The 144,179-nt window shown below is 44.0% G+C and overlaps 1 long non-coding RNA gene across 1 annotated transcript; it reads right to left on the bottom strand.

The window, feature by feature from the left end:
* Window positions 1–43,733: 43,733 nt before the first annotated feature.
* Window positions 43,734–104,207, bottom strand: LOC115087581. The gene is made up of 3 exons (XR_003855546.1): window positions 104,143–104,207; window positions 98,385–98,666; window positions 43,734–45,187 (listed from the first exon to the last, which is right to left on the bottom strand). It is a non-coding gene; the product is annotated as an uncharacterized LOC115087581 (long non-coding RNA).
* Window positions 104,208–144,179: the final 39,972 nt, after the last annotated feature.

Genomic DNA, 144,179 nt, shown 5'->3' with positions numbered 1-144,179 from the left:
TTCCTTCTGTGTGCTGACATAGGAAGTCTGTAGTAAAGATGGGCCCAGTAGGCTTCTTCTATCTAGCCAGCACAGGAGCTCTCTTATGAGGATGGGCTCAGCAGGCTTGTTCCATCTAGCCAGCACAGGAATTCTGTAGTGAGGACAGACACAGCAGGCTTCTTCTAACTAGCCGGCACAGGAACTCTGTAATCAGGATGGGCCCAGTAGGCTTCTTCCTTGAGATGTGCATTCGTTTATCACGAATTAGGCAATTTCAACGAAATTGCCTAATTCATTGTAGTTCGGTGAATTCGAACCACGAAACGGATTTTCCCAATTCGTTTTTCGGGTTAGTGCGGGGGGGGGGGGGAGGGGCACATTTATTTTAAAAAAAAACAAAACCACCCCAACCCTTCAAATTTACTGTATTACAACCCCCCCACCATCCTGATCCCTCCCCAAGACTTACTAAAAGCCCTGGTGTTCCAGCGGGGTCCCGCGAGCGATCTCTCCCTCCGGGCCTTCAGGCTGTCAGGCCTGCTATGAATCAAAATGGCGCTGATGGCCCTTTGCCTTGGAGTCTTGGAGTCCCCCCCAAGACTTGCCAAAAGTCCCTGGTGGTCCAGCGGGGGTCCTGGAGTGATCTCCTGCACTTGGGCCGTTGGCTGCCAGTATTCAAATTGGCGCCGATAACCTTTGCCCTTACTATGTCACAGGGGCTACCGGTGCCATTGGTCGGCCCCTGTCACATGGTAGAAGCACATGGTAGGAGCACAAGATGGTAGCCCCAGTGACATCGTAAGGGCAAAGGGCCATCGGCGCCATTTTGATTCATAACAGGCCCGACAACTCGATGGCCCGGAGGGAGAGATCACTTGCGGGACCCCGCTGGACCAACAGAGCTTTTAACAAGTCTCGGGGAGGGATCGGGATGGTGGTGGTGGGTTATAATACAGTAAATTTGAAGGGTTGGGGTGTTTTTTTTTCCGATTCGGATTTTTTTTTTATTCATTTTTCCAGTTTCAGGTTTGGGTTCCAGCTTCGTTTTTGCCAAAAAACGATCTGTGGGAAAATGAGTTTTCCCACGAAGCGCCCGAACACAAACACAACCCGACCCAGAAAAATGAAGCTCACCTCTAATAGGAACTCTGTAGAGGGGCCTGCCTTGGAATGTTGGTAGAACTCTTCTTATTTGCCATTTGATGCCACAACCTTTGAACCTTTATAGCCTCTTGCCACATTGTGGCTTGCCACTTGGGGGGGGGGGTTATCTCTTTTGGGGGTGGCATCTCTTTTGTGGGCCTACTCCTTGGGCGTCTATCAGCCCAGGGACTGCTGCAGGATGTGGACTCCAAGGATGATAGGGAAGACTTGGATGGCTTCTGGGGCATCCGTTGTAGGATCTATGTCAGCACGTTCGTCATAATATTGACTGCTGCTCCAGCATCGTTACATTTTGCGTATTTGCTGCTGTCTGATCTCACAGGATCTGATTTTGCCTGTTGACAGCCCTCCTGAGGTACACTAGTTCTGCCCATGTGTGTCAGAGGTGTATCCCATGGCTCCTTTCCAGCTGATCCAGCTGCTCGTGCATGGACTCCTCTGTTGGTGGCGGGGATGTTGTTGGTGCTGGTGCCAAGGCTGGTGCCGGTGCTGGTGGCGGTGCTGTGATGGTGGTGTGGAGTGCAGAACTTTGGGCTTCCAAATATGGCATGATGGGGCTCTTGGGCTGCTCCTGCTGAGGAACACTGTGGTGTGCTGGCTCGAGGTTGTGACGATTCTATAGGCTCCCACTCAAGGTTCTGTTCCTGCATGAAGCCAGAGAGGTTGAGGGACACATTGAATGGGCTGGGTGAACCCTGGGGTTGTAACATCTCCAATAGCTTCTGATCCTGTGGCTGCTGCTGCTCCTCTTTCTCCTCCTTGATCACCTATGTCTGGGCATCCATCAGGAAGGGCCTGTGCAAAAGGGCTGCTGCACTGCTGGTCCCTGGGGCTTGCTGGCTGTGACTGACTGCTTTGTGGGCGAGAGCTGTGGAAAGAAAACATAAGACATAAGTACAATGGCAGCAAGTATCCTTTTTTTTTTCATTTGGTATCAGAGGTGCACTTTGCTTCTTAGCATTGTGAGCATATTATGCCAAATAATGTGTATACCTGTTGCTGCCTGCCCATTTACAGGTGAGGTGAACTTACTGGCTGTAGCTCGCGTGGTGTCCAGCCGCTCAGCCATCCCTTGAAGACATCTGGTCCCAGCTTTTGCATGAAGCACTCCTCCATGGGGTGAGGATGATGGGGCAAGGGGCTCCTCCTCCGGTCTGCCATATAAATTTATTTCTAGCCACTACCTTGGTCTTCAGCTGTGCCTTGATGTCCCGGTACTTTACTTATGGGCCATCTGCTCTCTGCTTCGTTGGACTCTGATGTGCCTAGAAATGCCCTGGGCTATGTTGCACCAGATCTAGCCTTTGGATGCCTTTGAGGTCTTGGCCACCAGGTTGCCAAACACGATGGCATAATAGTCCAGGACCCGTGCAATAACCACCTCATTATCCTGCACACTAAATTTGACAGCCCTGAGATGAGAGTGATCTGCTGCCTGCCTGCTAGAAGGGGTTGCCACTTCATTTCCAAAGAGATGTCCTCCCTTTCCTTACTCTCTCTCCCACTCCCCTCCCCCCTCTCTTCCTCTCCTTTCCCCCTCCTGCCCCTGCCCTGCCAACTCCCTTCTCCTCTGTCCTGACCTGCCTATCCCTTCCCTCCTATCTCTACTCCTGTCCCTATCCCTACTCCTACTCCTCCTTCCTCTATCACTCCTGCCTTCATCTTCCCGCATCCTCTCCTTCCTCCTCCCCACCTCTCTTCTCTCCTCTCCTCTCTCCCCAAGCCTCTCACGCTCCATCCTCCTCATTCCTCCTCACCACAAACACCACTCATCCATCAACTCTCCTCCACTTTTCCTCACTCTTCCACGCACACTCCTCTACTCCTCCTCACCCCTCCACCACCACACCTCCACACTCCTCAGCCCTCCACCACCACACCTCCACACTCCTCACTCCTCCACCACCACTCCTCCTCACTCCTCCGCCACCACTCCTAGCTCCTCCACACCCCTCCACCACCATTCCTCCTCACTCCTCCACTCAAAAAGACAGAAAGAAAAACTGGACTAATAAACCAAAACTTTCACTCCAACAAAGAAGACAAAAGACCAAAGCAAAGGGAAACAATTGGCAACAGAAAACAGGACAACTCACTCAGTAATCACTATAAAGAACCTCCAACTAGCCACCAACAACACCTACTTACCTCTTCTCTCCAAACTCCTGACACACCCTGAAAGAGGCAGCTGCAGGAAACTGGGATATATAAACTGAAAAAATAACACACCACACATTAATTTATGCTAGCCATATAAAATGGCGCGCCATGTGCTGATGCAACGCAATGTGCGACGCATTGATACAATGCTGCAAGCACTGACACAATGACGCATGCAGTATTTACCTAAGCGATATGGCAGGCTGCAAATTAGCTTAATCACACCCTTTTATTTATCGCTGCTGCTATTTTCGCTATATTTACAGCGATTTGATGAATCTAGGTCTAAGTTAAATGGAAAAATTTAAGACTGCATGAAAACCATCCTAAAATTAGCTCGATATACGTATCTGAATAATTTTGAAATACTTATGGATATTCAGTGGTGGAGCCATGCTTCTGAATAGCCAAGCAAAGTTAGGGTGTCATTTACTAAAGGTTTTCTCCCATTCTGTATCTATGGAAAAATGCTTAGAAAATGACTGTTAGAATCAGTTCCTATTCTTTAGTGTTATGTCTATGGCTCGCAGCACCTCCCCACGAGCCACACAACTCACCTTCTCCCAGCATCTTCGCAGCAGGATGCTGCCAGCAGCCCCAATGCGGCAGAATGCCACCAGCAACTACGTCGTGGCAGGATGCCGCCAGCAACCCCAATGTGGCAGGACACCGCTGGCCTCCTTAGTGCGCGAGCATGCCAACACTGCGGGATTTAAAGCACCTGTGGTGGGAAAGCCCCCGCAGCATCCTCTGATGACATCGTCAATCTCCTCCTTCTTAAGGCTACCTCAGACACTCTCCCATAGGGATGTGCAGCAGGTACAGATTCGTCCCATTCGGTATTCGTATTTGTGGGGAGCAAAATCTGTTGCATCCATTTTCGGGGGACCCCGATCCATTCATTAGTTACGTATGTATTCATTTCCCAAAAAACCCCCCCATCCCAACCCTTTAAATTTAATTAACTACAACCCCCCACCCTCCTGACTCCCCCAAGATTTATCAAAAGTCCCTGGTGGTCCAGCGGGGGTCCTGGCGCAATCTCCTGCACTTGGGCTGTTGGCTGCCGGTATTCAAAATGGTGCCGATAGCCTTTGCCCTCACTATATCACAGGGGTTACCGGTGCCATTGGTCGGCCCCTGTCACATGGTAGGAGCTATGGACGGCCGGCGCCATCTTGTGCTCCTACCATGTGACAGGGCCAACCAATGGCACCAGTAGCCCCTGTGACATAGTAAGGGCAAAGGCTATCGGCACCATTTTGAATACCAGCAGCCGACAGCCTGAGTGCAGGAGATCGTTCCAGGACCCCTGCTGGACCACCAGGGACTTTTAGTAAGTCTTGGGGGGGCAGGAGGGTGTGTGTGTGGGGAGTTATTTGTTAGATACGTTGTAATCGTGGGGGTTCACCATACGTTTCGTGACCCCACAAACACAACGAATAGGGACATATATGTTGCGGATTGCCAATATGTTGAAAACGAATGCACACCCCTCTTCTCCCAGTGCCACAGCAACAGGTCCAGCTATGTCTGTAATGCGTGTTGCTTGTTCCAGCCTTTGTCTGCCCAGCCTGTTCCTGCCCCCTTCTGTCCAGCCTGCTTCTGCCTTGCCTGCCAGCCAGCCTTTGCCCTACCTGTCCCTCTTCCTCTTCCTCAGACGGATACCTGGTTTTGACCCTTGCCTGGACTCTCGATATGCCTGAATGCCACCTACATCTGACCATAGCCTGCCCTTGGACCACATTCTTAGTCGTTAGCAGAGACCTTTTCCTAAGTCCTGCCAGCCCCGGCACCCAAAGGCTCAACCTGAGGGGAATGTGAGCTGATAAAAGTGTCGCTCCTGATCGGTCTCTGCTTTGCCTGGGTTCACCTATTGGTGGTAACAAACTGCAGGGCTCCTCCCTGCAGGTAGAGCCAATCTCACCTCAGCCCATGGGTCCACAGACACAACATTTAGTAGCAGGCTGATGTTGCTGAAGCTTCCTTAATCCTTCTTACATGGGCCTTTTGTATTCTTAATTGACTAATAAAAGGGTTTTGCCATTCATCCACTCTGCCCCCCTCTCTTTATTCACTTCTGTTCTACTGGTAACAGAAGCAGTTAGTTTCATTACAAATTCATACAAGTTATTAAATCTTCACCCAAAAAAATACCTCCATTTCTAGAAAGAGAGTTGGAAAGCTTTTGCTTTTTGTGTAGGAAGGAGGGTGCTCTTGAAGATTCTTCATATGCAGTGTGAACCAAGAATGCAGGCTCCCAAAGATAATATTTGTGAAATCAATGGGTGCTTCACTACATTGCTGTTCCTGGAGCCACACACAGATTAACCAAAGTTGTGTCAGTCTCAGTTGTGTCAGTGCATGAGGAGAACTAGTTGTCAGCTCAGGAGAGATAGAGAGCTTAAAGGAGCTAGATTTTGCCTGCTGACACTAAGCTCTAGAAAAGTCACTCCTAGTATTTTTTTCTGATATGCATGAGAATGACAGAAAATCAGTGTCAGACAGTATGCCTTCACTATAGGATGGCACACAATAAAAAGTCATGGATTTCTTTAAGACTGTCACAGACTTGTACAAGAAAGTTTCATCCAGTTCCCTTTGATGTTGAGAGGCTGCATCCGGAGTTTGTATTTATCTATGTTATTTATTTCTTTACATTGATATTATACCATTTCATAAATACACTGAAAGCAGATCATTTAATAGAAATATAAAATATATCAAATGTAAACATAAAACAACTAGACATAAAATAAACATATGACAATATCATAAAATAAAATTAAAATATAGCAAATTAAAATTCAAAGCCAAATCATAAGGTCATACATTTTAAACTCATAACAATAAATTTCTTCTAAATAAAACCCTTTCATAATAGTACAGTAATATAAATTGTCCTTAACACCATTTATATTCAAAACGTAAATCTGATATAAAACATCAATAATCTTTTAGGGGAGCTGACCTTATAAGTTCACCATGTTTCTATGTCTGCCCTCCATCCATTTTTATTCCAATTGTGCCTCAGATAGTTCAGCATCCAGTAATACCTGGCTCACACTTTTCATGTGCCCCTGGAGCCCTCAACACTTAGAATTGCTATTTATTTGTATTGTCTTTAAAGAAGCAACCAGTTCAGTTCAGTTGAAGTCTCATGGAGAAGTCAGAGCACACTGTGAGTTCATTAAGCATTTTAAGCTGTCTTGTCAACCAGTTAGTGCCTGTGGTCACCCGCTGACTCCATTTCTTGCCTAATTTATTTGACCAAGAAGTAACTGTGTGTTATGCAAGCGCTTTTCTTGAGTTTGGTAGAATAACTCCAAAATTCCAAGTCAGGAAATGGAGATGTTTATGACACAAATATTATTGCATGTCACCAGAGGAAAAACTAAGGCAAACATATGTGCAGCCTGTGTTATATGACTAAATGAAGCCCATGGTTTGAATGGTACTAATCTCACCATGAGCAAATTCAAATCTTTTCATTAGTGTGAAGGGACTGTACTGTTCCAAATAGTCCTTGCCTTACAAAGTGATAGGCAGCCTTAGTAAAAGATTTGAATCAAGTCCCATCAAATATTGGATATGAAGAGCAAAATTAGTTTACTTTAACTCCACATGAGTCACATTATACATTCATTATGCCAAGGGTCTTTCTTTCATGTTGGATAGCTGGCACTTTGGCAAGAATGTCATACATGTCATTACCCTTTTCAATTCTGGTAGAATGAGCATGATGTCATTTGCAACACTATTGCCAAAATGGCTGCTCCCAGGGAACTGCATAAACAATTTATAAATATTATCTTAACAAAACTTGAATTTTAATTTTATGATGGATGAGTAATTACTTGTCACTGCACAGACTTTTTTAAGTCTCTGCCCAGCATATGAAAAAACATTCTTCTGAGTTCTTCTGACAGATAAGCTCTCTTCTAAAATGTTTTCTTGATTGTAAATCACTTTAATATATAATTTATGTAGTAGTCACTACCTCATTTGAGAATGATGTCCTTTGATCCCTGAAGTACAATAGAGACAGACAAATATATAAATATAGCTGGATAGATAAATAGAGAAATGAAGATAAACTGTTAGTTAGATGTATAGAGACAGATATTTAAGAACAAAAGTTACAGGGCTACTATGGATCTCCCTTTCTTCTCTTGATATTAATCTATGTGTCCTATGAAATAAACTTTTACATGTACATTATAAGATGATTTTTCAAAACATTATGAGCCTGATTTTAAAAATCATTTACATGCTTAAAGTTGGGTTTTACACATAGAAATGCACTTTACCGTGCAAGTGGGCTTTTGAAAATTGCTACACTATATACCATTGAATTGTCCATAGGATATTCACGTGGAAGCACATTTTATGTGCGTAAATGCCTTTGTAAAATTGCTATGATAGAATGTTACATTTACTCGTGTTACTCCTTTTAAAATTACCTCCTAAGTGCGTAAAAATTAGCATATCCATGTATAAATAGCATATACTCATGCACACGGTATTTTATAACACCAAACATACATGTGCAAATAAGAGTTCGCCATAAATATACCCCTGTATAAAAGGAGCAGTTTAGGGTATTCTGCGATGGGGGTCAACAATTATATGCATAAGTAGCTATTTTAAAAAAGATTTATGCATTTAGATTTGGCAACTTACTTGAATATTTTTATGCCTGCTAATTATCCTGCATAAGTGTTATCACATATGTTAACTTTCTGCTGTATTAGTGGCCGGGTGGAAGGTCTGGGTGAACAGGGGTGAGATCAGTTTGAACTCAGCATGTTTAGTTTTGTGTGATCATGCTTTTTGGCTTCCAATCAATAAGTAAAATGGCATTGGTCGCACTACAGCAAATATATTTTGGGATTTCTGTGCACAATAATAGTGAGAAAACTCTACCAGGGACATTTTTTTACTGCACCTATACTAAATCTCATCAAATTGTTCGTTAAGTGGTGTTTTAACGTGCATGTGAATTTTTACCATCTAGCATATTAAACCTTTTTTTAGTGTGAGTTAATTCCATAATATGTCTATTGATAGATCTCCCCATCCTGGGGAGCTGACTTCACTCTGATGAGGTCACAAAAGATTTAATATGTCTTTGGTGCTGGATCACGCCTGGCTAGCTCTCTCACTCCCAGGGTTGGGGATCCTATTTTTTTGGTGGTGGTGATGGCGAGGGGGGGGGGGGGGGGAGGAGAGATTTCTCTTTCAGGGCATATCTTCTCGTAACTTCCTTGCCCTGAGAGAGGTACACTTCTTTGTTCCACTGTGGATGAGCTGTAATACCAATAGCAACACTGGAGGCTTTTGATTTAATGTCCAAAAATAAATACTTTACTGATGAGTAATCAGATATTGGCACAATAAAATAAAGTTCTCAGCACCACAGATGATCTTAGTTCTCTTACAATCATTTTCCCTCTGTTTGTGCATGGGTCTCAGTTACCAGGGCAGGGGAAAACATCCCCCCTCCAGGGCTTGGAAAATCAAGTTCCCAGGTGGACAAGGTATCCTCTGGTGGGACAGGAAAAACCCCTCTAAGCCAGGTAAAACAGGTAAAAACAGTCTATGCACAGAGAATCCAATCCTCTCTCTGCTCGCAGGAGTTGAAGGCTCTAAGCGGGTGTCTTGTCTTCAAAGGTCTCAAAGGGTTCTCTACTCACAGTTAGTTGTCTGATCTTCTTGTTCTCTCTGTCTCGAATCCCTGATGGGAGGGATCCCGTCTGGAACAAGCCAGCTCCGGATGTTCCTTCGCTGGGTAGGAAGAGGAGAAGAGAAACTTCCTCCCTGACCTTCTCAATACAAATTTTTCTTCCCCAAACTCAGATAAAATACCAGAAGGTCCTGGCACCGGGTCACCACCAGTCTTCCGTCCTCATAGAGGGTGCATAAAGACATATCTTCCCTTGCCTCAGACAACAAACGAGAGGGTTCCCCATGCCCTCCCTCCAGGCAATGTCCAGGGATCTCATCAGGCTTCTTATAAATTAATGTCTCTGAAAATCCCCGAAACCACCTGGGATAAGAACGGCAGATCCCGGACCTGACTCACAGACTCCAAGCAGGGCTTGCTTGTGTCCCAAGAGAAGGCCCAAAAATCTAAAGCAGGAAAAGGCTCCACGTACTTCCTGTAACTCCAAAAATCAACTACACTGCCCCCCAGAGCTCTCAGGAGAGAGCTGAGCTGCTTATACAACCTACAGAAGGGGGTGGCCATCCCAGCACCCTCAAGGGGAGAGACTGTACTGAATGGTACCTTCTCTCAGCAGTCCAAACTCTACTGTGCGTAGTTAAATGAGTTAAACCAGGGCTTTATATACAAGATATATATATATATAGATAGGTAGATATATGCAGAGATAGGCGTGTGTGTATATATATATGGAGAGAGAGAGAGAGAATAAGTACTATCTATCTACAATTAAAAATCAATAGATTTCTTGCCACAAGATTCAAACTCCAAGTGGTTTAGTCCCCCAGCTCAAGTTCAGCTTAACCTCTGGGATTCTACCAATTATGACCACTTGAGAAATCTGATGGCTGAGACCCTAGCTAGGGCATATTTTTTTCTCCCCCTTCCTCCTGCTTCTCCTGTGCGGAGTTTTAAATCAGCAAAGAAAAAGCTTTTTTTTCCCCCTGACGCAGAAATTCTCTCTTTTCCGTTAACTTGTCCTGCCTAGTTGCATAGTAGCACATTCTAAGGTGGAACATCTCTCTTTTCCGCTCTGTTCTCTGTAGGAGCTTTCCAGTGTGCAGATGACTAATGTACGGGCGGGGAGGGAGAGAGACTGAAAAGTAGCACTATGTCAGAGGAGATATTAAATACTGGCTGCATTTATAAAAGAGGGGATGGGGGGGGGGGGGGGGGCATGCTCCAACCAGCTCTGAATTATGTAGGAAAGGCTGAAGAGTGTGTCCTGGGAGGAAAAGAGGTTAAAGCCACCGTCGCAGAGGTGCATGGCCTAGAAAAGCAGGAGCTGCACTTCCTGCATGACGTCCTCAGCTTTGGCACTTGTTTGAAGCCACTCCTTCTATCTTCCTCGCTGTTATGATGTTTCGTCCTTCTCCTCGTCTTCCCTTTTAATCTCTCTGACTCATTTTCTCTCTCACTCACTCACTTTTCTGCATTGCTTATTCTTCTATCCATCCTGTCTCTCACTCTCTCTCTCTCTCTCTTTCTGCCTCTCTTTCTCTGTCTCTTTCTTCCTTTTATCTCTGCAGCTGTAGCCAGATCATTTACAGCAGTTCCGGATTAGGGGAAGAACTGGTCTTGACTCTTCTGAACTCTTGTTCACCATCCCTCAGTCAGCAAGATTTCTTTTTTTTTTAATTAATAAATCCACAGTAAATATTGTACTTCTCATCACATTTTAGTACCTAGGGAAGGACATACAAACGGTTTGTTACCCTTCATAGCCATGCTCATTTCCATATTTGAATACGCATCCTACCACATTCATGGCAACAGCATTTACAGCAATTTCTGAGCTGTGGCAAATGGCACATAGGGTGGTATTTACCGTGTGTGGTAAGGCTTAACACATTTTATTATATTAATGGCCACTAAAAGTTCCAGCTCACAGGTGGGCTGGAATTTAGGGTATCAAAATAGATTGAATTCAGTCTGTTTCCCTATTTTCTTTTTGTCTTCGACATGGAGATCTTTAGTGATTGATGGCCTTTTTCCACATGCCTGATTCAAATTCTATTTGTTATGGCTGTTTATCATGCAACTGTCTTGTGTGCTCGCTGTATATGGTCACATAGTTTCAGAGCATGCAAAATGTTGCTCCTGCTGAGATGGAAATCTGAGTCGGAGGTTCAGGAGAGGGGAGGCAATGGCATGAGCTCAGTGGGCAGAGCTGGGACTTCAAGAGTTGTAGCCTAGTTGACAGTGGAAAATATTTTATTGTCTCTGAGGTCCTTTTTTCACATTCATAACTGGTTTTACTTTATTCCCAGGATAGGACCTTCACTCCTTCCTAGAACAGCAATTCCAGATGTTCACCTTCCCAGTCTTAATACCACCCCCTCATAACACACACACACACACTCATTGTTTCTCTCTCTCTCTCTCTCTCATTCTCTCTAATTCTTTCTCTTTAAATTTGTTGGCCTTTTGCTGGTTTCTCAAATAACAAAATTAATAGCCATAAATCATCTCTTAAAAACTTCCCCTTCATAGCCCCAGGGAACAGATTTGGAGTAATCGGACAACTCATGAAGGAGTGAAGAGTGAGCTCAAGAAAAAGCATGCAAACAAATTGTGCACGAGCACACACATACCCCACAAAAACATGCAATCCTTTTGCTATTTGGATCATTCTGGTGATGGTTCATAGCATAAAAATTAAGCTTTTTCAGTACCTTTGGAAAGGATCATATAACACTGAAGCAGTCACTAAAGAGGCAGAAAACAGCATTTTGAAGTTTTTTTATTTCCACACCATAAAAGAGGCCTCGGCCTATTAATTCAGATTTTTACACTTTCATGCTGAAATTGGAGATGACCATACCATTTTTTAAAGATTCTATTTCCCTGTGATATGCACATTTTCTATTCCTTCTTTCATGCTGGGGGTGACACTCATACTTTAAAATAATCACCTCCTTGCCCCCCTTGCTTCCATGAGGTATCACCATTCACATTAGAATTAAACTATTAGAGCTACACCTGGCATTTAGGAGCCAATGTACTAAAATGCAATAATTTTGATAGGTTCTTGCAGGGGGACAAGTCACAATTATAATGCGATAAATATCAATTGATATTATGTTACGCACTAAACTAGTAAGATGCAAAAATATCATTCGGTATTTTTATCTTATTAATGTGCAATACCCTACTTATCAAATGAAAAATCAGCACTGCCACACAAAAGAAGTTAAGAACACACTGCAGTTTGACCAAATGAAAGAAGTCTAGAAGGGGCTACACCACTCCTTCAAGACAAGTATAAGGTCTCTTATAGAAAGTGCCACATGAAAATAATGGAAAACGACTGGAGGGAGGAGGAAGAGGAGGAGGAGAATAAGAAGAGGTGAAAGAAAGAGACAAGAAGGAAGAAGAAGAGGTAGGGCAAAGGAAGGAGATGATAAGAAAGAAAGAAATCCCTTCATTATCCTGAACTGCTGGTTATGAAAGTGCCTCACAGTCAGCAAGCAGCACAGGGATACCATTACCCAAACCTCAGATCTTCAACATCCTTTTGAACACTAAAGAGTAGAGATGTGAATCGTGTACTCGATCGTCTTAACGATCGATTTCGGCTGGGAGGGGGAGGGAATCGTATTGTTGCCGTTTGGGTGTGTAAAGTATCGTGAAAATCGTTAAAATCATGAGCCGGCACACTAAAACACCCTAAAACCCACCCCCGACCCTTTAAATTAAATCCCCCACCCTCCCGAACCCCCCCCCCCAAATGCCTTAAATTACCTGGGGGTCCAGCGGCACACTAAAACACGGCACACTAAAACCCCCTAAAACCCACCCCGACCCTTTAAATTAAATCCCCCACCCTCCCGAACCCCCCCCCCCAAATGCCTTAAATTACCTGGGGGTCCGTAGCGGCGGTCCGTAGCTTAAATTACCTCCGTAGCCTTAAATTACCTCCGTAGCGGTGGTCCGTAGCTAAATTGGGGGAAGGGGGAGAGCAGGAAACCGGCACACTAAATCGTGTAGTCTTCAGCCGGCGCCATTTTGCAAAATGGCCGCCGCAAAATGGCGGTGGCCATAGACCAAAACGATTCGACGCAGGAGGTCGTTCCGGACCCCCGCTGGACTTTTGGCAAGTCTTGTGGGGGTCAGGAGGCCCCCCCAAGCTGGCCAAAAGTTCCTGGGGGTCCAGCGGGGGTCCGGGAGCGATCTTCTGCCGCGAATCGTTTTCCGTACGGAAAATGGCGCCGGCAGGAGATCGACTGCAGGAGGTCATTCAGCGGGGGTCGTTCAGCGGGGGTCGTTCAGCGGGGGTTGACCCCCGCTGAACGACCTCCTGCAGTCGATCTCCTGCCGGCGCCATTTTCCGTACGGAAAACGATTCGCGGCAGGAGATCGCTCCCGGACCCCCGCTGGACCCCCAGGAACTTTTGGCCAGCTTGGGGGGGCCTCCTGACCCCCACAAGACTTGCCAAAAGTCCAGCGGGGGTCCGGAACGACCTCCTGCGTCAAATCGTTTTGGTCTATGGCCGCCGCCATTTTGCGGCGGCCATTTTGCAAAATGGCGCCGGCTGAAGACTACACGATTTAGTGTGCCGGTTTCCTGCTCTCCCCCTTCCCCCGATTTAGCTACGGACCACCACTACGGAGGTAATTTAAGGGTACGGAGGTAATTTAAGCTACGGACCGCCGCTACGGACCCCCAGGTAATTTAAGGCATTTGGGGGGGGTTCGGGAGGGTGGGGGATTTAATTTAAAGGGTCGGGGTGGGTTTTAGTGTGCCGCTGGACCCCCAGGTAATTTAAGGCATTTGGGGGGGGGGGTTCGGGAGGGTGGGGTATTTAATTTAAAGGGTCGGGGGTGGGTTTTAGGGGGTTTTAGTGTGCCGGTTTTCCTGCCCTCCCCCTTCCCCCGATTAACGATTTTTTGACGATAAATCGGGGGAATTGGTATTGTATCGTGGCCCTAACGATTTTTGACGATTTAAAATATATCGGACGATATTTTAAATCGTCAAAAAACGATTCACATCCCTACTAAAGAGAATGACCTTTTTTCTCAATCAGGTCCTGGAGCACTACCCACATCTCCTAGGGGAAGAGACCAGAAAGAAGTCCGTACCAGCAAAGGACTAGTTGTGGAAGTACATAGCCATATCCATCAATAGTTTGGGGGTATTTCGACATACTGCTGACCACGGTGAAAGAAAGTACATGGAATATAAAAAACTACTCAGGGAGACAATAACTAAAATATTAGCTTAAACTAGCAAGATCAGAGGATGGAGGATATGTTTCATCCAACTCTGTGCCACAGAGGAAAGGCTGGCAGCGGATCTAGGGCAGGAACAATTTGATGGCATAATACGTTTGTCCTTTTATTGTAAAGAAGGTAATAAATGCCTTAATGGACTTTAAAACATCAACTTTAATTTTCTTTCTGAAAATTCCCAGTCTTCAGCTAGAGAGCCTAACGTTTAGGTGCAGTATTTGCATGTGTAAGAGGATGTGTGGAGATTAATGCTAGCATTTTTAAAACTGTGTGGACGGAGCAGCACAGTTTATAAAATACTGCATATTTCTGCTCTGAAAATATGGGCCGGATTTTAAAAAGGTTACGCGCCCTGGGCCATTTTAAAAAGGCCCGGCGCTGCGCATAAAGCCCCGGGATGCGTGTAAGTCCAGGGGCTTGCAAAAAGGGGTGGGGATGGACGGGGTGGGGCGGGGCGGGGCCAGAGGCTCCAGGCACAGCGGATATTTGCCGCTGTGCCAGGGATCGCGGGCTGAAGTAAGTTGTGAAACAAAAAAAAGAAGAGAAAAAAGATAGGGGGAAAAAGGCAGGGGAGGTAGGGGAAGAGAAGAGAAAGTGGAGTGGGGGGATAGGGATCGGGGGAAGGCAGCGCGGCTCAGTGCAGACTCGGTGCACCCCCTTGCACGCGCCGACCCTCGATTTTATAACTTGCGCACACCTATGTGTGCAAGTTATAAAATCTGGCATACATGTGTGCTCACCGGGTAGTGCACACACATGTATGCCCGCGCGCACCATTTTAAAATCTACCCCCATTTGTGTATGTTTCAGTACATGGCATATATTTCCAATGCAAGAAAACACATATTTTCATTACCTGTTTTATAAACATATGCACATATATTTTACATGGAAATAATTATGACACTACATGAATAAATATCAGAATTAAACATAGAGACAGATATTTTATAAAGTATGCACGAGTTCACCGATTTCTCAAGCAGTTCATCCAGTCCACCTAGACCCATTATTTATTTATTTGTTTCATTTATAAGACACTTATCAAATGTTGTTTGAAAAATGCCCAACAGTCTCTTTTCAATTTTGCTGTATGCCATGGGGGGGGGGCAGAAGAAACAACAAAGGAGAAATCAACAAAAAACCAAGACCAAGGCCTTGACCCCAACAATACCAGATATCTGCTAACTAACACACACCTCAATCACAAGCGCAACATTCTATTCACTTCGATTTCAGCCAATAGAAATTGCTCAATCTGTAAAGGGTCTGAGAAAATCAACTTATTGCCATGATATACAATAATACTTTTATATAGGAATTAAAAAAAAGAAGAGGAAGTTCCCAAGGCTACCACCCGCTGCTTCAGCTGGGCAAAACCCTTCCTTTATTCCTAGGTAGCAACAGCAAACTGAGGAAAAATGTGAATTCTCTGACCACTTAACCAAATCTTTATCAGTCTCGCAGCAAAACGTGACAATAAGCACGACCTGTGATTTTATCACATCTTGTGAAGATTCAAGAAATGCCATTGGATCTAAGCTGTTTGTTGAAATCATTGTACCCACTACCCAAACCATCCTCGTCCTCCTCAACTTTATGCTTTGTTATAGGGAGATGATGCATTTTTATAATAGCTAACTTTTTCCAATCTGCAATTCTCAAAATGACCCTAACATATTTCATAAAAAGGCTCAAAGGCAGTATCAATCAAGTTACAGCAAAATTTAACAAGCACAGACCTAGATTTATCATTTTACTATACATTTTGCCTGTGATAAAAAAAGGGGTGTGGTTAGGGTTATTTTTGAGATTCTGCAATGCATGTTAAATTTAATTTATTGCACCTGTGAAATTTTCACATTGGAAGTAAAGAAGTGTACCTTTCCACTTTCCAAATCACATCAAATTTTCACTGATGTGTACACAGGGCCAGTGCAAGGGGATTATAGGTACCCTAGGCACCTTCTGCCTTGCTCCCTCCCCCCCCCCCTCATCACCCCCCCCCCCCTTCACCCTCTGGTCGCGCCACCACTCCCCCGATCACGCCACCACCCTCATTAGGGGGCTCGAGCCATGTAGGGATGTGAGTGGCGGCGCCGCAGTGGCAAAGAGGAGATCCCCGAATCTCCACTCCTCTTTGGCGCTGCCGCTCGCGTTGCCGTACATTTTGCACAAAATGGCGCCGGCTGTACGGCAACACGATTCGACTGCAGGAGGTCGTTCCGGACACCCGCTGGACTTTTGGCAAGTCTTGTGGGGGTCAGGAGGCCCCCCCAAGCTGGCCAAAAGTCCCTGGGGGTCCAGCGGGGGTCCGGGAATGACCTCCTGCAGTCGAATCGTGTTGCCATACAGCCAGCACCATTTTGCGCAAAATGGCGCTGGCCGTACGGCAAAACGATTCGAGTGCAGGAGGTCGCTCCCGGACCCCCGCTGGACTTTTGGAAAGTCTTGTGGGGGTCAGGAGGCCCCCCCAAGCTGGCCAAAAGTCCCTGGGGGTCCAGCGGGGGTCCGGGAGCGATCTCCTACGCTCCTGACGTCGGGGGACAAAAAACAAAATGGCACCGGTGCTACCTTTGACCTGTTATGACAGGGCAAAGGTAGCGCCGGCGCCATTTCTACAACGCACTGCAGGCCCAAGAGTAAAAGATCACACCGGGACCCCCGCTCTGGACCCCAGGTAATTTAAGGCATTTTGGGGGGGTTCGGGAGGGTGGGGGATTTATTTTAAAGGGTCGGGGTGGGTGTTAGGGATGTTTTAGTGTGCCGGTTTTCCCGCCCTCCCCCGATTTACGATTTACACGATATTTACAAAAACAAAACCGCGACGATCCGATTTCCTCCCCCCCCCCACCCGAAATCGATCGTTAAGACGATCGATCACACGATTCACATCTCTACTATATAATGATAATTTGTCTTTAATATGGGTCACATTAGTAACTTGCAGCATAGAAATTTGAATACTAATTCTAGCAAATTGCCTGTCCAATCCTGCAAGTCTATCTTGCCCCTCCGACTTAGAACAGTCCCTTTGGAAAAATTAAATTGTTTAGCAATAGAATCCTGCAAGATTGTTTCTGTGCATTTTACCTCTTCCAAATGTCCAAAAGTATAATACTAGAAGGAAAGTCCATTAACTTTTCTTTAGATCCATCTTAAATGGCCCGAGGAGGAGATACTGCCATTGGCAACAAAATAATAGGAGTATACCTGAACCCTGTTTTTATCTATAGATAGAGCCTGAACCTTCTCTAAAGATGCCCCTGCTCAGTATGTGATTCCATCAAGCCCGTCAAGCTCCTCTCCACTATTCAATAGCCCATTGCCAGAGTAGGAGTGTCTTGCTCCGGGAATAAGATGCCATTGGATTTTCAATAATAATTTATGCCCTAAAGAAGCCTTGTTGGTGAAATGCTGGCCAACATTGGCAATACTAAGAAAAAATGTGTGGATTGAAATGGACATTGTTACATGATAAGTTTTTTAGATATATAAAAATTTCATAAAAATAATTTTTTTTGTATTTGAATAAAAGGAAGGTTGAAGGTTTTTATGACCGATGATTAGAATGCGTACAGCAAGTTCTTATGTTTTTTTTTTTTACTAAACTTGCTCTTATTCTGAGGTCTTTGCCTCCATGTATAAAGTTGCAAGAGCTGTAAGATCCAATTGTAGCAAATGAAATAATTTAAGTATTTTGTAAAGTATTTTTCATGTATTGCTGAGTCTTCCTTCAATGGACATAACACATCCAAGCTGTTAGTCATCCATTTGGTCTTTCTTCCTCTAAGTGCCAGAGATATGACAGTGGCCAAGCTACAAACTCTGGTATACTCTATATAAGGAACATCATATCAGCTTCCCAAATATAAACATTAAGGAGATAAGCTGACAGTTAGTGGCCCTTTCACCTACAGCAAACATTCCAGCAGAGAAAAGATATAATTTTGATATGCTGGTAGGAGTTTCTTTCTACAGAAGCAGTCTGCTCAAACTTCTATTCAATGGCCTCTATGTCCCTAATGATGCTGCTGTAATGAAATAATGAAAAAAGTATGCCTACAAACATGTTTAAGAAGATCTACTGGAGTACTACAGATGGCTGAGCTGACAATAGTCCATATCCTCACCTTCTCCCTCCTTAAACTGGCTATCCTCTGTTGTAGGGGACAGCTTACCTCTACAAGGCTCCCAGCTTCTAGCTGGCCATCCATTCATCACCGAGCCCACAATTATATCTCTGAAAAACCCACTTTCCTATGAAGATCTGCCTACCAGAACACAGGTTTTACCTGGGCCCTTTCATGTACAAGCATGAAGGCAAAATGAATATTGGAGGGCTCTCAAATTAAATATTCCAGGTGTAAGCTCTCAGGGAATCCTGGATTTTTCCATTACCTTGCCTCCCTCACCCACCTACACCTCTTATAATTGGGAAGAACCCTAACACAGCAAGCCTTCAGAACTTGGCTGTCAAATGAAGCTGGGTAAGAAATGTAATTTCTCTCAGCTGTTTCACATCCAGACATCAATTATACTATATGCAGAGTTTATAGAGTAGATGTAGCTAATAAAGCCCTGTAGAAATTATTAGCCTGATGTCTTCTAAAACACAGGACACATACACTTATTAACATTTTTCTTAGTTGCTAACTGAAGGTTGGGTCCCAATGCCGGGGCCTCGGCCTGTACCCAGGCCCAAATCTGCAACCCGACCTGGAGGCTGGGTCCTGACAATGGGGCCCCCACCTAAGCTGGAGCCCGAGCCCATGCCCAATGTCACAACCCAACCCGGAGGCTGGGCCCTGATGTCGGGGCCTCTGCATGGACCCAGGCCTGACACTGCAACTTGACCTGGATGGTGGGTCCTGACACCTGGGACTAGCCCTAGACTGGAGCCTGAGCCCAGGCCCAATGCCATGACTTGACCCGGAGGCAAGGTTTTGACATCGGGGCCTTGGCCTGGATCCAGGCCTGACACTGCGAGCCAAGCTGAAGTCTGGGTCATGATGCTAGGGCCGAGGTCAGAGCCTGAGCCCAGGCTTTGACCTAGGCCCTGGAGGCTGGGTCCCGATGCCGGGGGCTGGGTCCCGATGCCGGGGCCCAGGTCGAAGCCTAAGCCCAAGCCCAATGCAACAACCCAACCGAGAAAGCAGGTCCCAATGCCGGGGCCTTGGTCCAGAGTCAGGCCCAGGCCTCAGAGCCCTGGTCTGTGAGCTCCTCTTCAGGTTCTCTTCTTTCTTTGGCTCTTCAATGCCAAAAGATGGCACCCGCTGTACTGGTGCTGAAATTATGATGTATGGCACTGTGAAGAAAGAAGAGTTCCCAAAAGAGGAGCTCCCAGGCCTGTGTTCTGAGGCCAGGGCCTGACCTTGTGCCTCGGCTCATGCATCGGGACCCGGTCTCTTGGCCGAGGCCCCAGCATCGGGCCTGGGCCTGGGTCTGGGCCAAGGCCCTGGCATTAAGACCTGGCCTCTGGGTCAGGTCACATCATTGGGCCTGGGTTTGGGCTGAGACTCCAGCATCAGGACCCATCCTCTGGGTTGGGTTGTGACATCAGGCCTGGGCTTGAGCTCAGGCATCGGGACCTGGTCTCCAGATCGGTTCATGGCATTAGGCCTGCACAAGTGCTGCCAGCGACCCTAGCGCCTCCTTGATAACATGATCCCTAATTTAAATATTGCATGGTGCCCCCAGGAGGGGCGCCTGGGGATGCATTAGGAAAGTGGGTGCTGACTCTTCCACTGGGGCTTTCTTAGAACACTATCTGGAAATTTCCCATTTCAAAAAATAGGATAAACTTTTTTTTTAAATTTTTTTAAAATTATTTTCAACAAATACAAGTAAGAAAACACTTTCTTCCAGAGAGATGAAAATGACATAGCAAATATATTAAAAAAAAAAACAGAATAGTAATCCAAGGAAAATAAAGTATGTATGCACTTTTCCAATTTAAGTAATATTAAGCAAGAGGGGGAGACAGAATAAATGGGAGATAAAGGTAATATTATACAAGAAACAGGCTTTAACGTGGTCAAGGCTTCACTATCTTAATGATCTTCCCAACCTAGGATCTTCCCAACCAGGTAAAAAAAAAAAACAATAGATTCATTCTGTGAAAGTTATAACACATTTGCATGGATATCTTAAACAAAAAGTAAAACCCAGAGATACTATCTGAGATTTTAGAAGAAGAAAATCCCATCTCCTCTCCTGAGTTGCGCGTGCAAAGTCTGGATAAATAAGGACTTCCTGATTGTAAAAACGAGCAGATATGTTCTTAAAATATCTCCTCATAATTTCACTGAGTTCCTGCTCAGACACAAACGTAACTAGGAGGGTAGCATGGTCATATATCTCTACCGAGAAATTTTCCAAGAATTGGGTCAAATTCTCTAGCACCTCAGGATAATTTTGAGGAAACCTCTCTTTACCAGAAACAGGCAAAAAGAACAGTTTACTTATACAGGGTGTTTTCCCATCTTCACACTTAAGTGTTTCCATAAAGTAATTTTTTAAGGTAAAAAATGTTCTTCCCCCAACACTTTAGGAAAATTTAGAAAACATAGTTAAAGTGCCTTATGTGATTTTCCAGATATTCTATTCTACGTGAAGCATTAGTAAAATCCTTTATCATCTTAATATTACAATTCTGAATCTTAGAAGTGGAGGATTCAACTGTCTCTATCTGAGTTTTAAAGCTAGTAATCTGACCATCAACTCTGGTTTCCAAAGAGACTAGTCTTCTGTTAAGATCTTCCAGCTTTTTCCTTTGATCTCTTAAAGAGCAGCCAAAACCCAGTCACAAGGTCCCAAAGTGCATCCAACGTTACCACCACTGGTTTTGTTGGTATCTGGAAAAACTCACCCTCTGTCTCTTCCAAGAGGGGAGACATCCATGTCCAGTGCTGGTCTTGTCGAAGCTGCCTCAGTCCCTCCACAAACTCTGAGGCTCTCAATCAGCATTGGAACTGAGGTAAAATCCCCCGCGACAACACCGAAAGCCTCCGGAAAATGGGGGGGGGGGGGGGGAAGAAAGACAGAAAAACTGCATCGGCTCTCCAGCGACATCATCGCCTGGCGCCGCAGATGAAAGAGGAGAACCAGTGCTCATCGGTGCCAACAGTGGATGAAGAGCCAAGGGACTTAGGGTGACCTCCCGTGGTAGTTCCGACGCTCCCTCGCCAGGAACCACAGTGGGGAAACAGAACCCCCTCTTCTGAAGCCATTCCAGGTTTGTAAGCTGTTATGAGACGCTGTCCAGATGGGAGAACAGCGTCGGGAGGTGGGGGGGGGGGGTAAACGCGAACTTTGCCCTTTCTTTTTCCAGGTATCTTGAAGGAAACAGTCTTAGTGAGGAGAGCGCTTTAACAAACCCGGCTCACTCCGCTATCTTGCCCCCATACCCAAATAGGATAAACTTTTAACCTTTATAAAAAAAAAAAACCCACACTCTGTACATCCCCTTAGAGAAAGGGCTCCCCAAAGTGTCCTCTTACCAACATCCTTTGCCCAGACCACAAACCTCCGAATTGATAACCCTTCACTTTTGCACTTTTGAAGTTTCAAACACTGCACAGAATAAATCTATGTAAACATGGAGCCCCATAAAAATACAGGACTAGTACACATTTAGTGGCACCTGTGACACATGGTTATATGCATATAGGCACATATATGACATTTTTACGAGTGTAACTCCTTAGAAAATATATTCATTATTGTATAATTCCTATGGATTTTTGGATCTCAAATGCATGACCCTGTACTTTTTTGCATTGAATTTTAGCTGGCAAGTCTCTGACCATTCTTCAGGCTTTTTTTAGGTCACTTCACAATCAGTCCAATGCAATATAGTGCGCTCAGGCCAGTGCATGGGGTAACACTCTATTGGATTCGTGTTTTGGATGTGCTAAAATAACCCCCAATGCAATACAGGGATTAGCGTGTCCAAAACGCACGTCCAATAGAGCGCATAGCTAATAGCACTCATCATATGTAAATTCCATGTAGATGAGACTATTAGCTGCTATCCCATGATGCCAAAAATTGCACATGGTAGGTGCAATGGACAGCCAGCACCATATGGTGCTCCTACCATGTGACAGGGGCACAAGATGGCGCCGGCCGTCCATTGCACCTACCATGTGACAGGGGCCGACCAATGGCACCGATAGCCCCTGTGACAAAGTAAGGTTAGCTATCGGCACCATTTTGAATACCGGCAGCCAACGGTGTGAGTGCAGGAGATGGCTTCTGGACCCCCCGATGGACCACCAGGGAGTTTTGGTAAGTCTTGTGGGGGGTCAGGAGGGTGGGGGATTGTAGTTAATTAAATTTTAGCTGGGAAATGAATAAAAATGAACGTATGAACGTATCGGGGGCCCCCCTTGCCGAATGCAAAGTATCTGCCCCCTGACGAATACGAATACCGAATGCAGCATATGCGGTCCCTCTGCACATCCCTAGTAGGTACCCACCTTTGGCAGGTGGAGCTGACTGGAGCAGAGGCCCAACTGGAGCTTCACCTATACCAACCCTCTTTCCCCTTAGGTTGAGCCCTCGGGTGCTGGGGCCACCTGGACTTAGGTGCAGGCCTCGGGCCAGCACCATAAGAGCAAGTGGAGTGAGGTTCAGGCTGAGGTCTAGGCAAGCTTTTAATGCAGATACGTTTTCCAGCCGAACAATTATGAGTGAGCTTAGGGGGAAGTGGGAGAGGAGGGTCTGATCTGAGAGGTGAGGTCTGCTCACTGGAGGGGGAAGATGTTCCAAATGGCATGCTGATGCTCGAGGGAGGGGATGATGTTCCAGGAGAAGAGAACATTTCTTCAATCAATATCATAAAAACAATACCCAGGGCTGGTGCAAGGGTGTTAGACACACTAGGCAAACCTTCTGCCTTGTGTCCCCCCCCCACGGTCCCGGCCCCTAGCCCCAGCCCTGACCCCAACCTCATTCACTGAGTGTCTGCTTTTCTTGGCCGCGAGCAGGATGAGTACTGCTCACAGCCAGGCAAAATCTGTGCTTCTCTGGGCCACAAGCAGGATGGGTACCAAGTCTCTACTCCTCTCAGCTATGGCAGGATAGGCTCCATTCACGGCCCCCACATGGCTGTTCTTTACTGCCCCCTAATGGTTGGTGGCCTAGGCGACCGCATAATTCGCTTAATGGGACACACTAGCTCTAACATTTCCAGGTATGGTAAAACCCCATTTAGGGGTCTATTTACTAAAGTGTATTATAAATGTGGGATTTACTAAATGGTGTTAAACCCTTGCAGGTGAATTTTCAAAGGAGTTTAAATGTTATATACTGTCGTAGCAAGTTGCAAAAGCCATTTACCTGCGTTAAGTTCACTTAACGTGGGTAAAATCTATTGTCAATTCAATGGCGTATGTTGTAGCAATTTTCAGAAGCGCACTTACACAGGTAAAGTGCATTTATATATGTAAAATCCAGTTGTAAGTGAGCAAATGCTTTTGAAAATCAGGCCCTTAGTGAATCCTGTGCATGAGGAAACACACAATCCTGTAGCCAGGAATGCATATTAGTTAGCAGCATCAGTAACATCCACAAGTCCTTGGCCATGGTAACAAAGGGGCCGATGCAATAAAGTCGCGTAGAAAGCGGGCACTGAACAGTCAGCGCCCGCTCTCTTAATGTGCACCAGGTGCACCCAAGGGGGCGCCATGCAACATTTAAATTAGGGGGTCACGAACCCAATTGGTTTTCGGAATTTGGCGGACAGCCAATTTGAAAACCGATGCTGAGTTTATTGGCATCGGTTTTCCTTACCGGCGGACGGCAGTCACGAAAATTGATGCCTGGTTTATCGGCATCGGTTTTCGTGACTCGGCTGTCTGCCGGTAGAAAACCGATGCCGATAAACTCGATGTCAGTTTTCGTGATGGGTCCGCCAGTAAGGAAAGCCGACGCCGAGGGTTTAGGAAGCGAACGCTCATCAGTCGAGCGCCTTTTCCTGGACCCGACTATCTATTTTTTTTTTTACTTTTTTTGTTTCCTTTATTTTTCTTCCTACTTAATATCACAACGATATTAATTAGGAGGCAGTACAGAAATGCAGTTTTTTCTGCTTTTCTGTACTTTTTTTTCATGCACTCATAGATGACAGTTAAATGTGTGTCTGAGACGCACTTTTTTTTTTTTTTGCATCTGAAGTGAATGTCTAATAGCCTCATTCACGTGCATTTGCATGTGATTAGCGCTATTAGATTCACTCCGCATTGGACGCGCGTTGAATATGCGCTAATCCCCTTATTGCATTAGGGGATTGATTAGCGCCTATTCTACCTGTGTCCGACTGCAGGTTAACAGTGCGCTCGGCTGAGCGCACTGTATTGCATCGGCCCCAAAGGTTGGTGGATACCCGGCCCATGATTTTTAAAGGGACAACCTGAGAAATGCAAACCTTCCCACCCCCACCCCCACCCACTGACGATACAAACTCCCTAACATCCAAATTCCCTCCAAAACACATTCTCCCCCTCACAGCCCCACAGAAATTCACCCCCTCTCCCTCTAAGTAGTCATGTTTGCTGCCCCAAACTCCACTCCAAACCAATACACCAAACAGCATAAGGTTTGGAGCTGGTACTGGAGCTAGCTCTAGGGGGATGGAAGTGATATGCCGGGTGGCAGGAAGAGAGGAACCTGCTTCCGAGGGAATTTAGAAGCTGGGAGAATTGCATTTGGAGGGTGGGAGAATATCATTCCAGCTAGCTATCCTTTTAAAGATAATGGAGGGAGACCACCAAAGCATCTGCAGGTGCATTAGTTTGTGGATGATCTCTAGAAGAAAGCAAACTAAACTTCTGAAAGTCCAAGTAGCTTTCCAAGGCTTATCATGGATCACAAGGTTAATCACAATCTCTGTTAGGCTTTTTAAATGTTAATGATTTGCTTCATATGCAATTGTTTGTGCCATCACTTATTAATTTTGGTTGTGTGCTTTGCAAAATATTTTTCTGGTATCAATAATGACAGTACAATCATTACCAATGACTTGCATTAACTTGATGTTAGCATGCATTGAGCACCAAACTCAGTATTTAGCATGAGTTAATGGGTTAATGGCGCTTAGTAAATAGGGCCCTTAAACCAATATTTAGTAAAGGCTTAAAACCCTTTAGTAAATACTAGGAATGTGCATTCATTTGAAATTAATGATAAAAGTGTGGCAAATGAATCCATTTTTGGTTTGATCAAAATGAACTGAAATTGGCCTCTAAGGAAAATACCCAAAACGTTTAGGGTATTTTCATTTTAATGAAAGGGAAAACATAAATGGTCTCCTGGAAGCCCCTCCGACCCTCCTCCCACCTTTTTACAAGCCTTGGGGCCCAGGGACCTCTGTGGCCCCCTCTTACTCTTTCCATTGGGGTTTCAGACCTTGTAAGGGGCAGGAGCGATCCCCAGCTCCAATCTCTGTAAATTTAAAATTGGTGGCACTTGCCTTCCTGAGAGGCACCAATGTGTGTCATCTCTTTGACACTTGTCTCTAGTGTGGCTGGTGCATGTTGTATGTCTGTATACATATAGCCACGCAAGAAGGCCAGCACCATTTTTAAATGTATAGAGATGGGACAGGAGCGGGTAAGGATCAGTCCTGCCCGTTTCTTTTTTTTTTTTTTTTTATAATTTATATTTTATTGAGTTTATTCAAATCAAGGGAAGAAAAAAAAGAAGTAAATACCTACAGTACCTGAATGTGATCCGCTTTGAAGTAGTGCAAAAAGCAAAATATAAATGTAAATAAATAAATAAAAATACAAAAATTTTTGATCCTCACATTAGGAGAAATCTCCTCGTCAAAATACATAATTCAAATTTTTCTCAAGTCCACATTAAGGCCTGGATTTATCAAAATGCGGTAAGTACTGCATGCGATAGCAAAAGGGGTGTGTTTTATGCTAATAACCTGTGTATTTCCTGCATTTGACCACTGGGGGACCATTTGTAACAAGAGAGAGAGAGAGAGAGAGAGAGAGAGAGAGAGAGAGAGAGAGAGAGAGAGACTGGCCATGATAGCATGGCCCATAGGCAGGTATTTATATCCCTATGGTAGGCCCACCTAGTAACTCGAGGTGGGGAGTGGTAAGCGTGTAGGGGGTTAGGGGCCACTTTGACATGCTACGTGACACCTACAAACAGAATAGTGGTCTCTTGTGAAGATTTGCTGGCCTTCGGATTGAGGAAACTCACTCCAAGATGAGATTTGAGCAATGCTCTCTCAACCTAGCTTGATGTTACCCAGGTAGAGAGAACCTTGCCCAAATCTCATCTTGGAGTGAGTTTCCTCACACCGAAGGCCAGCATATCTTCACAAGAGACCACTGTTCTGTTTGTATGTGTCACATAGCATGTCAAAGTGGCCCCTAACCCCCTACACTCGTACCTAATCCCCACCTCGAGTTACTAGGTGGGCCTACCATAGGGATACAAATACCTGCCTATGGGCTAGGATATTACAGCCAGTCTCTCTCTCTCTCTCTCTCTCTCTCTCTCTCTCTCTCTCTCTCTCTCTCTCTCTCTCTCTCTCTCTCTCTCTCTCTCTCTCTCACTCTCTCACTCAAGAATTAATGTTGCCCTAGTAGGTACTAGGTCAATAGAGGATTTTAGGAAGGCTGTTCTGCCCAGTTGCCTCTAATAGTCCACCTGAAATACTTCATTGCTTTGGCAAATAATAAATATTTGATAAGCAGGGAATTTATTCCTCTGAAAAATATTTTAAGCATCTCAGTGGGAGACAAGAGCCTTGTAATACGAAAATTAAAAAAATCTTAAATTGTTTTTTACTACATATAGAATTTTCCAAAGCCTCTAATTGATTGAACAGATGTTAACACCCTATTGATAATAGAAATAGAGCTTTCCAATGAGACAAGACACTTATCATGCTCTTCAAACTTTAAGAAAGTGGAAAACTGAGATATATTATGGGTTAAATGTCTGGTCTAACTTAGCTACCATCTTCCAAATATCTTTCAATGTAACCACATTAGGTACTTCCATCTCTAGAATATTTCCTGATACCACAGGTAGGTAAGGGGACACAAAGACAGGCCTCACACATAATGGGAACAGCTCCTTGCCCTGTATTCACTGCAGCTGGCTTAGATACAACCTGTTGTATCTTGGTAGGAATCTGAATTTTCACCAATGAATCAAGGTTCAAATCAGAATCAAGGGGCAGCACAGATGGTTGTAGTGGAGCCTGAACTATGCCTAGACTTAAAGAAACCTCAGTCACTGAGGTTCCAAAACTACTGTCCATAACAGGTGTTGAACGTGTTCACCCATAGGCCTTCTAAGTGATCTGAGAATCAGAGAAGAAGCAGTTACCTTACATTTCTTTTTCTTCCCCACCAGGCACATGTGGTTTCGGCTGCGCACCAGCGGCAACTGCGTGCTGCTAGCACCTTGACTAGTCTCAGATATCTTCGGCTGATGACGTTGATGCAGGGAAAGAGAGGGAATCCTGGAGGTCAGCGACAACATAAGTTCTCTTCACTTGGGTAGTTCCACACTTTCTCCTCCTCCCTTCTTAGCAGTCACCCCCCCCCCCCCCCCCCCCCCCCCGGTCCTGCCCTTTTCAAGATGGAGGTCCCTGGCTCTGGCAATTTTGTAAAAGGTGGGATAGGGGTCTGAGTGGCCTGGAAAGGCCCAGGCTAGGGTATGCCTGGGTCTCAAGGGCAAATAGACCAGGTTGAAGAGGGTCTAAGGGCTCAGCCTAGCCTGGCTTAGGTCACAAGGCTTGGGAACTCCCCCCACCCCCCCAAAAAAAGAATAAATGAACCTAAATGAAAATCTTGGCCCTGCTCATTCCTGAAATACTGGCCCTGCTCATTTCTGAAATACTGTGTTAAATGCATTAATATCAAGTTAATGCAAGCCTCCTCTCTGGATCCCACATCCCACGGGCTCTCCAGCGACGTCATTGCCCAGCGCCTCTGTTGTCCGCGGTGCCGGGCAATGACGTCGCTGGAGAGCCCGTGGGATGTGGGATCCAGAGAGGAGGCTTACATTGACTTGATGTTAACATGCATTAAGCACCAAACTCGCTAGTCGCTAATGCATGTTTTCTTTTTAAAACTCATTTTAGTAAATAGGCTTCTAAAGGAGGAGATTATACACAGTCCTAGGAAGGAGGATGGGAGGGCTGTGCTTGAAACAGGAGGAAATAATTTAACTGTAACTCATGATTCATTTGAATAATTGCAGTCATCCAAAATCTGCATGTTCGTGTATTTTAGAGAGATAAAGTCCCATCTCCTACGATACAAGGCAATGAGATTTTTAAAGTAATTTTTCTGTGTCTATTCAGACAATAAATGTGAACGACCTAATTGTGAGTTGATTATGTATCTAAACTTATCACAAATTTGACTGATTTGGGACAAACACGGAGGATTCCTGCTGGTTTGAAAATGGAAATGAAGAACTGAGGTAACTTTTCCGCTACACATATATTTTACATATAGGCTTGGGGTGTTGCAACCGTCCCTTCCCGACGGCTTCACTCCGCCTACCTTTCTTTCTTTGCACCTCCTCTCACTATGGATGGACGCCTGGCTGCCATGGCGTCTGACTGCTGTCCTCTCCGGCATCCCCGGACCGGCTTGGGCGCTGCCTCCCGCCATGCTCCGCTGGTACCTTAGGGCGTGTGCACCGCGCGGCCCTCACTTTTATTTTCTACTTGGTGCAAACCTCAGGGGCGTCCCCCTGTGATGACGTCACACTGCCCGGATATTTAAAGCCTACAATGTTTGCTAGCCTTTGAGTTAGCAAGGGGGTATCTTACAGATAGGATTCGCTCTCGTATCCACCTACTCTGCCTCTCCAATTTTCCATTGGGCTCTTAACGCTAACGGGGTACCCGCTCCTCGGGGGCCTCACTTGCCTTTCAGGTCGCTATCAGGAAACCGGTACTCGCTCCTTGATGGCCCATGTTCCCTGACTCGCTGCCTGCTCCTACCTTCTCTTCTGCCTGGAAGGATTCGCTATCTTCAACACCAGTGAGTACTACCATCTTCACCTCAGAGCTGTTCCCTGGAACCAGGTATTCGCTCCTCGAGGGCCTGCCTCTGTTCCAGCCCTAGTGCCAATTCCTACGTGGAACCACTGTGTGAGTACATTACCTTCAAGCCTCTCAGCTCTCAGGGATCAGGTACTCGCCCTTCGAGGGCCTGCTCTCCCTATCCTGGGGTTCTCCATACTGGAGCTTGTGCATATTCCACTGTACTCATTCTCAGTTCTTTCCACTACAGCACTGCTACCGGAGGAGTCTCTGTTCCAGCGTCTGAGGGGTACTAACCCAGCCTGGCTACTTCTGTTGCTCACTACTGCCACCTCTGGTGGCTTCATCACATTGTCTAATAAAAGATCAATCTCTGTGTTTGTGTGTCCTAAGCTGAGCCTGACCTGTGGCCCCTCATGGGACTTCCCCCCATGGGCATGGTCATCTGCCACAGTGTCCAAGAGTCCACCCAAACCTCCCTAATTATAACATGGGGATGGCCTGCATGAAGCGGCAGTTGCTGCTACCCTTAACAGAAGGCAATATTTTTCTCTGTCCTAAAGGTGGCCGGAGTAAGGGCGGGGGGAAGGACAATTGGATGAATGACTGCCAATCCTGGGCCCCGACTTTTACGGTCTGGAGTCCTGATCTGCAGACGAAAGGGAAAAAGCACAGGACTGCTTCTATGGTCAAGCAGCATTGTCTGAATTATCAAGAAGGCTGCTCACCTTGTAAAAATGTTGCTAGCAGTAATTTTGTTATGGGTTAGACCAGTGATGGTGAACTCCAGTGCTCGAGTGCCACAAACAGGCCAGGTTTTTAGGATATCCACAATGAATATGCATGAGAAAGATTTGCCTGAACTGCCTACATTGTATGCATATCTATCTCATGCATAATCATTGTGGATATACTGAAAACCTGGCCTGTTTGTGGCACTCAAGGAATGGAGTTTGCCATCACTGGGTTGCTTGATTTTGATTGTAAATATTGTTATCCTTACCATAAGGCTTGGGGGTAACCTGCATGGAGCAGCAGTTACTACCATAGGAAGCTTGCTGGGCAAACTGGATGGACCATTTGTTCTTCTTCTGTCGCCATGACTATGTTACTATGTATTCCAACCATCTTGTTTCTGCTTAGTTCTTAGGGTTGTGCAGTCCCAATAATTTTGTTGTCATTTTTTTTTTTGGGGGGGGGGGAGTCATTGGCATTTTTTTGGTTCATTTTGTTTCCTGAACTGAAAAATACCCCCTAAACAAAAAAAAAAAATGAAAAGTGCCTGCAGGAGGCCTTCCAACCCCTCTCCTGCTGAGACCAGACTGGGCCCTCTGAGCCCCCTCTCATCCAAAAAAAACCCAAATTCAGGACCTGAGCCTAACCAGCCAGGTTGAGCCATGCCCAGCCAGGGCTTCTCTCCTACTCCCCCCTCCCCTCCCCCCCCCCCCATCTAGTTTGCCAGGGCTGGGGACCTCCTTGACCCTACTTACTCCTTCCGTGAGGGGGGATGTCCAAGAAAGGGGCATTCAGAATGCCCATTGCTCCTGTCCTCCCTGATTCCTTTTAAAAAATGGTTCCGGAAACCCTGAGGGCAGCACCGAAATGTCATCACTGGCACTTGTCTCACATTGTCCTCCAGGTGGCCAGTACTGTTTTTAAAAGAAATTGGTGGAGGCAGAAGCAATGGGCATCACTCCTATCCCTTTCTTGGGTTATGACCCTCCCCCCTCCCCCCCCCCCCCGAACACACACACACACAGAAGAATATGAGGGCGACTGGGGAGGTCCCTGACCCTAGCAAGCTAGATGGAGGGGAGGGGGGGCGTTGGAGGGGCCCAGATAATCCCGACAGGACTTGGCTTAGCCCAGCTGGGTTTTGCAGGGTGAGAGGTGGTTCCAAGCAGCCCAGACAATCCCCAAGTTTTTGTTCAGAGGATTTGGAAGGCCACTGGGAGACTTGTTTTAAATGAAAACAAAAATATCCTGAAATGTGTCCTATTTAGTACATCCATTTTAAACAAATACACATCCCTGGTGTTTCTAGGAGCTGCAAATGATGTTTCATGTCATAAGCGATGTAACCTTGTACTACAGGTCCAGAAAGAGAAAACAGACACCTATGTTTTTATTCCAGCACAAGATTACATCTCTTCTTATGCCATGAAATCTCTCTGGCTGCACTTATTGCTGACTGATAAAATATAGCCCCTTTGATCTGAAGCTCACGTTTGTAGGTGCTTCATGATTTTTTTTTAGTTATTATAAAAAGAAGAAGCAGGCCACCACTTTACTAGAAGAAATAGCTCACTACTGTTGCCCTTTAGATGAGAATATTGTATATTGAGTGCAGCAACATGGCATATCCAGTCCACCCTGTCCATAGATAGCACCGAATACGCTCTGGAGCAGTACGCCGTATATCCAAACCTGCCATTCAGATTTTTGTTTCTGGAGACGGCAGTGCAGTCTAGCCTTTAGGACACTGTGCCACAAATCAGTTGTACACTCTTAGACCTGAGGTGACTCTGAGTGATATTTGCATGAAATCCATGTTTCTCTCTGATCTTTGTTTACTCAGATTCAAATGAGCAAAAACGATAGTGATCTATATTCCATTTACCTTTTGGGGAAATGTCATGATGTAGAGATCAGACACGAAAGTTTGTCGCCAAACATTCTACCCCCAAGCGTGACTGCTTCTACATTCTTCCAGCTCTAAAGTATATTGGCATCCTGTCTGACTGAAAGGATCTGCAGTCGTGAAAGGAATTTTTTCGTTATTATGTGTAGAGGTTCTCATTTTTATTGGGATACAATCGAGAATTGTTCCGGCATCTTTACTATTGTTTAAGTGTGTTGACGTCATAGGCAACACAACAGTCACGTCTTCCAGATCAATGGATTTTCCTAGTCCCACCCAAGGGGGTAACGTTCATGCTGCCCACATTGGTGGGATGTCTACGGATAACGTTTACCCACGGACTTCGCACCAGTTTCCAGTGAAACCATATGCATACTTTCGCTTTGAAAATTACCCCAGGAAACCAACCCGCACACATTTACACTTACCAACTTGGATGGGTAGATTTCCAGAGGAAAAAAAAAATATGCGCATGCTTTTGAAAATGAAAAAAAAAAGGCATACGTGTGGTTCCAGACCCATGCCCAACACCATACCCGGGAACCCCTGAAGTCTCTGCGTGTAAACGTGGGCAGACAGAGGCCCTACACATATCGGTTTACCTGCATATATAGAGGGCAATTTTTTTATTTAATAAAAAAAAGCCAATTTCCACGGGTTAAGTGCTATTCAACTGGCAGAAATGGCTTTGAAAATTCCCCTGATAACTCCAGTAAGTAAGGTGTGGTTTTGATTTACACAGCTCATGGTGTGTATCATTTTATCATTTCTCATATTCTTCTTCACCTGGTTATTGTAGTGAAATTCAGGCATTGCAAGGGAACGCTGTTTATTAACACGTCGCCTTTCGGGAAAACACATTGAATAGAATGTATTACCTCTATAGTAAAATGCATTCAAGCCACCCTTACTGTGATCTAAAAATCTCTCTTTTTCTAGAAAGAATATTTGTAAGGAAAATGCTGAGTTTATGACTGCTCCTTGCCATTTGCCCTTTTTTGTTGATTTTAAAATGCTTTATCGAGCAACATTGCAGAGAGCCCTGTGCCCCCAACTTGCTTTCACTTTTTTGAGTAATTGGATTCTAAGCATCCTGTTAGCAAACCCTGATTAGTTCCAGCTGAGTGCTCCGCAACCACCAAAATAAACTTCCAAGCTTCCCATGGGAATCTTCATCAATAACAGCTTTATAGCATTCTCGCTGGTATATTTAACAGTGGGTTTCCATGGTGTCAAAGTTAGTAAACTCCTTAGCTGGCGCTATGCCAGCTGTTAACCCTTGCTGTGCTGGTTTGCATTTCTCTTTGTTCCAAGGAGCATCGGGACCCTCTGTTCAGGAGTCCTGGGTTAATGGGAATGTAGATAGGCAGCAAAACATGCCCCAGGGCAGGGAGGTCGGATTAGCTCCAGGATACTTTTGGTTAAGCAGTGACACATGCAAAAAAATAAAAAAACAGGTTAGTCAGGCTGCCGTGGTTCCCCCCCCCCCCCCCACCCCCAAGTGCAATACAAAATTGGGTTAGTGGGACTGCGCCCTTCATGCCTTCCTCCCCCCAAGTTCACAGTAATGTTAAAAAAAAAAAAGTCTTGGCATGAAGGCCTGAGAAGAGAACCAGATCCCACCCCATTCGGCGATTCAAAAACAGGATTCCTGGTAGGGGGCTCCTCCCACCCATCCAAGCCAACCCTGTATTATCTTCTGGTCCTGGCTCCCCTACAACTGCAAAGGCCACGGGGCTGTAGTACAGGCTACCACTTCCAGCAGCATAAGTCGTTTCTGGGCAGCAATGCTGGAAGCACAAGCAAGCTACCGGCATAGTGTGTTTTACAGGCAACCTCCTTTCCCCCCATTAGGCAACTCCCCCCATCACCACCACCACCACCACTACCATGCAAGAATCCTTTCTTCGCCGTACCTTCAAAATCTCTGGTCCCTGGTTACTTGTTGGGGGGCTCTAGTTCTTCCTAAGCTCTGGGCATGGCACCGTCTCTTTCACTATGGCGCCATCTGGCTCCATTTATACTTTAGCCCCTATCATGCAATCTCCCCTCAGGCCAGCTAAGCTATAGTATATTTCCCTGTGATATTTTATTGCTGGAGAAAATACTATGGGATTCAGGAAGCTGCAGATTAGTGGCTCCTGTGGCATTTTTCACTGGCAAATTTACTGCAGCTTAGTAAATGGCCTCCTAAAACACAAAAGTACTGTAACCCATTTTTCATGGATAGCATGTGTCCTAAAGGGCCATAAAAGAATTACGATGTTGGGACTACATCCTCAGTATCTTTCCTTCTCTTCTTGTCCCAAGGGGGTGAGTTCTTTCTGTTGGGGGGAAGGATAACCTTCAAGTCTCAGGGCTGGAATGAACTCCCCTGTGTGTAGGACGACAGAGCTTTTTGGTGTAGGCACACTTACAAAACAAGCTGGACTCACTGGATGGGTGTTCAAATTCAAATTTTTCACATTGGTTGAGTTCAAAAGAATTACTATATGAGTAAATAATAAAGTGTCCAAGTACATCCAGGTCCTTCAGTCATATGGGAGTACAAATTTTTTTGGGTCTCTACCTCTGTGAATCTTCCTTCAGGGCAGGGGTTTGGAACTTGCTTATCCTTCATTGGTTGGAACTGATAAGTGTCCCAGTGGTGAGAAGCTTGTCCTAGGTGTTGATGTCCCTTTTCCCCACAGTGCCTTAAAGTCCACAAGCACACCCGATCCCCAACCGTTCAGTGTCCTGCTCCCAGGGGTGAAAACTCTCCAGGTGTCTTTCTCCTCTCTCTCTCTCTCGCTTGAACTTCTTTTTGATCTCAGATATCAGAGGGACCTTCCTGGAGGAATGGTCTGTACTGGAAGCAGATATTAGCTTCCAGTTCTGGGCAAGGAAGGGGCAGAAAAATACTTCCTTCCCACGTAGATAAAAAAAACAAATAAACCTAAAATCTTGGCAAAAACATTACTGGATCTTCAACTGCTGATCTCTGCCACCTCCTCTTGATGGAGCTAAGGGGTCTACAGATCCTAAACGCACTTCTGGAGAGGTATTTCTGCCTCCCAGAAGGCATAGATGTCTAATTACAAAAAAATCTCATCAATGTAGCAAAAATGTAAAAAATCTCACCCTATCCCCCTTCCCTCCAGTCTTTATCCCAAAGACTTGGCAGGACAGTGTCTCTCCCTTCCTTATCTAGGTAGGGGGCCTAAACTTGGAGAGGACACTAAAATACTTCTGTATTCTCCACAACTGTAAACTAGAGTAACTCCCTCTTGTGCCTCAGGGACTTATAAGGATGACCTGCCGCCCTAGGCGGTGATCTCTCGCTCTTTCCCCGACCCACCGAATCGCACTATCAGCAATCTCACCTACTTCCACGTTGCACTGCGTGACTCCTTCCCTTTTCAATCATGGCACCCTGCACCATTCCAGCGCCCTAGGCAGTAGCTTAGTTTGCCTGATTTGTCCCATCGGCCCTGCTCAGGGACTATCCATACCAGCCACCCTCAGGGGGAGATGCTGTGTAGAATGGTTTGCCACTTTGCAGTTATCTACCCAAGGGCTATCTAGTGGAGATCAGGTGACATGTACAGTACAATACAGCAAAGCATAAATAACTAAACACAATTTTTAAAAAATGTTTATTTATTCCATTTTATAAAGACATTCAAGCAAAAACTTGAGAAAAAAACAATGCCATCACTGCAATATAACAAGCAATAACCTGAAGTCGAATTTTCAAGTAAAACAAATAAGAAATAATATATATACCAAATTTATGATGCAAGTCCTCAAACATTTGTGATCCAGACTCATTTCCATATAGAAATATACAAATCATACAGGTAATACTAGCACAGGAGGGGTATTAATCCTATATGAAGGACTACATCCAGCCAATACATCCAACTAGCACTCAAAGAAGGAATCTCTCCCATAGTAGGCAATTTATCAATAAGAAATTTAGACAATTGAGATGGGTGAAAGAACATATAAGAAACATCATGATATTTTATAAGACATTTGCATGGATCCTTCAGAATGAAAAGGACACCCAGCTGCAATACTCTGGGCCTCATTAAGAGGAACTGCTTCCTCCTTTTCTGTGTTTGTCTTGCTAAATCTGGAAACACTCAAACTTTTAGATGGAGAAAAGATTCCAAACCATGTCTAAAAAACATTTTAAGAATCCAGTCCTTATCTGATTCAAGTAAGAATGAGACAATTAAAGTTGCTGGTTGAGCTAATTCACTATCAGAGATTTCAAGGACCTCTGAGATATTCAAATTACCCGAATCTACATGTGACAGAACTTGCATATTCTGTCCCTCTTCAGATTCTTTCTTAAAAGATGGTAAATGGTACATTGTTGTAAAGGAGGAATCGCTTGTTCCGGCACTTTTAATGCCTCCGTCACATATCTCTTCCACATATCCTTTGCCAAGGTATAAGGAACTCTGGGAAAGTTAATAAAATGCAAGTTCCTTCCCCGGATTTGATTCTCCAATTTTTCAATCCTGTTTGTCAGGGCCTGATTTTCTTTCATCAGCATTTGTTGTTGTTCCATTGTATTCCCCATATCTTGTTTTAAAGACTCACACAGATGCCCAGTAACAATATTCTCTAGGGGTGTGCATCTTGTGCTCCTACCATGTGACAGGGGCCGACCAATGGCACCGGTAGCCCCTGTGACATAGTAAGGGCAAAGGCAATCGGTTCCATTTTGATTACTGGCAGCTGATGGCCCGAGTGCAGGAGATGGCTCCCGGACCCCCTGCTGGACCACCAGGGAGTTTTGGTAAGTCTTGGGGGGTCAGGAGGGTGAGGGGTTGTAGTTAATTCAATTTTAGCCGGGAAACGAATAAGAATTAATGCATGAACATATTAGGGGGCCCCCCTTGCCGAATGCAACGTATCTGCCCCTCGACGAATATGAATTCCGAATGCAACATATGGCGTCCCTCTGCACATCCCTAATATTCTCTTCTTTTAATGACTTAACTTGGTTTTCAACCTCAATAACTTTTTTCTCCACCAGGTTTATCTGAGCAGATAAATTATAGTTCAAAGTCACAATCACTTCCCATATAGCCTCTAGGGAAAATACAGGAGGTCTTATCCCGATAAAAGAATTGGTTGAAGATTTTTCCATTAAGGAAACAGTACCATGGAAAGATTTCTCTTCGCAGTGCTGCTGAGGACCTCTGACTGGAGCTGCTCCTGAAGCACCGGCGATATCCATGCTGAGCTCTGGGGTAATGGTCACAGACTCCATGTACTTAGGATGGGGCTCAGAGGTCACGGTGACATCAGCATGCGCCGAGTCTTGTCGCGGTGAGAGGAGCCTTGCCACAGCAGGGTTTATAGGAGCCATCCTTTCAGCCGGGGATAAAGATGTTATTGAATCAGGGAAGGAGTCAAGTACTTCCTCTTGGCTGACTTCCAGCGATTTCCTTTCCGGCAAACAAGCCTCTCGCTGCATGTGTGCATCCATCGGCCCAACAAGGGGACCCTCTGGAGGGGCAGCTGAGACCTCCCTCTCGTTAGCCCTTGTCTTGCAGCCGGAATGAGGCATCACAGACCCGAAGTAAATTTAAGAGGAAAAGAGGTTTGCAACTCCGTGTAGAGCTAGGTCGCCATCTTGGATCCTCTAAACACAATTTTAACATACTAATAACATGTAACTGCCGGGTAGATAGACCAGGACAGGGCCCAAGAGGCACACACCTCAGTTCAGATTTTAAAGACTCAGTTGTCAAAAAAGATGTAAATTCACTCTGAGTGTCCAGAATTCCCTACGGAGGAGGGGGGGGGGGGGAGAGAGAGAGAAGAAAGATTAATTTCTAGGTCCTTTTGCATTGCTTAGCTTTTAAACTGCTTGTGAATGCCCTTATAAACAAGCAGGAATGGACAGCAACAATAATAACTTTGAAAGCTGGTCTGGTTTCCAACTCAACTTTACTTGATTGTTGATAAGATGGATATAAAGTTCTATACAGCTCATTGGTGCTAAAGTCCAATTGATTTACAATTTGAGTTATGAATAAATTTGTGACCTGAAACATCCTGCAAATGTCTTAAATGAATAAAACCAATTCCCTTAGTAATGTATCTCCTTTTCCAGCCCAATTAATGCATTTAGTTATAGTCAATTCTTCCCACTGTGAAATGGTTAGAAAGTTGATCTAAATTACTTAAAAAAATGAAATGGCCCAGTTCTCATACCTCTCCTATACTCTTCCCTATTCTCCTTTCCCTTTCACCTAGTCAGTACCAGACTGGCCCTGTGGTATTCCTCTTCTCCCAAGTGTTTCTCACTTGGGTCAATATTGAAAAGCTCTTGAATGATACTCTCAAACTCCTTCTCTGTCTGGTTATGGATGTAAATCCATTCTGCCTTGATGACACAGCTGCTCTTCAGCTTCTTTCTAGGCAAAAGACCACTTCCTCTAGATGACACAGAATCTGAGTCCCTGGGCCCTAGGGATTTCAGTGAACACAAAAAGGAAAAATCTTACTCAAAAAGGGAAACCCAAGAAGAGGCAGGAAGGATGGAAAAATACTTTCTCCTCTCACAAAATAAGGTCTCCAAACCTGGAAAAAAATGAAGGGTAAGGCACTCTGGGGTCTATAAGAACATAAGACATTGCCATACTGGTTCAGATTCTGGGTCCATCAAGCCCAGCATCCTGTTTCCAACAGTGGCCAATCCAGGCTACAAGTACCTGGCAAGTACCCCAAAACTAAGTATATCCCATGCTACTGATGTTAGAAATAGCAGTGGCTATTTGGTAATGGACCTCTCCAAGAACTTATCCAAACCCTTTTTAAACCCAGCTAAACTAACTGCACTAACCACATCCCCTGGCAACAAATTCCAGAGTTTAATTGTGCATTGAGTGAAAAAGAATTTTCTCTGATTAGTTTTAAATGTGCCCCATGCTAACTTCATGGAGTGCCCCCTAGTCCTTCTATTATCTGAAAGAGTAAATAACCGATTCACATTAAACCATTCTAGACCTTTCATGATTTTAAAGACCTCTATCATATCCCCCTCAGCCATCTCTTCTCCAAGCTGAACAGCCCTAAAGTCTTTAGTCTTTCCTCATACGGGAGCTGTTCTATCCCCTTTATCATTTTGGTTGCCCTTCTCTGTACCTTCTCCATTGCAACTATATCTTTTTTGAGATGCGGTGACCAGAATTGTACACAGTATTCAAGGTGAGGTCTCACCATGGAGCGATACAGAGGCATTATGACTATTTCTGCTTTATTTACCATTCGATTTCAATGTATTATCCACTATGACACCTAAATCTTTTTCCTGGGTGGTAGCTCCTAATATGGAACCTAATATTGTGTAACTACAGGGTTATTTGTCCCTATATGCATCACCTTGCACTTATTCACATTTAATTTCTTTTGCCATTTGGATGCCCAATTTTACAGTCTCACAAGGTCCTCCTGCAATTTATCACAATATGCTTGTGATTTAACTACTCTGAATAATTTTGTATAATCTGCAAATTTGATTACCTCACTCGTCGTATTCCTTTCCAGATCATTTATAAATATATTGAAAGGCATGAGTCCCAGTATAGATCCCTGAGGCACTCCACTGCCCACCCCCTCCACTGAGAAAATTATCCATTTAATCCTACTCTGTTTCCTGTCTTTTAGCCAGTTTGTAATCCATGAAAGGACATCGCCACCTATCCCATGACTTTTTACTTTTCTTAGAAGCCTTTCATGAGGAACTTTTCAAATGCATTCTGAAAATCCAAATATACTACATCTACCAGTTCATCTTTATCTACATGATTATTAACCTCTTTTAAAAAAGTGAAACAGATTTGTAAGGCAAAATGTGCCTTGGGTAAAGCCATGCTGACTTTGTTCCATTAAACCATGTCTTTCTATATGTTCTGTGATTTTGATATTTAGAACACTTTCCACTATTTTTCCTGGCACTGAAATCAGTCTAGCTGGTCTGTAGTTTCCCAGATCGCCCCTGGAGCCCTTTTTAAATATTGGGGTTATATTAGCCACCCTCCAGTCTTCAGGTACAATGGATGATTTTAATGATAGGTTACAAATTTTAACTAATAGATCTGAAATTTCATATTTGAGTTTCTTTAGAATGCTGGGGTGTATACCATCTGGTCCAGGTGGTTTATTACTCTTCAGTTTGTCAATCAGGTATACCTTATCTTATAGGTTCACTGTGATTTGGTTCAGTTCATCTGAATCATTACCCATGAAAACCCTCTCTGGAAAGGGTATCTCCCCAATATCCTTTTCAGTAAACATTGAAACAAAGAAATTGTTTAATGTTTCCATGATGGCCTTGTCTTCTCTAAGTGCCCCTTTAACCTGTTGGATCCTTCTTCCAATTTTTGAATGAAGATCTTTTGGCTAAAACAGCCTCTTTCACCTCACCTTTTAACCATGCTGGTAATCATTTTGTTTTCCTTCCAACTGGACTGTGCTTCTAGGATGGTATTTTTTTAACAATGTCCATGCCTCTTGCACACTTTTTACCTTTGTAGCTGCTCCTTTCAGTTTTTTTCTATTTTTCCCATTTTATCAAAGTTTCCCTTTTAAAAGTTTAGCACTAGAGCCATGGATTTGCTTACTGTCCCCCTGTCGTCGGTTCCTGAACCAATTGCTCCATAAAACTGTCATTTATTCCATCCAGGAACTTTATCTCTCTAGCCAATATAAATAAATAACATAAAAAGGGGGAGAATCCTCCCATATCTGTATGCCAGCTAAATTTACAGGTATTTAAGCATAGCCCAACCCTAAATAAGGGTGGTGCCCTTAAATCCCAATAAAAGCTTAACAAAAAACCCAGGCCTTAATCTTTTTTCTACAATTCATGTAATCTGTTATCCCCTCCCCCCATATCTTGAAAAGGGGATCAGCTTCAGAGACTGCTGAGCACTGATCACTCATTACTGTGTCCAGGAAAAGCATGGGTTCATGCTGGGGTGAGCAGGATTCACTTAACAAGGGCTGTTACCCCACAACTTGATAAATAGGGCCCTAAATTAGGTGACAGCACATTGAGCAGACACAAATGGGCAGAGTGCGTGACCTATGTTGCCATAATCAGCTGATGTCTTTTGGGGTCCATTTTCAAAAAGCTATGTGGGCACTTTTAGGGTAATTTTAAAAACAATTTATGCAAAACACAATTTCACATGTACTTTTATGTGCTTAGTAAATAGGCCTTCCGGGCAGCGGAATTGGAACAGGGAAAGGATTTAGACACGTGCTTTCAATTATCAAATGTATGTGAGTAAATCCATATGCAATACAGTATAACTGCTCTCAGGCAGGTGTACCTTTGTGTGTGTATGGCACAGGGGGTTCCACACAAACACCCACAACTTTTCAAAGTGCATTTATGTTGGTAAAGTCTACTTTGAAACTTCCGGCTAACATCTGCAATCTTCAGCCTATGCAGACTGTTAGAAAATTGCCCTCTTTATGTGCATACTGTAGGCAAATTTTATAAGAGAAATTACCCGTGTTGTTTCTCTTTGGAAATTAGCAAGTTCCAATATGTGACTTAAAAGGATCCACGTACTTTGCAGCTGTTGTTTATATGGACAGTGGAGGGAGACAAAATAGCATGTATTCATTCAAAAAGCGAATATACATGTACTGTTTTCTACTTTCTGACCCCTCCCCGTCCCAAACACATCTAGAGGAAAGTGATATCTCAAAAAAAATATAGCCCCAATGCAAGAAAAATCTTGCTGATCAGCATTGCATGCAAATGCATGCAAACTAGCTCATTAATATTAATATTGAAAAACATGGATCGTGATGATGTGATGCACGTTAATCCTTTGAAAGTTAACTACACCTCAAGAAACTGATGCATTTGTTCGTGGATAGCATTCTAGTTCTGGTAAACTATATGCTTCCATGTCTTTCAATCCTTTGTTGTTGGGGATGTGCATTTGTTTGAAATGAATGTGGAATCTGAACTGAAAAAAAATCCCATTTTCATTTTAGCTTAGTTCTTTGGATGGAAATACTGGTGCCTTGAAAATATTTAATTTATTGTTTTTGGTAAGAAAGAAACCACACCCTCTCTGTAGTCCCTCTCCCCCCCCCCCCCCCCCTCCTCCCCAGGTTCCCCCATGGCTCCCTTACCCCTTCATAAGATGGGTCAGATCAAGATCCTCAAACTCAAGATTCTGTCTCTGAAATTGGCCAGTCTGAGTTACAAGGGGGGGGGGGGGGGGGCTGTTCTTTTTTTGTTTTTTAGGGTTATTTTTTTATTTATTTTTGGTTCAGCAAATGAACTGAACCCTAATAAACATTACATGAACTGAGTCCTCCCAGCACCCCCCAAAAAATCAAGAAACAAAAAAGACAAAACAAAAATGTTTCCCTGTGTTCATCCCTATTTTTCGTGCTAGGCTGTTCAGTATTGTGCGATATAAAACTAACTGTTCATGCTGTCCTGTGATGGCTTCAATAGAGAATGATATTGCATGGCTTTTGAATACTGTGATGTGTTGTTTGTTGAGGGAATAATTCTGCTGAAGGGCGTGAGGGCACAGGAAAGACTTTTTTTTTCACCATCAGTGAAATATGTCTCTATTTCTTTATTTTCTACTTTTCCTCTATTGCTGCCCTAGGGCTTGGCTTGGTTTAAAGCATATTTAAATGAGGCAGTTCAGTGACTAAAGAGTGGCAAAATAATTTTACCATTTCTCCTTAGTTTGAGCTGATACCGCAGTCAGAGCATACTTAAGGTGATTCTCTGCCCAGTTCCAGATGTTGCTGTTGCCAAGAAAGGGACTCTGCATGTCAGGAAGGAGATAATGAATTCTGTGCATATTGTAATGAATGTGAGAATGTATTATGTATGTTAGCATGGGGGCCATCCTAAATCCTCACATAAAGTAGGATTATTTGGCTTTTTGGAGCAGGGTTAAATTAAGATGGGTGCTGGGCCCAGGATGAATCAACCACAGTGAGGTCCTGGAATGTTGGAATTAATAGTGTTGGGGTTGAGGCTACTATAGCAGTGTGTGTCCTAGGATGGTCGCCTCTATTTCCCCCCTCCCCCAAGGACGGCCCATTTTCTGAGATATATAGAGCCTCCCAGTTGTGCTTTATTTAGCATAAGAAAATTATTTTAATTCACCAAAGTTGCAAAAGGAGCAGTACAAGCAAAGAAAAAATAAATAAACTATATTGATTAAATTACATAAATATAAGTAATATATTTTATTTTATTTCTATTTTTTATTAATGAAATTTTCTAAATCATACAAAGAATCAACTTTGCATTGACAATACATGGACATTAAGGCCCGAATTTTAAAAAGGTTATGCGTGCATGACCGGTCTTATGCGCACCAAGCCTATTTTAAAAGACCCGGTCACGCACGTAAATCCCTGGGACGCGTTTATGTCCAGGGGCATCGGGGAGTGGGCAGGCAGGCGGGTGGGGAGTGGGCGGGGTGGGGCAGTCTGGGGTGGGGCTAGAGGCCCTCGGCACACCAGCCATTTGCTGCTGTGCCAGGGGATCGTGTGCCAGCAGGGTGCCAGCGTGCACTACTTGTGCCTGCCTCCAGGCAGGCGCAACAGGTAAAATAAAAATCTGGGGGAGTTAGGTTAGAGTTAGGGGGCAGGAAGGCTAGGGGAAGGGGTAGAAAGGTCAGGCTAGGAGGTAGGGAACGGAGGAAGGCCGCGGGTGTCGGCGTGCGCAAGTTACACAATTGTGCACCCCCTAGCGTGTGCCGATCCCCGATTTTATAACATGTACACACCTGGGTAGTGCATGCACATGGACACACACGCACAACTTTATAAAATCTACCTGAATATGAAGAAAGAAAGAAAATAAGAAAAACATATAATAATATAGAAAAAAACCCATTATTTTCCTTTATCCATTTCATACAAAATATCAACATTTGAAAGGGGATCCGGAAAACTAAGGAGAAATATACAAATAGAGAAAATAAACTGGCATAGCATGTAGCAGACCATAATTAACCTAAGCCCATACTTCTCTAGGCTAACACTGGGGAAGAAGTTAGTGGCTTCTTGGAATCCAAAAATGCCCTAAGTTGTTTCGGAACAAAAAAAAGGAAGCAATCTGTATTATATTTAATAAAACATTTCTAGGGCTAACAGAAAGAAAAGGAACAACCTAAAGAAATAGCCTTTTGTCTATACAATAGAAAAGCCCTTCTTCCTTCTTGTATTAATATGCATGAGATATTAGAAAACACACAGATTGACCATAGAATAAAGAAGATAAATTCCTGAAGTATTAGCGCATGACATTACTCACATCTTGGGATGATACAAACTTAACCAACAAGGTAGCACATTCTAAAATTTCAGGTGAAGAACTCTCCAAGAAATTAGTCAAATTAGGAAAACCAGACTGGAATTGAGTATTGGGATTTCCAAAGGGAACTGTAGGAAGAAAAAGTAATTTACTAATAGAAGTTAATTGCTCAGATTCAAATTTTAGAAATTCTAGGAAATATTTTTTTAAGGTAATATCAGGAATTTCCCCGAGAGTCTTCGGGAAATGTAAAAAGCATAGAATCAAATGTCTAGTGTGGTTTTCCAACTTTTCAATCCTTCTAGACAGGGTATTCCAGTCCTTCACTGAGGTAAACTGAAATGTTTGCATATCTTTAATATCTTCTTTCAGTTTAGAGACTTTACTTGTAAGGGACAGAATATTATCATCGTATTTGTCTCCCATCTAATCCATTTTGGATGAAAGAGGGTCTACCTTCAAAGAACAAGCACTTAAAGAATTACCAAAACCAGCCATCAACTCCCACAATGGATCCAGAGTCATGATTGCGGGACAAGCAGGGACTACGAAAGACCCACTACTCGCCGGTGATAACAAATCACCCCAGGCCAAATCCGAGAGGGGTGCTACTTTAATCACATTCACCCAAGCAGGGGCAGGAAAGCTTGAAGATAGGGGTTGAGTTAACACAGAAAACCCAACCCGATGACCATCCAATGTCAGCTCCACTCATTGCAAGGCCATCTCCAACAGTCCACAAGCCCCCTCCAATGCAGTTGCTCCAGCAACATCATAGCTGGGCACTGCAGAGCTAGGAGACAAAGGTGAGTGCTCTGCCAGGGAAGTTGTTCATCAAGCGGGCTCAGGGACGCCTCCGCTGCAGATGCCTGTAAATGCTCCTTCCATGCGGGTGCCATCAGGATCCTCGTCTCCCTGTAAATTGGACAGTGAGGCAATATAAATGATGATTAGCTGTTGGCTCAAAGGAAAGAGGGCTTGAGGAGGAAAACTCTCACACTACTCTTACTTTCAAAAGATATCACAAAAGGCAAGAATAACAAGGAAAATCAAGGGTATAACAGAGCTGCAAACGCTGCCTCTAGCATTCAGTTATTCTAGGATTCAATTAATGTCCCCTTCATTGAAACATCCCTCTGTCACCCATCTCCCACAGCGGTTACGGAATCCCAAGAAAAAATATTTTACAGTGGGCTCAGGTAGAACTAGACATGTGACAATCAGGCACCCACCTTCCCCAAGTTTACAGCAACCCCCACCCCTACTCCCACAGAGTTCTCAGACATCAAGGATTAAAAAACCCATAATCAGTCGGATATCAGTAGTTTCTGGCAAAAAAAGACCTGTGACAGTCATGGAAAGGGAAAATAACATAAATCAGCTAAAAAAAACCAGAAAAAGTTCTTAGGACGAGGAACATAGCAAGGGAGAAAAATTGGAAAGCTATGACTACAAATGCTCGCAGTTTGGGCAATAAAATTCCAGTCCTGCAGGCCTTAATGGTGGAGGCAGACTTGGACATTGTGGCTGTCACGGAGACATGGTTCACGGATTCTCATGACTGGGATATGGCCATACCAGACTATAACTTGTTAAGGAATGACAGAAAGGACAAAAAAGGGGGAGGAGTAGCACTTTATGTCAAAAATAATATCCAAGCCACTGAACTACAAGGAAAGTGGGGGTGGAGAAGAAGCATTATGGGCCGTCCTAAAAAAAGATGACGGTACATCCATTTTTACTGGAGTGGTGTACAGGCCTCCGAATCAGATGGAAGAACTAGATAGAGATCTGATCAAAGACATTATAAAGGTGGGAAAAAAGGGGGAAGTGTTGATTGTTGGTGATTTTAATCTACCAGATGTGGAGTGGAGTATCCCTTCTGCAGAATCTAACAGAAATAGAGAGATAGTGGATGCCCTGCAAGGGGCTCTGTTCAAACAAATGGTAATGGAACCCACATGGGAGGGAGTTTTACTTGACGTAGTGCTTACTAATGGGGATAATTAGGGATGTGAATCGGGCTTCGGACGACTGAAAATATCGGATGATATTTTCAAAATCATCAGAAATTGGGGGCTCCCCCAAAACAATAGGAAAACCCCACGATATCGTGGGGGTTCTCTTATCATTTTGGGGGAGGGCGGGAAAAACGACACACAAAAATAACCCCTAAACCCACCCCGACCCTTTAAAACTAATCCCTTAGCTTCCCCCACCCTCCTGACCCCCCAAAAAACTTTTTACAGGTACCCGGTGGTCCAGTGGGGGTCCCTGGAGCGATCTCTCGCTCCCGGGCCATCGGCTGCCACTAATCAAAATGGCACCAATGGCCCTTTGCCCTTACCATGTGACAGGGTATCCATGCCATTGGCCGGACCCTGTCACATGGTAGGAGCACTGGATGGCCGGCACCATCTTGTGCTCCTACCATGTGACAGGGGCTGACCAATAGCACTGGTAGCCTCTGTGACATAGTAAGGGCAAAGGCTATCGGCGCCATTTTGAATACTGGCAGCCGACGGTCCGAGTGCAGAGGTCGCTCCCGGACCCCCGCTGGACTTTTGGCAAGTCTTGTGGGGGTCAGGAGGGTCCCCCAAGACTTTCCAAAAGCCCCTGGTGGTCCATCGGGGGTCCAGGAGCGATCTCCTGCACTCGGGCCATCGGCTGCCAGTAATCTAAATGGTGCCGATAGCCTTTGCCCTTACTATGTCACAGGGACTACCGGTGCCATTGGTCAGCCCCTGTCATATGGTAGGAGCACAAGATGGCACCGGCCATCCAGTGCTTCTACCATGTGACAGGGTCCAGCCAATGGCACGGATACCCTGTCACATGGTAAGGGCAAAGGGCTATTGGCGCCATTTTGATTAGTGGCAGCTGACGGCCCTGGAGTGGGACATCTCTCCAGGGACCCCCACTGGACTACCAGTTACCTGTAAAAAGTTTTTTTGGGGGTCGGGAGGGTGGGGGAAGCAAAGGGATTAGTTTTAAAGGGTCGGGGTGGGTTTTTTGTTTATCGGCTCGGGCGCAGCCGATAAACAAAACTGCGATCGGGCCCGATGAAAAAAACCCCACATGTGAATCGGACCGGAATCCGAACCGATTCTGGTTCCGATTCACATCTCTAGGGATAATGTCTCTAATGTCTGGCCTCAGCACCAGTGATCATCTAACAGTATGGTTTGATATTGCAAATAGGATCCAGAGAAGTGTCACAAAGACCCGAGTTTTGAACTTCAAAAAAACAGACTTTGTCGAAATGGGGAAATATCTGGAGGCAGAACTTGAAGACGGAAAAAATGGGAAAGGTGGAACAACAGTGGGCCAAACTAAAAGGAGCAATTACAAAAGCAACAAATTTGTATGTTAGAAAAGTAAACAAAAGTAAGAGAAATAATCCAATCTGATTCACAAAGGAGGTGGCTGATGTAATAAAAGCAAAAAAAGCAGCTTTTAAGAAATATAAAGAATCCCAAAAAGTGGAACACAGGGAGGATTATCTGGTAAAACTGAGGAAGAAGAAAAAAGTCAGGCAGAGGAAAGGACTGCCAAGGAGATAAAGTGAAGTTACAAAACATTTTTCAGATATATCAGAGAAAGGAGAAAGGTACATAGTGGTATAGTGAAATTGAAAGGGGATAAGGATCAGTGGATGGAGACAGATGATGAATTAGCAGAAATATTAAACAAATACTTCTGTTCAGTGTCACAAAAGAAGACCCTGGAGAAGGACCGTCACTTGTTATCAAGACTGTAGAAGGGGGTGGAGTAGATGAAACTCCATTTATGGAAGAGAATGTATGGGAAGAGCTAAGAAAACTGAAAGTGGACACATGGGGCCTGATGAGGTTCACCCCAGAATACTGAGGGAACTCAAAGATGTGCTAGTGGGTCCACTGTGTGACCTGTTCAATAGAGTGGGAGTAGAGAATAGGCTGGAAACTAAAGGCCGGTTAGCATCACCTCGGTGGTGGGAAAATTAATGGAGACTCTGCTGAAAGAAAGGATAGTGAACTATCTACATTCTGGTGCGTTGCTCAATCAGAAGCAGCATGGATTCACCAGAGGAAGGTCCTGTCAGACGAATCTAATTGATTTCTTTGATGGGGTGACTAGAGAACTGGATCAGGGAAGAGCGCTTGATGTAATTTATGTGGATTTTAATAAAGCTTTTGATACGGTCCCACACTGAAGACTCATCAACAAAATGAGAAGCTTGGGAGTCAGCTCAAAGGTGTTGGCATGGATTACAAACTGGTTGACAGATAGAAGACAATGGGTGATGGTAAATGGTAGGGATGTGCAGCCCGAAAGTTTATGTTCATAAGTCCATAAGTCGAATGGGGGGCTCATTTGCGGTCAATATGGACATATGGAGAATTCCATAAGTTGAGTCTATGTCCATATGTGCAAATAAAAATTTAAATAAAAATTTAAACCCCTCACCCTCCTTAATCCCCCCCAAAACTTACCAAAATTCCCTGGTGGTCCAGCGGGGAGTCAGGAAGCCATTCCTCCCAGTGGTTTTGCGAGGAGCACGTGACGTCCGCGTCACATCGATGACGCGGCCGTCACGTGGTCCACCGGGGTTCCGCTCCCGGAGCCCTCGTTTTGAACAAACTGAACTTTTGGCCAGCTTGGGGGGGTCAGGAGGCCCCCCCAAGCTGGCCAAAAGTGCCTTTTGGGCCCAATGAGGGGTCCGGGAGCGGACCCGAGGGGAATCACGTGACGTCCGCGTCACTCCGTCGTGACGCGGCCGTCACGTGGTCCATCGCGGTTCCGCTCCCGGACCCCTCGTTGGGCCCAAAAGGCACTTTTGGCCAGCTTGGGGGGGCCTCCTGACCCCCCCAAGCTGGCCAAAAGTGCCTTTTGGGCCCAACGAGGGGTCCGGGAGCGGACCCGAGGGGAATCACGTGATGTCGGCGTCACTCCGTCGTGACGCCGATGTCACGTGGTCCATTGCGGTTCCGCTCCCGGAACCCTCGTTGGGCCCAAAAGGAACTTTTGGCCAGCTTGGGGGGGGTCAGGAGGCCCCCCCAAGCTGGCCAAAAGTTCCTTTTGGGCCCAACGAGGGTTCCGGGAGCGGAACCGCGATGGACCACGTGACGTCGGCGTCACGACGGAGTGACGCGGACGTCACGTGATTCCCCTCGGGTCCGCTCCCGGGACCCTCACGGAACTTTTGGCCAGCTTGGGGAGTTTTGGTAAGTCTTGGGGGGGGATTAAGGAGGGTGAGGGGTTTAAATTTTTATTTAGATCAACAATCGCGATTTCCAACGTATTCAACATAGCTATGTTGAATAAGCTGGAAATCCGATCGTTTACGCCTCATCATTTTTTTAAGTTAAAAAAAAAAAATAAGTTGCGTTTTCCATTTAAGTTCAAAACGAATGCACACCCCTAGTAAATGGAACCTACTCTGAAGGGTTAGAAGGTAAAGTTTGATTATTTGCAGATGATACTAAGATCTACAACAGAGTGGATATGCTGGAAGGTGTACAGAGAATGAGACGGGATTTAAGGAAGCTGTAAGAGTGGTCGAACATATGGAAGCTTGGATTCGATGCCAAGAAATGCAGAGTCATGCATCTGGGGCATGGTAATCCAAAAGAAAGGGCTGATGTGCACAGAGCAGGAGAGAAACCTTGGGGTGATAGTGTCTAATGACCTGAAGTCGATGAAGCAGTGTGACATCACTATAGCCAAAGCCAGAAGAATGCTGGGCTGCATAGAGAGAGGAATATCTAGTAAGAAAAGGGAAATGATAATCCCCTTGTACAGGCCCTTGGTGAGGCCTCACCTGGAGTACTGTGTTCAGTTCTGAAGACCGTATCTCAAAAGGGTCAGAGACAGGATGGAGGCGGTTCAGAGAAGGGCGACTAAAATGGTGGGTGGAATCCATCGAATGACTTATGATAAGAGGCTGAAGAACCTGAATATGTATACCCTGGAGGAGAGGAGGAGCAGGGGAGATATGATACAGACCTTCAGATACTTGAAAGGTTTTAATGATCCATGGTCGTCATCAAACCTTTTCCATTGGAAACCATTTAGTAGAACTAGGGGTCACGATTTGAAACTCCAGGGAGGAAGACGTAGAACCAATGTCAGGAAATATTTCTTCACTGAGAGGGTGGTGGATGCCCTTCCAGAGGAAGTGGTGAAGACTAAAACTGTGAAGGATTTCAAAGGGGCATGGGATAAACATTGTGGATCCCTAAAAGGCTAGAGAATGGGAATAAATAAAAAAGCTAAATCTAAGAGAAACAAGGAGGTAAACTACATGGAGCGGCAGTAACTACCCTTAAGAGAAACATGGGGGTAACCTGCATGGAGCGGCAGTTAGTATCTGGTTAACTTGCTGGGCAGACTAGATGGACCATTTTGGTCTTTTTCTGCCATCATTACTATGTTACTATATTACTATGCCGCCATCTTGGATCCCTCAGTAATATATTTTATTTTATTCATATATTTATTAATTTATTCTTTGCATTGCTCCTTTTGGTTCTTTGTACTACCATTGGTGCAGATTTTAAAAGCCCTACACGCATAAATCCAGCTGCATTTACGCGCGCAGGGGGGTTACGCGTGCCAAGCCTATTTTGCATAGGCCCAGCGACGCGCACAAGCCACAGGACGCACGTATGTCCCGGGGCTTGAAAAAAGGGGGGGCGTGGGCGGTCCGGGGCAGGGCAGGGGTGTGTGCAATGTTCTCTCAACCTAGCTTAATGTTTTGCACAAATCTCATCTCTGGGTGAGTTTCCTCACTACAAAGGTCATCAAATCTTCACAAGAGAGCACTGTTCTGTTCATACCCCTACACTAATACCTAAACCTCACCTCAAGTGACTAGGTGGGCCTCCCATTGAGATTCTAGTGTGAGTACATTATGGCTAGTCAGTCTCTTTCTCTCTCTCTCTCCCTCCCCCCTCCCTTCCCCCAGGAGCTTAAAACACAGCATGTGTGAAAAACATCACAACCACGATAAAGCCCTATCGCACAGCTTTACGCAATTGAAAAAGGTGTAGTTAAAGCCGTGCAATATGGCTTCGCAAAATTGTGAGCCCAGCCCACTTGACCAAAATTCCCACCCGATATACTCCCCTTTTTCTCATTTGCATCACACCAAACGTTATGGTCCTTTCGCATGCATTAAAGGTGTTTTTTGCATGCGAAAACACCATATAGCACTTTGATAAATGACCCCTTAGATGGAACCACGCCTCCGAGCTCCTAACAGGGCCTGAGGGCGCGCTCCGTAACAGAATCTGATAAAAAGAGGGAACCTCAAGTAGCACCATTTGTGAAGAAAACAATGCTCTAGTAGGACAGTATGATTTCAAAAACTACATAATCCAAGGAATAGTAGGAAACTTTAAAAGGCTATAGACTAGCAGGGACATTTTATACTTGATTCGATATTGAATTGGAAGTCAATAAAGACTTGACAAAGCAGGAGTAATATGTTCCTGAATCAAACATCCACAAATCAATCTAGTAGTGGCATTCTGCAGCAGCTATTATGATTTCAACAAACTGACAAGTATACCTAGTAGAGTGCATTGCAATAATCAAGCAGTGGCATTATCTAGAACTGAACCACTGATTGAAAGTCATCAGAGAACAGCAATAGCCTAAGGGTACATAAAAGTCGCAAATTGTAGAAGCCCGATCTGACAACGGCTTTGATCTGTGGGACAAATGAGTTTTGAATCAATAATGCAACCAAGACGTCCAGCTTGAGAAGCAAGTTTAATATGTTCCCCTTCCCCATTGATTAATAGAGATTGGTGTGGTGCAGTGGAGGAACAGTTGCGCTTTGAGGAGAATCCAAGAATAGGAAAGCAGCAAGCTGAGGATTGCTCCAATAGATTGGCAAGCTACCCGGTGCCTCAAGTTGGTGGTGCACAGCACACCCCTCTTGCAAGTTGGTGGTGTCTGTGCATCACTGTGCGCAACAGAAATTATACCCATGGTAGCAGAGTATTTGACAACAGTGCTGGTAGCTTATGCAACCAGTACTACTATCAGAGCTACTCTGGATGCACCACGAGATGGACAATAGTTCCAAGTTCCCGGCCACAGATGGGGATGGTGTGGGATCCACCTGTGGCAGGAAGGTTAGAGTTGGAGTGATGGGGTGGGAAGGGGAGAGCGGCCTTATCTTGGGGAACTTTGATTAAACTATTTTTTGACTTGGGTAGGGAGGGGAGGAAGGCCTTTTGATCTATAGGCCTGTAAAGTTTGATACAAATTTTGAGAAGTTTGGGGAGAGGAAGCATCAGTCAGCAGGGCTGGCATTGATGTCACTGGGGTGGTCAGTGGGGAATCAGGCAAACAGGCTCACTCAGGAGTTTTTTTTTTTTATTCACATGCTTCTTAAGCAGTTATGTTCTTTGAATTTAGCTGATTAAGTTCTTGGAAAACTTTAACCTTTCTCCTGCACAAGTCTAGAAATAGACAAATAACTTATTTGGCTAACTCCAAATGTCGAAGTTAGCTAAATAAGTTATTCAGCCATCTCACCTCTGCCCTGAAATGCCTGCTATTTATCCAGATAAATTTTATCTGGGTAATGATTTATCCTGATAAAATATATCTGGATAAATAGCCCCAATATTTAAAATATGCTATTTATCCAGTTAAATTTTGCTGGGTAATGATTTATCCTGACAAAATATATCTGGATAAATAGCCCCAATTTTTAAAACATGGCATTTATCTGGATAACTCAAAAGTTCCTTATTTCTAATACGGAGTTCTTGTCACAGAGGGAAAGAGTAAATCTCTTTAGACCTTCTGGCAATGTGGGATGTAGGCACATAATACGCCAGTTGTCTTTTCTCTCCCAAACAATATGCAGCACACTGGATTTTGAGGTTACCAAACAAAAACTGTCTCTTTACTGAAGAAAGTTTTAGCAATGAATATATTCACAGGAACTATTTTCTGCTTTTATAGAGATAGGGTAGGATGAGGTAGCAGATAAACATCACAGCTAGTACAACTTATCTACATGAATTGTACTCACTAAATGCTGGCAGACAAATCAACAGGCTGAACCAACTTACTCTGCAATCCTCTAATGCAGGAGACCTTGGATGAGGAATATACTTATGCTTACTGCAGCAGCTCCATACTCCTTACTTACAACTTCACTTCTTCATGAAAGTAAATTTTTTTCAGGCTTTTAAATAATTTAACTTACTTAGGACTAGGAACTAGCTTGACTTTAGGACTAGCTTCTTCCTCACTGGAATACCAAGCTCAACTCCCTTTTCACTAGGGATGTGAATCGTTTTTTGACGATTTAAAATATCGTCCGATATATTTTAAATCGTCAAAAATCGTTAGGGCCACGATACAATACCAATTCCCCCGATTTATCGTCAAAAAATCGTAAATCGGGGGAAGGGGGAGGGCAGGAAAACCGGCACACTAAAACCCCCTAAAACCCACCCCGACCCTTTAAATTAAATCCCCCACCCTCCCGAACCCCCCCCCCCCCAAATGCCTTAAATTACCTGGGGGTCCAGCGGCACACTAAAACACGGCAACTAAAACCCCCTAAAACCCACCCCGACCCTTTAAATTAAATCCCCCCCCTCCCGAACCCCCCCCCAAATGCCTTAAATTACCTGGGGGTCTGTAGCGGCGGTCCATAGCTTAAATTACCTCCGTAGCGGTGGTCCGTAGCTAAATCGGGGGAAGGGGGAGAGCAGGAAAACCGGCACACTAAGTGTAGTCTTCAGCCGGCGCCATTTTGCAAAATGGCCGCCACAAAATGGCGGCGGCCATAGACCAAAACGATTCGATGCAGGAGGTCGTTCCGGACCCCCGCTGGACTTTTGGCAAGTCTTGTGGGGGTCAGGAGGCCCCCCCAAGCTGGCCAAAAGTTCCTGGGGGTCTAGCGGGGGTCAAGGAGCGATTTCCTGCCGCGAATCGTTTTCCGTACAGAAAATGGCGCCGGCAGGAGATCGACTGCAGGAGGTCGTTCAGCGGGGGTCAGGAACCCGGTTTTCCTGCTCTCCCCCTTCCCCCGATTTAGCTACGGACCGCCGCTACGGAGGTAATTTAAGCTATGGACCGCCGCTACGGACCCCCAGGTAATTTAAGGCATTTGGGGGGGAGGGGTTCGGGAGGGGGGGATTTAATTTAAAGGGTCGGGTGGGTTTTAGGGGGTTTTAGTTGCCGTGTTTTAGTGTGCCGCTGGACCCCCAGGTAATTTAAGGCATTTGGGGGGGGGGGGGTTCGGGAGGGTGGGAGATTTAATTTAAAGGGTCGGGGTGGGTTTTAGGGGGTTTTAGTGTGCCGGCTCACGATTTTAATGATTTTCACGATACTTTACACACCCAAATGGCAACAATACGATTCCCTCCCCCTCCCAGCCGAAATTGATCGTTAAGACGATCGAGGACACGATTCACATCTCTACTTTTCACTGCTTTCTGCAAGAAAACCTCTAAACTGCTTCTTTCTTCTACCAAGGACAGTTTCAGATAGAAACTTTTCCTTCTAGGATATTTGCACTGCCAGCTACTGGCAAAAACCTTTAACTGTACTCAGCAAACTGGAACATTCTCCATACCAGAAAAAGTTAATTACTCCTTACTAAGGCAAGTTTTTTCATAGTAAGGACAGGGGGTTGCCATACAACTTTGATATGTGCCGATCTAAATTTAATATTAAAGCTGTAAAGGAAAGTTCTAACAAGTATTACAAAAGGAGATAGAGCAGCTTTTAAACTAAATCAAAGTGGAAAGCCGACAGTCGCTCACCAGGGTATGGTTTGGAGGGAGGTATCTTTGAAGGATATTAATGATGCATTAGAGTGAGGGCATCCCAACAGAGAGGTTACAATAATAGGAAAAGCAGCCCAAGTGCCTATAATTAAAAACTCACCCTTGGCACAATGAAAAGATACAAGAAGTCAAGAGACAACTAAGGAAAAAAGAAAAAGAATGGAGAAAAAATAAAATGACTGAATACCTAACAAAATACAGAAAACACTTAGCATATTATAAACAAACAATTCTCAACACAAAGAAACAGTTCTATAGCTTTAAAATAGAAAAACATGCAAACAACCCAAGAACATTATTTTCCATAGTAAGAAACCTCACCAAGGACAGTTCCGAATCCCCACAAGACCTTCCAGAAAATAGATGCGACGAGATTGCAACGTTTTTTAGCGATAAAATCAAAAATCTAAAAACAAAAATCCCAAATACAGCAAAACAAGTAATTAAAATGAAGGAAAGAGATGTAACGCAATGGTCTACCTTCAATGAAGTATCAGAAATGGAAATTGAAAATATGCTAAAAAAACTTAATCCTGCACCCCATGCACTTGACACAATTACAACCGCAGACATAAAAAAAGTAGCGAACACTATATCACCAACACTGGCAATGATCGTTAATCTATCCCTAGAAGAAGGATCCATGCCTGACACTCTAAAAGGAGCTATCGTAAAACCTATTTTAAAAAAGAAAAACAGTGACCCACTGAACCTGAGTAACTACAGACCAGTATCAAACCTACCCTTAATCGCAAAATTAATAGAAAAAACTATACGAAAACAACTAGCATAACACCTAGATAACAATAACATCCTTTACCCTTCACAACATGGCTTTCGGAAACACTATAGCACAGAGACACTTCCCTAACAGAAACCTAAGATCAGCAAACAAAGCATTACTAACCATTCCATCAGTAAAAACTGCAAGACTTACACAGGTGCGAGAGAGAGCACTATCACTGGCAGGACCCATACTATGGAACTCCATGCCCCTAGATTTAAGACTACAAAGAGACAGCAAAACCTTTAGAAAAGGTTTAAAAACCTGGCTCTTTAAACAAGCTTTTCAGAAAGAGAAGGGAGAATAGAAACCAGGGACAGGCAAAGCACATTCAATATAACATCCACACACACTGTATTCACCAAGTGTGTAGTCTTTAAAGAACAACTCACGATTTTAAAGTAAATCTATAATAATAACCGAGATAGAGACATGGACATGATTAGTTACATTTAAACATTATTGATCACTAACTATGTTACCGAACCTTATGGCACTCTTGTAAGTGTGCGAATCACAGTATCATTAATTTTCTGTGCCTTGATGTAAACTGTTGTGATGGTATCTTCCAAACGACGGTATAGAAAAGATTTAAAATAAATAAATAAATAAATAAATAAATTCCAATGTATCCCTGTCAACTGAAAAGCAAACTGTTCATACAAACAAAAACAACTTTGAAATGTTTGTATGCTAATGCCAGAAGTATAAGGCATCAGATGGGAAAGTTTGAGTGTATAGCAGTGAATGATGACATAGACTTAATTGGCATTTGAGAGACATGGTGGAAAGAGGATAACCAATGGGATGGTACTATACCGGGGTCAAATTATATCGCAATGACAGAGAGGAACATCTTGGTGGCGGGGTGGTGCTTTATGTCCAGGATGGCATGGAGTCCAACAGGATAAAGATCCTACATGATACTAAATGCACAATTGAATCTTTATAGGTAGAACACCCATGTGTGTTGGGGAAGATTAGAGTGATAGGAGTATTCTAGCATCCACTTGGCCAAGATGGTGAAACGGACAGTGAAATGCTAAGAGAAATGAGGGAAGCTAACCAAATTGGTAGTGCAGTACTAATGGGAGATTTCAATTACCCCAATATTGACTGGTAAGTGAAACATCAGGACATTCTAGAGAGATACATTTCCTGGATGGAATAAATTACAGTTTTATGTAACAATTGGTTCAGGAACCGACGAAAGAGGGAGCAATTTTAATTCTAATTCTCAGTGGAGCACAGGATTTGGTGAGAGAGGTAATGGTGGTGGAGCCACTTGGCATAGGTGATCATAATATGATAAAATTTGAATTAATAACTGGAAGGGGGACAATAAGTAAATCCATGGCTCTAGCACTAAACTTTCAAAAGGGAAACTGATAAAATGAGAAAAATAGTTTTAAAAAATTGAAAGGTACAGCTAAAAAAGGTAAAAAGTGTGCAAGAGGTGTGGACAATGTTAAAAAAAAAATACCATCCTAGAAGAATAGTCTATATGCATTCCACGCATTAAGAAAAGTGGAAGGAAGATCAAACAATTGCCAGCATGGCTAAAAAGTGAGGTGAAAGAGTCTATTTTAGCCAAAATATCTTCCTTCAAAAACTGGAAGAAGGATCCATCAGAAGAAAATAGAATAAAGCATAAGCATTGGCAAGTTAAATGTAAGAAATTGATAAGACAGACTAAGAGATAATTTGAAAAAAGTTGACCATAGAGGCAAAAACTCACAATAAAAACTTTTAAAAATATATCCGAAGCAGAAAACTGTGAGAGAGTCAGTTGGACCATTAAATGATGGCGGGGTTAAAGGGGCACTTAGGGAAGATAAGGCCATTGTGGAAAGATTAAATGATTTCTTTGCTTCGGTGTTTACTGAATAGGATTTTGGGGAAATACCTGTTCTGGAGACAGTTTTCAAGGGTGATGATACAGATGAAGTGAACCAAATAATGGTGAACCTGGAAGATATGGTAGGCCAGATTGACAAACTGAAGAGTAGTAAATCACCTGGACGGGATGGTGATATACCCCAAGGTTCTGAAAGAACTAAAAATTGAAATTTCAGACCTATTTCAATTAATTTGTAACCTAGCATTAAAATCATCCATTGAACCTGAAGATTGGAAGATGGCCAATGTAACCCCAATATTTAAAAAGGGCTCCAGAGTGATCCAGGAAACTATAGACTGGAGAACCAGACTTCAGTGCTGGGAAAAATCATGGAAACTGTTACAAAGAATAAAATCACAAAACATTTAGATAGACATGGTTTAATGGGACATAGCTAGCATGGATTTACACAATGGAAGTCTTGCCTCACAAATTTCCTACATTTTTTGGAAGGGCTAAATAAATATGTGGACAAAGGGTGAACCAGTAAGATGTGGTGTATTCAGATTTTCAGAAGACGTTCAACAAAGTTCCTCATGAGAGACTTCCAAGAAAACTAAAAAGTCATGGAATAGAAGGTGATGTCCTTTTGTGGATTGCACGCTGGTTAAAAGACAGAGAACAGAAAGTAGGACTGAATGGTCTGTTTTCACAGAGTTTCAATTGTATATCAGGATGTGCTGGTTATGATTCAGGGGCAGAGGTTAATCATAACGATTAACCGTAAACCCACCGACAGGAACAATGTATTATGTTATCACAGCCATCATGTACTTTCCTTCAAAAGGGATTTACCGGTTTCTCAGTTTTTCTGCATCAGGTGCAACTGTTCTACTAATGAAAAACAGGCTCCTTTGTTAACTGATAGATTCAGGGTACTCAGTTATCCAACAATGGTTATCACACACGCCTACAGAAGAGCAAAATACCGTGACCTTGAGCAATTATTAAAATATCAAGTAAAAAAAGATCAGATGCACTTGGTCTGTGCTTCCACTCTGGCAATAGTGTCCTCTATTAAAAAAACACTGGCACGTCCTAGCACTTCATAATGTTTTCAATGAACCCCTGTTGATTTCTACCACTTGTGGTTCCAACATACGAGATAAGGTGGTGCATGTCAGTTTGATGTCTGGGTCTTTCAATAACAACAAAAACAAGGGTGGCCATTTCAAGTGTGGGCTCTGCAGTATGTGGGATAACAGACACTATAGAGGGTGAACGTTGGACTGATCTGCTTATGGGGTACAATGTTAGGAGGAAATGTATTACTGATTGCACCACTGAACAAGTGGTATATGTGCCATTGCCTTTGCCCAAAGGTGTATGTTGAGCGCACCAAGAGAGCAGTAAAGTTAAGGTTGATTGAACATCGTTCTAGGTTAAATACCAGGACTCTTTCTGCTCCTATGGTAACTCATTATATTGAGCAGCAACTTACTTTCGAACAATTGATGTGGACCGTCATTGACAAAGTTGATAATAGTCCCCATTTTGCTGATATTGCAACATGTCTCAATTACAGAGAACAATATTGCATTCATAAATTAAAGACTGAGCAGCCTGGGGGGTTTGAATGATCAACTCGATTGGTGATCATTAGTATAACTGAATTTTTTGATTTGGTCACATGATAGTCATTTCAAATATGAATGCTGTGGCAAGTGAGCTCAGTCCGCCATCTTTTTTTTGACTGGTAGTGCTGCGTAGCTGAAGAGCTGCAAAAGATTTTTTCTATTGGGATGCTTTTACCCCTGATGAAGGATTTCATCCGAAACCTGGCCATGTTGGGAATAAGGAGCAGCTAAACAATGAACAGTTAAGTACTGGGAGAGTGGTAACAATTAGTTATGTACATGGAAATAATGAACAGCTAAGAACTGGGACTCACAAGTGGTAAAAATGAGTGGGATTAAACTAACAATTAATTACATGGATGAGTGACTAAGAGGTTTCTGGTATTATAATTAAGAATTGTAATCATGGTGTAGAGACACATTGAGTTTAGCAAATGTTTTTCACAGCAACAACATAATATATTTAACAATTTTTATGAGACACATGGGTGGAAGATGGAATGTTAATGATTATAATTAATTCATGTGGGTAACCTGAATGGTACCTATATAATAACACTGTATATGAAACTACCACCGTTCTCTCTCAAAAGTTTTTTTTGAGATAATTTTTTAAGAGGGATTCCTCTTTTAGAAATTTAAAAATGTAGATTAAAAGTTTCTTTTATGTAAGGTGGTTTTATGTGGTTTTGATGATAGTGTGATTTGGTATTTTGATTTTGATATTTTGTTAGGATTCTGCAATATCAGTTGGTATATGAACCCTGGGCTGAAGTGAGAGGCGGTACTACCTATGGGGAGGAGCCCCGTGAGCCTCACTGTTGGGAGGCTAGGTCTCAGCTGAGGATGGGCACAGAAGCAAAATAGAGTCTTTATTAAAGAGACAGAAGCACTACCCGTGGGGGGTGCCAGAGAGAAGGTCACACAGACCCAGAGACACAGGGTCGATGGAATAGGGAGTGCCCAGAGGGAATAGCTCTGTAGCATTGATTATAGTCCGTGGAGCGAGTACACTGAAGAGGTCTCCTGTAGATATGGTAGTGGCCCGCGAGGCAGGGTACACTGAAGATGTCTAGGTAGATATGGTAGTGGCCCGTGGGGCAGGGTACACCAATGATGTCCTCGGAAGAGATGGTAATAACCCGAGAGCAGGATATGCCGGTGGGGTCCTCAGTAGAGGTGACAGCGGTCTGCAGAGCAAAGTGCACAGTCGAGGCCCTAGGTGGAGGTGGCAATGGCCCGCAGCACGGGGTACACCAGTGAGGGTCCTCGGTTGGCCTGGTAATGGTCCGCAAGGCAGGGTACGCCTGTGAGGTCCTCGATAACGTACAAATGGTCTGTAGAGCGGGTACCTCTGAAGGAGCTCTCTGTAGCGATGGTAATGGCCCGCAGAATGGGGTACACCAGATAGGCACTTGGTAAACAGAAAGTGATCTGCAGGGCGGAGTACTCACGAAAGAGCAATGTTGTTTCCAGGGAAACAGAACCGGGGAACGGAGCAGGCAGAGTTCCAAGCGTCAGGCCCTCTGAGGAGCAGATAGCCAGGAGGAGAGAGAGGCCCCCGAGGAGTGGGTACCTGAGACATCCATTTCAGAACAGGAACTGGAACGCAGGGTCCTCAGGAAGAGACGCAGAATTAGCAAAGATGAGACTCTTTGCCAAATCATCTTCGGATAGGGCCAGCAGGTTTAAATATCCAAAAGTAATGATGTCATCTGGAGGGGACGTCCCCGAGGCTCCTGCCATGACGTGGATAAGACTAGCCTGTACACGCACGCGCCTAGAGGGATCTGATGGCAAGATGGCGGTCAGCAGCATCCGTGCTGACCTGGGAGGCCTGGGAGCAGTCGGCAGGTTGTTGGTAGCTAGCGGAGGCTGCCAATCTACCCCATGGAGTCAGAGAAGCGAAGAAGGAGGTGAGCAGAAGCAGTCACAGCCGTCTGCGACCAACAGGTTTAACACATTTAATGCAACTGCAACATTGTTCCTTGCTTAAATGGCAGAGAGATAAGAGGAATTTGATTCAGACGAGAACTGAGGGCTCTGATTTCCATGGTCTGGGATACTGTTACACGGACATAAGGGAAAAAGCACAGGACTGCTGCTTGACCAAGTCCTAAAGGAAACGAAGAAAGTGTGCTTGGGGGTAACAAGCTGGTGCGGCAGTTACTACCCTTAACCAAACAAACCTTGATACTTTTGACTCAACTCCAACATTGCTCTCTGCTTCAACAGCAGGGGAAAAGGGGAATTGGATTTAGACAGCAACCATCGAGGGCCCCAACTGTTATGGTCTGTGGAACTGATGAGCATGGGGGTAACCAGGCAGCACAGACCAGCAATTACTACCCTTAATAGAAGCATGGGTTTAATATCCATAACCAATAAGCCTTGATGCTTCTGATGCAACTGCAACAATGTTATCTGCTTCGAAGGAGGGAGGTGGGGATTGATAGGAAAGAGACATTTGGATTCAGTGACAACCAACACGAGCCATGGCTTTTTTACAGTCTGGAGTACTAATGCTCAGACATTAAGAAAAAAACACAGGACTGCTTCTACGGCAAAGTCCATAAGCAAAGCATGTCAAGCAAAACTGACTGATACATGGAGGTAACCTGCATGGCTCAGCAGATATTACCAAGGGAAACGTGCTGGGTAGACTGAATGAACCATCGGTCCTTTTCTACCGTTATTTCTTTGTTTCTGTGTTACCATAAGAAGCTTGCTGTGTTGTGTTCTGCGCCCGTGGCCGTCCACAGGCATGGCCCCCTACCTCCACCATGGCGGCGACCCGCCATAGCAACTCCTGAAACGCTCCCCGGGGCCGGTGCCCATCACCCCGGGGATGGTCTGCGGTCTGGCTGCCCTCTGGGGAGCCGTCCCTGCACCTCCCTTGCGGATTTCTGCTGGCTTTCCTCCTCGGAGGAAATCCAAGATGGCCGCCGCCATCTTTAGGTGCGAGGCCACTCCCCCCTGCTGGATTTAAAGGGACCTGATCCCTTTAATGATACTCACCTGCTTCCAATGATCCAAGCAGAGGAAGTATTTAAGGAGGCTTCCTCTGCTCATTCCTTGACTTGGCAATGTCCTCCAACACTGTCTAGTCTGCTTGCTTCAGTGAGTTCCTTGTGCTCGGACTCTGGTTACTGTTTCGTCTTGGTGTTCCTGGCTCCTGACTTCAGATTGGCTTACGGTGATTCTCTGGCTCCTGACTTCGGATTGGCTTACGGTGATTCTCTGGCTCCTGACTTCGGATTGGCAAGAGGTGATTCTCTGGTATACGACTTCGGACTGGTGAGCGTCGAACCTCTGGCACCCGACTTAGGACTCCTTCAAGACCACCGTCCCCAAAGGTCCACCTAAGTCCCAGCGGCCCAGGTCCCTATGGGCTCCTCCTGGGGGGACCGCGGGCTTCCAGGGCAAAGCTCCAGTTGGCCTTTGCACCGATACCCTGACCTCTCTAGATCCACCTAAGTCCCAGCAGTTGGGTCCCTATGGGCTCCTCCCGGGGGGACCGCAGACCACCAGTGGTGAAAATCACTCATCTGCTCATCTCCTTGTCCGTCTCCACAGTAGCTTCTGTCTTCAGTGCCAAGAGTCAGCTGCTCTCCTCCTCTGTCCTGCCTCGCCACCCGACAAGAGAACCTACGGATCCTCCGCAAGGTGTAACATCCCCTCGTCGGCCCAAGGGTCCACAAGCCGGAGCATAACATGCTGGGCAGACTGGTTGTACCATTTGGTCTTTTTCTGCTATCATTGCTATGTTACAATGTGTTTTACATATTGTTTAATAAGTATCTGCTTTGTCATCAGCAGTGAGAATATTTAGCTTAATTTAAGAACAACCTGTGTATTTTTCTTTAAACAAGCCTGTATGTTGCAACAAGTACCTCCAATACAAAGTATTAATTTAAAAAGAAACATTTTAACCTGTAAAAAAAAGCCATCTCCTCATCCTGAACTGTTTTTTAATGTGATAATTTCACTGAAGGAACCCTCCACACACGTTTTGCACCATTATTACACCAGTGTTTCACAAGTGGTTGTTTTACAAGAGCAAATTGTATCTAAAGAGGTGAACTGCAGCTGGCTAAATTGCTTTGAATATTGTGTTCCTTATTTAAAAAAACAATCTCTCTCTACCCTCTATTAGGAATTCCATAGGCATGCCTCCTCTATTTGCATAACATTAGCAGTACAGGCACCAACCCACATAAGGACAATTTGTGCCTTCTGTAAGGAGATGCAATTTCAATTGTTTGTAATATTTTCCTTTTAGAATTAGTCACAGATATTACTTTTGACACAGTACAGTTTGTACTAAGTCAGTCACACAGGCTTGAAAATGAATTTCTACATCTTTATATAAAACTGTACTGCAGTACTAGAGTTTACCACTGTGTATTTCCATGAAAGTTTAGGTTTGACTTTCAGCTTTTCAGTCCTGAGTAGGAGAATACTAAGGGTGGTATTCCCCCCACTGTTTGGGAGTGTACAGGCATCAATGATTTTTGACACTACTTGGAAGCTAAGTCAGAGAAGGATTAAAGGCTCAGGAAGTTGCATCTTCTCTCAGTGGCTTAAGATCATGTTAGCAGTTGAGTAGCCTACTATCCTTGGCAAAAGAAGGAAATGATGAAAGGACTCCCACCCATGTAAAGGAGAACAATGCTGTTTTCCCATCCAACATCTTATTGCTTTACATTTCGGCAAGAACAATGTATTTGGAAGGACATTTGATCACGTGGTTGAAGTTAAAAACTAGAGCTTATATTTCATGATGATCAGCTTGATTGATGTGAAGTGAAATAATAATTGAATCCACTCTGCTTGGTTCTTTAAGATATAACAATGTCTTCCAAGGAAAGAATACACTACCCAGAGAGACTTTTGGGAATCCAATGCCCCAAGCAATTTCCCCTCCCAGGCATCTAACAAATGGATATAAATCATATAATGGCTCACCCAGGCTACATAATTCCTTCATTTGCCTTATTTCTTCAACTTCAGTTTTGCCCAGATTGACATGGCTCATCAAAGATTACAATCTTTAATTAATACAGAAGCATCTCTCTACATATTGGTGAAATTTATACTTGAAAGGTAATTAAAGGGAAAGCTTTGGGGGGCAGCAACAGTGGTGACGAGATCCCATCCTACATTTTGAATTGCAAAGGGAGCACATACACTGCGAGAAATATAGTAGAGGCTGCCTGAAAATTTCTGATTTCTTTTACTCCCTAAACACAGTGGGCCTGATATTCAGAACCATTTAGCCAGATACGTTTGGAATTATCTGGTAATATTTAGTCGCATTCATTGGCTGCTAAATAGTTATGTGGCTATGTGGGTAGCGAGATGGGGCTTTCTTTTTACAACAGGAGGGGCGAAATATCATGGGAGGGTGTGCCTGCAATATTTAGCCCCTTTCCAACAAAATATCATTGTGGTTTCACTTCACTATGTTTTATCATGGTCAAACGCGTGGCAAAATATTGCACACTAAAGAAGCCCTACTTGTGTGATGGCGGCCACTACATCCCAGGGATTTTTTCAAATGTTGAATGGGGGGAGGGGAGAGGGGTGGGGCTGCTGCTGGAGGGGGGGGTTAGTGGAAGGGATGGAGTTTTTCTTGGAGTGGGGTAGGTTTTACGACAAAGGGAGGAGTCTTAGAACGGGTGGAGCACAGTTTTGATTCTGTTTTTTTAAAAATTATTTTTGGGGTTGACATCTCCTCAAATGTGGTGGGGAGGGGGATGGGGTCTAGGGTGACCAACTGGTAATATATTGCCACATGTTTGTGTGTGTGGAGGGGTAGATTTGGGCTACTTGGCTCTTTAAGAAACAGTGCAGGTCTATTGATGCCCCTGATTTGCTTCATCTACACCTCCTGGATTTGTGTTAAAATAACGGGGCTAACTTTTATTTAAGTCAGCCGCACTATTTTATTTGTATAGAATTAACTGTGCAAGAGCTGCTTTGCGTGAGTTTGCAAAATTCATGCATGCTAATCACATGCAAAGCAGCTCACTTTAAAAGTGTACCTTCCAAACTTAGAAAAGATACTCAAAATGAGGTCTCGTTAATGATTCATACAGAAGTATCACTACTGCCATTATTTCTATAGCCGTTTATGTCTTTTTCAAGTCCCTTTGCAATATTTATATGAGGTCCTTTTTATGTCTCACTGTTTTATTTGATTTTCTTTAACTGAATGCTTTATATGTTGAAATGTTTTGTTGTATATTTTGGCATCTGTATTTTATTTTATATTGTTGTAATGTGCCTAGAACAGGTCCTGGCAATAGCTGGAATATAAATAATAGCAAATAAATAAAAATCTTGCATCATATTGCTGCTATTTGTCTATATTGAGTAATGAACAACATTTAATGTACATTATGCACTGTTTATTTTGCATTATGGCCATAACACGACTTTGAAAATCTGGCCTTAGCCGTATAAGTACTAAGTAGCCATATTCAGATTTATCAAAATATCATATGTGATAGGAAAAGGGGTATCTTAGAGAGAGAGAGCAAGAGAGAGAGAATCTACAAGGCCCTTTTTATGTGAGTTTACTCACTTCAAAATACATCAAATCCTCACGAGAGTGTACTGTTCTGTTCGTACGTCTCACTCTGCATGTAAAAGTGGCCCCTAACCCCTACACTACTACCTAATCCTCACCTCAAGTTACTAGGTGGGCCTCCTATAGTAGCAGAAATAACTGCTTACTATGGTAACATCCCCAGAGGTGTTCTCTCTCCCTCTCTCTCTGCCCCCCTCCCAAACCCACATCTCAGGTCTTTCCTTGCCTAAAATGGAATTTGCAAAAAAAAAAATAAATCACAAATTGCATTATGGACATATTGCATGACATCACACAGCTTAACACTATTGAAAAAGATGTAATTATTTTCGGCATTAAAACTATGCAATATCATGCATTATGGCTTCACAAAGCCAATCCACTTTTACAAAATTCCCACCCCCTGCTCCTCTCCAATCCCTCCCCTTTTAAAAGTTTATATCGCAACATGCATTATGGTGCTTTTTGCATGCATTAAGGCATTTTTCGCTTGTGAAAACACCATAACAAGAGTTGATAAATGACCCTGTAAGTAAGCCAAATAAGTTAAACCTATTATTGAGAAAGTCTAAAGTTTGCCGGATAAACTTATCCGGCTAATTCCAAGTTTTCCAGATATATTCAGCAACATGGCCGCACCATTGAATTTCCCAGCTAAATTAGCCAGATATGTTTATCCAGCTAATTTTCCAGCTGGATAACTTTTGATTATGTACCTCAGTATGAGAACAGTCTATCCTATAACCCCAAAATAGCAAGGGGAAAATGCTGGCTAAAAAATGTGTTTTCAGTAATTTTCCATGAAAATATGTCATTAAAACCCTCAAGAAATATTTATGGGAGAATGCAATAGTTTTTTGGAATTGCGCAGACACAGAAAGGTAGGGGTGTGCATTCATTTCCTATGTATTGGTAATCTGCAACGTATAGGGCCATATTCGTTGTATTCATGGGGAAGCAAAACATATCGCGATTCCCCATAAATACAAGTCCCTGGTGGTCCAGTGGGGGTCCGGGAGCGACCTCCTGCATTCAGGCCGTCGGCTGCCAGTATTCAAAATGGCGCCGATAGCCTTTGCCCTTACTATGTCACAGGGGCTACTGGTGCCATTGGTCGGCCCCTGTGACATAGCGAGGGCAAAGGCTATTGGCGCCATTTTGAATACTGGCAGCCGATGGCCCGAGTGTAGGAGGTCGCTTCCGGACCCCCGCTGGAACACCAGGGACTTTTGGCAAGTCTTGTGGGGGTCAACCCCTGTCACATGGTAGGAGCACAAGATGGCGCAGGCCATCCATTGCTCCTACCATGTGATAGGGGCTGACCAATGGCACCGGTAGCCTCTGTGACATAGTAAGGTCAAAATCTATTGGCGCCATTTTGAATACCGGCAGCCAAGGGTGTGAGTGCAGGAGATGGCTCCCAGACCCGCCGCTGGACCACCAGGGAGTTTTGGTAAGTCTGGGGGGTCAGGAGGGTGGGGGTTTGTAGTTAATTCAATTTTAGCTGGGAAACGAATAAGAATTAGTGCATGAACGTATCGGGGGCCCCCTTTGCCGAATGCAACGTATCTGCCCTCTGACGAATATGAATCCCGAATGCAATGTATGGCGTCCCTCTGCACATCCCTACAGAAAGGGGTTGAATTAGTACAAGTTTGAAACTTGTGAGCAATAGCACCAATTAACAAGGCTTTAGTTCTGGCTGCTGTCCATTTTTGCACATTTCACATACACTCAGGCAGGATAACTTTCAAACAACACTGCATGGTCTCATATATGAGTATATATGGGTCTGTACAGATTTGCTATTGTGTTTTAGAATCTGCATGGATGTCTCTGTGTAGTTTCTAACATATGCATATGAATGGCCCTAAAAATGCACACATCCTTTTTATTTTTGCAGATAAATATGCACGTACTTTGAAAAGTTCACAAGTACTTGGGAACTTGTACATGCATATTTTTAAATGTACACATGCGCACTTCTGATTTTGCTGAGGTGGGCTCATTCCAAGACACCAAATTTCATCTCCAGAAACATAGTGAGTCTAGCATCCATGGTGGTAAGGAATGAGCAACTGCTATTCCAAATCCAGGGTGTCTAAAGGAATAATTGACAGATGCGGCAGGCCTGAAGGGGCCTGCAGACAGAATACAGTTTCAGAGCTTCCTACTCCCACAGGTAAATACATTGTGGAAACTAGAAAGGTGGGTGCAGGTAGAGAGAGTTTGGGGAGCTATTAGAGTGGGGGAAGGTAGGGGCATCTTGAGTGGACTTTTGGGATGGGGTATGGTATATGTGGTGTTTTGGGAAAGCTCTTGGGTATGGGGAAAGATAAGGGCTTTGTGGGGGTGGGGAGGGTTGGGGGGAGGAGGCAAGAGGAGGCATTGTGGGTTTGTGGTAGGTGCTACATTCTCCAGTTGCAGGCCTCCACGACCGGCTCCTCGTACTTACCCGTGCCGCAACGCAGCTCAGGCGGGCCCTGGGATGCTGGTGACAGCGGGGAGCCGCTGCAGACGCAGCTCCCTCTTGCAGGCTCCTCGCCAGACCGACACCACTGGCTCCTCCAGCACTGCTTCTGGCCAGGGCGCGGCTGAAAGCTGCCCTGGACTCCTCTCACACACCCCCCCCCCCCCCCCGGGATACCCTAGTCGCACGTGCGTGTGCACTGTCCTTTGAAATTTACAGGGACTATGGCGGGAATATGGCACGGCCCCTTCCTCTTGAGGCGATGTCCTATTCTATTTAAGGCAAGGGCTGGCCTGCAGACCTTGCCTTGGCATCTTGGCTCCTGCTTCTGTTCCCAAGGAGGTTTCCTAAGTTCCTGCATTTCAGATTTCTTTCAGTTCTTGACCTTCTCCTGGATATCGAACCTAGCCTGTACTACGGACCACGAGATTCGCTGCCTGCCAGGACCCTAGCCTGTATTATGGACCATGAGATTTGCCGCCTGCCACAACCCCGGCCCGGACTCCAACCGTGAGATTCACCATCAGCCTCAGCCCGTGTCAGAGCCCCAGCCTTGGAACTGCTGACTGCTCCAATCCCTATCGGTATCCAGACTCTGCGCCGGGCTCCAGTTAGCATCACCACTCCACTGGGCTTTCCAGAGACCCCAGGTAAGTCCAGCTGGCCCCGGTACCCAAGGGCGCAACCTGAGGGGAACATGGGCTGGTAGTGGTGAAGCTCCAGTTGGGTCTCTGCTCCTATCCAGCCTCGCCAGCCAATGGAGGGGGCCTGTGGGGCTCCTTCCCACAGGTGGCGCCAACTCCCCCTCGGCCCAGGGATCCACGACCAGAACAGTAGGATAAGAGCCAATAAGTATATATTGATTCAGAAACAGATTCATATAACTTTATTGGTGTGACAAATGTGCATGTGATGCTAACATATTATACTGAAAGAGTAAAATAAAAGGGAAGGAAAAAACAGGCAAAATTTGAAAAAAGTAATCAATAAAGTTAAGATCCAGGTAGCGGAAAAAAGAGCTTCAGGGATATTTTTCAGGTTTTGGGGCTGGCCCCTATTGCACAGCTGAAAAGTTTCTCAGTTCCAGGAGGGAACATTTTTGGACAGACCTGCTTTTAAAATTTCTCCACAAAACTGTGTGACATCTGCAGTTCCTGAATCTTCTTTGAAATCAGTGCTGTTGGTGCCATAATGCATCAGAATGGGGTTATCTGAAAGTCTGGACTGGCCTGCAATTGGGTACTTTGATTGCTCTAGGATTGTCCCTGCTTTGGAGTATTTTCTGGCCAGGTGGCAGAAACCACATATTGCTGCATAATGGGAGAGCAAAGAGCCATGAAATAGAGTCAAAGCTTCAGTTGAAAAATGGAAACATACACTAAAGAGGTCATAGAACCAGCAACATTGAACTAACAGCTTTATATTCCTATTTCTCTGTATAAACTGAGAACCTCAAGAAAAAGGCCCTGGAATGAAGGAAAGTAGCTTAACCAGCTGTGTGCTTGGCAGGAGGAGGCTGGAGGTAAGTTAATTAAATGCCCATGAAGGAGATGTCAGTGTGGTCTCTCTCTATTTCTTGCTTTTATCACAGGCCCTGCTATTGCCCTGGCACTCTACAAGACTCTGTCTCTGCCTAGAACTTCAAGAAATCCTCATGTACATCAACTTCTTGTCAATTCCCTGGGTCATGGGGAGCCCTGTCATGAAGTACTACTTGTAATGTACTCATAGGACAACTTATGAACTAAAGAGGGTGTTAAAGCCTATGCCTAAAACCCTTATTAAAGATTAGAAAGGCCTCCCATCCAACAAAGAACCATAGACTTGTGGCATGATCATGGCCTTTGATGGGTTACAACACATACCACCCAGATACTGAGACTACATCCCAGCCCCTATCAATAGCTAGGCACTTTGCTGTAAAGGACTGCTGTACAGAAGCTCATGTATCTCTGGGAACCTATTTATACTATGTGCTACAGCTATACCACATAGATGTACCACCTATAGGAACAATTACCTTTGCCTCCATCTCTCCCAGAAATGAAAAACCCTCTAACAGTTTGTATATTGCTGCACATCACACCCTCGAGCACACTAGTTGATAGCTTAACACATTTTTTGCTCTGTTCACAGATACCACACACTCAGAGGAAGAACACCCAGTCCCTCCTGCCCGAGCAGCAATTGTGCACACTACAGGACAGCAGCAGCCACCACTACCACCAGTGGATCTTGCAGTGACACAGAAGCCGCTTCTCCCACTATGGGATGCCTCAGGCCTATAGGGCCATCCATCTCTCTCTCCTTCCAGGTAGGGTCTTCTTCCCATTTGGCCTCAGGACCTCTGGACAGGTCCTGTGGCTGCCCAGCCTTTGCTGGGCAATGGAAGTGAGCTGCTCATTGAGAAGCTTCACCCAGATTTATGGCAGCATCCCATGCCTGTAGAGGCAGACTCTGCGGCTGGAGCACCCACTCCTAGCCCAGAACTCTGGGCTCTAGAAACTATAAAGGCAATTGCAGAGGGTGGATGCAGAGGTCCATGGCCTGTGTGTGCTCACATTGGGAGGCTGGTGGAAGTGGTGGAGCATCTCGCCCAGGCTCAAGAGGGTACACAATTCCTAGTCTCTAGGCCAATCAGGCCTCCAGGGATTCCTCAATCCTTTTAAGTTTTCTAAATAGTTTTATCCCTAAAGTTTCTGAACCCTTCCCCCAGTTTTTTATATTTTAAAAGTTTTAATAATTTATAAAAGTTGTAAGTTTGTTAATACTGTATGAGTCCCTTTTGCATGCTAAAAACCTTCTAATCTCAGAGTCTTGGCCATTTTAACACAGCCTACTGCACTCACTCTGATACCCACACACTGCCATGCATGTATCTTGGGGGCTGCTCTGTCCTCCCACCTCTCTCCTGTACTCATCAACCTTTGCACCTGCCTCTTTCTTATACCAGATAACTAGGGGCTGCATTCTATACTTAGCTCTCCAGAACATCCTTTCTTCAATGGGCACAATGCATCCGAACTGTTAGTCATCAATTTGGTCATAATTCCTCTAAGTGCCAGAAATATGAGTGCAGTCACGCCACAAACACTGGTATACCCTATAGAGGAAAACATCCTATCAGCTCCCCAAATGTAATCATGTCAATGGGGAGACAAGGAACTGACAGTAGGTGGTCATTTCACCTATAGTAAACCTTCCAGGAGAGAAAAGGTATCATTTAGATGTGCTGGTAGGAGCTCCTTTCAGCAGAAACAATCTTTATCTGTTTATTTATTTATTTATTAGCAAGAATTTATATTTTTCATCTTACTAAACATATTGTTTGAAGCAAATTACAACAAAACAATTCAAATAACATTCATAACATACAAATAAACAAATCATAAGTTAAAAGCAGTTTTAAACAAAAATGCCTTTACAGCTTTCCTAAAAACTTTTAAATCGGTAATTTCATGTATTTCAAGTGGAAAAGCATTCCGAGACATACATAGAAACATAGAAATGATGGCAGAAGAAGACCAAACGGCCCATCCAGTCTGCCCAGCAAGTTTCACACTTTTTTTTTTTTCATACTTATCTGTTACTCTTGGCTCTTAGTAACCTTTTGGTTCTATTTCCTTTCCACCCCCACCATTAATGTAGAGAGCAGTGTTGGAGCTGCATTTAAGTAAAATATCTAGCTTAATTAGTTAGGGGTAGTAACCGCCGCAATAAGCAAGCTACACACATGCTTATTTGTTTACCCAGACTATGTAATTCAGTTCTTGTTGGTTGTCTGACGGGTAGCAAAAACGGACAATGGCTAGTCATTTGTAGCTGGGCAAATTTAACTGTAGGAACTGTCAATAATTGTTGGCTAGCCAAACATATAGTTCATTGGGAACAGTCTAACCTCAATAAATTCTTAATATATAATAGACTTCCCCATGTAAAGCTTGATAAATTATAGTTGAGGTCTTAAATTGAATGTGTGCTTCTACTGGGAACCAATGTAACTCTTTTAATACTGGAGAAATATGAAGAGAAGTGAACACCCAGTTACCACCCTAGCTGCCACTTTCATCAGAAGTTGGAGGGCTCTCAAATTGATTTAGGTAAACCTTTGTAAATCACATTACAATAATCTATAATCATAAAACAAATGCATGCATAAGAGTTTTAAAATCCCTTTTGTCTGAAGTATACTTTAATTGAGAAAGTTTCCTTAGTTTAAAAACCCCTCTTTTTACTACTCCTCATAGCTGATGCTGTAAATTAAAAAATGAGTCTAGGATTACTCCCAAATCTCTAGCAATCTCCATGGAATGCACATTAATATCGCCAATACAAACAGACAAGGACAAGGGGGTTAACAGCTCGAGAAATAGGTAATAACTCTATTTTTTCAACATTAAGTAACAGACCATTTTGTCTCATCCACCTACTAATTCTCTCAATTGACTGTGAGATAACAGGAAGTAGCACATCCAATGATTCTACCACTGGAAACAAAAGTTGCAAGTCATCTGCATACATTCTGAGCGTTATATTCTCCTCCTCTAATAAAGAACAGAGAGGATGTAATAGACAAGATCCTTGGGGCAGTGCACAGTGTAATGGCACCCAATCTGACATACAACTACCCACCCGCACCTGTTGAACACTATCAGATAAAAATGATAAAAATAATTTACCCTCTGTCCCACCAATTCCAATATCTAAAAGCCCTTGCCACATAATATAGTATGAGGCAAAGAATCAAAGGCAGCAGAGCCATCTGAGAATAAAATCTGATACCAAGAGTAAAACCAATTCAGTACTATGGCTACAGCAAAAAACACTCTGAAAATCTCTAAGGATCTTGTTATCATCCAAATATATAGTTAATTGAACTAACACTATTTTATTTTCTCAATATTCTTACTAATCAATGGTAAAATTGAAACAGGGCAATAATTTGAAGGATCCAAATGAGACTTTGAGAATTACTTTTGAACTGGATAAACTGTGGCCTTTTTGAATAATGCAGGAAAATATACCCTTGCTCAAAGAAAGATTTACCATTTTAGTCAAATGGTCTACAAATGTATTAGTTCTACTATGCAGTAGCCAAAATGGACAGGTGTCTAATGGGCTATGAGAGGCTTTTCATTTTGCAACTGCCTTTTCCACCTCAGTTGTAGCTACAAAATCAAATAAGGACCACTTTGTATTCATTGAATTCTCAAAGATTGGAACAGATTGCATAATGAGCTCCGGAAATCTAGACAGATTAATTATCCTGATTTTATCATCACAATATTGGGCAAAAGAATGACAGCTCACCATATCTTTCTTCTGTTCTATTGGAAATTCTTCAAAGGAGTAGCTCAAAACGTTTACCTAAATGATTCAAAGAATTCTTCAGTCAGGTAGTGGAGTATGCCTTTCTTTGCTGAACAAACTCCTGCTTATACTTTGCTCTACAAAGATTATAATAGGGATGTGAATCGGGCTTCGGACGATTGAAAATATCGTTGATATTTTCAAAATCGTCAGAAATCGGGGGCTCCCCCGAAACGATAGGAAAACCCCTTGATATTGATCGTGGGGGTTCTCTTATAATTTTGGGGGAGGGCGGGAAAAACGGCATACAAAAATAACTCCTAAACCCACCCCGACCCTTTAAAACTAATCCCTTTGCTTCCCCCACCCTCCCAACGCCCCCAAAAACATTTTACAGGTACCTGGTCTTGCAGCGGTGTGTTCCTTTGTATTCATCTGAGTTAGTTCAGCTGAAGAGAAAGATGAGGCGAGCAGAAAGGGCCTGGAGGAAATATCCTACTGATGTTTCCTCCATTTTTAAAGATGACGCCGGCCATCCAGTGCTCCCTCCATGTGACAGGGGCTGGCCAATGGCATGGATACCCAGTCACATAGTAAAGGCAAAGGGCCATCGGCGCCATTTTGATTAGTGGCAGCAGACGGCCCGAGAGCGGGAGATCGCTCCCGGGACCTCCACTGGACAACCAGGTACCTGTAAAATGTTTTTTGGGGGGTCGGGAGGGTGGGGGAAGCAAAGGAATTAGTTTAAAGGGTCAGGGTGGGTTTTTTGTTTATCGGCTCGGGCACAGCTGATAAACAAAACCGCGATCGGGCCCGATGAAAAAAAACCCACATGGGAATTGGAACCAGAATCCGAACCGATTCCGGTTACGATTCACATCTCTAGATTATAAGCATTCCTAAAAACATCGGTAGGGTATTTCCTCCAGGCCCTTTCTGCTCACCTCATCTTTCTCTTCAGCTGAACTAACTCAGATGAATACAAAGGAACACACCGCTGCAAGACCTGCTATTTGACCATTTATAGTGGAGCTATGTTATTAATCACAGATGTCAGTAGACCAATAAAAAGACTCTGCCAGTAGTAAAACTGAGTTATTTTGTAATCGCTATGTACCAATACCCATTCATTAGTAAACATTTCTTGATCAATTTCTCCCCTATAATGCTTTTCAAAGCTAGAACTAGGGAACCCTATCAGCTTTCTCTGTAGTTTAAAATCATAGGACATTAACTGGTGGTCTGACCAAGGAACCTCTTCTAACAATATGTCAAAGATAACGTCCTTATCTACTGTTGCTGATGAGACCACTATTAGCTCTAAAATATTGTTGTGTTTGGTGGTCCATGGGGGGACAAATGGACCACCACATTTACCCCTCAGATCAGGCCTCCATCATTGTCCCCTGGTACTGCTGGGCTGCCTCTCTCTCTTTCTCTGACATAGCGAGATGGAGCACTGTGACACAGCGAGATGCAGCACCGTGACACAGCAGGACGCCAATGCCAACTCCATCAGCAGAATGCCACTGACACTGTTTGGTCCCGCTCCTCCTAGGGCATGCACGCATGCCTGACCTCCTCAGCTTTAAAGGGCCAGTGGTGGGAAAAGCCTGGGGGTGCCTTTTTTTGACAACACTCTTCAAGCCTATAAAAGACCTCTGCAGATGCTCTTCCTTGGCAACATGTCTCCCTACAGCATTGTAGAGTGATTTGCCGCAGCAATTCATGCCTTTGTTCCTGGTCTTGTTCCCTGTCTTCAGTTCCTGGTCTTCATTCCTGTCTTCAGTTCCAGTGCCCTGTTCCTCGGTTCTTGTGGTCTTCATCTCCTCTGTCAGTTCCTTTGGTCAGTCTTTAGTTTTTAGTTCTTCTGCATGTTTTGCCTCCTGTGTGGCTCCTCATCTCCTTCCTACCTATCTGTCCCACCTTCCCTTGGATAGATACCCAGTGTTGACCTCGGCTTGCTTCCTGGACTTCTCTTCATTGCCGCTGGCCACTGACCACTGCCTGACTACTGGACCTTCCTTGATCATTGCCTGCAACTGATCACTGCCTGACCACTGGATCTTCCCTGAATGCTGCCAGCATTAACCCAAGTTTACCTTCGACTTTGCTTGCTTGCCCCAGTTTCCACTATGGATTTTTGGATCATCAGCAGAGGCCCTCACCTAAGACCTGCCTGCCATGGCACCCAAAGGCTCAACCCGAGGAGAATGTGGGCTGGTATAGGTGAAGCTCCAGTTGGGCCTTTGCTTCTCCTAACTCTGCCAGCTGATACTGGGGACCTGCAGAACTCCACCTTGTAGGTTGCGCAAAATCCACCTCAAGCCAAGGGTCCATGCCCACAACAAATATGACCTGCGTGATGTGTACCTTGATTAACAATACATCTAATGTAGCTTTATTCTGTTCTTGCAGATGATAGAACAGGCCAATAACCCATGTACCATAACTCACCACTAAACGTTCCCCTCCAAAGTTTAATTTATGGGGGATAATATTAATAATCAAAGTGGAGCGAAAAAAAACCCCAAGCCCTACGCCATTCTTCCTCTGCATGATGAAAATAGGAATAACTAGGAGAGGGGCAGAACAACTGATTTAATAAAACTGCATCCACATCTGAATGCCATGACTCAATGAATAAAACATATCTATTTTACGTTCTAAAATCAAGTAAAAAAGTATTTCAGATTTGCTCCTCACTGAACAGGCATTCACATATATTACCTTAAGAGGCTCAACATCCAAGTCAGAAACATGCACCAATTTTTTTAGACTACATTGGGCATAAGGTCTGTGTATCTTCGAAATACACCAGTTGAAACTGAAGATTTATCAGCTTCTATTCATTCACCTCTATTTCCCTGATGAAGGTGCTGTTAATGAAAGTAATAATGAAAAAGTCTGTCTAAACCTATGTTGAAAAAGATCTATCTGGAGAACAAAAAGCTGGCTGAGCTAACAACAGGCCACATCTTCACTTTCTCCCAACTTCTAGTTGGACATCTCTTCATTGCCATGCCCTCACCTATATCTCTGAAAGATCAACCTTCCAATGTTAGAACATAGGTTTTGCCTGGATCCTGTCTTCTAAAAGACATGTAGTCAAAAGGAATATTTGAGGGCTCTCATATTAAAGTTTCCAGCTGCTATCAGGGACTATTTCCATTATCTCACCCCCTTTCCCACTTACCCCATCAATAATTGTGAAGGACCCTGATGCAGTAAGCCTTCACAATTTGGCAATAACCTAAAGCTGGGTCAGAACTGTAATCTACCTCAATTACACAATACGAAGTTTGTAGGGTAGATGTAGCCAATGAGACCCTGAAGAAACAAATAACCAGATGTCTTCAAATGAACAGGATAATACACTTACTAAAAATATTGTCAATTGCTGACTGAAGATTTCCTTCCTTAATGATTAAAAATAACTGAGCAATTTAAAGTCAATGTTTTATTTAACTGGAAGCCAACAAAGTTCTTTCAGGATCGCTGTAATGTGATCCCAAGGAAGGCCAATAACAATTAAACATGCTGCAGAATTCTGTAAGATTTGAAGGGCATGAATTTGGAAGTCCTACATACAGTGAATTGCAATAGTCTATACCATAAGGACAAACAATTGCACTACAGTCCGAAAGTCTGGTTGATCTAATATAAGTTTCACATGATGTAACAGACGAATTTGAGAAATCTGAGTTTTAAAATTGAGTTGACCATCAAACAGGATGCTCAAGTTACATACCGTGTCCTTGAACTATATCATAGTTCCAAAAAAGGAAAAGAATGCAACGCATGCTCTTTAGAAATTTAGTATTTCTGGAAAATCAAAGTCCCTCTAAATTTTAACAAAAGATGATTACATTATATCCATGAATGAAGTAAGGTGAATGTCCATTATCTCAATTAACATCTGATTTAAATTATTCAATATGGGAAAAAAAGCTGGATGTCATTGGCATAGACTCTAAACATAATGGAATTCTCCTTGAGCAAATAGCACAATGATTGTAGGTACGCATTAAAAAGGATAGACCCCTGGGGAACTCCTGATAATAAGATAAATGGGATGAGTTCATCATTCACACATGCCTCACTTTCCTTACATCCAATATATAGCTTAAAGAAAAAGGTTAGCTGCAGGCTCCTTGTCATCAGGGATAGGCAAAGCCAGTCCAGGTATTACCTCATTGAAAGCAATAAGGATAAACCCTGAACTGGCTCAGCCTGTCCCTGATGACATGGATCTTGCAGCTAACCTTTTTATGGACCAACAATACCCACCCTTATGAGGAAAATATTTGCATATACCACAACTTTACAAGGAATAAACACTCATATATGTAGTAAATATACACAAGTATAACTTGTGTGTATAATTTTATAAAAGTTCATGTGTAAATTATACATGTATAAACCCTGCCCATTTATATGCATATTAATATGGCTTTTATATGCAAATGTGTGTATTCAAGGGGAAGTCTCATAGCCTGTGTTTCTAACAGGAAGAAGTAGAACCTTACTTAGGAAACCTAACTTTCAGCCATTAGAAATGGACTTGCTGATGAAGGAGGTTATGAAGGTCTAGCACATCTTATATGGGAAGGTATCATGAATAATGGAACCCCATCAGAAAGAGAAGACATGGGAGAAAATCTGCCACTGATTCAATGTGATCTTGAGTGTATAAGACCTACATCACAAATGGTGAGACCTCTGACACCAAGTCAAGAAAAAACAGGTCAGGATGAGGGCATCAAGCATGCAAGTCCAATTTTTTTCACCCCAGTAGACTAGATGGACCTCAGCACCATGTCAGAGGCTGCTATGAGAGATATGGGAGAGTTGGATAAATCACATCATCAAAGTCATCAAAGCGAGCTATGTTTGTAAGAAAAGCATTTAAGGAGCTTGCATGTCATGACTATCATAATGTGTATTACCATGCATATAAACACATATGTACCTTTGTAGAGATATTCTGTGGTACAAACTACAATCAATAGCCACACTAAGCTGTATATTCTCTTTCTGTTCATGCATGAAGGTGAGAAAAGTGTCTAATGTTAGTGTTGACACTAAAAGAAATGCTAGATTAGAAGTTAGTTGAGGAACAGGAGGCTGTAGACTTCAGACCTTTGAGCTGTTCTCCATGCTTATAAGGAAGGAACAATTATATAAATGAGAAATGGCTAGATAGAGTATGTAGTAATAGCGTGTGCACTTTTACCTTTTTGTAGGGAAAAAGACTGGCCAAGAATCTGATGGGTTTGGAACTAGTGGCCTTGGAAAGAATAGACAGCATGAATGAGAGCTGACAGAAAGCCAGGAGGAAGACAGTGGGATGAAGAGAAGGGGTCAGCAGAATTCAGGGCTGTCGGAAACGATAATGAGAGGGAAGTGGCTATAGATTCTGAGTGTTGCTAGACTTTGTTGGAGCAGGAGGAAGAGCCAAGGGCCACCTAAATCCAGCCACCTATTCCTGAAGTATTGTGGCATACTATAGATGAGAGGGAGGCCAGGCACTTTAACATGGGCAGCTTCTCTGATAGAGAAGATTAGGTATCTTGCACTCCAGCAGAGAGCCGTAGGCTGTAATTAAATGATAGAGTGGCAGAACAAATTTCAGGCCTGTTGCAGGACATCCAGGGCCTGAAGGAAGTGGTGCAGGAGGAAATGTAGGGTGTCTATCAGGATATCCAGGGCCTTGGCAGAATGCTGCAAGAGGAACTGCAGGGCATAACCACAGTCTGGAGGGAGATACTGCAGTGGAGGCTAGCCTAGCTTGTATGGAATGTTATATGGCAGCCACCAGGATCCTGGATGCTGCCTCCTTTGTCATTTGCAGAAACACTACCATCACCTGGGATAGTTCCACTGTTGGAATAAAATCCCCAAATTTACTACTGTACATGCAGCAAAATGGATTCTCTGACTTCAATGGAGAGGTGAATTGTATTTCAGAGAGACACAGAAGTGCTGAATTTCTAACTAGTTGAAGTTGGGACTAAATTATCTGATTGTCAAACAGGCACTGTTTACATAGGTTACTGATAACAGGAGTCTTTTCTTAGCAAACATAGCAGAGAGCACAAACAAGCCTGTGCCTACATGCTGAGTCCTTCAAAAAGGGGCTAAGAAAGACAATTTACAGGCCAGGTGTGTATGTGCAAAAACAGATCCAAACCTGTCAGCATGGCTCAGTTCTGCCTGGAGATGAGACCCTCCAATCACAAAAGGATTTTTTCAGACAGGTCAGCCCTGTCATAAGAGTTGGTCAGCTCTCTGTCACACGTCTGCATGATGGTCAAGCTGGGTGTGTGTGTGTGTGTGTGTGTGTGTGTCAAGAAGTCTATGTGAAGAAGGACCCAATCAGAATTGGACTTATGTCACTAAATTAGTATGCATTAAGCCTCTATATATGCATACACTAACTTTTTTAATCCCTGGGGAAAAGAAACTTGGGGCAGCGTTCACCAGATTCCACTCACTTGAGAGAAGACGTTGGAGACATGGATCCCTGCCCCGTCCTGCAATTGTGCTGACTGACCAGACTGAGTGTCCTGAATTGTTGCATGGAAGAGCTCTCCAGCCCTGCTATTGTATCCAGAGTCACACTTGCCAGGGTCTTCCCAAGGAACCAGGCAAGTCCTTTTCCCTCCTTCAGAGGCAAGACCCACAGCTGCTTCAGAGACAGAAGCCATGTTCTGCAAAACCTGTCTCTTCCTTCAAAGCTCAGAAACCAGGGATATTCAAAGTGGTGAGAAGGGGTTAATTCCTGGCTTCTTGCTTATGGGCTAGCAAGTTAGGAGTGTTTAAAGTATGAGCAAGCTGCAGCCAAGATGATATGTTATAGTTCTTATTTATTCTTATCTGCTAAGCTAATTATCAGAACTGAATTCTCTGCTCAGGATTTATTATAAGTTTCTTGTCTAGTATTAGAAGTTATTTTGTTCTAAGTGGTAAATCTGAAAAATCTGACAAATAAAACTCTGTGGATAAAACACATGCCCTTTCCTGAAATATTTGGACGAAGGAAGTAGAGACAGAACTGTCTGTAGCACTGCCGACTCCAATAGGTGTGGGAGAGGGGGAAATGAGTTGTACAGTAGCAGACAGGTTACCGAATCCTTAATATTGCTTACACCACCACCTGTTATGCTGCTGAATATCCCCCGAAAGTCACTAGTTAGCCAGATAAGTTTTATCTGGCTAACTTTAGACTTCCTATTGAATAGATTTAACTTATCTGGTAGGGATGTGAATTGTTTGTTCTTATGCTATGTTCAGTTTGTAATCCATGCCACCACCTTGGCGCTCACTCCAAAACTTCTCATTTTGTTCACAAGCCTTCTATGTGGGACGGTATCACAAGCTTTGCTGAAATCCAAGTAGATGACATTGAGTGCTCTTCCTCGATCCAATTCTGTAGTCATACAATAAAAAAAAAAAAAATCAGATTTGTCTGACAAGACCTTCCTCTGTGAATCCATGCTGCCTCGGGTCCAGCAACTTAATGGATGGTAGATAGTTCAGTATCCTTTCTTTCAGGAGCATCACCATTAATTTTCCCACCACCAAGGTGAGGCTAACTGGCCTGTAATTTCCAACCTTCTCTTGGCTATCACTCTTATGAAGCAGGACTACAACCGCCCTTCTCTAGTCTCGTGGCGCTACTCCTGTTTCCAGGGATCTATTGAACAGGCATTCTCCCCGCCCATCCCCCCATCCCCTGCTCAGGGAACTCTGAAGTTTGGGACTTTTTAATATTATGGGGCATTTTACCACCTGAATCTGTATTTGCAAAATGGCCTCTGATACTATTATCTGAGTACAACCATCCCAGGGTTTACATTTATGTAACCCCTTCTTGGTTTAAGGCAACACAGTCCTGTGGCCATATTCACTGTTCCAGACCTTTCACTCTTCACATGACTTCTTTGCAGTAGGCAGCACCTGGAAAGCTGGGATCCAACCAGTGGGGAGGAGGATAAGCGTCCAAGGCCTTAGGTTCTTGGGGGTGGGTGCATGGTACAGTCTTTCTCTACTCTCTTCCACAGTACTCACACTTGTAAATCTCTGCAATTTCAGCTGGCTGATTCTCAGGTTGCAAGAATGCAGGTAGAGACTTGGGGTGGTATTAAAACAAAATTTTAATGTAACTTAAAAAATAGAATCCATGCAAAAATCATTATCATAAATAGAAGACTAACACCAAGTGCTATAGTTTCTCTATCCATGTTTAGTTTCTGGATCAGAATTCAAAGTCCAAACTTCCTTCCCAGTGACAGGAAAGAAAAATTCACTTCTCCAGAAATAGGCAGGGAGATGGTGGTGGAAAAATATTTCCCTTCCTCTCAAAGAAACAAACTCTCCTGGAACAGTTCTTACTCCTGGGACTCTATACACCCCACTTTTACTGGGTGAAGGGCAATGAAGTACCTGACTCTGATGACTCTGCTTTAACTGGGCAAAAAGTTCAGGAACCAAAATCCAGTCTCTTCATTCAGGGAGGTTTTGCCCTTCTGAGCTGGGAGCTAGTCAGAAAAAATAGCCAATTCTCTTAAAAGGTCAAAACTCTCTTCTCTTTTTCCACAAGGCTCTAGCAGGGCTTCTGTGCTTGAAAAATCCCACTGGTTCAGGCTGTGAGGCCTACAGGGATCCACCAGAAAACTCCACTTCTCTCCAAACAGAATTGAAGTCCAACCAAAGAAAACCTACAATCGCATTTTGAGCATGCTAAGGGGGGCACTGACCAATCCCAAAATAGGGGAAATGGCCAAAATCTGGGGAGGATCTAAAAATGCAAAATACTCCCAGTGGATGAAACAGGAAAAAATAGAGGCTAATGGTGCGAAGCTTCCCTATTTCATTTTTTTATTTTTTTATTTTTAGTTTAGCTCATTTCTCATAATATTGATATACATCATAACAAGGTACAATAAAAATAATTTTACAGCAGCCTGGTTCCATCCTGCTTAAGGTGAAGGCCATCAGTACAGAACAGGCTCTCCTTTCTCCAGAAGGTTCTCCCAATTTCCTGTGAATTGTCTCAGTGCCTTGTAGTATTCTTGAGCTACTTTGCTGCCTCACTGTCTTGGCTTGCCTTGGCTTGCTAATTCCACTGCCCCTCATTTGGTGAATGTTGTTAGTGCCCTTTGCCCTCCTTATGTGTCATGCCACCATTCTTCATGTTATAGCCATTTGTTCCTCTTTTGGTGCCTTGGGTTGTTCTTGCCTCTTTTTGACTGCCTCCCCCTCCCCCCCCCAACTAACTGTGCATGGGGTGTTGATGCCACTCTTCTTGATGTGTTGCTCTGCACCTATGGTCTTGGGTATCAATGCCAGTGCTCCTGCTGGTTTGTGTCTCTCTTGTTCCTTTAGATGTTTTGCCTCTGCTTCTGCTGTCTTCAATGTTCTTTTCAAATTCCCTTATGGTACTTTCTATCGGTCTTGCCATGCCATTCCAATGTGTACACTTGTTGTATCTCTCTTTGTTGCTTGGGGAATTTATGCCACTTTAATTTTACCTCAAGTGGAGCCTTGAGGTGTTCTTGCCGCTGCTGATAGTGCCCTTTGCTCCTACCATGATATCTTGGGGTGTGGATGGCTGCCACTCTGCTTACTATTACATCCCCTCACTCTGTGCCTTGGGTTGTTGATGCCACTGTCTTTCTGCTTTGCTCTGTACCTATGCTTTGGGATTTAATGCCAGTATTCCTGCTATATTGTTCCTTTTTCATGCTTTGCAGTGTTTTTATCTCTACTTCTAATTTATGTTTCTCTTACTCGATGGCCTGGATGTCAGGATTGGTTAGACATGACACAGGTGTGGTGGAGTTTGTCACCAGCCTGTCCAGGTTCTGGGTACAAACCAAATAGCACCTTGTACCCTACTATAGTATGATAGAGGCCATCACCACTTCTGCTCCTTTGCCCTAAAACTGGAATGCATCGTCATGAAACTCCAGCCCCGCTTGCTCTAGTGTATCATGTTCTAGGACAATTCTTTTAACAGTCCATGGTGGTAGGCAATCCTCTCTCACCCCTGTACTCCCTGCCACCTTCAGCCTGACCCCAGCATTCTCCCCCCAGCCCAACTCCAGCACTCTTTTCACTCCTGCACTCTCTGCCCTCTTTAGCCTGACCCCATCATTCTCCCCGGCCCAGCCCAACCCCAGCATTCTCTTGCACCCAGCAATGAATAGGTCTATTTTCGGGATCCGCTGGAGTGCTGAGTACTTATGACCTAGACTGATCACTTATGGAGACAGGATGCTAGGCTCAATGGACCCTGGCCTGGCCCAGCATGGTATATCTTATCTTATGTACTTATGGCCATTTATATGCTGAGCAAGCAAGATGGCAAGTATGCCACTGAAGTCCTGGATGAGTCTAGAACAGGAAAACAAAATGCTTGAGAAAAATTCCATCTCATGTTACTGATGTCAAATATCAACAGTTTGCAGGGGGGCCAAAACAACTGGAATTGCCCTATAAAAATTACGGTTAAAAAAAAAGTCCTCTCCCAGCACGCTTCTCCTGTTCTCTGACCCAGTCCAACCCCAGTACTCTCATGACCCCAGCACTCTCTGCCCAGCACTCTCTGCCCATTCCAGTCAAACCCCCGCATTCTCTGTCCCATCCATCCCAACCTCAGTACTCTCTTCACCCCACCATTGATGCCATAGGGAATCTATGTCAGAACCTCCAGAGTTCATTCTGCCATTGTTTATGATGATTTGCCTCTCTCACAATGCCTTCTGGTGTTCTTGCCGTTATGATACATTGGGGAAATGATTACTCTGGATTACGAGCTACTGCTGGTGCTGCTTTATCCCCTCTCCCATGCCTCTGTTTGGGTTACTTCCCTCCCTCACGATCTTGGCATGACTTGGGCTATTTATGCCACTGTTGGTGCTGCTTTGCTGCTCTTTTGGTTCTTTAGAGCTTCCTCCCACTGTTCTTGGTGTCTTTTGCTCTTCCTCTGCAGCCTTGGGGTGTTCTTACCACTATTGGTGCTGCTTTACTACTCTTATAATACCTTGGGGTATTAATGCCCCTTTTTGGGCTACTTTACCTTGGAGTGCCTTTGTCCCCTCTGATGTCTTGGAGTGTTCTTCCTTTCTGCTTCTTATTTCTGCTTGCAAGTTTCTCTAAGCTGGGAAAGAAACCAGAGCAAAAAGTACTATGCATTGCTTCCCCCGCAGACTTTAATGGGAAACGAATGACAAAAAAGAAAGAATCTTTTTTTGGCTCTTAAATAAACAAAATGAATCACTGAGCCAAACAAACTGAATGAATAAACCAAACTGAATTTTTTTTTCTATTCACATCCCTAGAAGAGACTCACTGGAGTGAGAAACAATCTTATTCTGATGCTTGGAAGCTGTCCTGCATTTTTAAGAGGAGAAGGAGAAATCATCACCTTGATTTAGGTATCAAAGGAGGGAGTTCCAAAGCTAGGGTGCCCCTGAAGAGATCCCTGATAGGGGGATCTGGGAGTCAGAGGAAGTCCCTGCTGCTGATTGATAAACTGTAGATGTGACCATTTGAATCTTGGTTTCTGCTACAGATGTCACCCGAAGAAGATCTACAATCTATATTGTGTCAAATCATTACCATTCACAAGTACCTAAGTAAATGCTTTATTTTGGAACAACCCCAACTTGTGGTAGCTGTATTGTTTGTTTGTTTTTTTTTCACTGGAGATAACAAAATGGTCAGAGCTCTAAGGGCACTGAAGCAAGTCTTCTCACTCAGGAGCCCCATGGGTTGTATGAGGGCCCCTCAGCTCCCAGCTGTGCCCTTGTATCTGAGACTGGAACAGGAGTTACTCGTCAATGAAATGCACTTGAAGAAAACAGAACATCCCAAACTGCAGTTGTTGCGGCTCCTGGCCGCGGCAGGCCTTGGCCGGTCCCCCCTACCTTTTTCGTCGCCGGCCACTGCCGCAGTCTGGTGCAGCATGCCCCGCTCTGCAGCAGGCCAACCGCGGCCTTCCATGTGGCCGCAAACGTCGTCTTCCTTCAGCCGGCAGGGCTCCTCCTAGGTGCGTGCACACGGGAGACTCCGCCTTTTAAAGGGGCCACGGCGGGAAACCTCATCCCGGCCCCGGGAGATGATGTCATGCTACAGGGGTATTTAAACCCCACAGCAGTCTCCAGCTCCTTGCCTTTGCAACAGGTCATCTCTTCAGAGTGCTAGTTGCTGTTCCAGATGTCTCTTTTTCCTGTTCCTGCCTTGATCCTGTTCCTGGTCTCGTTCCTGCTCCTGTGCCAGTCCTTGTGATTCTGTGACCAGTCCTGTATTCCAGTTCCTGCCTTCCTGACCGTGCCTTCGTCCCTGCCTCCGGCCTTCTCCTTGATCCTCTATTCCTGTAACCCAGTCCTCGGCTTGATCTCCTGGTTTGACCTCAGCTTGTCCTCTCGTCTCTGCTTGCCTGCTGCCTGTCTCAACCCTTGGCCTGGTACTTCGTTCTTGCTTGTCTGCCCCAGACTTTCGGATTGGACTCCATTCCGCACTTTCGCTGCCAGCCCTGACCTGGACCTCTGACTCTGTATTCATCCTCAGCTTCATTGTCTTCAACAAGGCACCCGCACTTAAGTCCTGCCGGCCCCGGCACCCAAGGGCTCAACCTGCAGGGAACGAGGGCTGGTATAGGTGAAGGTCCTGCCGGTCCCCCTACCAGAGATGAGAGTCAATGGGGGCAATCCCTCAGTGATCACCCAAGGGTTCACAACCATAACAGCTGTATAAAATAAATTCATTTATCAGAGCTCCAGTGTATTGTATAATCATACATCAGTTTGTTGACTAATTATTATAGTTTATTTTTAGACTACCTAATACCTAATCACTGTTCCTGTTAATGGTTTTAAGTAATCTCCACTTTCTCAATATAGATATAATTTTTTTTTAAGTTATTAATAATAGTGATCTGTTTCTAAAAGCCAAAGGATTTTTTTGTATGTGCCTGCAAAACAGAGGCAGTTGATCTCTCAAGAGAGTCATCCCTTTCATTCTTAATAAGAAGGAATAAGCTACAATAAACCTTAAAAGATGTAGGCATAAGACATTTAAATGTGTATTAGCGAGCTTGAGCAAGTGTTAATTACTAATGTGTTGAACATCAGAGGCAGCTGGTCTCAGAGGGAGAATTTGTAGAGCATTACATTGTCTCCTTTAAGTTCTCTGCTTGCATCAGATAATCACCAGCAGGGACTCTTAATGGGCCTTAGAGCCCCCTGATAACTTAGCAGAAGAAATTACTAGTTTGCTTCAACTTCTGTTTAAACATCATGGTACATAGACAATTCTCTCTAAAACCTCCATCTGTTAGGTTGTGGCTATCAATTAGTTCTAATCATAGCCATCAGAGCATCAGTGCCGTCTCTAGGCTGAAGCGGGGCCTAGTGCGTTAATGAAATGCGGGGCCTTTCATATATATATATATACACACACACACATACATACATACGTATATAGAGAGAGATATAAGCATTTGCTAGCTCTCACTAATGCTTAATGAATTATATTGTACATAACTCATGTTGTAATTAGATAAGAATAATAGTTTCTGGACTGGCAAATATAAGTGATTAAAAATAAATAAATAGATTACTATTTTATTTATTTATTTTTTATTTATTTAAAATCTTTTGTATACCCCTTATACAAGCTAAGATCTAGGCAGTTTACAAAGTAAACATACATAATTAAAAATGTCAAGATAAAATTAAAAGCAAAGTAACTATAACATAAGACTTAGTATACATTAAAAAAATACATAACATAAGCAGAAAAAGTTAATTGGTGCATGATGTATTGAATGTAAAGGACCAAAGATAGGTTTTTATTTTTTTTCTGAATTCTTTGGGGGTTGGTCAGTAGTCTTAAAGTTACTGGAATAGAGTTCCAAAGAGATGGACCTGCTACTGAGAAAGCTTGTTTTCTTGTTAGATCAAGCCTGGCTATTTTAACTGTTGGGAATCTGAAGGAGGTTTTTATCAGCTGACCGTAGTTGGCGCGGCGGTTGGTATAAGCGTAAGGAGGTGCATAGCCAGATGGCAGCAGAGTTATGGATTAAGTTGAAGATTAATGTCAGTATTTTATAGTGGATATGTTGTCGAATTGGGAGCCAGTGGAGATCAAGGAGAACTGGGGTAATGTGTTCTCTGATTTTGATATTTGTGAGAAGATGGGCTGCAGCATTTTGAATTTTTTGTAGCGGTCGAATTGATGTATCTGGAAGGCCTATGTACAATGAGTTACAGTAGTCTAGTCCTGAAATTATAAGGGCTTGGAAAACAGTTCTGAAATCAACAGGGTATAGTAGAAGTTTTAATCAAATCTGAGGCATGGGGGTAGACAGCAAGAGGAGTGAGGAACAGTTGATAAGTGAAGCATTTCTGTTTTATCAGCATTCGATTTTAGATGATTGTGTGTTAGCCAGGTTTTGATGGTCTCTAAGTATAGTGTGATTAAAGAGAATGTGTGAGACCAAGATATAGTGTAGGGTATGAGAAGTTGTATGTCTTCTATATATATTTTAAAGTCTATGCCTAGTCCAGTTAAGATATGGCAGAGAGGAAGCAAATTAATATTAAATAGCTTAGCAGACAAAAAGGAGCCCTGTGGGACTCCAGAATTGTGGTGTACCAGTCAGAGGAATATATACCAAAATTAACCTGCTGAGGCAGTTGGAGATGAATAAAGTGAACTATTGAAGTACTGTATCCTTAATACCTATGAATTGTAAGTTGGTAAAGAGAATATCATGATCTAGAGTGTTGAAGGCCACTGAAATATCAAGAAAGACTATGATGTAGTCTGTATTTTCATCAAAGCCTTGGATGATGGAATCAAAAGATGAAAGAAGTAAAGTTTCGATGCTGTGCCCTTTACGAAAGCCATGTTAGTTTGGGTGGAGGATGTTATTATCGTTAATGTATTCTGTTAGTTGACAGAGAACTATAGGTTCTATGACTTTTGCTAAGGTAATTAATGATGCTATTGGACAAAAGTTAGAGAAGTCAGTGAAGTTGTTGGTATTTTTCTTTTTTAGAACCGGAAGAATCGATGTTTGTTTTAAGATTTTTGGAAAAATTCCTGTATTAAGAGATACATTAACTAGTTGTGCAATGAATGGCAAAATGTGTTCTCAAAAATCTTTGATTAGTTGACCTGGACACGGTTTGTAAGGAGAATTTGAATCTTTCTGTTTGGTGAGTAAACGTGATACAGTTGTGGAATCTATTTCAGAGAAAGCAGGCCAGAAGCATGTCAATGGAAGTAGGTAGCTTGTGGGAATTGGAAGATGGGAGAATTCAGAAGATATTTTGGTGATTTTATTTTGGAAGTATTGGGCAAAATTATTGCAATAAACATTTGAAATGTCATTGCAAGCAGCAGTTTTGGGTGAGGTTACAGATTTTACAATACTAAACAGAATGTTTGGATTGCCGTTATTCATCTGGATTTTGTTAGCGCAGCAACATTTTTTAGTCTGAACGATTTTCTTTTTTGTATTTTTTTAGATGAATAAAGTAAACATTTTTTTGTTCTAGTGATGGGTGCTTGTGCCAGTGTCTTTCAAGGCATCGTAACTTGGTTTTCATTCTATATAAGGTGGTTGAGTACCAGGCAGCTTTAGGTATAGAACTAATAGTATATAGTTTTCTTGGAGCAATAGTGTTTAGGGAATCCGAAACTGAGGAGTTCCATTTGGTGACTAAATGTTCAATGTTGGACCCTTCAATTATGGGAAGATTTGGCAATAAAGTGTTCAGAAAGGCCCGCGCCATTTTTTAAGATGGCGCCGGCCATCCTTTGCTCCTACCATGTGACAGAGGCTGGCCAAAGGTACCGATAGCCCCTGTCACATGGTAAGGGCAAAGGGCCACTGGCACCATTTTGTTTACTGGGAGCTGACGGCCCGAGAGTGAAAGATTGCTCCCGGGACCCCTGCTAGAACACAAGGGACTTTTGGTAAGTTTTGAGGGGGGGGGGGTCAGGAGGGTGGGGGTTTGTAATTAATTAAATCTGAAGGGTTGGGGTGGTTTGGTTTTTTTCGGTTCAGGACAGCTGAAAATAAATCGGCCCAAACCACAGGAAATGAAATTTCCCGCAGCGGGCCGATAACGAAGGCTGAACCGAAAGGTTTGGCTGAATCACATCTCTAATATGTACTACTTGACCATAAAAGTTATGAGGAATATTTGTAAAATATCTCCTCATTATCTCATTTAAATCATGTTGTGCCACAAAAGATACAAGAAAGGTTGATCTTTCAATGATCTCAGCAGTTGAGTCTTCCAAAAATTGTGTCAAATTGGCTAAGGTTTGGTGGCTCTCTTTAGATTTTATACCAGCATTAGAAAGAAAAAAATAACTTATTTACTAAGGGAATTTTATCTGATTCAAACTTTAAATTTTCAAAGAAAATTTCTTTTAGAGTGCTGTGGATATCCTCACCCAGCACTCTAGGAAACTTAAAAAACGTAAATTTACATGTTTGGAATAATTTTCCAAAAATTCCAGTCTACAGAAGCAATTTCCAAAGTCTTTCATCATTTTAAAGTGGCAAGCCTGAGCTTGAGATATGACTTGCTCCAAAGACTCCAAACGCTTCCTGAGGTCCAAAATTTGGTCACCCCAGTTTACATTGAGGGACTGTACATTTGAGGTCAAAGTCTCTATTTTGTTTTGACAGTCTTTAACCGAAGCCCCAAAACTTGCTACAAGATCCCACAATGCTTCTAATGTTATTACAGCTGGTTTAGGAGGTGGTTGAAATAACTCACCCCTAGTAACAAAGCCAGCCGCTCCAGAAATTCCCACCACAGATATGGCAGCAATTCTTTCTTGCTCCTCATGCGGCCTCACCAGTGTTAAGAGTAGCGCAGGCTCCACAGTCTCCGCTTGCAACGCTGTCTCCAGGAGGCTAGAGGAAAGCTGCGGAAACAGAATCAAACCTCCCCTCCGCCCCCCCCCCCATTCCATCGTGGGGGTGATGTCATCGATCTGCACAGGTCCATGGGGAGATGCGGAAGTCACTGGAATCGGTGGTGGACGATAATCCGGGGGACTTAGGGTGATCTCCCCAGGCAGCTCTGGTGCTCCCTCACCGGTCGCCACAGCAGGGACTAGTCTACCCCTTTCTTCTGCCGAGCCAGACGCATATGAAGTAATTGCTCTCTGACCAGAAGGTAAAGCTGTATCCGGGGGGTAGGCCTGAAGTTTTCCCTTCCTCTTTGGAGGCATCTTTCAGAGGTAAAAGGAAAATGTTGGAGGAGCGACTTTCAGCGCATCTGTTCACGCCGTCATCTTGGGACCTAAAGTGGTTATTTTAAAAGTAGATGTGATAGTAATCAGTGATGACTTAAGAAGTGAATGAGGTTTATAGTGATATCTATTTAAATCACCATATCTTCCATTACTAATAATAGTTGGGATTTGCATTATGAACAGGGGAAAAATATCAATATATGCAAAAAGAGGACAATTGAGTGAAACAGAAAATGCAGAACAATACCAAAATATAACTTACAATAGCCGGTAGGCAAAATCTTGAAAACATGGAAAAGGATATGTTCAGTAAATGCAGATGGTGCAGAAGGGGGCACGAAGGGGTGCACAAAGGGGCATCGTGCTGAACCCCTTATGCCAGAACCCTGATGATGTCACTGGTGTGCAGGGCGGGAAAATGCACACGGCACAAGGGGGGCTGCAGGATGTTCTTCGCAGCAGTTGGCACAGTCAACAGGAGCAGGTTCCAGCAGTTGAATGGTAAGCAGGAAGCTCCCAAGGATGAGTTGGGAGCTGAAAGAGCTGCAGCATTGCTGTGCCTCCAGCATCATGCTGGAGAGACAGAGAGTGAGAGAGAGAGAGATGGGAGCAATTTTCATGCTGCATTGGGACAAAGTCCACAGATACTTTTTACAAATGGACTTTATACCAATTTTCAAAGTGGAAGTGCATGCAAACGTTTGCTTTGAAACTTGTAGGTATAAAATGCCACTGCGCATTGCCATGGAAAATGACATGCTAGATTTGAAAATCCAACCCACATACTAGTGATGTGCAGGTGAAAAAATTTCATTTTTGTTATTCGGTTCATTTTTGGGAGGCTTTTTTCCCATGAACTTCAGTTTGTGGATTGCTTGATTCATCTCATTTGTGTGCAAAAAACGATTCAAGCAATCAATTTAAAAAAACCAAAACAGCTAAATACTAAAAATGAAACCTCCCTCCCATCCTCCTAGAAAAATGGCAGGGCCAGGATCCCTCCTGGTTCCCACTTACCTGGTCCGGTGGGGATCTGCCGGCAAGGACTAGGCCAAAACCTCAGACTTGCATAGCCAAAGCCACTGTAGATTACCACGGCCTCAGCCTACTCAAGGCCGAGGCTTCAGCCTAGGCTGAAGCACAGACCCTGGCCTGATGCCATGGCCCAGCTTGGAGACTGGGTCCTGATACTGGGACCTCTGCCTGGACCGAAGCCGAATGTCACAACTTAACCCAGAGGCCGGGTCCCAATGCCAGAACCTCGGCCTGAGCCCAGGCCTGAAACTGTGATCCAATCTGGAAGTTGGGGCCTGATGCTACGACCTGACCCAGAGGTAGGTCCGAATGCTGAAACCTTGGCTCGGACCCAGACCTGATGCTGCAACCCTATCCAAATGCTGGGTCCTGATGCCAGGGCCTTGGCCTAGGCTGGATCCTGAGCACAGGCCTGACCCTGCAACCTGACCTGGAGGGTGGGTACCAGCTTTGAGGGCTTGAACATCAGGGATCTTCAACGCCAAATGACAGCATACATCAAAATGCCATACATCAAAATGCTATCATCCACTGTGGTGAATTTGCCAGAGTTAATTAACTCCGGGGCGACTCCAGTGGACGCTGTCATTTTGTGTTGAAGAGCCAAAGAAAGACAAGGATCCAAAGAGGAGTCACAGGCCTGGGCTTGTACAAGTATATACTCATGTGCAGATTTCAGGTCAAAGTCCAGGAACGGCCTTTTCCACCCATTCTCCCGGTGCCTTTGGATAGCCCCTGACACATGGTGGATCAAAGGGTGGCCAGTGCCATTTTGAAAAATGGTGTGGCCTGTCCATTGCCCCTACCATGTGACAGGGGTTGCCCAATAGAACTGACAGCCCCTGTCTCAAGTTAGGGGCAAAGGGAGGCTGGCACTGTTTTGAATGAGGGCAGCCTGGTAGCAGGAAAATACTTCCAAGATCACTAGTTATTTGTGGTAAGAACTGGAGGGGTTAAGAGGGGAGTAGGGAGTCCACTGGTGGGTGGGGCTTAGATTTTTGTATAATTTTTTTTTTTAAAAATGAAACACACCAAAATTAAAAACTATGATCCGGGGATGAACCCAAAATGGTCTACCTCAGAACAAAAATGAAACAGGCATGACATTTTCCAAGAATCCCACCCCTAGTGCCAATGACTCTGGTGTGGTAATTATATCCCTTATGGACTACCTGTTACTTCATATCTCTCCACATGTTTTAGTTCTTCCATCTGCTCGTGTACTGTTCTAATATTATTGACATTGGGAAGCCATCACGTGCAAAAGATTATCAGAATATGGACATTGCTTTCCAGAGTCCCTGGCCTGATACAGACAATGGATATTTTATGTAGTGCTCTCCGCAGTCCCTGATGCAGACAATTGATGTTGAAACATGGCTGATGTTGGGCAGGTGGCTCTGACTCCTATAGAAAGTTACCAGTAATTGGGTGGGCATTGACCCACAATACAGAAGAAGATAAGTATTGAATTTCAGAAGCGCGTATGATGTATGGGAGTCAGGTTGACCGTCAGGGAGAGTGAAAAATTAAATTCAAGATTTAAATTAAAAACATTAAAAAAGTTTCTTTAAGAATAAAGATGGTATGATATAGAAAGGGATAATCACATAGTGGTTATTACATATGTAGCTACCATACATCACTACACATCGAAGAGTTCCCTAAGAGTGATTGGTGGTTGATGCTAATATTATTGACAGCAAACTGGACTTCATTTCTAGACTGGCTACTCTCTGGTGTCAGTGGATCTAGAGTGGTCAGCATAGAGATGCAAGAAACGTGAGACCTCTTCCTTGAGATGAAAGTCGGCTGTACAGTGACTTTTATTCTCTAATATGTACTTAGTCTGTTGTTTGCCAGTAAGTAACTGATGGGGCCTCCACAACCCTCCTAGCCCTGGAGTATGAGGGTTGGGCTTAACTATTGTGCGTGACAGGTCATTCTTGAACGTTTGAGTTTCCATTGGGCTTTTCTCTCCCTGGAAAATGACAATCCTCAGCCAGGAGCCATGCACCAGAGCTCTTTCCAGAATCATCTGACCAATGTGTATCAATACTGCATGGTGACTATGACTTCCTCCCCTCCTCTCGGCCTCTGCAGCGTCCCCAGCCCTGACCAACTTAGGGAGCATAAGACTTAAGCTGGGAATCAAACCCAGGTCCCTCCACATAGAAATGCATAACACTGACACTGAACTATCTGGCCAGCCCTACAAGCATATTTTATATACGGACAGTCAAGGGCTAAGAGTGATTCTGAGATGGAGGAACAGACTCAGACAAAGTAACATTAGTTGATTTAAAAGAGTTATTAAGAGAATTGCAAAATGGCAACTTAATCCAGAAGTGGAAAGATTTAGAAAAGTTATAGATGATATAGGAGAAAGAGTTCATGCATAGCACCGAAAATGGAAGAAAATGAAGAGCTAATTTATATGTTAAAATACAATGAAAAATATGTAAAGACTTAATATGAAGCCTTTTAGACTACTGTGGATGATATTGAAAATATGGTATGGCACAATGTATGCATAAAGGATGATTGGGGGTTGCAGATTTTAAAAAGTATGCTTGTAAATTTTTAAGAAAAATTTAAGAAAAATAGAAACATAGAAATGTGACAGCAGAAAAAAACTGTATAGCCTATCTAATCTGCCTATCCACATCAATTAATTCAGCTTAAAATTTCCAACTATCACTCCCTCAGAGATTCCCTGTTTTGTATCCCATGTCTTCTTTTTCTCCATCACTTCCAGGGGAAAGCTGTTTCATGCATTCATCTTCACTGTAAAGAAATATTTCCTTAGATTATTCCAGAGTCTATTCCTTTTCACCTTCAACTCATAATCCCTCGTTCTAGAACCTCCTTTCCTTTGACAGAGATTCACCTCCTGTGCCTGGAAACCATTGAGATATTTAAATGTCTCTATCATCTCTTCCCTATTTCACCTTTCCACTATGGTATATATGTTTAGATCTTTAAGTCTATCCCAATTTGCTTTAGAATGAAGATCAGTAACCATTTTAATATCCTCCCTCTTGACCAACTCCAACTGGTTTATATCTTTTTGAAGGTGTGGTCTCCAGAACTGCACTTAGTATTCCAAATAAAGTCTCACCAAGGTCTTATACAGGGGCAATATCACCTCCCTTTTTGTTCTGACAATTCCTCTCCCTATGCAGCCAAGTATCTTTCTGGATTTTGCAGTCATTTTATCCATCTATTTGGTTACCTTAAAATCATCAGATATGATGACCCCCAGATCCTGTTCTTCTTTCATTCTTAGACTAATTTCACCACTTGTACTGAATCTGTCACATGCATTTTGGCAGCTTAATTATATAACTCTGCATTTTTCAGCTTTAAATCTTATCTGTCAAATCCTAGACCATTCCTCAAGCTTTACTAGATCTCTCCTCATATTATTTTACACCTTTCTGGCAGTCTACCCTATCGCAAAATTTGGTATTACCGTCCCTGCACATCTCCCCAATTTCTTGTATTTGTGTGTCTTTCATTCAGAGATATCCACTTTGAAGCTTAAGCCTTCCTTGTCACAGGAGCCAGAGGGAATTTTATTCATGATTCTCTATTACAGTCGTATGAGATTCCAAAAGTTGCCCTAGATCTAGCAATCATGATGTATCATGAAGTCTACTGTTCCCCAGTCCATGCAGACTGGCATCCTGCATGGGGAACATATCTCTCTATATATTCTGCCTAAAGCGATTAATAATAACATCCTGTGCCTGCTCTGGCTCCATCAGCACCAGCCTGAGGGTGACTGGTAAACACTATGGATTTCTGGTTGGGGTTCTCTCTGCCAAAAACAATGTCTGCCCAAAGCTCAGCCTGCAATCTCCTTGGCAAGAATTGGGGTCCCTGCCTCGCTTGCTCCACCCATTGCCCCTATGGACACCACTAATTACCAACACACTGAAGCTCGTAAGGTAGTTATAGGAGAGGGTGGACTGGTACTCCTTCCATGTGAGATGACCTAACCCCTGCAGAGTTTTGACACAGAGAACTCAGATCTTCCCGCCACTGGTGACGGGCATCTGCAATCGTTTGCCTTTGAATGGAGTCATGTTCTCTTCATCTTGGGGCTGGTGGGCATCTTTGTGTGTTGCTTGTCTGAGGTGCTTTGGTGCCACAATTCAGCCAAGGCCTAGATACCCTTCGAAGAACAAAGTTCATGGGATCCAGGTACTAACCTACAAGCTCCCCAACTTATAGAGGAGCTCCACAAGAAATTCCCCAGAAAGTCAAGACTCAGAAGATAGGGGAGGCAGCTTTGGAAGAGGTATGCCTTTATGATCGGGACAACACCCGCGAGCTGCCTCACTCACCCCTGCTGCTACACCGCTCCAACACGGCAGGTCACTGCCATGACCCCAGTTACTGGGCATCTTTTCTTAGGCGTGCATGTGCCCAAGAACCAATCCCTTAAAAGGCCTGTGGAGGGAAAGTCTTGATGGCACCTCCTGATGATATCATGCAGCCTCCACATATAAGGACTCCTCAGACTGCTAGTCTTTACTTCAGCAATGGGTCTCCTGCATCCTTTGCAGTACGTGTTTCTTCTTCTGCATTCCTGGTTCCTGTTTTGTCTTCTAGTCCAGCCTTGCCTTGTCTTCCAGCCCAGCCTTACCTCATCTTCAAGTTCTAGCCACTTTCAGTCTTATCCTCTGGCCCAACCTGTCCAGACTGCCTTCTCATTCTTGTCATTCATGTCTCCTGTGTATCCATATATCTCTCAGTTTTATCCTCTGGATCATGACCTCTCACTTGGACCTGACAACGATTGCCTGCCACCTGGAATCTAGCTATAACCTTTGTCCCAGGGTGCCACCTAAGTCTTGCTGGCCATCAGTGATTTTACCTCCACTAAGCTCATGGCCAGTCATTCGCTGTTAGGAGTAAAGTGTCTGTTCCCCTTAACCCCAGTGGGAGGGAGTATGTTTTACCCCAGTCCCCTGGTAGTTGACAAGAAAAATTACAGGCCCTATTAAAAAGTGAAGGAAAAACTCTGCAGGAAGTAGCAGAGGTTCTGCCCCAGATGGGACTGCCAGCCTATTCCCCTGATACACTGGTACCATGGGGAAGGTGTTAGAGAAATATCTGCAGCCCCATTACAATACCAACCCATACAAGACGTTGAGAGTATTCTCAGGAGCTGAGCTCACCCCACCAGGAGAGGAGGAATTTGACCACTGGATGTCTTGGCCCTTCAGATGCTACAAGAATGGCAATGTACTGAGTTGGAGAAAAAGAAGAGGGTAGTAGAGAGTTTTTGTGCCCCTGCCCTTGAAGCAGTAATGTCTCTGACCCTTTCCAAGCCTGATGCTACTTCCCAGGATTGCTTGGACATTTTAGAAGGCATGTATGGTTGCATAGAAGAGGATTAATTTATCCAACTCAACATGAAGTTTAGTGGGCTTTCCAGTTATGGTCCACGGAAAAGTTGGCCACCCTAAAACTCTACTTCAGTTCCAATCCTCACCTGAGCTTTTCAATGCTTCTTTATAATTGGGAGTAGTTCCAAAGGACTGAAGATGGGCAGATGTGGTTTCCAGTCACAACAGTGAAAATAAAGAAGAGGCCAAGAAAAACAGGCTGGTTAGTCTGACCTTGCTGGTGAGCAGATTAAAGTTAGCTGAATGTGTTACCCAGTTAATTTTTGGGCATCTCTTTGGCTGTCCTAAAGTTATCCAGCTATGTTAGCCGAATAACACAGGAAATCGGCATTTATCCAGCTAATTTAGCTATATAACCGGCCCTCCCCCAGAATGCCCCTGCTCCATATCGTCCCTGACTTATCCAGCTAACATTTTAGCTGGATAAAAAGCTAGATGGCTAGGTCTGGGATAGTCAGACCAGAAGGATTTTAAATCCCATGGTTTGTTTGTCCAGCTGTCCAGGACTTAGTTGAACAAACTGCTTTCAACATTGACCTCTTTGGCTTTGAATATAAATTTTAAAGATTGGGAAGCAAATAGGACTACAAAAAATGTTTCATTTAAACAAGTAAATGGTGCCTTAAATACTGATAGCTAAACTAAACAAATGACATTCGGGGGATGTATATAGCTAATAACCCTGCCCTTTTAATAAAGTAACCAAAGATTTGGAATGCTGATAAAGAGTTGGCAAGGTCACCACTCTATTGGCAATTATGCCAAAATTGTTACTGTTTTCACACTGTATGATTAACAATTCCAGGGTGAATTATGTAAAGCTTGCTGAAATAAATTCTTAGGTTTTATGTGGATTTGGAAAAAAAACAGTAATTTACAAGAGAATGTTTTATATCAACTAGTATAAAATACCTGTACCTCCTCCGGGTTCTGCTCTACCAGTGGCTCCAGATGTCTTCTGGCGGTTCCTTTTTTCCCCCACCACAGGCTTAGTCTGGTCCTTCCACCCTCTCCCAATGGAAGGACCATGCTTATCATTTGTCTTCCTCCAGCCTGCTCTTCTCTTCCGTACCCACCTGCACCCAGGAGACCGCAGCAGGTGCCCTTCAGGCACATGGCACCTGCTATTTGTAGTTAAGAGTATGGTAATTGCATGTAGCGCATACTGTTTGCCTGGAGCACATATGCAACACAACAGAGCTGCAGGGCGAAACACACAAACATAATTGTCAAAAACCACAACGGTACAAACTACTCTGTACAAACATAGAAACATAGAAATGACGGCAGAAGAAGACCAAACGGCCCATCCAGTCTGCCCAGCAAGCTTCACATTTTTTTCTCATACTTATCTGTTTCTCTTAGCTCTTTGGTTCTATTTCCCTTCCACCCCCACCATTAATGTAGAGAGCAGTGATGGAGCTGCAACCAAGTGAAATATCAAGCTTGATTAGTTATGGGTAGTAGGGGAAGTAGGGGAAGTAACCGCCGCAATAAGCAAGCTACACCCATGCCCATCTGCTTTACCCAGACCGTGCCATTCAGCCCTTATTGGTTGTTTTTCTTCTCCCCTGCCGTTGAAGCAGGGAGCTATGCTGGATATGCTTGTAGTATCAGTTTTTCATCTCCCCTGCCGTTGAAGCAGAGAGCCATGCTGGATATGCGTGAAGTATCAGTTTTTCTTCTCCCCTGCCGTTGAAGCAGGATATGCATTGAAAGTGAAGTATCAGGCTTATTTGGTTTGGGGTAGTAACCGCCGTAACAAGCCAGCTACTCCCCGCTTTGTGAGTGCGAATCCTTTTTTCTTCTCCCCTGCTGTTGAAGCAGAGAGCTATGCTGGATATGCGTGAAGTATCGGTTTTTCTTCTCCCCTGCCGTTGAAGCAGAGAGCTATGCTGGATATGCATTGAAAGTGAAGTATCAGGCTTATTTGGTTTGGGGTAGTAACCGCCGTAACAAGCCAGCTACTCCCCGCTTTGTGAGTGCGAATCCTTTTTTCCACATTTCCTCTTGCTGTTGTAGCTTAGAGTGATGTTGGAGTCACAGTAACCATGTGTATGTTTATTGAATAAGGGTATTGTCTCCAGGCAGTAGCCGTCATTCTGGCTAGCCACCCATTCTTTATTGACGGCCTCTTGATTTTATGGATCCACAGTGTTTATCCCACGCCCCTTTGAAGTCCTTCACAGTTCTGGTCTTCACCACTTCCTTCGGAAGGGCATTCCAGGCATCCACCACCCTCTCCGTGAAGAAATACTTCCTGACATTGGTTCTGAATCTTCCTCCCTGGAGCTTCAAATCGTGACCCCTGGTTCTGCTGATTTTTTTTCCTATGGAAAAGGTTTGTCGTTGTCTTTGGATCATTAAAACCTTTCAAGTATCTGAAAGTCTGTATCATATCACCTCTGCTCCTCCTTTCCTCCAGGGTGTACATATTTAGATTCTTCAATCTCTCCTCATAAGTCATTTGATGAAGACCTTCCACCTTTTTGGTCACCCTTCTCTGGACCGCCTCCATCTTGTCTCTGTCTCTTCGGAGATACGGTCTCCAGAACTGAACACAATACTCCAGGTGAGGTCTCACCAAGGACCTGTACAAGGGGATAATCACTTCCCTTTTCTTACTCGATAAACAGGCAGATAACTGCTTTTTAAGACAGAGATAAGTTAAAAGAGGGCTGAGAGTCCCAAAAATAGTAAATTACTCTAATGCTTGTCAGTTGCGAGCTGCCTGTAATTGGAGAGAAAAATGAGGAAGGGAAAACTTGTGTGACGGATCCTATGGTTCTTGTTACTATTAAGCCCTGGGTAAATCCTTGTACCAGTTAGTGCAGTTAGTGAAGAATAATTAGGGGAGGATCCATTCATGTGCAGCCCCACTCTTTGATGCTGCTGGAATGGACTTCCTACTTCAGAGGTTTTATATTTATTTATTTATTTAAAATTTTTATATACCGACATTCATCCAGGATATCACATCGGTTTACAGTGTAACACAAACAAACGCCAAGCATGGCACTTTACATTGAACAAATAAAACAAGTTAACAAATGAATAAATGAGGGTGTGAACAAGGGGAAAATTGCATTAAATACTCAACTAGGTTTGTAATTATATACATATGTACAAAAGGAAGACACTAAGAGATAAACAATTTAGGAGTGCTAGGAGGAGAGGGGGGAGTGATGAGCAGAGGGAAGGGGTGAGAAAAAGGTAGGAGAAGGGCGAAGTGAGGGGAAGGAGGACCAGAAGAGGGGGGCAGAGGAGAGGAAGGGTGGGCAGAAGAGAGGAGGGAGAAATTAGGTGTATGCCTTGGTGAAGAGCCAGGTCTTGAGCTTCCGCTTGAATGATTTGATGCATTCCTCTTGCCGTAGTTCAACTGGCATTGTGTTCCAAAGGGTCGGCCTGGCTATCGATATTGCACGGGCTCTGGTAGATGTTAGTTTGTAGAGTTTAGGTAGAGATGTGAATCGTGTCCTCGATCGTCTTAACGATCGATTTCGGCTGGGAGGGGGAGGGAATCGTATTGTTGCCGTTTGGGTGTGTAAACTATCGTGAAAAATCGTTAAAATCGTGAGCCGGCACACTAAACCCCCCTAAAACCCACCCCGACCCTTTAAATTAAATCCCCCACCCTCCCGAACCCCCCCCCAAATGCTTTAAATTACCTGGGGATCCGGCAGTGGTCCAGAACGGCGGCAGTCCGGAACGGCCCCCTCAATAGAATCGTGTTGTCTTCAGCCGGCGCCATTTTTCAAAATGGCCGCCGCAAAATGGCGGCGACCATAGACAAAAACGATTCGACGGAGGAGGTCGTTCCGGACCCCCGCTGGACTTTTGGCAAGTCTTGTGGGGGTCAGGAGGCCCCCCCAAGCTGGCCAAAAGTTTCCTGGGAGTCCAGCGGGGTTCCGGGAGCGATTTCTCGCCGCGAATCGTTTTCGTACGGAAAATGGCGCCGGCAGGAGATCGAGTGCAGGAGGTCGTTCAGCGGCGGTGTTTTGGCACATAGCACACAGTGAAGAGATTACCCCTCTCCCAGGTAAATTTCAACAAGGAGGAAGTTGCCCCTGCACTGGGCCCTGAAAGTAAACCTTTCCCCTCAACCAAAAGTATCCACACCTTGGGGAAAGAGCAGCAAAGAAGAGTTAGCCAGGGTTCCTACCCTGAAGAGCTTACACATTATTTCATGGCCCCACCCATGCAGGACAGGCATACTTGGTTACATACGTGTTACCAATGAACAAATCAGCTGCTCCGGGGTAACTTGGGCATATGGGATTTGTCAGAATTTCATTGGGGGTGACAACCCATTTGTGTCTCATACTCTAAAAATTTAGGATGTATATAACAAGAAAATATGTTTTGTTAAAGAATCCTGACTGTTAAATCTAATGGTAGGGAATCTGACTTTCCTACCTGGGATTCTTTCTAAAGTGCTTAAATCCTGTTGAGTAAAGGGACTAAAAATATTGGGATGGTTCTGCAGGGGACGATTACTTTTTTTTCAAGATGTAAAAGATACATTTCTGCTAAAAGATGGGAGACTATTTTTCATATTTTCAGGTTTTGTATTTTCTTCAATTATGGAAAGTTGAAAGAGGTGTATTCTTCTATGGACTATCTTGACTACCAGAAAATTGAGTAAAGGGCTAAAGGGCAGAAAGTAGAAGGCCAAAATATAGCAAAAAATGGGAGAAAGATTTGGGAAGGAATTGTACTGAGTAGGTAGTAGGGTAGGGGTTAGGGGACACTTTTACATGCAGAGTGAGACGTACCTACAGAACAGTACCCTCTTGTGAGGATGTGATGTCCTTCGGAGTGAGGAAACTCACACAACCATGGGATTTGTACAATGTTCTCTCAGCCTAGCTTGATGGACTCTCTATCTGGGTAACATCAAGCTAAGTTGAGAGAACACTGTACAAATCTCATGGTGGTATGAGTTTCCTCACTCCGGAGGACCTCAAATCTTCCCAAGAGTGCACTGTTCTGTTCGTACATTTCATTCTGCATGTAAAAGGGGCTCCTAACCTCCTACACTACTACCTAAACCTCACCTCGAGTTACTAGGTAGACCTCCTGTAGTAGTATAAATAGCTGCTTACTAGGGTGCCACCCCCAGAGGCTCTCCCTCTCTCTCTCCCCCCCCCCCCCACACACACACATATCTCAGGCCCTTCCCCAGCCTAAAAATGCCCAAAATGGAATTTGAGAAAAAATTGCAAACTGGGTTGTAGGCATAATGCATGATATCACACAGCGTAACACAATTGAAAATGGTGTAATTATTTTCAGCGCTATTGTGATTTATGGCTCGCAAAGTGTGAAGCCATCCCACTTTTGCAGAAATCCCACTCCCAACTACTTTCCTTTTAAAAAATTTGCATTGCACCATGGTGCTTATCACATGCATTAAGGTGTTTTTCGCATGCAAAAACACCTTCACACATGCAATAACACCATTTGATAAATGACCCTGTAAGTTTGCACCTGAGACAATGGAGGGTGAACTGATGTGCCCAACATGACAAAGAGTGACAGTGGGACTCAAACCTTGGTCTCATGGTTTACAGCCCACTGCACTAATCACTAGGCTTCTCCTCCACTCATGGATGAATTCCCTCAGGTGTTCTTCTCTGAGATGCAAGAGACCAGTAATGTCATTCCACTTGCACAAAGCTGGCTGATTGTGCTGGACTCACCACCAGTCAAGAACTGCACACTGCTTGTACCCATGCAGAGCAACAGGATCCTTCTCTTAAAACCAGAACATTATATAGAGCCACCATATATTAACCAAGTTTTATAATCTATACCAGCACCCACCTATGAGGGAGCTGCCCAGCCAGAGAAGATAAAAAGACAGGAACAAGAACCAGGAGAGGGTCGAGCACAAAATCTGAACATTCCATACAACTTGAGCACCCCTTGCTGCATACATGACAGAGTAGTAGCCATGCTAGTCTATAGTATCTATGTATTTATTTATTTATTTGGTGGGTTTTATATACCAATAACTGTTTGCACATTGGATCAGTTTACAAGGGACATTGTGATTATATAGTATTGGCTTACAAGGAACATTGTGATTATAAGGCATCGCATAACTGATATAACATGAAACATTTAAATCACAGAGACTGGTGGCAGCTTATAGACTAAAGGATTTATTAAGGTACGGTATAAGCCCTAGAGGACAAGGGTCCACATGATAAAGATGAGAGGTGCCACCAGCCTCTGAGGTGTTTAAACTCTGAATGTATATTATAATTAGCAGAAGCAACTTAAAATAGTTCTTATAGTATAATTTGAATCTATTGTTTTAGACTAAAACTATAATGTCTGCAAAAATGCCACAGTAATGTGCCGGGCTATAACTTTACTAGCTTTACTGGTCTGCATGGACGTTACCATATAGTACATCTTTGTTCAAGCTATGTCATCATGGAAGCTGTAACTTCTTGTGTTTGCCTGTTTTCAAAAGAGAAGTTTTGAAACAGATCAGCCATCTCCAGGATGGGATTGGTACCTCTGCCTTGCTTTCCACTCTAATTCTAGTTTAATAAAGCAGCAAAATAATTTAAAACAAAATATTGTGTTGGGAGTCTCAAGATGAATGAATAGAAAATCCTTTCCTCCTCCTCCGCCTCATCCCCTCCCTCCTTCCTTCTCCTACCTTCCCTGGAGAGTCTCCCTCACCAGGTGCACTCAGCAATAGTCAATTATGCGAATAGGTGTACCTGTCAATCAGAGAGCCCCTCAGATTAGCTTCTTATATTGTAATTAGTGGGTCTGAAGCAGCCCCAGCTCAGAGGCCAAGGGTTTTGCCAATAAGTGGCCCAGGGGTATTAATTACTGAAGGTTGAGTTGGAGGGAGGAAAAAAGCAGGATCTTAGCAGCAGCGTGAGCTAGATGATTGTTTAAATTTCAAAAAATAATACCAACCTGGCAGTTGTTCAGACTCCCCTGAGGGGTCAGATGGAACAAGGTAGCCGAGGTAATTAGTCTGAAGAGGAAAGCAGGCCGACTGCAGGCATTTGTTTGTGTAAAAGTGAAGGCAAAGAAAAAGACAGGTATATCTAGCGTGACAATGAACTGTGAGCAAGGCAGAAAGGATTTTGATTTTCTGTGCTGAAGGTCACTTTCATTGGGTACCCAGCAATTGGAGGAATGAATCTGTTCAAAGAATATATTGTGCCAGTCTGCAGAAAGAGGACGAGGCATTTTGTAAATTAATTCTTTCCCCATAATCCCAACCAACCCCCCCACCAACCAAATAAATCTATTGTACGGATAAAGAATAAACATCTATTGTACCAACACGTAAGAAGCAACAAAAATGATCTGTTAAATAAATGGATCTATTTATCTTATTTAAGAGCTTTATGTGTGGTATCCCTCTTCCCCTCTATGCTCTCTCCCCTTTGCTTGGGAAAAAAAAAGGTGAACAATGTGGTGGTTTTACAGGGTTGCTGCAACAGACATTTGGTAAAAAAAAAAATTATATATATATATATTTTTTTTTTAAACTGCTCATTTAGGATGGGACCTTTCTACTTCTTGTGTCCCAGGCAGAGGAAGAGGAGAAGGGTTTGCAGTGGAGGGTAGTAGTAGTTATGTAGAAGCAGCAAGCTGCTTTAAAGGAAGATATTTCAAGGGCCTTGTGATGCAGTGAGCCAGGATGATTGTGTTTCTGCAGCTCTGGATGCCAACCCCCAACAGATTAAAAAAAACTTGCTCGATTTTGCTGATTGTTTGCTAAAAATCGCATCCTAAGGGTCTCTAAAACTCTTATGGACAAACATACAGGGAAATCCCTTAGAAACTGGTAAAAAAAAGATAAAGAAAGAACATGGCCTGCTAAGGCAAAGATGACTGCCACAAAGGAAACAGCCACGCCATGCACGCTGGAGGAGGTGGCGGTCACAGAGCTAACCACAGATGTTGTTGCCATCCTAGCTAGTAAGTCTGAACAAATATTCAACCAGATGTCCAGGTTAGAGAACAACTGGCACTCATAGAGGGTAAGTTTGGTGCTATGGAGGAGGATATAAAATTCTTCAGATAAAAAATAGAAGACCTAGAGGGGGAGGTGAAGGATCAGGAGAAACAGATTGATGATTTAGAGAACAGGTCCAGAAGGAATATATAAGAGTGGAAGGAATCCCAGAATCTATACTAGAGCAAGAACTGGCCAGCATGCTGGAAATGTGGTTCTCTAAGACCTTAGGTCTAACAGAGCTCCAAGACAAACTCATACTTGAATTAACACATTGCTTAGGTGGCAAAGTATCAGGCAAAGAGAGACCGTGAAGGTACAATTAGAGCTTACCTTGCTAATTTTCTTTCCTTAATTTTCTTTCCTTACCCAAGAAAGAGATCTAGGCATCATAGTGGATAACACATTGAAATTGTCGGTTCAGTGTGCTGCGGCAGTCAAAAAAGCAAACAGAATGTTGGGAATTATTAGAAAGGGAATGGTGAATAAAACGGAAAATGTCATAATGCCTCTGTATCACTTCATGGTGAGACCGCACCTTGAATATTGTGTACAATTCTGGTCGCCGCATCTCAAAAAAGATATAATTGCGATGGAGAAGGTACAGAGAAGGGCTACCAAAATGATAAAGGGAATGGAACAGCTCCCCTATGAGGAAAGATTAAAGAGGTTAGGACTTTTCAGCTTGGAGAAGAGAAGGCTGAGGGGGGATATGATAGAGGTGTTTAAAATCATGAGAGGTCTAGAACGGGTAGATGTGAATCGGTTTTTTACTCTTTTGAATAATAGAAAGACTAGGGGGCACTCCATGAAGTTAGCATGTGGTACATTTAAAACTAATCGGAGAAAGTTCTTTTTCACTCAACGCCCAATTAAACTCTGGAATTTGTTGCCAGAGGATGTGGTTAGTGCAGTTAGTATAGCTGTGTTTAAAAAAGGATTGGATAAGTTCTTGGAGGAGAAGTCCATTACCTGCTATTAATTAAGTTGACTTAGAAAATAGCCACTGCTATTACTAGCAACGGTAACATGGAATAGACTTAGTTTTTGGGTACTTGCCAGGTTCTTATGGCCTGGATTGGCCACTGTTGGAAACAGGATGCTGGGCTTGATGGACCCTTGGTCTGACCCAGTATGGCATATTCTTATGTTCTTATGTTCTTAAATCCTGACAGACCAGTATTCACAGTGGGTTCTGTCCCCCTACCAGAAGATGGAGGCAGAGTTCCAGACCTCTTCCGTGAGGCCCTCTCCTACATAGGCTGGGTCAGCAGGGAAAGTGTCAGTAGGTTCTTGCCCAAGCTGGTGCTATTTTTTTCCAAATTTGCCTTCCAATCCTTGCTGTTTCCTAAAAGCTGTCCTTCTCTTCCCCCCAGTCACCCAACCAAGAAGGGGCATGCTGTGTGGTTGTGATCGGAGGGACCTCCTGGGAAGGCAAGCCACTTGCTCGCCTCTCTCCCACATTGAAATGTATTGCTAATACCTTAGCCCCTATGCTCTGAGGTGGCTCGAGCAAAGAAAAATCAAATAGGAAATTAAAGCATGGACTGATTCTCGGCCAGTGAACGAAAGAGACAGGGATGATCCTGGCCAGTCCTTGCCCCTCACCCTGAGGGAACCACTCACTTGCGGAGAAGGGGCGGCTTTCCCCTGCCCCTGTTGGTCACCTTGGGAGGATATTATTCCTTCTCCCCCTTCTATACAGGTTCTCCTCTTTATTTTATTATTTTTATCATTATTTTTTCCCTTTTAAGGGTGGGAATTTGGACTGGGTTTGTCAGGAATTGAGGAAAGAAAATTATCAAGGTAAGCTCTAATTGTACCTCCCTCTTCATCCTGCCAGACCAGTCTTCACGGTGGGATGTGCTTAAGCTACTGTCATCCCAGGTGAGAAAATCCTAGGGCTGCTTCCAGGACCCCAGTTGCAAATCTTGTGACCTTTTTTCCTGGAGATGCAGCTTATAATGTTTCATAAATGTGTGCACTAAGGCCCACATGGCTTCCCTGAAAATGTCAATGGGCATTACTGACCTGTATTCTGCCGAGGAGGAAGCTTGCAACCTCAGTGAGTGCTCCTTCAGGCCCTGTGGCACTTCCTTCCCATTTACTATATAAGCTGAAGTGATAGCTTCCCTGATCCATCTCACAATAGAAGTTTTGGAAACTGCCTTTCCTCACCAAACCCCTGAGTACAGAACAGTCTGTCTGACCTTCTAAACCTGTTTGTGGACTTTAAATACTCCAGGAGGATCCTTCTGACGTCCAGAAAGTGCAAGTCCTTCCTCTTCTCTGAACACTCCACCCTCCTGAATCCTGGCAGGGTGATTGGTTGGTTAAGGCTTGCAGCTGATATAACATGCTACAGCAAAATTGATAACTTGAACATATTTCACCAGTCTTAAAATCACTATATTGGCTTCCTGTCAAACGGAGGTCTCAATTTAGAATACTGGTGGTGGTACACAAACTTCTTTATTCAAATACTCACTGTATGATGGCCAAGATATTTTCTTGGTATGCTCCATCACGTATTTGCACTCTTCAGGCGTAAAGCTGTTAACATTACCAGCCATTAAAAATTTTAGATTGCAGAAAAATGGGAGAGGGCATTATCCTACAAAGGCCCTAAATTATGGAACACACTTCCACTGAGACTTAGGGAGGAGAGGGATATAAAACTTTTCAGAAAAGGGTTAAAGGCCTGGTTATTTATGAAAGTGAAGACAATGAGAATCGGACGATCAGAAGAAGAAGCCCTTTATTTCAATGCCCGACTCTGGCCGAGTTTCGCTCATAGAGCTGCCTCAGGGGCAATTCACTAGCAGAAAGAATGTCAGAGTGTTCTGCAGACACTAATGATATTGTGACATTGTGACAGTGTGACAGCAGCCCTGCAGGCATATTTTAAGTCCTGCTAATTGAATTGCCCCTGAGGCAGCTCTATGAGCGAAACTCGGCCAGAGTCGGGCATTGAAATAAAGGGCTTCTTCTGATCGTCCGATTCTCATTGTCTTTACTGTATCACAGCCAACTGGATCGGCTTCCGATTTGCTATTTATGAAAGTGTACATGTGATTTAAAGTACAGATGATAATAAGGTTAATGTTTTTATTGTGTTTTATATATATTATTTAAGAATGTTTGAATTGGGAACCACACTGAACTCTTGCTGTGAAAGTAGCAGTATATAAATATATGTAAATAGATAAAAATAAATAAATAAATAAATAAGACGTAACTCAGACACCATCTTGGGGAAGAAGGATGGGACTGGCCTAATTACCACCTTTTCCTTTGAAAAGGACAGATATGGCTCCCGGCACCAAAGGGCTTGGATCTCCGATGTTCTTGTTGCCGAGCATACTGCTACCAAAAAGGTTGTTTTCCAGGTTAAATATCTTACCTGCATGCTCTTAAGTAGCTTGTAAGGAGCTCTATCCAGTGCCCTGAGTATCAAGTTCAGGTCCTATTCCAACACTACCTGTTTGGGTGGTGTCTGTCTGTATGTATCTCGCTTCTTGGAGGAGCCGAGTGAGGTCCAGGAGTGTTATAATGGAGGTGCCTCTGATCCGCCCCCTGTAGCAAGAAATAGCCACCACCTGAGCTCTCTGGGAACTGACTTCTAAGCCCTTATCCAGGCCGTCCTGTAGGAACTGCAGTATTGCTGCTGTGTCAGCTTTGCCTGGGCTGAGGCTTCTTTGGGCGCACCAGCCCTTGAATATTCTCCAGGTCCGGGCATAGGCTACCGAGGTTGATCTTTTCCTTGCCGCAAGGAGCATAGCAATTACCCGTGCCGAATATCATCTCTTCTTGAACCTATCCCTCTCAATAGCCATTCCATAAGCGAGAATTGAGCTGGATCTTCCATCTTGATTGCTCCTTGCTGTAGGAGGCCTAGCACTGGGCATGATCCCATGCTGAAGCAGCAACTCACACTACCAGGGGGATAGTCAACGCGTTGCTGAGGTGATTCAGTGTTGCACGGCTGAGGTTTAAATAACTGACCGTGTGATGTCATCAGAGACAGCCGGTGGAGTCATTTTCCACTGTGGGGCCTTTATATGTCAGCGCGCACTGCATGAGCACACCTAGGAGGTGGCCCCAATGTGGGAAGCGGCGGTGGTCCTCGCCATGCGGAATGGCAGTGCTGGGCCTGTCTGGCAGTGTTGGGTGAGTGAGCCAGCCTGTAGGGGAAGCCCATGAGTCAGCAAACGTAACAATTTCCAGCTTCAGGGCAATTCATACTGTATAAACATTGCATGTGTGCTTTCCCTAGGACAAGTAAGGTATTCCTTGTCTGCTGCAATCCAATACTTGCATACCATAGCCTGTACCAAAGGTGTAAAGGTTGGCAGCTCCAGCAAGGCCAAGGAAAGGGTCAAGCATTTTTAATGACTCCATTCCCAGGCATGACAATTCCTGTGGCTGTCATTTATCTGTCCACACTGCCTTTTCCATTAGCTGTAAAGTCCAAAGCCTTTACTGTCCAAACACAGCCTCCTGCAAGAGAATATCTTGGCAGCTTGCCTTTGCCAGCTAGCAGACAGCCACTTGGCAGAGTTTCTTGTGGTGCCAGCATTGGGCACCCAGGTGAACATTAATTTTAGTTTTCCAGTGCCAGCATCAGATAGCTTATAATGTAAAATGCTTGCTGAGAAAGACAAATGCTTTAGGAGCTGTGGAGCAGAGTTACTGCTAGAGTGCTAAGAGTGGGGCCCTACCCAACTCTGCTGTGTATGAGGTGCAATGGCTGCCATAAAACAAGCCCTTCAACAAAGAGTTGCATGAGGAATCTGTCCAACCTAGTTCTCCTTTCATACTGCTGGCCACAGGTTCAGGCCTTGGATAAGTTTGTGACTGCTAGCTTCATTGCATGCCATGCTTGTAACTGTGAAAGTCCTCTGCTATTATTGTTAGCAGGAGGCCTAACCCATGAGCCAAATCTTACAATTTTTATTGTTTAACTACTTGCAGGAGAAGAGAGAATCAGAAGTGCCATACTGCAGTCAGGCTGTTGTAGCATGTCATGTGGGCAATCAGGATAGGCATCTATGGAGTAGATGACAGTGCAGGAGGTAGATTCACACCCAGAGGCAGCAGGTGATACAGAGACAAAGCATCCCAGGATGGAGGAGAATGAGGAAGAACAGCTTGAAGTGGAGTATGAGTGTTTCAATTTCTATGATGAGCCAATTACACCACCACTATTATTTAAGAGAAGGAGAATGCCACTATTCATACAAGTCCGGAGGAAACAGAAGCCTTCTGTGACTCTGCCAGATGTACATAAAGCCAAACGTAACTGCATTATGTTCTAAATCATTAATACTCAGAGAGGAAATTAGAAAGTGATATTTAAAATATGCTTTAGACGGACCATCATACCATCCTCTGAGAGTGTTGGTACCACTTTTATTGATTTCTCGATTTTTTCGCATTAGGGTCTTCTTTAATCATCGGTCCAGTTCACACACTCAAGAATTAATCTTTTAGTAATTTTTAAATTTGAAATAAAATCGAGATACTTCCCCCGTTTAGGCCCAGCCTGACGCGATATCCCGATTCACATTCGCTGCCTCAGGGGCTATCCATGTTTATTCTCAAGACCAGGAAATTGTATCTCTTAACAATGGATGATTGTTCTAATTTACGATATAAATCCACTAATTTAAAGCGCCAAATGGAACTGCTCACTGACGTTGTCGGACAGACTTGCAGAGAAAAGCCCTCTCCTTCCTGATGCAGCGTCTCCCTTCCAGGCAGCCTGGCCTGCAGGGAACAGGAGAGCCTGTGGCAGACAGATCAAAGGGCAATCATTTTGGGGAGACAAGGAATGGCTGAATATAGATCGCTGGAGGGTGGGAAAAGAGGCTGGAGGATGAGAGGGGATTGGCTAGGGGGCATAGGTATGTGTATGAGGCATCAAATCTTCAGGCAGTCTGCTGCCCCCCAGGTTTCTGCTGCCCAAGGCACAGGTCTAGTGTGCTTATTGACACATCTAGGCCTTTCATTTTATTCACAAGCCTCTTATGAAGGACCGTATCAAAAAAATGTCTGTGCTCACCCCTGTTATCAAATTAAAGATATATCAACAATCTGCGTTATTTGGCCAAGCTTTAGGGCTGGTTAGAAGAAAAGTACTCACAACCATGGTAGTCAGGATTTCATTTTAATCATGAGAGGGAGACTTCTCTTATAACCTTGACAGATAAGTTTGGGAGGTGACCAAACTCAGGAACAGATCCTATATTGCTGTTGCCAGATTTTTTGTCTTATTTTAATTGAATCTGATTTCATATGCCACAGTTCAAGAATATATCACAGCAGTTAACAATTAAAAATAAAAGGTAAAATACAATGGCAAAATTTAAAAAATACAATAAAACAAAAAACCTACCCATATAATGCCTTCAAAACCGTTGACCATAGCATCTAAATGGCCAACCATTTTGGAAATATAGTAAAGAAATGGTTGTCTTAATTTCTCAATTGAAGGACACAGAGAGGTTCATATTCAGCAATGTGGGCAGCAGCAGAAACTTACATAGATATATTTTTTTTAAACTTAATCTTTATTCAGTTTTACTTTTTGTTACATCAAGAAAACCAATAGTACTATGAAAACACAGATAAACAATTTAAGGAAACACCATTTGAATCAAGTCAGTCACTTCCACAGAGTTTTCATATTCTAGCCCACAAAAGAAAAAAAAAAGTGGGCATATTATTAATAGGTACTATAAAAAGAAAAGAGTAAGCAACAAAACTAAGAAAGGAAGTGCCTTAATTTAGTAAATCTACAAATAAACAATACCCCCATATCCCCAGGCCCACTAAACCTGGCCAGATACTTTTTCATTCAAAAAAGTTTCTAAATGCATGGATCAGAGAAAACAAACTTACTTTTTTGGTAAATTACCAAACATTTATAAGGATATTTTAAGGAGAAAGTAGCCGCTAATGCAAGTACCTTCTGTCTTAACAATATGTATTCTTTCCTCCGAGACTGTGTTTCAAAAGAAACGTCTGGAAAAACCCAGATTTTCTACCCACAAAAGAGGAAATCCTTATTAACAAAACATTTACGAAAAATCTCAACTTTGTCTCTCTCTAAAGAAAAAGATAGCAACAAAGTGGCTCTCAAAGGAATGTCATCCAAGGATGCTCCAAGAAAAGAAGAGAGACTTGGCTTATTTACCGAAAGACAGTCAAACCCCCCATCCACTTCATTTATCAACTTTTTTTCTGTTTGGTACATAATATATTTTGGAAATAAAAGGCATCTTTTCATTAGGATACCCCAAAATTTCAGATAGATATTTTTTAAGCATCTAATAAGGGGACAACAATCAGGTCATGGGGAAATTTAGAAATTGTTAATTTTTCTCACACTCAAAGTTCTCAATATTCTCCAAGCACGTATAAATAAGCTGACTATCCTGAATATAAGATGTTCTCATAACTTGCTCAGCAGCTATCTGCATTTTCACTTCAGTTAAATCCTTCTCAATAGTCCCCACGTGACTATCATAGTTATTAAACTTTTATTTGGCATCCTCTGCTAATCTACTCAAATGCTCTATTGAATGCATCAGTATTTTTCCCAATCTTGTCATTATCCTTCAAATATTCATAAATGAGATATTATTGGGTTCCTGTGTTTCCAAAATTAAACCCGATCATGTGGGATGGAGAAAGGCAAAGAATGTAAGTCTGGTGAACTCCTATCAACTGGGCTCTCCTTAACCAAATTCTCCAATAATCAGCCATTGCCCATAGATGGCAGCCTGATAAAGCAAGAGGGTAGGCTATCTAAGAAAGCCATCTGGGCAACAATGTGGATTAGTTGCCAAGATAGTCCAAGTGTAAACTTTATTTGAATGGAGACTTGAATTCATACAAATGCCCGACTCAGGCTGGGTTTCGCCCCACTTGGGGCTGCCTCAGGGGCTAAAAACAATAAATACATATTATAAATAAGAATAAAAATCCAATAGAACATGCATAAATACATTAAGAATATTTGAAGCTCATTAAAAAGTTTAAACAGCTTATAATCTAAAAGGTACCACAAAAAAAGAAAATTATGAATATAACTTCACCAAAACAGAACAGACAAGGACATAGTAGGTTGCAATGCTGAATATGGAGTGTCATAACAATGTTTATACCTGTATAAAGTTGATCTCTTTGTATGTATCAGAAACCTCTCTTGGGGTTAATACACCAAATATCAAATAGTCTAGTGGTCTGTAAAACAATGGATAAGGAGGTGAAAATAACTCTGAACTCAAACATACAGTGAAAATATAAATTTGAAACAATAAAAAGAAAACATACTAAAAAATGATAATAAATAATACAAACCTTTTTACTTAGTAACCATGCTAAAAAACTAACAAAATAAGAACAGTTATCTGGGCAATTATAAAAATAAAAGTGCTTGAAAAAAGGAACTTTTCTATTGGGGAGCTCTAGTAGTCACTCTCTTAGCTTCTCTCATGTGAACAGCACAATCTATATTAGATTGTGAAATATCTATACAAACTGATACTGTCAAACCGATGCTGAGCTGCAAAAACTGATAGATAACAGGCGCCACCTCATAAGAATTAATCAAAAACAACAGCGCAAAAAGTTAAAGCTATACCGTTCGAGTCGGGGCCGTTAACCTAGTGCAATCCAGGATGGAACCTCTCAAAAGCTAAACAACGAGGGCAGCTCTGATGCGTACATTAATGTCTACTAAAGAGTTATTTTTAGAACTTTTAAGGCAAATACTGGGAATCTTATAACGCCGACCTCGAGAACCTGGCGAATAAAGCCATAAAAAAATGATGCGAAAATCTTGATATGTTTCTTACTTACTTCAATGTTGGTATGGTTAAATATAGTCTCTGCTCGGATACAACTAGGACATTTAAATCACTATAAGGCCAGTGAGGCTTTTAAATCGAATGAAAAACGTGCCAAAAGACCTGCCAATTATGCCTATGGGGAGTGGCGAAAGAAGAGCCCGTATGTTGAACGGAACAAGGCTGCGGACGATTAGTCTGAGAAACATTGCAAAAACCACTGATAAACAAATTCATGTACTGGCAATGAAGATATATGAAAAAAATAAAAATAAAAAATGCAATGCTTAAAAACTCGAGTAGTCGCGCTCTTATTTCTTCTTATGTAAACAACACATAGATTGAGCTGCAACATATAAAACAAATGTACCTATGTATATGAAATGTTTATGCGAACCAGTGCTAGAGCATAGCACTTGCACGCAAGTCTACAGCAATTTATATTACATATTACATATTCAGAGACCTCTCGGTCCGCTTCATATCATCCTACTATAAATCTCTCCCAAATTGGCTTCTGCGATCTCTCCGGTTGTGCATAATCATATGAGAAAATCCTTATTAAAATATTTTTCAGCTATGGAACTGGAGACCTTCAGGTCCAGTTGAAGTTACATTTCCACACTCTTTTGTCCGCGATGGTCCCAGCGGATGAACTGCTCCGGTGGTGCAGATTTGTTTAATTTTTTCAAACAGGAGAAAGTCTTTGGACTGCATAGTTCCAAGACTTGTTGAACTGCTTTATTGTCAAATTCACTGCGCTCTTTGATCTCCTGTCGTGAGCTGCTTGTTTACCATCAAGTTATCTGCAGACATCTTGTCCACATTGTTAACTTATAAATTTTGGAAACTCTTGGTCCCCCTGACGCAGCCTGATTTGAAACACGGCCATGTTGGGGTCGTTTAGTAACACAATAATAAAAAGTTGTTTTTGCTGTTAAACTGTTATTGCTCAGTATATTTATTTGCCACGCATTATTTTTTTGGCTAATTATCTAAATGTGTGTACTTTCTACTCCGTACCTCCTTTGTACTAACATACACATAACATCTCCTGCTCTGATGGCATATGTTAGCATTTCTCAACTGGTATGCCACGGCACATTAATGTGCTGTAGCTGTATCTTTGATGTGCCACGGCAACCTTCAGTTTCTGTCTCCCCTACAAGGGCTGGCCTGCAGGATATCTTCCCACCAGCAGGGTGAGTCAGAGAATGGTGCTTATTTGCTGCTGCTGCTGCTGCTGCTGCTTCTGCTATCCCTTCTGCTGGCTCTCCTCTCTTATGCAATTGAAAAAGCTTTGGGAAGGTGATGGTGCCATCAGGGGTTGGGAAGGAGAAGAAAGAAAAGAGAGAACAATGATGCCAGGGAAATGGAGGATAGAGAAGGTGATGGTGTGCCATGATGAAGTGAACCTAATGCCAGTGTGCCACAACACAAAAAATGATGGAAACTACTGGCATATATAACCCACCAAAACCAAAATGCGGGAAACCACAAACAATAATAAATCAAACTGGTCAACAGTTTCTATTAAATTTAGATAGAAGATGTCAGCAAGCCTGTCGGCATGTCCAAGAGCCTGAACTAACCAGTCAGTTCGATCATCCACCTTGTCTAATGATGGTATTTGAACATATTTTTCAAGACAGTTTTTTTTTAAAGCATGTAAAATAATTCCAACAGTCCTGATGTTTAACTTTAAATTAAGCCCGACATGGCCGATGTTTCTCTTAACAAAGCTTCCTCAGGGGTAGAAACATGTTCATTGAAAAGTCATCAGGCTGTCATCGTATATCAAGGACCAACGGGTCTCAGCGATTCCAACCAACTGATCACCTTGGGCTTTCTGTGGGAATTATAATTTATATATAACCCATAACTACTTTACTGTCAGTGTAAACTGTAACCATATCAGATTGCAAGTATACTCCATTTAGCACTCCATTTTCCATTGCTAACCCTGCCCCACACATTTCAAGTCTTGGGATGTTGTGGCTAGTCTGTGGAGATAATTTAGCTTTACTAGGGATAAATCTCACATGGGGGTTTCCCTCATTGTCTATTATCTTCAAGAAGGCACTTGTAGCTATGGCTTTCACCGAGGCATCTGAAAAGACTCAGATTTATCTGTCTTGTGCTGTAGTAAGGTAAACAGAGGTATACATACATGGAATCTGGAATTGATCAAGAGCTTGTGGGGAGAACCTCCATGCCTCCCACTCCCCTTTCTTGCTTAAGGGCAGTGGGGTGTCCCATTCTTGTGTTTCTGCTGAACTCTCTCTTAGTAAAGATTTCCCATGTATAGTGATTAAGGCTACAACTCCGGGTGAATCATATAGGCCGTTCACTGTAAATAGGATCCCATGACTGGTATATGTTATTTCCTGGATAGACATGAAAGTTTTATGTCTCTTTCTTGAGATCCCAGTTGAGACCAAAGATGCGCAGAATTGCTGGTGTGTCAACTCTTAGTTCTAGGTCCCTTAGATCTTTTTCATTATCCTCTGAAGAGAACATCTCCATTACCTTTGCACTGTTGAAAGCTGTTTTGTTCAGTTTCAGATTATCAACAGCTAACATCTGTTGGGTCCTTTTCAGCAGGTCACTGGCCTCTTCCTCTATAGGCATAGACTTGAGTCCATCATCTACATAAAAGTCCCTTCCAACAAACTCTTTGGCATCTGTACCTTACTCCATTTCTCCTTGTGCTCTTGATCTTCTGAGCCCATAGGTAGCCATAGCTGGTGGTGGGCGGTGTCCAAAAACATGAACGTTCATATGGTACTCGATGATGTAATTGCTGATGTTATGTCACAGTACCATAGGAATCTTAAGTTATTCCTATTATCTTCTTGGACCACAAAACAGTACAACATTTGTTGGATGTCAGCAGTTATAGCAATAGGCTCTTTACTGAAATGGATTAAGACTCCTAAAAGTCTGGTCCAGTAAGAAACACATCATTCAGAGAAACTCCTTGAAACTGAGCACTTGAATCAAATGCAACCCTGATTTTGACCAGGTTTCTGAGGATGATACATGCCAAAGGTAGGAAGATATCAGTAGTCATCTCTCTCCTTCAGTAGTGGAGCTGTTTCTACAGGACCAGAATCACATATATTTTTGGGAGGAGCCTGAGGGAGAACTCTTTGCAAAGAGACATTTTGGCTAAAAGACTGTGTCTGGGACTCCAGCCCTCTTGCAATCGCTGGAACCAGGAAGAACTCCGGAACAGCGGAAGCCACACCCCCCATGACATCATCAAACAGGGAAGGACTGCTTCAGGTAAAAATCTGGGGAAGGAGTGTACCTGAACCGGAAGATCCTGAGGGAGAACTCTCTGCAAAGAGAGATTTTGGCTAAAAGACTGTGTTACGATTTCTAGAGGTGGATCCCTGTTCCGAGGTAGAGTTGGTGCTACCCAAACGGACAGAGAACCCTTTAGGTCTCTACCGTCAGAAGGCACGGCTCGGTGAGATGAGTGTTGAAAGAAGACTTCACCCTGGAAGCTCGTGATCCCCCCAGGAGGAGCCTGTAGGGATCCGGCCGCTGGGACTTACAGAACTCCCTGAAGACTACTGAAGGTCTGAACGCAGGTGCCTCCTGCAGGTCATGGATTTCAGACAGCTGGCACCTCCAGCTGGTCGTAGGTAGTCCGAGAGTAGAAGTTGAAGGAGAATCCAAAGCCGGTCCAGGGGTCGAAGTCCAGAGAGCGGTCCAAAGCCAGTCCAGGAACAGACGGGAGAGAGATCCGAAGCCAGTCCAGGAACAACACAGGAGAAGGATCCAAAGCCAATCCGAAGTCAATGCCAAGAACTCACCACAGCCGGTCCGAAGGTCAGGAACCAAAGAGTCAATCCAGCGAGGAAGGAGGGGCAGAAGCGGGGCGAAGAACCAAGCGAGTCCAGGAACCAGAAACCAGGCACGAGCCTCAATACCAAGGCAAGGTCTGAGGAGCAGACCTTGCCTTAAAATACCTGGACCTGAGGGAGGAGCTTCAGAAGGGAGCCACGACACTTGAAGTCATGGCCCCTTTAAATCCTATCTTCAGCCGTGCGCACGGCTCTAAGGCAGCCAAGAAGGGGCGGAGTCAAGCAGCTAGCAGGGCCCTGCGGCCAGCCAAGCAGCAGCCATGGCCGCGAGGAGAATGCCGGCGGAGGCTCCCTGCCCCTGCAGGAGCCTCCAAAGCAATCCAATGCCGCAAGTGAGTGTTTGGTCCCGGCCGTGGACCGCCGCGGCCGGTGGCCATGACAGTCGGCCCCGGTCACGGCTTGCCATGGCCGGCGGCCATAACAGACTGTGTCTGGGGCTCCAGCCCTCTTGCAATCGCTGGAACCAGGAAGAATGCCGGAACAGCTGAAGCCACACCCCCTGTGACGTAATCAAATGGGGAGGGACTGCTTCAGGTATAAATCTGGGGAAGGAGCGTACCTGAACCGGATGAGCCTGAGGGAGAACTCTTTGCAAAGAGAGATTTTGGCTAAAAGACTGTGTCTGCAGCTCCAGCCCTCTTGCAATCGTTGGAACCAGGAAGAATGTTGGAACAGCTGAAGCCACGCCCCCTGTGACATCACCTAATGGGGAGGGACTGCTTCAGGTATAAATCTGGGGAAGGAGTGGCGCGCAGCCAAAGGGGCACGCCCCTTATTACATTTTTTTCCTTTTTATATAGTGCTATCTTATCTATATGGGAAGGAAAAGAAAGATTAGAATTTGGACTTCTTCACCATTGTTACCGGTTGTGAGGGGACCTATGGACTCTCAATTTGCAAGAGGGGTAAGTAACCCTGTTAGTGGGCCTATCCCTGAAATATCTTTTTCATCTGGATCCACAGACAGTCCAGGGCCACAGCAGCAACTCTTAACCTTGATGGAAGACCCAAATCCCATAGCCCAGATTTCATCCATGGGATTAAGGGAATTAGTTAATTCTGAAGTTTTACAAACTGTAGTGAGGGAAAATATAGAGGGTGGTAGGGATCATGAAAGCTCTGGACCTCAAGAGTTGGTCACAGAACCTATTGACCCCCAAAATATAACGCTGGAAGATGTTTGGAGAGTTTGGGTTGGTTTACAGAAGACTATGGACCTTATTTTCCAAGGCTATCGCAGGTTTGCGCTAACAAGCCTGCGCTAACAAGCCTGCCGACTCTGCGACGACGCCGCGGACAGCGAAAAGGTAAGGGCCTTTTCGACGCCTATTTCGCGCCCAATAACTACACCTTCTATGGTGTAGTTATTGGGCACGATGCCGGCAGCGATCGCACCGCGGAGGTGCGATCGCTGCCGGCTAGTGCAGGACCGCCCCCCCTGTTTCGGCCCCCCGCCCCTCATTACCGCATTTTTCTAAAGTATCGCAGGCCTGCGATACTTTAGAAAATGAGGCCCTATGTCTTAGAGATGTGAATTGGAACCGGAATCGGTTTGGATTCCGGTTCCGATTCACATGTGGGTTTTTTTTCATCGGGCCCGATCGCGGTTTTGTTTATTGGCTGCGCCCGAGCCGATAAACAAAAAACCCACCCCGACCCTTTAAAACTAATCCCTTTGCTTCCCCCACCCTCCCGACCACCCCCCAAAACATTTTACAGGTACCTGGTGGTCCAGTGGGGGTCCCGGGAACGATCTCCCGCTCTCGGGCTGTTGGCTGCCACTAATAAAAATGGCGCCGATGGCCTTTGCCCTTACCATGTGACAGGGTATCCATGCTATTGGCCGGCCCCTGTCACATGGAGGGAGCACTAGATGGCATGGATACCCTGTCACATGGTAAGGGCAAAGGGCCATCGGCGCCATTTTGATTAGTGGCAGCCGACGGCCCGGGAGCGGGAGATCACTCCCGGAACCCCCACTGGACCACCAGGTACTTGTAAAATATTTTGGGGGGGGTCGGGTGGGTGGGGGAAGCAAAGGGATTAGTTTTAAAGGGTCGGGGTGGGTTTAGGGGTTATTTTTGTGTGCCGTTTTTCCCGCCCTCCCCCAAAACGATAAGAGAACCCCCACGATCAATATAGTGGGGTTTTCCTATAGTTTCGGGGAAGCCCCCGATTTCTGACGATTTTGAAAATATCAACGATATTTTCAATCATCCGAAGCCCGATTCACATCCCTACTATGTCTAGTTCAATTGTTCAAAATAATAAAACAACTGTTGAGATAAAAAATGTGACTGAAGTACATAATACTCGAATGAATCCATTAGAAGAGCAGGGAAAAACAGTAGTAGCTCAATTAAATGTACTACAGGAGGTTAATAATTCCTTCAGAAAAGATGGATTAGTGATTCATAGGCTGATAGAGAATCTGGAAAATTTTAATTGTAACAGGAATTTGAGATTTTTAAATTTTCCTGAAACCAGATTGCTATCACCTATTGAAATACTAAAAAAATACTTAGTAGAGATTTTGGCTATTTCAACAATTGATGAGACTAGTATCTTTAAGATTTATTATATCTCAAGAACTAGGTTAAGGATTCAAGAAGGTGAGGAGGGTATGGACCTTGTTCAACAGTCTCCAAATCTGACTTCATTCTTGGAATCATCTTTGGATGATATTCCACAGAGGGCAACTCTTATAGTTACATTTTGTAGAGAAAGGGACAAAAATCAGATCCCTCAAAAGTATTTCCTAAATAAAGATTATATGTTTTGTGGTCAAAGGATACAAATATTTCCTGATGTCTCTTGGGTAACCCAATTAAGGAGGAGACAATTTTTGGCTCTGAAACATTCTTTTTAAATTTCCCCTGTAAATGTTCTATTGCTTTTCAAAAGAATAAATTTATATTTCAAGAACCCCCTCACCTAGAATCCTTCCTAGTGGTTAAAGAGCAAGGTTGAGGTAAATTGTCAGCAAAATAAAGTATTTTTTCTCCTTATTTCTGTAATGAGTATAATTACAGATTACTTGATTTATTGTTTTGAAATATCCTCCCATAATGTGGACTAATGGTTTTTTGTTAGTAATTCATATAAATGGTTTCCTGATTTTTTGCAAATGTAAATTTGTTTAAAACTTCAATAAAATATAAGTTAAAAAAAAAAAGAATCACATATTTTTCATAAAGGCCACAAAATTATCCTTTGTCTCTGATTTTCTCTCCAGTGTCCGACTCAAGGAAGCAAGCCTAGACAGGGCCTGCTTGTTATTGGGAAGCCAAGGCCTGGGTGCACGGAATGGAAATTATGCCACCCAGCTGTTTGACTCATCTTTGAAGAATTCCCTATTCAGTATCTTCAGGAATTCTTTGTCTTCCATTGAAAGTGCAGGCTTTTTATCATCTCTTGTAGTCTGGAATACTGTGCTTCCAAGATCTTCATCAAGGTTCTCTGTTGTGAAAGTGTTCAAAAAGGTCTGTGCAGCATGACCTGGTTGTTCTTTGTAGCCAGGCATTTCTCTAATGAAGAAATGATTACAACATGGTTTGGTAAAGAATATATATCCATTTTCTATTACACTGGTAGTGAAAACACCAATGTTATCTGGCTGGCACACTCTGTCAAAGCAAATATATATGAAATACCCCATCACAAGAGATGGAGGGTTTGAGCATGCTACCATTTAAGTGAACTGCAGTAGAGAAAAACAAGGAGGACAATGCAACTATGTAATTTGAGCCACCAGCCCAGGAAATTGAAAAGATTGCCAGACCCCTTACTGTGAAGGTTCTTAAATGACCATTGAATAGATTTGTTAGAGATTCATGTAGGGGATTTGCATGTCATAGCTCCCTGAGATACTGCTGGCAATTTTGCAGTAAAATATCACTAAAAATCAAAGGATTCAGACTCCTAAATTACAGAACTATGACTGGGAAATGAATTTATGAGAGAAATATACTGGAAAACAGTTCTAGGAAGCAAACAGATTCTCACCCTGACCAGCAAGGGTATTCAGACACTTGGGTACCCAGGTCCCAGACAACAGAAGGATAGACAGGTAGGATGGAGGGATGTGCACATAGTCTCTTTTTGTGGTCTTGCCTGGGTCTTGGCCTTTTGACTGAGAAAAGGTGACCCATAAAAGGTCAGACAACAGAGAAAGCAAAACCTGGCCTTTTGGCTGAGAGAAGGTGATTTATCCAGGCTGGGTGACAGTTAATGACTGGCCATGAGCTTAGCAGAGCTACAATCACTGAAAAATGAGACTGCGAAGGGCTGGAATCACTGGACGCTAAACAGCTGTAAATTCCATGCTAGGGAAAACCTTCCTACCAAGGGAGGAGAATGGAAGGACAGCAGCAGATCCAGAGATCAATCAGTCCCCCTTGAGCAAGTGGATCCCAGCAGCAGATCCAGTGGTGGAGTCAGGTCCCACAGGAGGGCGTGGACCCCAGCAGCAGACCAGGAGGCAGAGTTGGATCACCCCAAAGGCTGTGGACACCTGCGGCAGACCAGGAGGTGGTCGGGTCCCTGGGAGGGCATAGACTTCAGTGGCAGACTAGCAGTCAGAGTCAGGTCCCCCGGGAAGGCATGGACCCCGGCGGACGTCCAGGAGGTGGAGTTGGGTCCCCCAGGAGAGTGTGGACCCCAGGGACAGGCACTGCCCACCAACCCAGTTGTATCTTTTTACATGAGTGAGACTTGGGATTAAAGCGGGAGAATAATAATGCTTCGGTAAGCGGGAACGCAAGAGGTCCCTTTTGGTCTATATAGTGGTATACTGTGGGGGGCCAACAACTCCAAATTGCCCAATATTAAATGTACTTGCTACCTTGTAGAAATGTATATAGTTGTGTAGATTGAGACTACTAACCACAAGTAGATCAGTGTGCTGTTTGACATCCTATTAGCAATGTACATAGTCATGTAGAAATGTATATACTTATATAGTTTAATAAACCAGTATATATTTGTACATTCTGCCAGCCTTGTTCACAGTCCCATTTGTTTTCCTGGGGTGAAGAGAGGGAAATTCTACCCACTAACACCTTCTTTCCCAGATGGAGGCGCCAAGAACGCGAGGACCGAAGGAGTCTGCCCTAGGGGGGATCCTGCCAGTTCGGTCCCGGACCCAGGGACACCTTGTGAGGTGAGCGGTCAAGGGGGTGTTACATCTATTATTACTTAACCAAAGTCCAATCTTTAGTCATAAGGAGGGTTATGAGGACTGTTGCATTGCTGAGAAACTTTGTGAAGTCTCAGCATATCCCTACCAATTAGAAGTAGGATCTGTGCATTGTGGTCTAAAGATGGGATACAATTGGCTATAGCTTTCAGGTGGGGTTGATACCATGCACCCTCTGGTGTAGCAATTTCATTTCTGTTGTCTAGTATTTGATTGCAGTAAGGAGAGGTAGCTCAATGCTGCCATCTACAGCTTTTATCATGTAACCAGTCGCCTTCCTCCCAGTAGTCTCTTCTGTCCTGGCATATGTTCTAGTGTCTTAGGCACATTATCTTCTTCTATGTTAAACAAGTTTGAATAATTCTGACTTGGCCAGTGATCTATTACTCTAATCATCCATGATTGTGTACATCCTTACTGATCTCTCAGGTTGACCCTTATGATGTACCTTAACTAGCCATGATTTTGAGCAGGATTTGCCACTTTGTACTCCACAAACTTTGGTGCATTTTGGAAATTACTTCTGGCAATGCTGTCTGTTGTTCATCTCTCTCCCCACCATCCATTTGGAACAGGGGTAGAAGCTTTGGGGGAGTTGATTTTTACAGTACCTGGGTGCTGGGCAGTAACATGTTTGTCACTGTCACACTTTGTGCTCTTAATGGCTGCTTTACAGTCTTTAGAGAGGTGATTTGTGAAAGAACAGCATCCGAAGCAGATTTCTAATATCTTGAGCAAGTTTTTACATTCACCCAGTGGCTTTTCTCAGAAGCTACGGCACTTATATAGAGGATGAGGTTTCTTGTTTGTGGCAGTAGGAACAGTGGAAGGCGTGGCCATAGGAACAGTGGAAGGTGTGGACCCACAGGCGAAACTTCTGTTTTCTGCCCAGCTACAGTTTTCTTTTATGTTGACATACCTTTTAGGAGTGTGCACAGCAACAATTGTTGTTTAGTTTCTCATGCCATTTTGTGAGAATGCATTTTCATTTTTTTAAAGTTTTGTGGGGGGTTTTTTCTTTTTTGTTTCCGAAAACAGTGCATGCTATTTGCAAATAGTGAGTACCATTTTCCAAAATGAAAAACAAAAAACCTCGAGTGTCTGGAGACCATTGTTTTCTCCCTCTCCTCTCCTCTCACCTCACCCTTGGAAGCAGCCAAATTTTGCCCAAAAAGGTAGTATTAGAGAAAAAATAGGAATGCACAGGAGTAAGAATTTCATTATTGGGGTGCTTTTCCAATGAATTTTGTTCTGTTTAATGTTTATTTTATTTTATTTCATTTACAAAATGAAATAAACATTAAAAGAAAAACACCCAAAAATGCAATAAAAAAATACCAGGGCCCCTTGAGGCTGCCTGTCCCTACCACGTATCCCTCCCACCCAAAAAATGCTGGGGACAGGAACCTCCCTGGCCCCCACTTACCCAGTCTGGGGGAGATCCGCTGATGAGGTCTAAGCTCAGGCTGAAGCCTTGGCCTTCCGTAGGACTAGGTTAGGTAGGGCACCGTCACCTCAGTCTAGGCCCTATGCAAAACCCAGGCGTAGAGGCCTGGTCCCAATACCCGCTGGAGCCCAGATCTCCAATGTGTCATCCTCTTATTTCTTCTTTCTTATTACAATAATTGTGTCCACTATGGATATTCCAGAGTAACTCCAGTGCCTCCCTCCTCAGTGGAGGCTGCCATTTTGTTGTATGGCAGTTTAAATGACTGGGGGCAAGATATGGGAACAGGGTATTTTTTTTATAATACTACTTTTTTGGGGAACCTTTGCCACCTCCAGGGGCAGCAGGGGGTTGGGACAGGGAGTGTCTATAAACCCTCAGGTTGCTGTGTTTGTCCCGGGATCTGGTGTGCACTATTTGCAAGTGTGCACAAAATATGACAGCAAATTCCTAATACCATTTAGTTGATATTTCATTCCAGCGGTGGCTAGGGCTGGTCATATCTGAGGCATCAAGCATAAAAATTGGATCATTTCTTGTCACCACTAAATCTTTGATGAACGTGGAGAAAACCGCGAAAGGTGGAAAAGTAATATTATTGACCATTTTATATTCTGAACCTTGGAAAACCCATTTGTCCTGCAAGCTGTATGGCAGTTTATTCAAGACTGGCCATACTCCATGAGCATACCTGAGAACTCTGAGGATTTCATCCTGAGACTCCGGAAAGATGCATGAATTGCAGGGTCTCAGGGGAAACACTAGAAATCTCAGGCCCTTCCTCAGTAAACCTGCAGGAAACAGGAGAAGTGGGGCGAGCCTGGAGTAGTCACTGCAAGCAGCATGTGGGGAGAAACTGGAGAGGGGCTGCAATATACACAAAACTCAGTCTGCAGCTGTGATTCCAGGACATGGGACTCACCCAGCTAAGGGTAGAGTGAGGATGCAGAAGTCATGGAGCTGAGACTTATAGGGGGAGGGAGTAAAGAGAGTGCTGGGGTCAAGGAGAGATAAATGAGTAGTATGCTGGGTCATCTTGGGAGGGGGACAGGTGATGGTGATGGATGGGAGAAAAAGAAAGCATGGATTAGTTGGGTTGGGGGGGGGGGGCGGCAGTAGAAGAGAGAAAGCTAATACTTATTATTCCATTTCTTACTTCTCCTCCTCCACCCTCTGCTAATCAACAGCAATCTCAGGGTGACCACAAATCAAAAGTTCCCAGGTATGTCCATGAGCAATATCTAGATCATAGGCGTAGCGTCCACAGTGCACAATGGTGCACAGGCATCACCAACTTTAAAGCGGTGTATGCAATGCACCACGAACTGCATTCACATCCTGGAGAACGGTGATAGACCCGCGAAGCCACCAGTGGACCCCATCTCGCCAGCAGCTCAAAGGAGGAAGAGGTCACCAGCAGAATCCATCCCACCGCTGGCCAAAGAGAGAAGAGGTCTGGGATGCCTCTGTGGACAAGAAGAGGCACAGGCGGCATATATGGCCAATGTGCTCTATACTGATCTTGTGCATCGTGAGATCAGTCTAGAGGACGTGCTAGCCCCGCGAGTTTTGAATAGCACAGGGCAAGCACCCATGAGGAGCAGAAGGAGAACGGGTTCCTTCCTCTTTGGGTGGCCACCCTGGCCTGTGCCTCTTCTTGGCCAGAGGTGGGATCAGGTCTGCTTGCGGCCTTCCGGATCCAATGGGGAGCCTGCCTGTGCTTTGTTTTTGTGTATTTGAGTGAATAGGAACCTGCCTGGTTGCGAGTAGGTATGTGAGGGAGAATGGTAAGCTGCCTGGGTATGTGTGTGAGAGAGAATGGTAAGCTGCCTGGGTGTGTGTGAATGGTAACCTACCTGTATGTGTGTGAATGGGAGCCTGCCTGTGTGTGTCTGTGTGAGTGTGTGAATGTGTGCCTGCTTAGGGGGGGATGTGAATGGGAGCCTGCCTAAGTGTGTGTATGTGTGAGAGAGAGAGCTTGTGGGAGTGAGAGCCTGTGTGTGGGTTTGAGGGAGTGTATGGGTGTGAAGGAGTGGGAGCCTGCATATGAGAATAAGAGCCTGTGTGTGTACGTATGTATGGGGGTGAGAGCTTGCATGTGAGAGTCAGAGCATTTGAGAGCCTGTGTGTTTGCCTAGCAATGTGAAGTGTGAGAGAGAATGTGTGTGTCTATGGGGGGATGGGAGCCTGCATGTGAGAGACAGCATGTGAGAGTGAGAGCCAGTGTGTGTGTGAGAAAGTAGCAGGCTGCATGTGAGAGTGAAAGCCCGTATGTGTGAGTATGTATGTCTGTGTGAGAGAGCATGTGAGAGTGATAGTCTGTGTGTGTGTGTTTGTGGGAATGGAAACATATCTGTAAGAACATGTAAGTGTGAGTGGGGGGGAGTGGGAGCCTGTGTGTGAATGAAAGCATGTAAGAATGAGAGCTTGCATGTGAGTGTGGAAATTGGAACTTGTATGTGAGAGAGAGCATATGAGAATGGGAGCCTGTGTGGATGTGAGAGAGAGCATGCAAGAGTGGGATCCTGTGTGAGAGAAAGCTCATGTGGGAAAGCGTGCATGTGAGGAGAGTCTGTGTGTATATATGGAGGAAGAAAAGAAGACAGGAGGAACGAGAAGAAACAGAAAGAATAAAAGAGACACTGAGAAAAGAATAAGGAAAAAGACAAGGGAAAAAAAGAGGCTGGGACAAACTGATTAGAAAAAAAATGATTAGACAACAAAGGTAAAAAGAAATTATTTTGCATTTCAGTGACTGGAATATGCCATCTTTGATAATGTGTATTTCTTATATATTTATATTTTGCTTTTTCTTCAGTATTCCAGAATTTATAGAGTCTGATTTCCCTGGCTTTCCATTTCAGGGTTGCCTGTATGTTTCTTTTTCTAATTTGAAGTCCCTTATTCTGTATTAGATAAGGGTCTGTCTATGATACACATATGTGACAGAGGTGCTGTATTTTGACTAGTGTGCAGTTTCTCTGCAGGGATTTGTAGTAGTCCTGCTTGTTCTGTTTGCCCAGTAGGTGGTGTATTAGTGTTCTAGGGCCTGGTGTGTCACACACAGACTCTCACAGGCACATGCACGGGAGAGAGATCCTATGTGTGTGAGAGAGGGAGTATGTAAGAGAGAATTGGAAAGGGGTGTGCAAAAGGGACGGATTCATCCGATTCAGTATTCGTATTCGTCAGGACTCAAATACGTTGCATTCGTTCAGTGGGGACCCCGATCCGTTGATAAGTTGTATTCGTTTTCCGATTCCCATTAAAGTCAATGGGGGAAGTATTTGCAGCCTATTTTTAGCTACAGAATTGGGGGTTTTTTTATCCATTCTGATGAAACGCTGGGGAGCAATCATCAGAACGAGAAAAGAGCTCCAAGGCACTTAGACTGTGGCAAAGTGGCACCAAAGTGGCATGAATAGCCTAAGGCACTGAAAAGGGGCAAAGGGGTATCAGAAGTGGCAAGAGTGCTTTAACAGAGGCGCAAAGCAGCTGCAACAGTGTCCAAAACACACCAAAGCTTCAAAAGAGAGCACCAATAAGAGATGCATGAACCTCAAAGGCAGCATGACAGGCAAAGCGGCAAGACAAGTGGCATCAACATCCTATAGCACAATGAAGGGGGAACATAACAAGCAGAAAGACTAGCATCAACACACTGAGGAACCATGATAGTGGCAAGAACACCACAAGGAGTTGAGTGAGTCATCTGGTGTATGGCAGCAAGGCAGAGTGGCAGAAAGCTGATAGGGGCAAGAAAGGCTGGCAGAGTGGAGGTAGTCTGGTCCCTGTGGTTTTGAAAGGGGAAAGACAGGCTGGCAGAGCTGAGGTAGTCAGGTCCCTGTAGTTTTGATAGGTGCAAGACAGGCTGGCCTCAGGGAGAGTTCCCTTTCCTTTGAGCAGGAAAGGGCTCCCTAGAGTGGATTCGCCCCTAGAGTGGGGTGTTTCATTGGCGTCTAGTGAGCTCTTGCTGGTCTTTTAAAATCTGGTAGATATAGCAGATATACAAACGAGAATTTTCAAGCCGAGGCGGAGGAGGGTGCATGTGAACAGCAGTTCAACATGGGTCAGAGGGTAGATACAGGCTGGCTACACCCAGGGAGAGTTCCCTTTCCTTTGAGCAGGGAAGGGCTCCCAAGAATGGGTTGGCCCCTAGATTGGAGCACGAGCCTTCAAAGCGTGGCGACGTGGAGGAGGTCTCACTGTGAACAGCGGTTCAATATGGGTCAACAGGTACTAAGAGATAGGCTGCTACACTGGAGAGAGTTCCCTTTCCTTTGAGCAGGAAAGGGCTCCGTGGAATGGGTTGAATCCTAGAGTGTATAATGGTACAAATTGTTAGGATTTAAGCATGTGCAAACAGATCATGACTTCATGAGCAAGATGGAGGAAGTTCTCTTCACTGCCCTGAAATGAAAAGAAAATTGTTTGTTTTATTTAAGGATCCATGCTGTGAAGGATTGGTATTTTGAATTGCCAGAGACTGAGGTTTCCCTTTACAACAAGGGTTCAGCCGTTAGGACCAAAAGAAGCGCTGACATCATCTTCCGCCCAAATCTACAATATCAACCTATGTTGACTTTGTACCCTTCAGGGCCTCTGTAAACTATGGGAACACAGAGGATGAACTAGAGTGCAACTACCACCAGTTTTTGATAGTACTAGAAAACATTACTGTTGGCACCTAAGAAAGATTTCAGGAACATGGCCCATATTATGAAGGTCAGGAAAACTATTAATCATATGAAATATGCAAGCTCCAAACATTTGAAGTCAGCTTTTTATGTTCTTACATTCCAAATGTGGACGGACAGGCACAGCATTTGAGGTCAAGCCATTTTAGGAACATAAGGCCTGGACGGACAGGCACAGCATTTGAGGATAGAGGTCAAGCCCTCTATCCTCTGGTAGATATAGCAGATATCATCTGGTATATATAGCAGATATCATCTGCTATATGCGTCATGCCAAAATTAGATAGATGTCCCATTTGCTTGCCTCTGCAAGATGAATAAAAACAATTGAAAGCCTTGCAACAGCTCCAACTGCCTCCTATGCTCTAGATAATATAAGCACTGCAGCACATGTACCTGACCTGAAACGCTATGCCTGACCGTCCACTGTCCAGGCCATACGTCCCTACAAGGGCCTGACCTCAAATGCTGTGCCTGTCCATCCAGGCCTTTTGTCCCTAAAAGGGCTTGACCTCTATCCTCAAATGCTATGCCTGCCTGTCCGTCCAGGCTTTACGTCATATGACAGGGCAAAGGTAGCGCCGGCGCCATTTTGGTTCCTGTCCCCCGACGTCACAAGCGCAGGAGATCGCTCCCGGACCCCTGCTGGACCCCCAGGGACTTTTGGCCAGCTTGGGGGGGCCTCCTGACCCCCACAAGACTTGCCAAAAGTCCAGCGGGGGTCCAGAAGCGACCTCCTGCACTCGAATCGTATTTCCGTATTGCAAATTGGCGCCGGCCATATAGCCGGCGCCATTTTGCAATACGGCAATATGGCCATACGGCCGGCGCCATTTTGCAATACGGCAATACGATTTGAGTGCAGGAGGTCGCTCCCGGACCCCTGCTGGACTTTTGGCAAGTCTTGTGGGGGTCAGGAGGCCCCCCCAAGCTGGCCAAAAGTCCCTGGGGGTCCAGCGGGGGTCCGGGAGCGATCTCCTGAGCTCGTGACGTCGGGGGACAGGAACCAAAATGGCGCCGGTGCTACCTTTGCCTTGTCATATGACAGGGCAAAGGTAGCGCCGGCACCATTTCTATTAACGCACCTGTGGCCCGAGAGTGGAAGATCACACCGGGACCCCCCCACTGGACCCCAGGTAATTTAAGACATTTTGGGGGGGTTCGGGAGGGTGGGGGATTTATTTTAAAGGGTCGGGGTGGGTTTTAGCGTTGTTTTAGTGTGCCAGTTTTCCCGCCCTCCCCCGATTTACGATTTACATGATTTTAAAAAAAACAAAACCGCGACGATCCGATTCCCTCCCCCCCCAGCCAAAATCGATCGTTAAGACGATCGATCACACGATTCACATCTCTATTGAATAGTATGGGTGATAGTGCCAATCCTTGTGGCACTCCTGTCTAGAGTTTAAATTAAATTAAATTTAAATTAATTTAAATTAAACCAGAAAGTTCATGAAGGGGTGTCTGCAGCTCCACTAACCTCTGCAGCATCATATAGGTGGAATTCCATCGTGTGGCAATGTCTTGAATGAGACGCTTGTGAGACATCTCCAAATCAGTCTGCTTGTGTCGGAGAACCTGCCCCGCCTTCAAACTTCTTTGGAAGTGCACTGCTATGTTCCTGCACTTCTGTATTAACCTATGGAGGTATTCATTCTCTTGATCATTGGACTTCAGTCCCAGAGCTGACTTCACTACCAGGTGCAGAGTGTGTGCAAAACATCAGATGTTCTTAAAGCACCCTCGGTTATTGCCTTAACCATGTTTGCACCTTTGTCTGTGACAAAGAACCCTGCCTGAAAATTCCTGTCTCGCTGGTGTGTTGCCAGCCCTCCAGCATCTGTCTGATGCATGCTAGAATATTGGCTGCGGTATGGGCCTGGTCCATCAGGTGGGTGTGCAGTAGGGATGTGCAGAGGGAAGGCATACGTTGCATTCGGTATTCGTATTCATCGGGGGGGCAGATACGTTGCATTCAGCAAGGGGAGCCCCCCGTTACGTTCATGCGTTCATTCTTATTCATTTCCAGGCTAAAATTGAATTAACTACAATCCCCCACCCTCCTGACCCCCCCAAGACTTAGCAAAACTCCCTGGTGGTCCAGTGGGGAGTCCGGGAGCCATCTCCTGCACTCATGCTGTTGGCTGCCAGTATTCAAAATGGCACCGATAGCCTTTGACCTTACTATGTCACAGGGCTACCGGTGCCATTGGTCGGCCCCTGTGACACAGTGAGGGCAAAGGCCAATATTCAAAATGGCGCCCATAGCCTTTGCCCTTAAAATGTCACAGGGGCTACCGGTGCCATTGGTTGGCCCCTTTGACATATTGAAGGCAAAGGCTATCGGCGCCATTTTGAATACTGGCAGCCGATGGCCCGAGTGCAGGAGGTCTCTCCCGGACCCTCGCTGGACCACCAGGGAGTTTTGGTTTGGGGGGGTCAGGAGGGTGGGGGGTTTGTTTAAATTTGCTCCTTTAGACGGCCAAATAATTCGGTGAAGATTTGTTGTATTCGTGGGGAATCGCGATACGTTTCGTTTCCCCACGAATACAACGAATATGGCCCTATATGTTGCAGATTACCAATACGTTGGAAATGAATGCACACCCTGAGTGTGCAGTAAAGCCCACCTCCACCCTAATACTTATTCAGTAATAGAGCTGCTGCCTGCCCCTGCCTCAGCTAGGTCCCACCAGAGTGCTGTCAGGGAGAGGTAAAAGTGTGTAGCATTCATGGTGGTCCAGATATCACAGGTGAAATGCACACTCCCGTATGCCTTAGCTAGCAGTGCTTGGATGCGACTGTGACACTGCTTGTACAGCCTGGGGAGGACATTTCTGCTAAATGTGATTCTGGAGGGTACTTTGTTATTTGGAAGTACGACCTTCAGAAAATGCTTGCAACCCATATTCTCAACTTTCTACAAGGGCTGGTCATCAAGGGCAATCATTTCCCCAATGCTCCTGGCTACAACTTTTGAGGCTGCCTGCCTCCTACCCCGGGATAGTGTTACCGCACTCCACCCCATTTCATCCATGGTGGATTGTTGCTTCTGCCACATGTCAGGGGGTTGCTGGCCTGCCACCTGACTGCTAGAAGGGGCTGAGGGCATGGGGTGACTCTGCTCCTTTTCAACCACTTTACGCTGCTTGGAAGGAGTCCCCTGACTGGTACTGCCACCATCCCCAGATGGCAGTACTGTTGTTGGGTGTTGCCTCTTCAGATGATGCGTCATGCCAAAATTAGATAGATGTCCCATTTGCTTGCCTCTGCTAATAGCCCTGCCACAGTAATTACACCGAGCAAAACGCGGATCCTCCCTCACTTTAAAGTGGCTCCAGATTGCAGATGTCTTTTGTGATCCTCCCTTCTGTATAGCCTTGGGGGTGGATACTGGCATTGGAGTTGAAGTAGTCGGTGCACCCTGAGAAGCATTGCCAGGGGCATCAGTCACACACTGTGCCTGCGCTAACTGCTCTTCCTCCTCCTCATCATCAGTTTCATCTCTCCCCTGCTGCACTGAAGTGGAGGCTAAGACAGGTCTAACGAATCCTCCTAAAACTTCATCAGCTATTACTTCTTCCGTTTCTGATGAGAATCCCACACAAGATGATTCTTCATTGGAATCAGAAGCAAACAGTGCCTGCGCTACATTTTCAATGCTAAGTCGAGATTGCTGTCCCACTGCTGCTTTGGGTGTCAAAATTTGGCTTGCATGACTCAGCCTCCCCTTCCCTCACCTCCAAAACTACAGGGTCAGAAACAGGTGGTGACGATGCATCATGTTTAGATTTCATTTTTTTATGGATGGAACTGACTGCCTCTCCAAAGAGTTTAGATTGCAACAGGTCCCTTTTTAACTTTAATGGGGGACTGGCACTCCCTTTTGAGGTGTCTCCTCTCCTAGTCCCAATCACCCAACCATGTCTAGCTTTCCCTGACATTATGGATTTAATGTCACTGCCTATTAGGGATCTCAATTAAAAGAATTATTTCCAAAAGAGGCCCACTGGGGATTTGGCCTCACAGACCACCGCTGTCCCAATATACTTGAGTCTGCTAAACTGCCTGCCCACAAGCACAGCACCTTGATGTGCTCTAATGTAATGCGTGTGCATACACCGAGCTTCAAAGTACAAAAGAGGCCCACTAGGAATTTGGCTTCACAGACCACTGCTGTCCCAATATACTTGAATCTGCAAAACTGCCTGCCCACTGGTACAGTGCCTTGATGTGCACTAATGTAATGTGTGTGCACACACCAAGCTTGTAAGTACAAAAGAGGCCCACTGGGGATTTGGCTTCACAGACCACCACTGTCCCAATATACTTGAGTCTGCAAAACTGCCTGCCCACAGGCACAGTGCCTTGATGTGCACTAATGTAATGTGTGTGCACACACACCGAGCTTGTAACCACAAAAGAGGCCCACTGGGGATTTTGCTTTATAGATCACTGCTGTCCCAATATACTGGAGTCTGCTAAACTGCCTGCCCACAGGCACAATGCCTTGATGTGCACTAATGTAATGCGTGTGCACACAGCAAGCTTGTAACTACAAAAGAGGCCCACTGGGGATTTGGCTTCACAGAGCACTGCTGTCCCAATATATGTGAGTCTGCAAAACTGCCCAGTGCCCACCACTGTCACTGATGCCCAGTGTACTGCCTTCTTTGATTAAAAGAGCACAGAGAGACAGTGAGTTCAATAAAACAAACTACTGCAGTTAACAAAATACCCTTGCTTGGCACAGCAGCAAAATTGATGAAATATCTTTTCCAATAGCAATTCTGTCAAACTAGCTAGAAATTGAATGTATCTCCCACCCACAACACCCAAATGCTGCTTGCAGCTGACCCCAGGGGGTAAAATAAGGAGCAAAATGCCACTGCTAGTGCTAGCAGCTTCTCTCAGTGGCAGAGAGAATCCATCTCAGATCAATAAGAATATTTGCAGTAAAAATAAAAACAGGGCTAGTAGCTGGCACTGCAATCAAATGCAGAACAAATATGTTTTGCATTTGATTGCAGAAGTATATATAGTGCTAGGTCATCAGCAAAAGCGTCACCGACCACTGAGTGAAAGTGTGATTGGCTGCATTGCCAAAATTCTTACTGCTGATACATTGCATTCTGGTCGCCTTGCCAACCTGTCCGACCCACTCTAGACAGGCCTGTGAGGTCACTGATAACTCACAGGAAAGGGCTGGTCTTGGCTATGGATACAGTGAAATGGCGTTCTCTTATTTCAAACTGCCGCTTAGAAATCACTGCGAGCGTGCCAAAAGAATAAAACGTATGATATGTTATATTTGTGGGGGATTGCGATACGTTTTGCGAACCCACGAATACAACGAATATGGACCTATACGTTGCGGATTGCCAATACGTTGCAAACGAATGCACACCCCTAGCATTGGTATATATAGTATATGAGAGAGGAAGTGTGTGAAAGACTGAGTATTGGTATGTGTATGTAAATGAGAAAAATCTCCTACCTCCCTCATCTATGATAATCTCAGTGTGAGTGGAAATCAAATGGTACCAGGTGTGGAGAGCAGGAGATTTTTTAATCCTTATTAGTTTTAATTATTGGGTGTAATTTGATGTTTCTATTGTTTTGAAACATTTGATTGTTTTAATACTAGAACATTTTTTAAATTATTGGATGTTTTATTCATAAGATGCTTTGAAATATTTTATTGATGTTTTGAAAATATTAGAACAAATTTATGTACATTTTTTTAAATTATTGGATGTTCATCAGTTGTGTTGACATTTATTCTTTTTATTAACATGGTTTTAATATTGTGAATGATTTTATTACTTCATGTTTTGTAATAAATAATAATACAATCAGGCTTCTGATTTCCAGTACAGTTGTTGTCACGTTTCAATTTTGTATTGGGTGAGGGTTTGTCTGTATTTTAAAGGCTATTTGCATCAAAGAAAGTAGAAATCACATGGAAATGTAGGAGGGTGGACTGTGTTTTAGGGCACCTGGCAGCAGCAAAGTTTCTGGTGTACCACCAACCTCAGCAGTCACCCTAAGTCCCTGATCTCGATAGCTGAGGCTTGAAAGATATGGGTTAGCTTTAGCTGCCTTGAGTTTCAGTAAAGATCTCCAAGCTCTTGCAGCTTGTAATTGTATTTGTTTGAGACTTTTGTTCTCAATCTTCTTGAACAGAGCATTCTCAACTGCTTCTGGGCTACCAAAGTATTGTTCAAGTCTTTGCCACATTACAGTCAGGTGTCTGACAATTTTATAGTTTTCTTTGGCTTCTGTGTGAGAGTCACAGTCCACTTAAGTCTTTTACTTTCATGAGTTTGCTGAGGCGGGCTTTCAGCCTCTGCAGTTTCTGGAAAAAGAGTAGTTCTGCTTGTGAGCTTAGGTTCTCCTATGATGCACTGCCTACTAGTCTGTAGCACTGGTAACAAACTTACAGGTAATTGCCTTGCAGCAGGGATGAAAGCTGGCAGAGTTCAGATGGCACTGGTTACAAGTGGTTAGAGCCTAAGGGGTAGATTTTCAGAGCCCTGCTCGCCTAAATCCGCCCAAAACCGGGCGGATTTACGCGAGCAGGGCCCTGCGCGCCGGGAAGCCTATTTTACATAGGCCTCCTGGCGCGCGCAGAGCCCCGGGACTCGCGTACGTCCCGGGGTTCTCGGAGGGGGGCGTGTCGGGGGGCGGGGCCGGAGCGCACGGCGTTGCGGGGGCGTGTCGGCAGCGTTTTGGGGGCGGGTACGGGGCGTGGCTACGGCCCGGGGGCGTGGCCGCGCCCTCCGTACCCGCCCCCAGGTCGCGGCCCGGCGCGCAGCAGGCCCGCTGGCGCGCGGGGATTTACGTCTCCCTCCGGGAGGCGTAAATCCCCCGACAAAGGTAAGGGGGGGGTGTAGACAGGGCCGGGTGGGTGGGTTAGGTAGGGGAAGGGAGGGTAAGGTGAGGGGAGGGCAAAGGAAAGTTCCCTCCGAGGCCGCTCCGATTTCGGAGCGGCCTTGGAGGGAACGGGGGGAGGCAGCGCGGCTCGGCGCGCGCAGGCTATACAAAATCGATAGCCTTGCGCGCGCCGATCCAGGATTTTAGTGGATACGCGCGGCTCCGCGCGTATCTACTAAAATCCAGCGTACTTTTGCTTGAGTCTGATGCGCAAGCAAAAGTAGGCTGATCGCGCTTCTTTTAAAATCTACCCCTAATTGTGGATCAACTAGATACTGTATGAAAATTCACAGTGGTCAGTGGAATAGCATGTCTGGAGTCTGTATTCCGCTCTGGATTTGACTGTATGCCTGAAGTGCTTCCATGAGGATGAAACCAAAGGAGTGAATCTGCTGTGGAAGCTACTGCATTGATGCTTCTTTTCTCACCCCATGGCTTAATTTTCATGTTACTGTTCTATCTCTGCTATGCATTTCCAATGCACAGCTTTAACGGATACCTTAACTTGGTACTTACTCGCAGACAGAGGAGGCCACTTCTTCAACTCCAAACTTTATTAATAGGTAAAACATAAAACAGTGTCTTATTGTGTATAAACTGAAGATTTTAGATGCCAGTGTAGTATGGGTCACAGAAATGACAGGCAAAATGAAAATAAATATGCAGGGTTGGCCAGATTAGCTGCTGATTCATATAAACCTGACCAGTACTGATCAGAGATGGCTGAAAAGACAAACCAGTAGGGATGTGCATTCATTTTCAACGAATGTGTAATCCGTGACGAATAGGTCCCTGTTCGTTTGATTCATGGATCCGCAAAACTCATGGCGATCCCCCACGAATGAAACATATCATATTAGTTTCATTCTTTTGGTTTGCAGTGCTTTCTTAGCAGCCATTTCAAATAGGAGAAGGCCAGGTGGGAGTATCCATAGCAACAACCAGCCCTTTCCTGTGAGTCATAAGTGACCTCACAGCCCTGTTATAGAGTGGGTCAGACAGGTTGGCAAGGAGACCAGAATGCTAACATATCAGAGCGAAGCATTTTTCTAATTCAGCCAATCGCTGCTCTCACTGCTCTGTGATGCTTTTCCTGCTGTATTTCTATCTTAAGCAAGCATAGCACATAGCACGCCATGCAGTGCACTTTCTTCTTGGCTTTTGTCTGAGGAGGTTGCTGCTCTTTGAGCTACTCTCTGAGTGTCTCAAACCTGTATTTGATTGCTATTGCTTGCTACTTTGATAGGTTGCTACAATTAATTTTACATTGCTGAAAAAGATATTTGTTCTTTGTTGCTGCTGTGTCAGCGTGGCTTTTTTTACTGCAGTTTTTTTTCTATTGAACTCAGACTGACTCTCTGTCTCTCCCACTGAGACAAGCTGCCAGCAGTGGTATTTTGCTGCTGATCTTACCCCCCTGGGGTAAGTTGTAGGCAGCGTTTGGGTGGTGTGGGTGGGAGATAGTGTGAAAGTTGCAGTGGCTGTCTGGGAGTTGGTATTTTCAAAGAACAAGCAGCATCACGGTAGGAATTGGGCTTGCTCAGGCTTCCAGTCTTTTCTCTGGAATTTTATTTTTTGTGCACACAGAACAGTCTCAGTTGTAGTGTACAGCAAGACACTGCACTGTGTGTCTGTGTGTGTGTGTAGTTTTCCACACTCACATATATTGGTACAGCGGTGTTCTTTTAATCCAAATCCCCAGTAGGTATCTGGAGTTTTATGATGCAGTGCAGGCACTGTTTGAATCTGATTCTGATAAATCATCTTGTATAGGATTCCCTTCATCAGAAATGGAAGACTTCATAGCTGAAGAAGGTTTAGGAGGATTAGTTAGTTCCGTCTTGGCCTCCACTTCAGTGGTGGAGGGGAGACATGAAACTGATGATGATGAGGAGGAAGAGCAGTCAGCGCAGGCACAGAGTGTGACTGATGCCCCTGGCATTGCTTCTCAGGGTGCACCCACTACTTCAACTCCAGTGTCAGCATTCACCCTGAAGGCTATAGAGAAAGAATCACGAAAGAAATATGTGATGTGGAGCCACTTTAAAGTGAGGGAGGACCCGCGTTTTGCTCAGTGTAATTTCTGTGCCAGGGTTATTAGCAGAGGCAAGCAAATGGGACATCTATCTAATTCTGGCATGATGCATCATATGCAGAAGCAACACCCAACAGTACTGACATCTAGGGATGGTGGCAGTACCAGTCATGGGACATTTTCTCCAGGCAGCGTAAAGTGGTTGAAAAGGAGGAGAGTCATCCCACATCCTCAGTCCCTTCTAGCAGTCAGGTGGCAGGCCATCAGACCCCTGCCATGTGTCAGAAGCAACAACCCACCATGTAGGAAATGGGGTGTTGTTCGATAATGCTATCCCAGAAAAGGAGGCAGGTAGCCTCAAAAGTTGTAACCAGGAACATCGGGGAAATGATTGCCCTTGATGATAAGCCCTTGCAGGTAGTGGAGAATGTGGGTTTCAAGCGTTTGCTGCAGGTCTTAATTCCAAATTACAAAATCCCCTCCAGAACCACATTTAACAGAAAGGTCATCCCCAGCCTGTACAACGAGTAGGGATGTGAATCGTTTTTCTGATAGATGAAAATATCGTACAATATTTTCTCATCCATCAGGTATTGGGGGGTCCCCGAAAGTGATAGGAAAACTCCACAAAATTTTCATGAGGTTTTCTTATCATTTTGGGGGAGGCGGGAAGAAAGGGCACACAGAAAAACAACCCCCAAACCCACCCCAACCCTTTAAATTTAATTATTTAGAATCCCCCACCTTCCCAACCTCCAAAAAAATTTTCTAAAGTACCTGGTGGTTCAGCGGGGTCCCGGGAGTGATCTCCCACTTTCAGGCCGTCAGCTGCCACAAATCAAAATGTCGCCGATGGCCCTTTGCCCTTACCATGTGATAGGGGCTATCGGTGCCATTGGCCAGCTCCTATCACATGGTAGGAACAATGGATGGCCCGCGCCATCTCTCAACCTAGCTTGATATTACCAGGTAGAGAGTCCATCAAGCTAGGTTGAGAGAACATTGCACAAATCTCATCTTTGGGTGAGTGTCCTCACTCAGAGGGTCATCAAATCTTCACTCGAGAGCACTGTTCTGTTCGTATGTCTCACTTTGAATGTCAAAGTAGCCCCTAACTCCTACACTAATACCTAAACCTCACCTCGAGTTACTAGGTGGGCCTCCCAGAGGGATATAAATACCTATCTCGTGTAAGCACATCATGGCTAGTCTCTCTCTCTCTCTCTCTCTCTCTCTCTCTGAAATACCACATTCCAGCACTTATCTCAAAGTTATCACAATTTGAAGTAACTTAGCTCTTCACATAGATATAATTGCAACAAAGTGCCTATTACCATAAAACACACCCCTTTTTCTATCACAGGCAATATTTAGTACATGTTGATAAATCCAGGCCTAAGTTAGCTAATAATTTGCCGGCCGTATTCCCAAACCTATATAGTCTGTACAAGGTATATAGGAAAGTATTCTTAGTTTTTTGATGCAACAGGCAATTTAACTGAACAATGAGTCCATATATTGCTTTTTATTTAAAACAGATGGGGAGGCTGGTATAAGGACTAACAAGAAACAAATCTATTTTAGACCTAATCCTTAGTGGAACACAGGATTTGGTGTGAGAGCTAACAGTGTTGGAGCCTATTGGCAACAGGGATCACAACATGATCACATTTACTTAATAAATGGAGGGTTAACACTAATGAAATCTACTGTGACAGCATTTAACTTTCTATGTAACCAGACTGACTATGATAAAATGAGGAAAATGGTTAGGAAAAGACTGAAAGGAGCAGCTGCAAAGCTTACAAGTTTATATCAGTCATGGACCTTGTTTAAAAATGTCATCTTGGAAACCCAGGCCAGATGTATTCCATGCATTAGAAAGGGCAGAAGGAAGGCTAAACGACCACTGGCATGGTTAAACAGTGAGGTGAGAGACTATACTAGCTAAAAGAACATCTTTCAATAAATGGAAAAGGAAGAAAACAGGAAACAGCATAAGCACTGGCAAGTTAGATGCAAAGCATTGATAAGGAAGTCTCTGCTCTGCTCCTCAGAACACCTCAGAACACCTCAGAACAGAACACCTCAGCAAACTTCTAACCTCTGATCTACCACTCATTGATGTCTCCACACCCAACTCTGCCCTCCAATCCTGGTCCAAAATAACAAAAGCTATTGCAAACACTCTCTGCCCACTGACAACCAAAACAAGGTCTTCCAATGCATCCAAACGACAACCCTGGTTTAACGATGAACTACGAAAGCTCAAACAACTACTTCGGCAAAAAGAGAGAAAATGGCGTAAAGCCCCTTCTCCGGCCACACTCTCTGACTACAAACGATCACTCCATCTATACAAAAGTACCACGTTAAAAACCAAAAGAGACTACTATGCCCGAAAAGTTCATCATCTCACCTTTGACTCAAAAGCTCTATTCACCTTCGTCTCCAGCCTCACTAAACCGATCACTCCAGATATTCCACCCGAACAAGCCCAGACTAAAGCAGACGAACTGGCTCTCCATTTCAACAAAAAAATATCGGATCTCCTCAATCAGCTAACTCCAATCACTACTTCTCCAGATAACACATACTTCCCCCAAAACAAAGAGATCCAGTTTATTGCCTTCGAACACATCACAATCACAGAGATACAAACGGTGTTAAAAAGAATGAAACCATCATCTCACCCATTTGATCAAATTCCATCCAAAATGCTCCTTCTCATCCCGGACACAATAGCAAAAACCTTAGCAGATATCATAAACTGCTCTCTATCACATGGTATCTACCCTGATGACCTAAAAACTGCCTCAATCAAGCCACTGTTAAAAAAACCAAATCTAAATGCAAGCGATCCCAACAACTTCCGCCCTATTTCCAACCTCCCATTCATAGCGAAAATCATGGAAAAATTGGTAAACACCCAACTATCCAATTACCTAGAGGACAACAGTATTCTTTCCCCAAACCAATATGGTTTTCGCAAAGCCGCAAGCACTGAAACGCTACTACTCTCACTCACGGACTTCCTCCTCTCTGGAATTGACAAAGGCCAAGCATATTTACTAATCCTCCTTGACTTTTCAGCGGCATTCGACACCGTCAACCACACCCTCCTTCTAAAACAGCTGGCAAACATTGGTTTAACAGGTGCCACACTAAACTGGTTCAAAACATTCCTTGAAAATAGAAGATATAGAGTCAAAATCCACAATAAAGAATCCCAATACCACCATTCTAATAGAGGGGTGCCGCAGGGTTCTTCACTTTCACCCACGCTATTCAATATCTACCTCCTACCACTTTGTCAACTTCTTACAAAACTAAGCCTGAAACACTTCCTTTTCGCAGACGACGTACAGATCGTGAGCCCCATAGAAGAATCAATATCTAAAACAATGGAATACTGGGACAGTTGCTTAGTAGAAATTAAACTTCTCCTCACCAGTCTAAACCTGGTACTTAATGCTTCTAAAACAGAATTCCTGCTCATATCACCGGAAAACAAAAATACACACCCAAAACCACCCACACTCCTTCAAACAGCCCACGTAAGAGATTTAGGAGCCATCCTGGACAATCGACTCAACCTCAAACCTTTCATTAACCAAACCACCAAGGACTGCTTCTACAAATTACATATCCTGAAAAGAATTAAACCACTTTTTCACGCCCAAGACTTTAGAACAATTTTGCAAGCAATAATCTTTTCCAAATTAGATTATTGCAACTCATTACTACTAGGCCTCCCAGCTTCCTATACCAAACCTCTACAAATGGTCCAGAACTCTGCAGCCAGAGTCCTCACAAACTCCAGGAAAATGGACCACATTTCACCTATCCTCAAAAACCTCCATTGGCTACCGATCCACTATAGAATCATGTATAAAACCATTAACATCATATACAAAACTATCAACCAAAACACGCACCTCGACCTACAAATACCTCTTAAAAAATACACTTCCCCCAGACCCATCAGGGAATGCTACAAAGAGTCACTCCAAATACCAAAGGCCAAAACCTACCAACATAAATCATTGAGTCTCAGAGCCTTCTCTTCAGCAGGTCCAACTCTCTGGAACTCTATCCCACCAGATTTGAGACAGGAGCCATGCTCTCTAACATTTAGGAAAAGACTAAAAACTTGGCTTTTCAAAAAAGCATTTCCAAGCCTTGAATAATTCCTCCATTAAATAGCACAAACTCTTATCCAATAACTGGACCAAATACAATTCAATCAACCTTAAATTGACAATCATCAATACCTGCTGAACTTTTATCATAACACTGTCGTATTTATGCATTTGGTTATTTATGTTCCGTTCCATAGTGAGGTATTGCCACAGTTTCTCACATATTCTTATTTACTCACTATGCTACTCTATTACATTAATAGACTGAAATGTTAATATTGCTCTGTGCAATCTCTCCCCTTTTCCAGCTCCAAGTTGATTTCCCTGATTTATTGTAACTTTCTCAATTCCTTTATCTGATTCACGATATTTAAAGTTCAAGGTTCTTTTTGAGAACATTGTTTTACGTTATGTTATGTTTTACACACTTTGTTAATTGTAAACCGGGTTGATGTGATGCCTGTCATGAAACTCAGTATAACAAAAACAATAAATAAATAAATAAATAAATAAATAAGTCATAGAGAGAATTTGAAAAGAAGCTTGCCATGGAAGCAAAAATGTATAATAAAATCTTTTTCAGGTATATTCGAAGTAAAAAGCCTATGAGAGTTGGACCATTAGTTGTTAAATGGGTAAAAGAGGCACTTAGGGATGACAGGCCATAGCAGAGAGACTAAATTAATTCTTTGCTTTGGTCTTCACTAAGGAAGATGTAAGAGATACCCAGGCCAGATGCATAAAGGTCTTTTGGCCCTTTTTTCTGCTGGGCTCACTGCTGCCACCACTGTCAAGAATATTGGGAACAAGGGGGGGTCAACACAATGCTGACCTGCCATGGCTGATTGGCTGCATCTGCACATGAATGATTGTAATCAAGGCAGGATGGGACTGAGGCACTGGGTTATGACATCTCCATGACACACAAATTCTGAATAATACAAGTTTTTCCATATAATGGATCCTGACCTGGGGACCACAATTTTATTCTGGATATTGTGAGTTGTTCAATAATTAGTCTTCAGTCAAAGGGTATTATACTGTATTACTAGCTTATGGTGGGTGTTATTGGTTACAGTGTTGTCATTTTCTGGAATATCATGCTTTCTACCATCCATCTGCTTGCTTCCTTCTTTTTCTCTGTAGGTTACTTATTTTACCCACTTTATCTTCTGCTCTTTTTAAAATGCTTCTTGTAACTGGTTAGGTAAGGTTTAAGCAAAAGTTGAAAGCACTCATTATTTCCTTTTGTTTCTCAATGGCCTGCATTTGCAACCTTTGGCCTCCATGTTGAGACTTCCAACAAGGGAGTTGATGTGTGCCAGTTGAGATGTCATTTTTATAGTGATGTGGACAGCTGTTCACTGGGAGCATAACAGAAGCCATCAACTCATTTCAGATTGACCAATTACGAGTTTTCAGATAATAATGACTTTTTGCCACTACCAGTTTGAGATAGATTTGAACCAGTGGCCTCTTCTTGAAAGTATCTGTGACCCTATGTCAATCTTCTAGTTCTTCCCTAGAATC

The sequence above is a fragment of the Rhinatrema bivittatum genome, chromosome 1 (genome assembly GCF_901001135.1).
Source record: "Rhinatrema bivittatum chromosome 1, aRhiBiv1.1, whole genome shotgun sequence".
Taxonomy (NCBI): Eukaryota; Metazoa; Chordata; class Amphibia; order Gymnophiona; family Rhinatrematidae; genus Rhinatrema; species Rhinatrema bivittatum.
This window is presented reverse-complemented; position numbering and strand designations above follow the sequence as displayed.